This window comes from Canis lupus, chromosome 35 (genome assembly GCF_003254725.2).
Source record: "Canis lupus dingo isolate Sandy chromosome 35, ASM325472v2, whole genome shotgun sequence".
NCBI classification, from domain to species: domain Eukaryota; kingdom Metazoa; phylum Chordata; class Mammalia; order Carnivora; family Canidae; genus Canis; species Canis lupus.
The window spans coordinates 26,023,765-26,164,948 of record NC_064277.1 but is presented as its reverse complement, the minus strand read 5'-3'; the positions used below and the strand labels follow the sequence as shown (position 1 = coordinate 26,164,948).

Sequence of the window (141,184 nt, the reverse complement as noted above, 5' to 3'; positions counted from 1 at the left end):
AGCAGGGGCAAGGTGACTATTCAGAGGGGTTTTTATAAACTACAGACCTTGAACTTTATTCTGACAGTAGAAGTTGACATTGATTAAGCACTCACGTCTGTGTGGCAAGTGCTTTAAGCACATTAGCTTATTAAATGATCCCATCTTATAGACAAGCCCCCTGAGGCAGAGGGAGATGCAGTCACCTCCTGGGCTACACAGCGCATAGGTGTCAGAGCTAGGATTTCAGTCCAGGTGGTCCCACTCCAGAGCTGGGGCTCTTGCCTGTATGCTTTACCTCCTTTCTGTCTGGAGTGCCCCTGATATTGTAAGCTGAGGAGTGGCAGGATTAGAATTGACTTATAGAGAAATCTGGAAGCAAAGTGGAGCACAGATTAGAGGGGAAGCAGATAAAAGGACAGGTGGGGTTGGGGTGTCAGTTAGCAAGAATGCCGCAGCAGAAATACAGAGGAGGAGGTAGAGTTGAGAAAAGAAGAAGAGTCATTTGAACTCTGGTTGCCAGCAGTAGAAATTAACTCAAGCTAACTTAAGCAAAACAGCAAGAATAGATTTATTACTCGGGGGTGTCATGGACCCTGGGAGCAGGACCACAGCAGGCCCTTCACCCCACTGTCTCCTCTGGCTCTCTGTAGGTCCCCTGCTTCTCGGTCCAGATGGCAGAATGTTCCCTGCCCTGGGCGGTGTGCAGGCTCCCCAGCTGAAGTGCTAAATACCCAGCTGCTATCAGAGCCTCAGTCAGAGCCCAGGAAGAGAGTCTAGCTTGGTTCGGGTGAGGGGTGGCCCAGACCTGATGTGCTCTACCCAGGCAGGCAGGTCACACTGCAGAGCAAAGCAGACAGGCCCCTGGGGGCCACAGCTTCTGCAGCACATCACAAGTGGAATTTGTAAAATGTTAGCTGAGCAAATCTGAGGGAGAGAAGGGTTGGATGTGACTCAGTTTCCTCACTGAGGTGACTAGGCGCGTGGATTTGCCATTCACTACACCAGGAGATTCCAGAAACCAGTAGGTTTGTACAGATTTTTGTAAAGTGCACGGAGTCTGCAATGTCTCAGTATTTCTCCCGATACGAGCCTGCCTCAGCCTTTAGCCATAAGGGTACCAGCTCTTCCACCCCAGGAAGTCATCTTCTGTTCAAACGGCTCCACCCTCTCATCTGTCCCGTCTCCCGTGGCTCCCCACCTCTGTACATCTGAGGTTTTTATTTCCTTATTGAAGTATCACCTGACAAGTCCCGGCCTGGGAATGAGAAGGCTATTTTGGAACAGGAGGTTTTGGAGAGTGGGAACGTCTGCAGGGTACAAGTCAGACCTCTCCTGGAAGTCCTATCCTGGGATCCTGAGGCTGGAGCGGCTTGTGTGCAGGAGGCCAAGTTAAAGAACCCGGGAGACACGCCGGGGAAGGAAACACTGGGAGAAGACAAGGTGGCCTGCGAGGGAGGAAAGACCCAGAAGGTCCTCAGAAAAAACTCCAGTCTATCCTCCAAACATGTCCCACGTGAGGGCGTCCTTACGGAGCGGACACCCCACGGATGTGCCGAGTGTGGCAGGACCTTCAGCTGGCGCTCCGACTTGATTCTGCACCTGCGCCTGCATTCTGGAGAAAAGCCCTACGTGTGTAACCAGTGCAGGAAAGCGTTCAGGACCAGAAAGCAGCTCTCCGTGCACCGGATCATCCACACAGGGGAGAGACCCTTCGACTGTGGCCAGTGTGACAAGGCCTTCAACAGCAGGTCGGCACTGTGCCGACACAGAAGAGTGCACAGCGGGGAGAAGCCCCACGGCTGCGGCGTCTGTGGGAAGGCCTTCGAGACCAGGAGCCGGCTAAGCCTGCACCAGCTGGTGCACAACGGGGAGAGGCCACACGCGTGCACAACATGCGGGAAGGCCTTCCAGCTCAAGCACAGCCTCACCCTGCATGCCAGGATGCACAGCGGAGAGCGGCCGTACGGCTGTGAGCAGTGCGGGCGCGCCTTCCGCGGCAGCTCGGACCTCAGCAAGCACCGGAGGGTGCACACTGGGGAACGGCCCTATGAGTGCGGCCAGTGCGGGCAGACCTTCCGCCGCAGCTCCGACCGCAGCAAGCACGCCAGGACGCACGCGCACGGGGAGGCCCGGCGGTGCCCACGCTGCGGACAGGCCTTCGGCAGCCCGGCGGAGCTCGCCAGGCACCGGCTGGGCCACGCCTCGGACAGGCCGTACGCGTGCGGCGAGTGCGGCAGGTCCTTCCGCCACGACTGCCGGCGCCGGGCGCACGAGAGGGCGCACGCCGGGGAGCAGCCCTACCCGTGCGCGCACTGCGGGAAGGCCTTCCGCGACCGCCACTGCCTGGCCGTCCACCAGAGGGTGCACACCGGCGAGAGGCCGTACGCCTGCGCCCAGTGCGGCAAAGCCTTCCGTGGCCGGTCCAACCTGGCCAGCCACCTGCGGACCCACACTGGCGAGCGGCCGTACACCTGCCAGGTGTGCGCCAGGGCCTTCCCGCAGCGCTCTGGCCTGAGGCAGCACGCGTGCATCCACACCGGCGAGAAGCCCTACGGCTGCCGGGAGTGCGGCCGGGCCTTCCGCCAGCGTGCGGCCCTGCTGGGGCACCAGCGCGTCCACACCGGCGAGAAGCCCTACGAGTGCGAGCAGTGCGGGAAGGCCTTCAGGGTCAGTGCCAATCTCACCGGACACAAGCGAAGGCGGCACCGGGCACAGAGAGCCCACCGACTGGAGGACGGTGGCACAGGCCTCCCCTCGTAGCTACTGTTTGACCGGACACTCGGGGGAGCCAGCCTGCCCGCTTCTTCCTGATGCCTGACCCCTGACTGAGGTCCTAGAGCCTGACCTTCCTGGTCAGCATTGTAGGAGTGCGTCTACTGCCCAGGCCTTGCCAATCGGTAATAGTAATGCTAAATAGTGTTTTCCACGTGCCAACCGCCCTTCTAAGGGCTTTGCCATTTTAACTCATTCAATCCATAACATCCCTAGAGGATGAGGACATTAAGGCAGGAAAAGAGACCCACGCAGGGTCACTTGACTAGTAAGTTCTGCACAGATGCCTGCTGCACACTCCCTTTTGCACCACACCTCTTAGCCTACAACTCATTTCATGGAGCATGTTTTAGTTGATAAAATATTAATGATTTGTAGCAAGGTTTTTCTGTCTCTTTTTAACTTAAAGTCTGAATGGTCCTCTTCTATTGGAATCAAGATTGCTGAGATTAGGATGGGAAGGGAATGCAAGACAGGGCAGATTTAGAAGTTACAGATAAGTGGGATCCAGCTAAGGCTGCTCTAGTAACAGCTTACATAGGGAAAGAGCATGAAGCCCATCTCACTTTGTTATAAATAGATCAAAATGTTGATTTCATAAATATTTTCTGTATTTATTTGCAAAACATATGAAATGCTCTTTCAAATGTACTAGAAATTTGCATCTCTTTATAAGTCTTTCAACATCTCTTAACACACACCCTTCCTCTTTCAAATATTACAAGTCCTTTTCACAGACGATTAAAATAAATACCCACAGCCAATAAGGCTGTTAAATGGAAAATCCTACGGTGGCTCAGTTGGTTAAGCATGGGACTCCTGATTTCAGCTCAGATCATGGTCTCGGGGTCGTAAACTGAGCTCCCCACTCAGCTCAGAGTCTGCTGGAAATTCTCTCCCTCGGTTAAAAAATATATATATATAGGAGATGCAAATGTGCCAACCTGATTAACATAATGACCATAATTGAGAATTATATTTAGTTCTAAATTCCTCAGCTGGTTTAAAAAAAAAAAAAAAAAAGAGCAGTGGGTCATCCCACATTTCTCAAAGGTGTTTCACCAGTTAAAGCTTTTAAAATAATGACTTTAGGAAATGCTACCTAGGGGTTTTTTTAATTCCCTTAAAGACTTCTCGGAGTCTATAATATGGTAAACTCAATCTTAAAACAGGAATAAAAAGCATTGCTTTCCTAGAGTAACTGACCAAACACAGTCCTGTTTGAAGCATCTTCATGGGCTCCTGTTTCACAGAAAACCTTTTGGGAAATGGTTACACATTAATACTGAAAAACAAGGTGTCCAAGAGATGGATTTTCTAGTAACAAATTCCAGAAAAGATTACATGGTTTCTCATTTAAAAAAAAAAAAAAGCAGATTAAAACGTTGTTCCTTTAGTTTCTACAGGAAATTTCATGTTTTTTACATGGCCATTTATTACAGAGTTTGTTGGTGAATGCCAAGATGAAAACATTTAAGACGTAACTTCATGAAATCGCCTCTGTGGAGGATGAAATTCTGAGTATGTGGCTTTCCAGTGAGAAACATGACATAAGGACAGAGCTCAGGGTATATCTGGAGAATTGGCAGTGGTTTTCCAATTATTTTCAAAGCTGAGGACCCCTTGTGGTCACCATTTCAGCGACATCCTCTGGCCTACCCACGGACACAGCAGTAGTTGCACTTTATGCTTGACAGAATATTGTCGTGCTCTCCTAGAAAATCTGAGGGTTTGTATTTCATGACAGCACATATAAGCATTTAGAAAATGTACATACATGTTCAGAACATCTGTTTCACCTAAAGGCTATGGTGGGCTTTGGCACTCTGGACTCAATGTCCTCTGCCCAGCTTGAGAGCCTAACAGTCCAGCCCCTCATATCACTTCCCTAGGTAGTTTTCACAGAATCTGGCAAGGTGGCACTTCCAGTTTAGATTCTGGACCATCCTTGAGTGTAGATGTTTTGTGTTGTTGATTGGAGAGCTTACATCCTCAGACACCAGTTAACTGGAGGGGGTAGCAGGCCCAACATTCCAGTGTGAAACTTGAATGTCCTCTGTATTGAACTCAGACATGAGCTTTCTAGACTCATCATCACCTGTACATCTTCTATGTGGCCACCATCTCCCTAGAACACTGCTCCCATTCTGACACTGCTCTAAAGACTGCCAACTGACTCTCAGTCCTGTAGTAAGAAACCACATTACGGGCTTGAACTCTAGAAATCTTCCGACATTTCCTGAACATCTGAGTGTTGTGTGACAGAGAACAAACTGACAGTTGATGAAGGGAGGTGGGTGAAGAAGGATGGGCTGTGGGCAGATGGACATTAAGGAGGCACCTGTTGTGATGAGCACTGGGTATTGTATGTTAAGTGATGGATCACTAAATTCTACCCCTGAAACCAGTATTATACTATATGTTAATTAACTAAACTTTAAATAAAAAATGATAAAATGAATGTTGTGAGGAAACATTGAAGGAAGTTCAGGTATTTTACCTATGAGAAAAGTCTGTGCATTTAAGAGGTCCTAAACCAGAGTAGAGTCTGCTGTAAGGTAGTAAATTTGACAGGAATACTGTAGAAGGAATTCAAAGATGAGATGCATAGTTAATAACAAAACATATTAGTATTTCTTAAAACCCTAAGATTCCCGTAACTAATACTGAAGAGTTATCAAAACTAGAGTTGATTTATTTATTAATTTACATAGAAACTCACCAGGCAACACACTTTTTTAACCTAATTACCTTAGTGCAAAATCTGAGAAAAGTTTCAACCTGAACATTGATACAATGAGATTATTTTCACTTTACCATCACAAAGGAAGTAGAGAATGCCCACTTCACTCAGGTTTAAAAAGGGGAACAAGACACAGGTTTCAGATTTTGAACCCCATGTGAAGAGAAATGTCTTTCTGTAGCTTCTACATGTGGGTGCAATGTTCTGTGATCATTACAGAGCGAGATTAACCCACTGTTCAAAAGGCAGTCTTTCAAAACTTTCAAGACAAACACTTCTTTTTTCCCAAGGCAAAATACCTGAAATTTCTTTAGTGCTTTCTCAGTTTATTTTAAAATGTTCGGGAAACATCAGAAGATTCCTGGAGTTCAAGCCCGTAATCCTGGGGTTTCTTACTGCAGGACTAAGTCAGCTGGCAGGATCAGAGCAGTTTCCGGGAAGATAGTGGTCACTTGGAAGATGGGTTTGTGAGGTGGTGTCTAGAAGTCTTGGCATTTCCTTCTGTCCCACTGGTCTACAGTCTGTCCTTACACCAACGCCAAATGGGTTAATTACCATAGGTTTAAAATATCTTTTCATCTAGTAGAGTAAGGCTTATTTCTTTTACTTCTTCAAGATTGACTTGACTGTTCTTCACCAAGACTATATTTATTCATTCACTGGAAGACTCAGTGTTAGAAAGACATCAGTTCTTCCTAAAATTGATCAATAAAAATGCCGAGAGTGCATTTTTGTGGAAAATGACATATTAATTCTAAAATTTATATTGCAATAAAATTCTTAGCCAAGACTTAGGAAAGGCAAACTATTATCCTTTTAAATTTTAGATGATATTTGTGCCCCCAGGTCAAGAAAGAATTTCTAAAACAAAAAAGGGACACCTGGGTGGCTCAGCAGCTGAGTGTCTGCCTTCCACTCAGGGCATGATCCTGGAGTTCTGGGATCGAGTCCCACATCAGGCTCCTAGTATGGAGCCTGCTTCTCCCTCTGCCTGTGTCTCTGCCTCCCTCTCTCTCTGTCTGCCATGAATAAATAAGTAAAATCTTATTTTAAAAAAAGTTAATATTAAAGAAAAATTTTTTATAAATTCAACTAAATTCAAGTGAGTTTCTTTTATCAAATTCACCATAAGAAAACGGAAAATAGAATTTTCTCATGACTTGAAAAAAATATTTTGAACACATACACTTGGCAAATAATTGTCATCTAAAATATTTTAGGTTGGGGATCCCTGGGTGGCGCAGCGGTTTGGCGCCTGCCTTTGGCCCAGGGCGCGATCCTGGAGACCCGGGATCGAATCCCACATCGGGCTCCCAGTGCATGGAGCCTGCTTCTCCCTCTGCCTGTGTCTCTGCCTCTCTCTCTCTCTCTGTGACTATCATAAATAAATAAATTAATTAATTAATTAATTAATTAAATAAAATAAAATATTTTAGGTTGGGATCCCTGGGTGGCGCAGCGGTTTAGCGTCTGCCTTTGGCCCAGGGCGCGATCCTGGAGACCTGGGATCGAATCCCATGTTGGGCTCCTGGTGCATGGAGCCTACTTCTCCCTCTGCCTGTGTCTCTGCCTCTCTCTCTCTTTGTGTGTGACTATCATAAATAAATAAAAATTTTTAAAAACTATTTTAGGTTGGGGGTGCCTGGCTGGCTCAGTTGGTTAAGCATCAGACTCAACTTTGGCTCAGGTCCTGATCTCAGAGTTGAGAGATTGATGATTGATTCACAGGTCAGGCACTGCACTAAGCATGGAATCTGACTAAGTCTCTCACCCTCTGCCTCTGCCCCTCCCTCCCCATCCATGCTATAAATAAATAAATAAATAAATAAATAAATAAATAAATAAATATTTTACTTTGAGTCATATCAATTGCCATATCTAAAGGTTGAATAAAAAATAAATAAAGGTTAAATAGTGGCAATTTAATATGGTTTGACTTTATATAAAAACTCCTTTAAACCAATAAGCAGGGACGCCTGGGTGGCTCAGCAGTTGCATCTGCCTTTGACAGATGCTGGAGTCCTGAGATGGAGTCCCACATCGGGCTCCTTATGGAGCCTGCTTTTCCCTCTGTCTATGTCTCTGCCTCTCTCCCTCTCTCTGTATCTCTCATGAATAAATACATAAATCTTAAGAAAAAATTATTTTAAAAAAATAAACCAATAAGCAAAAGACAACCCCCAAATAGGCAGAGAGCATGAAAAAGTATTTCACAGAAAATTGAAAAAGAATGATGGCGAAACACAGCTGTCCAGTCTCCGTAACAAGGCACTCAGAGCACAGTGACACCATGTGATAAAAATGGCCTCACCAAGTTTGGGCAAGGACATGGAGTTGCAGTATTTACTGGTGGTGCTGTAAAAGGATGCAACCACTTTGGAAACTAGATAGGTTCTATCCTGTAAAGCCAAACTGTACCCTAGGGATGCACTGAGAAATGCTTGCACATAAGCACTGACAGCCATGTAGAAGGATTTTCACTGCGTATTTGGTCATAATAGCAAAACCCAGAAACAACCCAAATGTTCACCAATAGTAGAAAAACATATTTTGCCATATTTAAATAATGGATATTTTATAGAAGTAAACATTGAATGACCTAATTGGGTTATCCACCCCATAACATGGGTTGATAGTGGACAGTCTTTGTTGAAAGGGAAGAGCAGGAGGAGGGGGCAAGATGGTGGAAGAGTAGGGTCCCCAAGTCACCTGTCCCCACCAAATTACCTAGATAACTTTCAAATCATCCTGAAAACCTATGAATTTGACCTGAGATTTAAAGACAGAACGGCTAAATGCTACAGTGAGAAGACTTCACCCTTCTATGAAGGTAGGAAGACGGAAAAATAAATAAATAAAAAGCATCCAAGGGGGAGGGGCCCCGCGAGGAGCCGGGCTAGGGCCACAGGGCAAGTGCCCCAGGACAGGAAAGCCCCATCCTGGAGAAGCAGGAGCTTCACCAATCTTCCATGACGGAAAGGCGCTTGCAGGGAACTCTGACAGGACCCCAGGAGGGGCGGGGATGCCCTCAGGCTCCCAGGGACACTAACAGAAGAATTGCGCCCCGGGAGAGCTCACCACACACCGTGGCTGAGCTCCCTAAAAGGCTGCAGCGCAGGCCCAGCGGCCCCGGAGCAGCTCCAGCGGCAGCTGCGTGCAGAGGGGGCTGCGCAGCCCCTGAGGCTCAATTCTAGCAGTGAAGGCCCCAGAGCCCAGGGTGCCGGGGAACACAGCCCCGGATCCGGCGCTCCCCCCGGGACAGGCAGAGGCCAGGAGGACACAGGACAGCAAGGACACTCCTGCCGCTGGGCGGCCCCGAGCTGTGCAAATCAGCAGCCCCCGCCAACGGAGCATCCAGGCCCCTGCAGACTGGGAGCTGCTGTGGTTACTGCGGGAGGTGACTCCAGGGCTGCAGAGCTGCTGCTGCCACTATTGTTGTTCCTCCTGGGGCCTCACAGGATAAACAACCCCCCCTAGGCCACACAGTGACTCACAGGATAAACAACCACTGAGCCTGCAGCAGGCAGGGGGCTGAGTAGCTCCCCCAAGTGCTCACACCTGAGAATCAGGACAGTGGCCCCCTCCCCCAGAAGACCAGCTAGCAGGACAGGGGAAAGGCAAGTTATTGACCAAGCGGCACTGGAAAGTTCCAGGGGAAGTCTAGGGATTTACAGTATATAGAATCAGAGGATACTCCCCCTGGTTTTTCGTTTTATGTTTGCTTCCCCTCCCCCCTTTTTTTCACTTTTTTTTTTTCCTTTTTCTCTTCTCTCTTTTTCTCCTTTTCCCAGTACAACTATTTATGGCCACTATGCACTGAGCAAAATGACTAGAAGGAAAACCTCACCTCAAAAGAAAGAATCAGAAACAGTCCTCTCTCCCACAGAGTTACAAAATCTGGATTACAATTCAATGTCAGAAAGCCAATTCAGAAGCACTATTATAAAGCAACTGGTGGCTCTAGAAAAAGACATGAAGGATTCAAGAGACTACATGACTGCAGAATTTAGATCTAATCAGGCAGAAATTAAAAATCAATTAAATGAGATGCAATCCAAACTAGAAGTCCTAACAAGGAGGGTTAATGAGATAGAAGAACAGGTGAGTGACATAGAAGACAAGTGGATGGCAAGGACGGAAACTGAGGAAAAAAGAGAAAAACAATTAAAAGATCATGAGGATAGGTTAAGGGAAATAAATGACAGCCTCAGAAGGAAAAAATCTACATTTAATTGGGGTTCCCGAGGGCGCCGAAAGGGAGAGAGAGCCAGAATATGAATTTGAACAAATCATAGCTGAAAACTTTCCTAATCTGGGAAGGGAAACAGGCATTCAGATCCAGGAAATAGAGAGATTCCCCCCACTAAAATCAATAAAAATCATTCAACACCTCGACATTTAGTAGTTAAGCTTGCAAATTCCAAAGATAAAGAGAAGATCCTTAAAGCAGCAAGAGACAAGAAATCTCTAACTTTTATGAGGAGAAATATTAGATTAACAGCAGACCTCTCCACAGAGACCTGGCAGGCCAGAAAGGGCTGGCAGGATATATTCAGGGTCCTAAATGGGAAGAACACGCAGCCAAGGATACTTATTCCAGCAAGGATCTCATTCAGAATAGAAGGAGAGATAAAGAGCGTCCAAGACAGGCAGGAACTGAAAGAATATGTGACCACCAAGCCAGCTCTGCAAGAAATACTAAGGGGGATTCTATAATAGAAAGAGAAAGTACAGGGATCCCTGGGTAGCTTAGCCGTTTAGTGCCTGCCTTTGGCCCAGGGCGTGATCCTGGAGCCCCGGGATTGTGTCCCATGACAGGCTTCCAGCATGGAGCCTGCTTCTCCTTCCGCCTGTGTCTCTGCCCCCCTCTCTCTCTTTCTATGTCTATCATGAATAAATAAATAAAATCTTTAAAAAATAAGAAAAGAGGGATCCCTGGGTGGCGCAGCGGTTTAGCGCCTGCCTTTGGCCCAGGGCGATCCTGGAGACCCGGGATTGAATCCCACGTCGGGCTCCTGGTGCATGGAGCCTGCTTCTCCCTCTGCCTATGTCTCTGCCTCTCTCTCTCTCTCTGTGTGACTATCATAAATAAATGAAAAAAAATAAAAATAAATAAAAAAAAGAAAGCGGAAGTCCAAGGGAACAATCCACAAAAACAGGGACTGAATAGGTATCTTGATGACACTGAGTTCATATCTTTCAATAGTAACTCTGAATGTGAATGGGCTTAATGACCCCATCAAAAGGAGCAGGGTTTCAGACTGGATAAAAGAGCAAGACCCATCTATTTGCTGTCTACAAGAGACTCATTTTAGACAGAAGGACACCTACAGCCTGAAAATAAAAGGTTGGAAATCATTTACCATTCAAATGGTCCTCAAAAGAAAGCAGGGGTAGCCATCCTTATATCAGATAAACTAAAGTTTATCCCGAAGACTGTAGTAAGAGATGAAGAGGGACACAAATCATACTCAAAGGATCTATCCAAGAAGAGGACCTAACAGTCATGAATATTTATGCCCCGAAAGTGGGAGCTGCCAAGTATATCAATCAATTAATAACCAAAGTTAAGACATACTTAGATAATAGTACACTTATACTTGGTGACTTCAATGTAGCACTTTCTACAATCGACAGATATTCTAAGCACAACATCTCCAAAGAAACAAGAGCTTTAAACGCTACACTGGACCAGATGGATTTCACAGATATCTACAGAACTTTACATCCAAACGCAACTGAATACACATTCTTCTCAAGTGCACAAGGAACTTTCTCCAGAATACACCACATACTGGGTCACAAATCAAGTCTTAACCAATACCAAAAGATTGGGATCATCTCCTGCATATTTTCAGACCATAATGCTTTGAAATTAGAACTAAATCACAAGAAGAAGTTTGGGAGGATTTCAAACACGTGGAGGTTAAGGACCATCCTGCTAAAAGGTGAAAGAGTCAACCAGTAAATTAAGGAAGAATTAAAAAGATTCATGGAAACTAATGAGAATGAAGATACAACCCTTCAAAATCTTTGGGATACAGCAAAAGCAATCTTGAGGGAATAATACATCGCAATGCAAGCATCAATCCAAAAACTGGAAAGAACTCAAATACAAAAGCTAACCTTACACCTAAAGGAGCTGGAGGAAAAATAGCAAATAGATCCTACACCCAGCAGAAGAAGAGAGTTAATAAAGATTCGAGCAGAACTCAACAAAATCGAGACCAGAAGAACTGTGGAACAGATCAACAAAACCAGGAGTTGGTTCCTTGAAATAATTAATAAGATAGATAAGCCGTTAGGCAGCCTTATTTTAAAAAAGAGAGAAAAGACTCAAATTAATAAAATCATGAATGAGAAAGGAGAGATGACCACAAACACCAATGAAATACAAATGATTTTAAAAACATATTATGAGCTGCTATACGCCAATAAATTAGGCAATCTAGAAGAAATGGACGCATTCCTGGAAAGCCACAAACTACCAAAACTGGAACAGGAAGAAATAGAAAACCTGAACAGGCCAATAACAGGGAGGAAATTGAAGCAGTCATCAAGACTCTCACAAGACACAGAAGTCGAGGGCCAGATGGCTTCCCGGGGGAATTCTATCAAACATTTAAAGAAGAAACCACACCTATTCTACTAAAGCTGTTCAGAAAGATAGAAAGATTTGGAGTACTTCCAAACTCGTTCTATGAGGCCAGCATCACCTTAATTCCAAAACCAGACAAGACCCACCAAAAAGGAGAATTATAGCGCAATATCCCTGACGAACATGGATGCAAAAATTCTCAACAAGCTACTAGCCAATAGGATCCAACAGTACATTAAGAAGATTATTCACTATAACCAAGTGGGATTTATCCCCGGGACACAAGCCTGGTTCAACACTCGTAAAACAATCAATGTGATTGATCATAACATCAAGAGAAAAACCAAGAACCATATGATCCTCTCATTAGATGCAGAGAAAGCATTTGACAAAATACAGCATCCATTCCTGATCAAAACTCTTCAGAGTGTAGGGATAGAGGGAACATTCCTCAGCATCTTAAAAGCCATCTATGAAAAGCCCACAGCAAATATCATTCTCAATGGGGAAGCACTGGGAGCCTTTCCCCTAAGATCAGGAACAAGACAGGGATGTCCACTCTCACCACTGCTATTCAACATAGTACTGGAAGTCCTAGCCTCAGCAATCAGACAACAAAAAGACATTAAAGGCATTCAAATTGGCAAAGAAGAAGTCAAACTCTCCCTCTTCGCAGATGATATGATACTGTACCTAGAAAACCCAAAAGACCCCACCCCAAGATTACGAGAAGTCATACAGCAATTCGGCAGCGTGGCAGGATACAAAATCAATGCCCAGAAATCAGTGGCATGTATATACACTCACAATGAGACTGAAGAAAGAGAAATTAAGGAGTCAATCCCATTTACAACTTCACCCAAAAGCATAAGATACCTAGGAATAAACCTAACCAAAGAGGTAACGGATCTATACTCTAAGAACTCTAGAACACTTCTGAAAGAAATTGAGGAAGACACAAAGAGATGGAAAACTATTCCATGCTCATGGATTGGAAGAATGAATATTGCGAAAATGTCCCTGCTACCCAGGGCAATTTACACATTTAATGCAATCCCTATCAAAATACCATGGACTTTCTTCAGAGAGTTGGAACAAATTATTTTAAGATTTGTGTGGAATCAGAAAAGACCCTGAATAGCCAGGGGAATTTTATTTTATTAAAATTTTTTTAATTTTTATTTATGATAGTCACAGAGAGAGAGAGGCAGAGGGAGAAGCAGGCTCCATGCACCGGGAGCCCGATGTGGGATTCGATCCCGGGTCTCTAGGATCATGCCCTGGGCCAAAGGCAGGCGCCAAACCACTGCGCCACCCAGGGATCCCAGCCAGGGGAATTTTAAAAAGGAAAACCATAGCTGGGGGCATCACAATGCCAGATTTCAGGTTCTACTACAAAGCTGTGGTCATCAAGACCGTGTGGTACTGGCACAAAAAACAGACACATAGATCAATGGAACAGAATAGAGAATCCAGAAGTGGACCCTCAACTTTATGGCCAACTAATATTCAACAAAGCAGGAAAGACTATCCACTGGAAAAAGACAGTCTCTTCAATAAATGGTGCTGGGAAAATTGGACAGCCACATGCAGAAGAATGAAACTAGACCATTTTCTTACACCATACACATAGATAAACTCAAAATGGATGAAAGATCTAAATGTGAGACAAGATTCGATCAAAATCCTAGAGGAGAACACAGGCAACACCCTTTTTGAACTTGGCCACAGTAACTTCTTGCAAGATACAGCCATGAAGGCAAGAGAAACAAAAGCAAAAATGAACTGTTGGGACTTAGAAGCTTTTGCACAGCAAAAGAAACAGTCAACAAAACTAAAAGACAACCTACAGAATGGGAGAAGATATTTGCAAATGTGTATCAGATAAAGGGCTAGTTTCTAAGATCTATAAAGAACTTATTAGGGATCCCTGGGTGGCACAGCGGTTTACCACCTGCCTTTGGCCCAGGGCGCGATCCTGGAGACCCGGGATCAAATCCCACGTCGGGCTCCCGGTGCATGGAGCCTGCTTCTCTCTCTCTCTCTCTCTCTCTCTCTCTGTGTGTGTGACTATAATAAATTAATTAATTTTTTAAAAAAGAACTTATTAAACTCAACAGCAAAGAAACAAACAATCCAATCATGAAATGGGCAAAAGACATGAACAGAAATCTCAGAGAGGAAGACATAGACATGGCCAACAAGCACATGAGAAAATGCTCTGCATCACTTGCCATCAGGGAAATACAAATCAAAACCACAATGAGATCCCACCTCACACCAGTGAGAATGGGTAAAATTCACAAGGCAGGAAACAACACATGTTGGAGAGGGTGTGGAGAAAGGGGAACCCTCTTGCACTCTTGGTGGGAATGTGAACTGGTGCAGCCACTCTGGAAAACTGTGTGGAGGTTCCTCAAAGAGTTAAAAATAGACCTGCCCTATGACCCAGCAATTGCACTGCTGGGGATTTACCCCAAAGATACAGATGCAATGAAACGCCGGGACACCTGCACCCCGATGTTTCTAGCAGCAATGTCCACGATAGCCAAACTGGAAGGAGCCTCGGTGTCCATCGAAAGATGAATGGATAAAGAAGCTGTGGTTTATGTATACAATGGAATATTCCTCAGCCATTAGAAATGACAAATACCCACCATTTGCTTCAACGTGGATGGAACTGGAGGGTATTATGCTGAGTGAAGTAAGTCAATCGGAGAAGGACAGTGTATGTTCTCATTCATTTGGGGAATTTAAATAATAGTGAAAGGGAATATAAGGGAAGGGAGAAGAAATGTGTGGGAAATATCAGAAAGGGAGACAGAACATAAAGACTGCTAACTCTGGGAAACGAACTTGGGGTGGTGGAAGGGGAGGAGGGCGGTGGGTGGGGGTGAATGGGTGACGGGCACTGAGGGGGGCACTTGACGGGATGAGCACTGGGTGTTATTCTGTATGTTGGTAAATTGAACACCAATAAAAATAAATTTGTTATTTTTTTTTAATTTTTATTTATTTATGATGGTCACAGAGAGAGAGAGAGGCGCAGAGACACAGGCAGAGGGAGAAGCAGGCTCCATGCACCGGGAGCCCGATGTGGGACTCGATCCCGGGTCTCCAGGATCGCGCCCTGGGCCAAAGGCAGGCGCCAAACCGCTGCACCACCCAGGGATCCCTAAATTTATTATTAAAATTAAAAAATGATGGGATCCCTGTCTGCCTCTCTCTCTCTCTCTGTGACTATCATAAATAAATAAAAAATTTAAAAAAAAATAAAATTAAATTAAAAAATGATTAGTGATTTCTTCTTAAGTGTAGATCATTTAAGAAAAGGAATGATAAACAGAATTCAGCAGAGTGATCACCTCTGAAAAGGAGTCATAGTAATGGGATTGGAGAGAGGCACAGAAGTTGACACAAATGTCTTAGTATTATTCTAGCCCAGTCCTGTCCAATAGAAATCTAATGCCAGCCACGTAATTTAAGATGTTCTCATTAAAAGAGTAAAAAGAAATAAATTAATTTTAGTAGTATACTTCTACGTAGCCCAAAATGTTCAAACTATCATTTCAATATACAATCAAAAACGTTAATGAAGTATTTTCTTATTTTGTGCTGTCTTTATTTTTTTTTATTTATTTGTGATAGACACACACAGAGAGGCAGAAGCAGGCTCCATGCAGGGAGCCTGATGTGGGACTCGATCCCAGGACTCCAGGATCAGGCGCTGGGCTAAAGGCAGGCATTAAACCACTGAGCCACCCAGGGATCCCCCTTCTGCTCTCTTTATATCGAGTATATATTTTACATTTACAGCACCTCTCAGTTTGTATGGTAAATTTCCACCGGACATACTATACTTAAGTCTGTACTTGGATTTCATAAAACTTACAACTGAAAAAAGAAATTCACAAAGCCAAGTTGTCCCAAACATGCTTTTAAAAAAATATATTTTATTTATTTATTCATGACAGACACAGAGAGAGAGGCATAGACAGAAGCAGCCTCCCCTAAAGGAAACTGATTGAGGACTGAGATCCCAGGAGCCCAAGGTGACCGCCTGAGCCAAAGGCAACTGCTCAATTACTAGGCCACCCAGGCACCCCTGCCCCCAAACATACTTATTTTTCCAATAACAATGTAGAATCCTCTTTCAAATTTAAATTTTAAATACAATTGAAAATTCACTTCCTCAAGCTTGTGAGCACATTTGAAGTACTAAATAGTACTAAATAGTAGTACTAAATAGTAGTATAATAGTAGTGCAATAAAATACAAGTGCAATTGCACCAGAAAGTGCAATTCTAGATTTTGAGTGAACTATTCAAGTGTTCGTTGAAATATTGTGCTCCAAAATTTTTATACTTGCATATCTTCTCAAACTCAGTAAGAACACCTGTCCTTTGCACCAGATGGCGACACTACATCTTCCAAGGCTGTTCAAAACAGCCCAGGGCAAAGGGCAGTTACTGACTCTGTAGGATAATAAGAAAGTTATTTTGGTTTTTGTCCCTAGTTCCTCACACAGCTTCTGAGTCCCTTGGAAGTTCTTGGGGGCCAGGAGCATCTTTTGTTCTAACCAGGCCATGATAGGTTCCTAGACAGCTTTAGAATGGGACTAGTAGCTGGAAAGACCAAGCCATAATAAAAAGCCTAGAGTTTTCAGCTCCCACGTCCATCCTGAACCTCCCCAGGAGGGGAGAGGGGTTGGGGATTAGAATCCATCATGCCTCCATGATGAAACCTTCATAAAAACAAACCATAAATGACAGAATGAGAGCCTCAGAGCTGATGAAGACATGGAGGTGCTGGGCTCGGGGCCGGCTGGCTGCGGCATGGAAGCTCCTCATCCCCAGCCCCCTGCCTACCTGGCCCTGGGGATCTCTTCCATTGGCTGTTTCTGACTTAAATCTATTTATAAACCAGTAAATGAAAGTCAAATGTGTACCTGAATCCTATGAGCCATTTTAGTGAATTATCTAATCAGAGGAGGGGGTCTTTGGAACCCCCGATTTGTAGCTGGTCAGTCAGAAGTAAGGGACTTGGAAGTGGCATCTAAAGTGGGTTATAGGGGATCCCGGGGTGGCTCGGCGGCTTGGCGCCTGCCTTCCACCCAGGGCCTGATCCTGGGCACCCGGGATAGAGTCCCACGCTGGGCTCACAATGCAGGCAGGTACTGAGAAAATGGTGAAAACTGGCCTGCAATCCCACCAGTAAGCCTTGGGAAGGAGGTGGTGTGTGCATCCCTCCAGCATGTCGTGCACGCTATTCCCCCATGTGTGCATACTCTTAAATCTGGGACCTCAGAGTACACACACACAGCAGAGATATTTGCAGAATAAGCTCCGAGGTGGGGGTGGGGTGGGGTTCCTCTGAGCTCTCCTCCTGCACATCCCTCCACTCCCTCCCTAACTGGAACTCTGGAGCTGGCAGCAGGGAGGCTTCTAGCAGGAAACAACTTCCAAGCTAAGGACTAGGAGATGCGAAAGATGCCACGCGTGCATGAGATCTGGCCGGACCACGACGTCCTGCAAGCCGCAGAGACGTGGCGTGCAGCTGAGCGGAAGCAGAACCGGCGACACAAGGAGCACCCGGAGCTGCGGTCGCAGCGACGCTCGAGAGGCGCCTGACGCTGCGAGGACGCCCGGAGCTCGGGAAGCACCCGGCGGTGGGACTAGCCCCGGCGATCCCCGCGGGGTCTCTTCCTCCGTCTGCTCAGCGGCTGGCTGCGGGGTCCGTCCCGCTTGGAGACCAGCACCCGGACTTGCGTCCACCCTGTAGGCACCCAGCTGGAGCCCGCCGGCTTGAGCGACCTCTCCGGGCCGCGGGCGTGGGTCAAGGGCAAGCAGGGATCGCAGGAGGAGAAAAGGGGCCTTACCGGGCGTGAAGAAGGAAAACTGTTGGCAGCGGTGGGATTCGAACCCACGCCCCCGAAGAGACTGGAGCCTTAATCCAGCGCCTTAGACCGCTCGGCCACGCTACCGTTCCGCGGGCGGCGGCCTCCTAGGGCGCCCTAGAGATGGACTCGTCCCGCCCGAGGCCCCGCCCGAGGCCCCGCCCTCCAGGCCCCGCCTCCGGCCGGCGCGGACCCCCACGCCCGGGACGGCGGCGTCGCAGCCCAGTGTCGTCACCGAGCGCGCCGGCGGCCGGAAGTCCGGAGCGGCGGCGTCGCAGCCCAGTGTCGTCACCGAGCGCGCCGGCGGCCGGAAGTCCGGAGCGTCGAGTGGGCGCCTCGGGTCGCGGCAGAGCCCCGGCCGCGGTCGCGCCTTGGTCCGCTCTTCGTCCTCCGTGGTCCAGCGCGGCGAAGACCGGCCGTCGCTCACGTCCGCGCCCAGACCCACTCGCGGACGCGGTCGCGGAGTCCCCGGGGCCCCGGACCGTGCCCTGCGCTGCTGAGGCCGGAGCCCGGTGTCCTCAAGCCCACCGCGAAGGCTGTGAGGGAGGGCGGGCCGTTCCCCGTTTGCCTCCCCCTGCTGCCAGCGACCCGGGGTCAGCGTCTACAGGCGTCTCCTCTGCCTCTCAGGCCGCCTCCTCCTGTGAAACAGCGCAGCCTGCCCCTGAGGAGGTCCGACCTGGTCACTTGCCGAGGAAGCCTGAAGGCCCCTTGTCAGGCCCCTCACCGAGCCCCCGGGGTACCACTGAAGCCTGCTCGTTTCACCTGCTCGTTTTACCTCGTTTCTTTGCCTGCAAAGTGGCGTTGGAGAGAGACCTGCACAGACTCGACGGCTCTGGGAACGGACTTGAACTAGCGAAGCCCCCGCAAGTGTCGGCTGCTACCTTGCTCGCAGGTCCCGCAGCCACAGCTGTCCCTGACGATGTTTATCCACCTGCAGAGGAAGAAGCCATTCCCAGTGGCTGAACCCTGGGTTTTCACACAGGATGACAACACTCCCTCCCACCAGAGCTGGGAACTCCCTTACCCCCAGCCAGGGACGGGGCCTCTTGTTATTTTAAGCTGTGGTTAAAAGTGGACATCACCTACAGTTTAGCATTTTAGCCATTTGTATATGTGTACAGTTCAGCGGGCATTAGGTAGATTCACATCCTGCTCATGGCAACGTGTTGAGTAAGGGATGGGCAGGGCTAGGTAGGGAGACACAGGTAGGGGACTGTGGACTCAGGTTCACAAAACGACGTCCCAAAAATGCGGAGATGTAAGAAGACCAAAAATACGGGAACTAGACCACCCTGCCCTAGGTGGAAACGATACTTTTTATGACAGTTGGCTGTGACCAACAAAGAATACCCAGACCCAAAAGGAAAAGGAAGTCATTAAGGATGGTATCACCCATCCTTACTCAAACCACAACATCACAAGAATGATAAGGCCACAGGCTCCCTGGTCAGCTTTGTTTTTTTTTTTTAAGATTTTATTTATTCATCTGATAGAATGCACACAAGCAGAGGTGCCGCAGAGGGAGAAGAAGGCTCCCCACTGAGCAGGGAGCTGGAAGCAGGGGTCGATCCCAGGACTCTGGGGTCAGGACCTGACCTGAAGGCAGATACTCAACTGACTGAGCCACCCAGGTGCCCCTCCCTGGTCAGTTTTAAATCAAAGACTGTCAGTGGGGGCCACCTAACTGACTTCAGAGGGTCAAACATCCTATACAGCAGCCTTGCCCAGGGGAAGTCCAACAGTGTTGGAAAATTTCTAACACCTCTCCTGTGAAAACTTGCTGAGTCTTTCTGCAGGTTCTGAGAGCAATTATTTCCTCCACCAGGAACCGGAGCATGGCCGCAGCAATGAAAACACCAAATCCTAATCACTAGACTAGCAGGGAAGCTGCCCAGCTGGTGTGCAAACAGGCCTACAGGCTGGATGCACCTGGGCCCTGCCCACCAAGCACCTGCAAACCACTCACCTGGGACCTCGTGGCCCACACCCACCCACGAGCCAGAGTCCCATGGACCCCACCCGGGATGAGGGCAGTGACTGTTCCCAGGACAGGTCTTGGGACACAAGTCTGCGGCTGCCACCTTATGGCCCTCCTGGAGTGGCGAGTATCTGAGAGGAACACCGTCCTCCAATGCATATTGGTTCTCTCAAAGGGCTCTTTCGCGGTGTTTAAGTAAATACTCCCTAAGTCGGGAATACAAAGAGCTCAGTGATAAAACTATCTTTTTTTACACTAGAGTCTGAGTACTAGGCCAAAGTAGCTCAGTTGGGAGCGCGATGAGCTGAAGACTTAACTAAGATACCTCAAACCCGGGGCTTGGCAGGAAAGGGCAACCTCTTGGAGCTGAAATAATGAAAACTCTGAATTTGTCTGCAACAAATACGAAAATATTCGTTAAACCTAAAAAAAAAAAAAAAAAAAGTTAGGCTTTTGTCGAAAAAAAAAGGAAAACCCAGGAAATTTGTGTGATAAAAGGATGGTTCCAGGAAAAGAATCCTGGGGAGAACCGTGCAAGAGACAGAGCCCAACGGGCTGAAGGAAAAACACTTCCTTTTTTGTGAGAGGCAGCATCTTCTTTTGGCTCCGGCTCTGCTCCAGACTCACCCTATCTTCCTCCACATGGAGGTCTTCCAACAACCGGGAGCCCAAGTCAGGAGGCCCAAAGGATTCATGCCTCTTTCTACCGTTCGTTTCTACATCATGACTCCCTTCCCCAGTCTCATTCTCTGCCAAAGGGGGCGGTCCTCCAGGTAGATAGGGGAGAGAGAAGTTCAACATGAGAGATGCTGAGAGGGAGCAGAAGGCTAGCTGAGGACAAGGCACGAGCTGACACCCTGTGACCTCCCCCCTGCCCCCAGGTCGGGTGTGTGTGACCTTCCTCAGGTGCTCCTGGTTGCCCTATAGCTAAGGGAGGGAAAACACATAGTTGACTTAGAATTCTGCGAGACAGGAGCCTCCCTCTGTTTACAAATGGCTTAGTGATTTACAAGAACAAAGCTTTTTTATGAATAACCTAGCTTCCAGAAATAAATGTAGATACAATTAAATGCCCTTATCACCTGCAGCTCATTGAAGATACTTGAAGGGGGGGCGGGGTGAGGGGAGTGTCCTGTTCCTCCAGGAAGCTCCCAACTGTCTTGTGAATGCCTCGCCAGAGGAAAAACCAACCTTGGCTTAACAATGGCGAGGCCTCCAGAATCGGTAGGTTCTCTTTAGTATATAAAAGTTCTCTTGAAAACCTCCCTCTTCCTTACCTCCCCCAGCTCCCAAGTATATAATCAGCCACCCCTTCACTGTCCAGGGACGCAGCTCTTCCTGCCCCCAGGTCCTGTCCCCAGGCTTTAATAAAACCACCATATTGCACCAAACACGTCTCAAGAATTTTTCTTGATCGCCGGCTCCAGACCTCACTCCACCAAACCTCCTCTACATTCCAAAACTCCATCACTATAGTGACATGTTAATTCCCCACCTCACATTCCTTCAGCAAATATGTATTGAAGACGAGAGATCCCATGCAGCTCTGAAGAGCAAAAAGGGCAAGGAAAGGTTGCTGGCCTGGAGAGGGGTTCCGGCTGGAGGGCTGCAAGAGGGGGAAGCCAGCAGACTGCCCTGGCCTCCCTTAACCCTCCGCCTACTCCTAATCTGCTGGCTCTGCACACATCCCAGGCTTTGCCTTCCTGCTTAAAGGAAAAGTTTTCCCTCATTTCCAAGACTGATTAACACTCCGTCTGATCTGACCGCTCTCCCCATTCCATTCTGCCCCGCGTCTTTGAGCTCTCACCCTGCCTGCCCCTCTTCAAATTACAGAATGCCTAAATCTCCATCTTGAGACAGCGAAGACCGAACACATGCTCTTCCATCTTGCCCTCAGGATTCTTGCCCAGACTTTCCCTCCACCCACCACCAAACTTGCTGGAAGAGCAGCATTTGTCTCGACTTCTTTGCCTCATCAGTGGCTCATTAGCTGAAGTCTGCCTTCCAATCCAGGAGAGTATTACCTCCGCTTCCCAACCTTCAAATGCCTTGCTTCTTCTTGGTCCTAAAATTAATGGCAGCCCTTCCTTCCTGAAGCAGTCTTCCTTTATTTCTTGGGACTCCACTCCTGCCATTCTGTCCTCTTTCCCTCTTGTAAGGACTCTTTAGAGATGGCTTACTTCTCAGCTCCTGACCTCCATCTTCTTTAAATTAAATTCCTAATTGTTAGATAACTGTAGATTCACATGCAGTTATAAATAACACACAGAGATCTCAACAAGGCATCCTTTACCTAGCTGCCGCAGTGGTGACATCTTGCAAAACATTAGTGCAGTATCTCTCGCAGGATACTGATCTTGATAAAATCAAGATAAAAATATTTCCATCACCAGTGGGATCCCTCATAATGTAGTTTTGGAATATAAGTGAGGTTTGCTGGAGTGAGGTCCAGAGCTGACGACCAAGAATTCTTGAGACATCTTTGGTGCAAAACAGTGGTTTTATTAAAGCACAGGGACAGAATGGGTGGGCAGAAAGAGCTGCTGCCCCAGGACACAGAGGGGAGGCTGATAATATACTTGGGAGTTGGGGGAGGTATGAAAAAATGGAAGTTTCCAAATGATTTTTGTATGGTAGAGAGGACCTACAAGATACTGGAGGCCTTGCCATTGTGAAGCTAAAGTTGTTTTTCCCTCTAGCAAGGCATTAACATTAATATAGTCAGGAGTTTCCTTCCAGAAGTTAGGTTATTGCTTAGAATACTTTTTTTCTTGTAAATCACTAAGACATCTTGTAAACTGAGGGGGACTCATGTCTATAGGACTAATATCTCTATAAATTAACTATTTGTTTTTCCTTCCCTTAGCTTTAGGGCAGCCAGGAGCACCTAAGGAATGTCACACACATCCCACCTAGGGGGGGTCATTTGTGGGGTGTCAGCTCATGCTTTGTCCTCATCTAGCCTTCTGCTCCCTCATTATTCATTTCTCTGGAATAAATAGTCAGGAGCGCAACTGCTCACTGGTATGGTACTTGCGTGTTTAGTTTTGAAAGAAACTGCCAAATTGCCTTCCAGAGTAGCTGTACCAGGTCACATTCCCACCAGCAATGGACACAGCCTCATCAGTATCTGGCGTATCAGTAGTTTTATTTCAGCCATTCTGATAGGTACATAATGACACCTCATTGTGGTTGTAATTTGCCTTTCCCTAGTGGCTAATGATGTTGAAACCTTTATCATTGGCTTATTTGCCGTCTATGTATGTTCTTTGGTAAAATATCTCTTTAAGTCCTTTGTCCAATCCAACAAGAACATCTGTGGACAGGTTTTTGTGTGAGAAGTCCCCCCCAAAAATTGAAGTTTGGACCTGTTGCAAATTTGTCTTGGATTATATAGTTGTCCCACAAGGCAATTTTATACAGCAATATTTACAAAATGTGATACAGTCTCACCGTTCTGGGAAGGGCCCAGGACAGAGTGGAAAAATCCCCAGGATAATAGGCTAGTAACAAAAGCTCCTTCCAGTCTCAAAGGACGGCACCACCCTTTTCTGCATGCAAAACCTAACCAACAAACCTAGGATAGTGTTAAAAAAAAAAAAAAAAAGGAAAAGAGACCCAAAATGGTGTCACTTATGCTAAGCCCCATGTCATCAACCAAGACTTACGGACAGTTTTGGCTCTTCTAGAAATGGATTCTTAAACCAATCAAGTGACAATCGCCTGATCAGCACTAGTGAGGTAACCAGCCTGATAGACACCCCACATACCCCCCAACAGAAGTCAGCATTCCCATAGGAGAGGGGCCAGAGGCCTTCCTTCATGGGGATGGAGAGGGCTCCTGTTGATGAAGTTTTGGAATTAGGTGAGGTTTGGTGGGGTGAGGTCCAAAGACAAGGATCAAGAAAGAATTCTGGAGACTTCTTTGGTGCAAAATGGTGGTTTAATTAAAGCACAGGGACAGGACCCAAGGGCAGGAAGAGCTGCTGCCCTGGGGCCTGGGAGGGGAGGCTGATTATATACGTGGGAATTGGGAGGGGTTTGAGGAGAGCATGATCTTTAAGGAATTTTGGAAGCAAGGTTTCCAGGACCTTGAGGGGGCTAGCTTTGGTGGGAAAAGGTCACTTGTTACCGTCTAATAAAACCTGAGTCATGAGACCCTTCAGATGGATATAGGTGGGCCATGCGCTTGGGGGATGATCGCCAACATATATCTTGGGGGTTTAGAGATAAAGGAAATTTCTGAAGGAGTTTGTATATGTTGGAGTAGACTTCCAACCTCCTGGGGGTCGGGCTAAGATGGCTTTTCTCCCTTAGCAAAGTATGAACATTGAGGCAGGTGAGTCCATAAAGGAATGTCCCTTTGCCTGTTTCAAGGACTTGTCAATGTGCTGCCCCAGGCTCCTGCCTTGTCCTCAGCTAGCCCTGTGTCTCCCCATCACTGTGACAGATTGTCTCTCTGGTGCAGGTCAGAAAATCCCCCACTGGCTGGTTAAGAGTTTCATTTCGAGGGGGAGGGGGGATTGTAACAGCAGTCAGGTTAGGTATTCAGCCCAGGTTCGGGGATGTGGCCTAAATGACACCCTTTGGGGACCTGTGGCTTTCTTTTTCATGGAATAAATATATATTTGGCGGGTGTTGTGTTCCAGGCACAGAGGTCCAATAGCCCTTGGAATTTCCTGAGTGATGAGAACCACAAAAGGTGCCTTTTGTTATGTTAATTAAGTGAATTTTGGAAAGCCTCTGGGTCCCCTGAGGAAGGAGACAGGTTGCCAGGGAAGCCAACCTTGAAAATCACTAGCTATTAGTTTAACCAGACTTGAGTAGAAAGAGAATCAAAGGTGGGGGCTGAGAGGAGACTTACTTTGTGTAAGAGCCAGTCTCTGAAGACTGAGCAGAATGTAATGTGTCTGTCAGTGATCACCCTGTTGGGCTGACCTCATGGAATGTCATTGAAGTGACCCTATGACAATTCTGTCAGAGTGGGCAGTGAGGCTCCAACGAGATACCCAGAGACCAGAGAACAAAAGGCCGTGGCCCACGGTGGGGAAGCTCCAGGTCTAGCCTGGCAGCACTCCAAAACAACGCCACAAGAAACTGGATTAAACCAGATAAGCTCAAGGTGGCTGACAAAATAGGCCATAGTTCACATTATTCCTTCATTATACTCCATTAACATACTAAAATCTCCCCCCTGAACCATTACAAGAAACCCCTAACCAAATAAGGGGGCAGGGGGCAATGTTCATAGCAGCAATGTCCACAATAACCAAACTGGAAGGAGCCGCGATGTCCTTCAACAGATGACTGGATAAAGAAGATGTGGTGTATGTATACAATGGAGTATTACTCAGCCATCAGAAAGGATGAATACCCACCATTTGCTTTGATGTGGATGGAACTGGAGGGTTAAAAAAAAAAAAAAGGAACTGGAGGGTATCATGCTGAGTGAAGTAAGTCAATCAGAGGAGGACAATCATTATATGGTTTCACTTATACGGGGAATATAAGAAATAGCAAAAGGGATTATAAGGGAAAGGAGGGGACCTGAGTGGGAAAAATTAGAGGGAGACAACCATGAGAGATTCCTAACTCTGGGAAACAAACAAAGGGTTGTGGAAGGGGAGGTGGGGGGGGGGGGTTGGGGTAATTGGGTGATGGGCACTGAAGAGGGCACTTGATGGGATGAGCACTGGGTGTTATACTATATGTTGGCAAATTGAATTTAAATTTTAAAAATGTAAAAAACAAACAAATAAGGGGGGCGAAGCATGTAACCAGCAAAAAAGCTTGTAATCTTGTTTCCAAGAAATCTGCCTGAAGTCATAATTATTCTGCCCCCTGGTTAACAGCCGTCAATGAAAGATAGGAGCTGAAACTCCAGGGCGGGCAGCTCTCTCCTCCTTGAGCTGACCTGCTCTCACATCTCGAGAGGATACTTTGGCTCTAATAAACTTTCCTGCTTGACCCCATCATCCACTGCCCTGTGTCTGTCTTTGAATTCTTTCTGGTGAGGAGACCAATTCTTTTTGGTGACATCTTTGGGCCGGATTGGGTTGAGACCCCAGGGCCCAGGGTCTCCCTAGTCCATCTCGCAACAGTTCCAGGCTGGAGTCACGAGAACCTTGGCAGCTTCTAACTTGGTTTCTTGGAATGCTCGATCTTGGGCAGCTCTGTCTGAGAACCCAGTGACCAGACTGAGAAAACCAAAGCACACGGAGAGGCCCTGGCTTGGCACCCTGGCCCACAGCTGGGGCTAAGCTCCTAGCAGACCCCACACATCTGCCACCAATGCCTGTCATGTGAGTGTGTCCTCTGAGACATCCTAGCCCAGGCAGGCCCTCGAGGGTTGGGGTTCTTGCTGACACCACAGGAAACGGAATTGCCCACACCAGCCTGCAGAATCAAGAAAGTTATTAACACCACTTTTTAACAATCACAGCACATCACTACAAACATCGGTTTGAAATGACAGATTGGGGATCCCTGGGTGGCGCAGCGGTTTGGCGCCTGCCTTTGGCACAGGGCGCGATCCTGGAGACCCGGGATCGATTCCCACGTCAGGCTCCCGGTGCATGGAGCCTGCTTCTCTCTCTGCCTGTGTCTCTGCCTCTCTTTCTCTCTCTGTGACTATCATAAATAAATAAAAATTAAAAAAAAAATTATGAAATGACAGATTGGCATCCCTGGGTGGCACAGTGGTTTAGTGTCTGCCTTCGGCCCTGGGCATGATCCTGGAGTCCTGAGATAGAGTCCCACATCGGGCTCCCTGCATGGAGCCTGCTTCTCCCTCTGCCTGTGTCTCTGCCTCTCTTTCTCTCTCTCTCATGAATAAATAAATAAAATATTTAAAAAAAAAAGAAATAACACAGATGTATTAGTTTATTGTTCTGTAGGTCTAAAGTCTGGTGTTGTCTCACCAGGCTGAAATCAAGGCATTGGCAGGCTGCATTCCTTTCTGGGAAGCTTTAGGAACCCATGTCTTTGTTTTCTTATGGCTGTAAGCTAGCAGGAGCCTTGGCTCAACATGGGTGCCAGGCCTTCTGAAATCCTGCCTCTCTGACCTAGTCTCCGCTTCCTGCTGCCACTTTCATGGACTCTTGTGATTGGGATCACCTCCCCGTCTCAAGGTCCTTAACCTTAATCACGTCTACAAAGTCCCTTTTACTATATAAAAATCACAGTTTCCAGGAATGAGCAGTGTCTCTGGCATTATTTTGCCCACCTCAAGCCACTATGCTCTGGGACGCTGTTACATTTTAGTAGATCATCAGAACACATTGTGAGCTGTATCCTGACAGCGCTGAAGACTCTGAACTTTACCTTGAAGACCATGGGGAATCAGAAAAGGAGGTCACTGTAGTTGGTATCTTTGCAAGCTTGTCCTGCCCCTGCTGTGCAAGTGGGGGCCACAGCTAGCACACAGGGGCCATTATGCAAATTATGTAATAACAACCCACTTTGGTGCATGAATTACAGAAAGGTGGCTGTCAGGGCTCAGGCCCTTGACAACCCTATTCACCTGATCCACACGTTCCTGCAGGGCACCTCATGGGACAGGCCTGTATAGAGAAGTAGCATAAAACAAGCAGGAATAGAAGCCAAGAAACCAGTTTGGAGGCTGTAGACAGGAGAGAGAAAAGACACTGGGGTCAGGAAGAGGATAATTATCTCCAGTAAAACAGTGGTAGTGATCCACAGCAGGATAAAGAAGATGCATTCAGGGAGTACAGAACACGGAGAATTCACAGTAGCTGGTAGGATGTGGCAGGAAAGACAGAGCAGGGGGCTGAAAAGAACAGGAGCATGAGGGTGCCATTCACCCACCATACAGGAGCCAGTCTTCTCTCAGGTGATGCTTTTCTTACGAAGACATGAAATTTGAAAACTAGGGATAAAACAGTGCAAAAGACAGGCCTGACTCTGGTGCCTTACCACAGTCATCCATGCAGAGGGTGAAGGGCCATTGCACACTGGCACCTGGCATCCCCCAGCTCCATGACATGTGGTCTGGAGGGGAATGATGAGGACGTGTTGCTGGGAATCATATTCTTTACAGACTCAAAAACTGGCTCAAAATTGAGAGGGCTCAGCAGGTAAGGCTAGGGTAGGAGACTAAGAAGAAGAAGGAGAAGAAAAAAAAGGATAAGGAGATGGTAACAGGAAAATATTTCAGGATAAAATCTAGGCTGGTCTTCTTGTCAAAAGGAAAGAAATCTTAACGCTTTCCTTAATCTGAGAACTGTGGTTTCTTCCTGCTTAAAAACCACAGTTTCAGTAAACTTGCCCAAATTACTATCAGGAGCCAGCTTCTAGTACTTCTTACCCTCTCTAGATATACATAAAACTTGTGAGAAAAAATCCTACCCATAGTGTCTTCCTCTCCCTCCCCTACAGAGGAGACAACCATAGAGCTCCCCAAATCTTTTTTTTTTTTGAGCTCCCCAAATCTTGTTGAACAAATGGGGTCCAGGTATGCAAGTGGGATGTGGCTTCCCTCAGCCCTCCTATCATCCCACCCCATCTCCCCCTAGGCTTTTCATTTCTAAAGATTGTTCTCTTTCCTTTTCTACCCTGGTGTTTCTCAAACTTGCTCTAGTGGGATCTATAATTAGAAATAGCATTCACATCACAACCCTTACTTGTGATGCATGCTGCCATTTTGTATTTTCTTCTCTTTCACCTAAATTGAAATTCTAGTTGGGATCCACTAAAGTGATTTCAGAACCCATAAAAGCGTTATAAGCTGCAATTTGAAAAACATACCACCTTGATGTGGGAACAAAGGGCTAGCTGAGAAGAAAGCACATTGACAAGCCTTTGAAACAGGCAGAGGGATATTCCTCTATGGACTCAACTGCCTCGATGTTCATACTTTGCTAAGGGCAGAAGGCAATCTCAGCCTGACCCTCAGGAGCCTGTAAGTCTACTTTAACATATAAAAATTCCTTTAGAAAAAAAAAATTCCTTTAGAAATTTCCTTTATCTCTAAACCCCCAAGATACATGTTGGCGATCATCCCCAAGCACACTGCCAACCGATATCCACCTGAAGGGTCTCATGACTCAGGTTTTATTAGAAGGTAATAAGTGACCTTTCCCAACAACAGCTGGCCCCCTCAAGGTCCTGGGAACCTTGCTTCCAAAATTCCTTAGAGAACAAGCTCTCCTCAAACCCCTCCCAACTCCCACGTATATAATCAGCCTCCCCTCCCAGGCCCCAGGGCAGCAGCTCTTCCTGCCCTTGGGTCCTGTCCCTGTGCTTTAATTAAACCACCATTTTGCACCAAAGACATCTCAAGAATTCTTTCTTGGCCATGGGCTCTGGACCAAACCTATATTCCAAAACTTCATCACCTTTGACCTTACATTTAAACTTCCAGTACCAACTCAAGATGTAAATTTCAATCATATCTTATACTAACCACTTCTTGTCTTTTAAGCTCTTCTTCTCTTGTCTTCTGGTAAATTATTGAATGCATCTCCTTCCTCCTCACGTCTTGACCTCCTTACTTATGCAGCCTAGGTTTCGTGGGTAATTCCCAGCATTACCAACTAGGATAGCCTTCATTGTCCTCTGGTCAAACCAAACATGCCACCACTTTCTCCAAAAACTGAATGTCTGCAGGGTAGAGATACCCCTAAGTGTGCCCCTCTCTTTAGCCCATTCTTAACCAAACTTCAGCCTCCACTCCAAGGAAACCCCTGTTGAGTCCCAGTGGACTCTATCTTGAGGCGCTTGGTGGTAAATCCTCAGCCTTTGCTTGGGTCTGCTTCTCAGGAGCATTTTGCCAGTTGGTATTTCCTCTTTATGGAAACACATTCTTCATTGGCCTCTGGAACACCACACCCTCTTGGTTTTCCTTCTACTTCAATGTAGTTCCTTCTTTATTTCCTCCTCTCCCAACCTCTGAATTTTTTAGTTCTCCAGGGCTCTGAGCTGAACCTTACATATTCTACATGTGCACTCTGCCTGCCTGAGTTCACCAGGTCATGTGACTATAAGTATCCTCTACACCCTGATGATTCCCATAACCACCCCAACCCCCTTTCCCACTGAGCACAGTCAGGGATGGGACTGACATCCCCACAGAAGGTACACAGGTACACAATGCCTTGATCTCTCTAGCCTACAGATCTGCTCCTGCTGCAGTTCTCCTCATCTTTTTTTTTTTTTAAGACTTTATTTATTCATGAGAGACAGAGAGAGAGAGGCAGAGACACAGGAAGAGAGAGAAGTAGGCTCCCTGCAAGGAGCCCAATACAGGGACTCCATCCCCATACCAGGATCACACCCTGAGCCAAAGGTAGATGCTCAACCATTGAGCCACCCAGGCATCCCTCCAGTTCGCCTCACCTTGATTAAAGCACAGCAGTAACTTGAACTTGTGAAAGAAAACTTGGATTTTAAGTAAGTTATACTTTTAGTAAAGAAACTAAGGGAGTCTTGTTTCACTTAACTGCTTGGCTGCCCTTTCCTGTGAACACTGTTTTTCCTTTCTTCTGAAACAGTCTTGTTTCCACCAAAAATTAGTCTTTCCTGTATGTGTATATATAAGCCTTTGTCACAATTTACATGACATATCATCAAACAACGCTGGAGAAAGAGCATATAAATGTCTGTTTTACCGCGGTCCTTTTCACTATTTTCATCCTCAAAGTGTTTCCAAATTAGAGAAAGGTATTCTTTTTATCCCACTGGAAGTAAAGATTTTACAGGAGAGCAATGTTTTAACATTTTTTCCTATGGCCCACAACTATGCTAGGTATCTTGGAGGCACACGCCTGAGAAAGCCATCTCCTTCCATTTCTCTAAAGCCAGAAACTTCTTTAAGTGCTTCCACACATTTTGAAGATAGTAAACAGTGACCATAAGGCTTGATAAACTATGACTGCCTCAATATCATGAGTAAATTACAACATTTTTTAGCAGTGTTGCAGACAAGTTGTGTAGAACACTCACCAGATAATATCTTTTCATTTTCTTTGATAAAAAAGCTTATAGGCTAAGTGGAAATTTGCCAAAATTACATTTGCACCTTCTGCGAAACATGCAGATGTCTGAGCAAGGTCCATTTTGTATTTAATCACTAGTAATCACTAGTTTTATGTATCTGGAAGTTTTAATTAAATCTACATACTGATCAGGAAGAAGGTTTTCCATGCTATGCTTCAAATAATAGTACATAGGAGCTGGGGGAAATTTGTTCTTGTTGCTGTATCTTGACACACGACCCAATTTGGTGCCATATTGTAGAGAGCGAGTTCATCTGTTGGAATCAGCTCCATGGTGCAAGAGGCCAATACACAGCATAGAAATGTCCCGTCTTGTATGTCCTCGCCTTGCAATTTCTGAATCAGGAAATAGAGCAATCAATAAGATAATGCATGTGTTTCTTGTAGTATTAGACACAATGCTATTTTCAAATGAGTGTTGGTGTGGGAGGTGAAAAAAAATCTTTGATTCGGCAGGTCATGGGATTTGCAGATTTAGGTTCCCTATACAACTGCATGCCTCCTCTGACATGTAGAGTTCCAAATTCTCTTCCACATACTATGTAGTACCCTCCCTTTTGGTTACCTCCCACACCCAGGTGCACCTGTCTTTCCTTTTGTCCTTGGAATGACAGTCATTTCTACTTTTTCAGTGATGTCTGGGTCAGGCTGGCGTTCCTATGGTAATCATTCTCTTTTTCGTTATTCAAACTCTTAGAAAATATGGTCGCGCTGTTCCCAGGTTAAAAATTCACTCAGCATCGGAATTCCCACGTCACAGGGGTGGAAGGAGCACATCTCAGGGAAAAGAGTGCTGTAATAGGGCGGTTCGGTGATGGGAGCTACCCTTGTGGTGAGCACCGCAACGTGTATGCAGGCAGCTGTCCAATAGCTACGGTGGACACCTAACTAATGTGCCATCGTGTATCAGCCACATGGCGATGGGAAGTAATTAAACCAGCACTATCTGAACTCAGAGCACAAGGGCTCATCTACAGGCAGCATCACGCTGCTGCCGAATCGCTTCCCTCGCGGAGCGAAGTCACCGGGGGACGCAGCCCGGAGTGCGCGCCTCTTTGAACCACAGGCCGCAGCTCGCGGGACCCAAAAGAGGACGGCACTGCAGGTGCAGAGGAGCGACGACGCGGGACAGAGGCCCTGAGGTTAACGCCGCGGAGCCTCCAGCCCCGGGGCGGCTGTGCGAGACCGCAAGGGCGCGCCCGCCCTGAGCTCCCGACCACCTGCGGCCCGGGCAGGGGATCCAGCAGGCAGCCTCGGCGCGGACACCCGGGCACCCGGACACCCGGGCACACCTTCCTGTGCAGTCCCGTCCCATCCCGCACACCCGGCCCGGGCGCTCGCACGCCTGCAGGTGCGCTCCGGGCGCCGCGCGCTCTGCACCGAGTGTCCAGCGGGCCTGAGGCCGAAGGGAGTCTCCGGGTGGGACCCCCGCGGCCCCCAAGCGCAGGCCGTCTCCTGAAAAGGAGCAGCAGGAGGAACGCGTCCGCGGATGGAAGAGCAGAGCCTCGGTGCGGGCAACCTGCGCTGACTCACTGCGGGTGAGCGTGCGCCTCTCCAGGAGGGTAAATCGAGGAAATGTCCTCCTCGCGCCAGGGCGAGGTCGTCAACCTGGACGCAGGGGAGCCGAGGCGGTCGCGTCAACGCCTACTTTCTCCAGCGGCCTCGGGGTTAGGAGCCGTTGCAGGAGAGCATCTCATTTCTGAAGTGTAGAGGAAGGTAATCTGGGGAGGAACTAAATTGGGGCAAAAGTAAAATCCGCAGCGAATACTTCGCGCTGAGAGCGCTTGTGCCACCTGCCTCCTTAGCGCAGTAGGCAGCGCGTCAGTCTCATAATCTGAAGGTCCTGAGTTCGAACCTCAGAGGGGGCAGTAACGTTTTGAGCTCTTCTGGGTCAGGAAACAACAGCTTTCCTGCCGTTTTGGGCCCGACGTTATTCTGTCAAAGAGGTTAAGTCTCCACTTTCTCCCACCTGATCAGTAGATAAGTACATATGGATGTTCTTTACTTCTATGTGTGCAATGGCTTATCTTCGTCTCTTTCCAATGAACAAGCTCTTTTGTCCAAGTTCCTCTGATTTCTAGTCCTTCTTAGAACACTACCCTTCTATTGATGCAACTTAGTTCTTTTTTAAAAATATTTTATTGTATTTAAATTCAATTTGCCAAAAATAAAAAATAAAAAAAATAAAAAATAATAAATTCAATTTGCCAACATCTAGTATAACATACAGTGCTCAAGTGCAGCTTACTTTATTGAAAAAAAATGAATGCACAGATAAATGAAATCTGACATTCAATTTTCTCAGCAGGTCTTGTGGCTTCCTCTTCTCACATATAGGGTATCTTCTTGCGCTAGATTCTCTGTATAATCTGGTCCTAACCAGACCAGATTGCTCTAGACTCTCTGTATAATCTGGTCCCATCTGTACATTTAGGGTATCTTCTTACACTGGACTCTCTGTATAATCTGGTTCTTTAGAGAATGCCTCATCCTTATGGGAGCCCTCGCTATTCAGGATCTGTTCCTCTCCTTTGTAGAAACTATGTTTTAATTCACCCCAGAGTTTCTTAGGCTTGAAGGACTGACACACAGTAACCAGATGTCAGAGACGTTCCAAGCCAGAACCTGAATATATCATAACCATATTCATGCTTGATCAGTACATTCTCACCTATGTAAAATAAACTACCATGGAAATCAAATCTCTGCACCTGTAATAAGAGTAGTGGAAGTAATAAAATATCAATGAGGGCAGCCTGGGTGGCTCAGTGGTTTAGCGCTGCCTGGATCCAGGATCCTGGAGTCCTGGGATCAAGTCCCATGTCAGGCTTCCTGCATGGAACCTGCTTCTCCCTCTGCCTGTGTCTCTGTCTCTCGCCATCACTCTCTCTCTCATGAATAAATAAAATAAAATATCAATGACTATGATATGCAGCAACCATGGTCTGGAGCATTCACCACCAAAAACAAAACCAAGATGATTGATTGATTTTAAAGATTTTATTTATTTATTCATGAGAGACACAGAGAGAAGGCAAAGTCATAGGCAGAAGGAGAAGCAGGTCCCATTACTGCAGGGACCCTGATGTGGGACTCATCCCAGAATTCCGGGACCACGTCCTGAGACAAAGGCAGACACCCAACCGCTGAGCCACCTAGGTGTCCCAAGATGATTTATTTAAAGTTGTGTTGGAGGGTGTGGTTGGCCCTGGGCAGACGTGGAAACGCAGAATTCTGATCACAGCATGCTATTTTCCTGAATAAGGTATTATTGTAACAATGCAAGTTTAGATGAGAGTTTCTAGTTCTACCTAATTTGTATCCTTTACTGAACTTGATTGTCCAAAAAAAGCCTCTGCAGTGTTCATTTACCAACCAATTCTGGGGTAGAGCACTTCTGCTTCACTCAGAGAATTCTACACATGGCCACCCACATTCCTTAAGAAGGGATGTAATAACTTTACTCTGGCCTACTTTTTTTTTTAGCTAAATGAGATCAATAGGCAAAGATTATTACTCTGGGACCATGTGCATGTTAGTTCTTTTCACAAAGATTTGGACCATCCTACTGTAAAGCTCCCATGTATCCCCCACTATTTTTCCTCACTTTGTAGGGGAGTCACTTCTTCATTGCGGGCTAGAAATGCTTGACCCTAAAGATTTTTCCATCATGTGGCCACCTAGGTCATGTATCCCCGTGGTTTCTGCATAAAAGGATAGCTCTGCAAAAGTGAAGCCAGAGATGGACAGTGGAAACCGTAGGAAATTCAACAGGGAGTTGAATCCTAGGCCCTCAGATTAAAAGTCTGTTGCTCTACTGAGCACCATATCATAGCTGCTTTCCTCGAAATCCTAATGAGAAAAAAGTATTGGTCCTGAGTCCAAATGCCTTCCTTATTTTATTAAGATTTTTAATGTCTTTATTTTTTTTTACATTTTTATTTATTTATGATAGTCACACACAGAGAGAGAGGCAGAGACACAGGCAGAGGGAGAAGCAGGCTCCATGCACCGGGAGCCTGATGTAGGATTCGATCCCGGATCTCCAGGATCGCGCCCTGGGCCAAAGGCAGGCGCCAAACCGCTGCGCCACCCAGGGATCCCTATTTTTATTTTTTAAGCTTTTGTTTATTTATTCATGAGAGACATAGAAAGAGAGAGGCAGAGACACAGGCAGAGGAAGAAGCAGGCTCCATGCAGGAAGCCCAACACAGGACTTGATTCTGGGACCCCAGGACCACAACCAGAGCCAAAGGCAGATGCTCAATCGCTGAGCCAGCCAGGCATCCCAGAATGCCTTTCTTTTTAAATTCTGTTCATGTTCCTTTTACTTATTCCCAACTCCATTCCTTCCCCCTTTGTTTTTGTTTTTTGTTTTTTGTTTTTGCTTTGTTTTATTTTTCCCTTGCCCCTTTGAATATGGCTCCAGACTATTTCTGCCCCCAGGTCATTGGCAAAAAGTAACTTACATCCTTGTTTTAATTTTTTTAAAGATTTTATTTATTTATTCATGAGAGACACACAGAGAGAGGCAGAGACACAGGCAGAGGGAGAAGCAGGCTCCACGCAGGGAGCCTGACGTGGAACTTGATCCCCGGTCTCCAGAATCACGCCCTGGCCTGAAGGAGGCGCTAAACCGCTGGGCCACTGGAGCTGCCCTACATCCCTGTTTTAATGATGTAAGTGATTGTCATGAGATTCGTTTCTAATTATGCATTTATTCATGCCACCAGTAAAGGCAAATTTGAGGTGGTCTTCACAACTGTAGTACAATAAGATAAAATAGAAGAAGTTAATAGATTTAAGTCAGGATAAAGGGAGAATAGAGGTAGAAAATTAAGAAAGAAGTATGCATACTATAAATAGTGCCCCCCAACCTCCCACATACTTCCAATAGAGCAGGTTGTAAATGGAGATGACCTCCTCAAGGGGCTGAGAAGAGACTTCTCCCAGAAAGTGTTGTTTAAACTGAGAATGAAAGGCTTCATATAATAAGTTGCGCAGAAACGTGGCTCTAGCGTTCTAGGAGGAGCAAAGAGGACAGCACTTCCAGATAGTTGCAAGCAGGCCTGAAGTGCTGGCAGGCAGAAAGCTTTGGCAAGAATTGGTGGCAAGAAGGAGACAGGAACACAGGGCACATGGAAGACTGACAGGCTCTGAGATTATTATGGCCAGGGGTGGAGAATAGAGACCTCACTCTTGCAGCAGTGCAAAGTCACTGGGGATTTTAAGCAGAGAGAAATTACATGATCAGAGGTAATCTTGGAAAGATCATGCTGCTCTTGATGGGGGAACAGAGGACTAGCTGAGGACAAAGCACATTGACAAGTCCTTGAAACAGGCAGAGGGACCTTCCTCTATGGACTCAACTGCCTCAATGTTCACACTTTGCTAAGGGCAGAAGGCAATCTCAGCCTGACCCCCAGGAGCCTGTGAGTCTACTCCAACATATACAAATTCCTTCAGAAATTTCCTTGATCTCTAAACCCCCAAGGTACATGTTGGCAATCATCCTGCAAGTGCATGGCCCACCGATACACATCTGAAGGGTCTCATGACTCAGGTTTTAATAGACAGTAATAAGGGACCTTTTCCCAAGAATAGCTAGCCCCCTCAAGGTCCTGGAAACCTTGCTTCCAAAATTCCTTTGTGTGTGTGTGTGTGTGTGTGTGTGTGTGTGTGCTCTTCTTTGCAATTGTATTTCAAGTTCTGTCAAAACAAGGCCCCAGAACCCCCAGGTTCAAGTATGTCCCCGAGCTTGGTCCACTGCTGCCTTATATTCATGTTTGGGTATTCATTCACCATTAAACCTCAGGATAGAAGATGTGACATAGCAGGACTCCTTCTTCCATGGCATGAGTCCTTTGCTGATTTGAGAGGTAGCAGCGGCAGCCAATGTGGAAAACACACTGGAACTTTTCCTTGGAACTGTGCTGTGGTCAGAAGTGCCTGCCAGGAGCACCATCACCTTTTCTTTGACCCTCCCTCTAGTTTCTGAAGATACAGCAGAAAATAATCTTCTTTGAAGATACTGGTAACAATTCCAGAAGACAAAACACATGCCACCAATGCATTGTGCTTTCAGATATTCTGGGTTTAATTCAGCTGCCAAATGAGCTGACTGATGCATTCACCTTGACAGCTAGGTAAGCCCACCTCCTTGAGGAAGCCCACTCTGTTCTTGGTAGCAGTGTTTTCATGGTCTGGGGAGTTACTCTGAAAAAGAAACCACTGAAAATTGTCTTCAGGTGCAGCCTTGCAATGGTTCTCTGCACCAGTGAACTCACTCCATTAATCCTTTGGATGCGTGATGCGTACAGTGAAGGCCAAGTAATGTTTATCTGGCACTTCTAAGCCACAAGGTTTCACTTCTAGGCATCTGAGGCACACCCTGTCACACTGCTGCCACCAGGAATCATGTAGGAACCACCCAAGTCGCTTAAACTTGAGCTTTTTTCCTTTCTTCTGCTCCTTCTTGTCCAAAAGCACCTGCTTTGCTTGAGTGGCTTTAAGGGCCTGATAAGCATTTCCCTTTTTCAGGAGATTTTCTGGAACCAAAGGGATCATCTTTCTTTGCTCTTGCTCTGCCATATTTCCTGAGCAACAACTACTGGCTTCCAAAACTCCTTAGAGAGTATGCTATCCCCAAACCCCTCCCAACTCCCAGGTATATAATCAGCCTCCCCTCACAGGCCCAGGGCACCTGCTCTTCCTGTCCACGGGTCCTGTCCCTGTGCTTTAATAAAACCATCATTTTGCCCCAAAGACATCTCAAGAATTCTTTCTTGGTCATCGGCTCTGTACTTAACCTATATTCCAAAACTTCATCATTCTCACATAAAGAATGGGCCAGAATGGGGCAAGAGATGATGGGGACACAGAGATGGCCACTGTGCCATAGACGGCCATGCGGATTTGGCCTAGTACCATGTGGCAGTAGGACAAGAGTACAGAGCAAAATGCTGTTCAACTGATTGCATTCAGGTTCCCTGACAAAGGTTTGGGAAATGTCATTGGCAGATGCCCAGCCCCAACATCACAGCGTAGGGTATACAAGAATGGATTGAAGCTGAGAGAGAAGAGATTCTGTATCTAAGAGCTCTTCTTAGAGTCTTGACATGGTTGCCAGCACTGGGCCCCCCACTGACAGTCTTTTTTTTTTTATTTTTTTATTTTTATTTTTTGACAGTCTTTTTATTTAGAACTGATCGGGGAGCCTGTGGCCTTATCATTCTTGTGATGTCCTGGTTTGAGTAGAGACTGGAGATATCATCTTTTATGGCTTCCTCTTCCTTTTAGGTCTGGCTATTCTTTGTTGGTCACAGGCGACTGTCATAAAAAATATCTTTTCCACCCATACCTAGGGCGGGGTGGTCTGGTTTGTTCCCTTATCTCTTACTTCTCAGCATTTGGGGAACTTTGTTTTGTGAGCCTGATTCCACAGCTCCCTACCTATCTCTCCCTACCTAGCCCTGCCAGTCCCTAACTCATTGTTCATTCTGGAGCAGCGTGTTTATCTTCACTCTTTAAATATCACTTCCTTCTGCAGCCACTTAAGCCGACTGTGCTCTTTCTCCATGGGGGCCCAGTGTGCCATGGCTGCAAACAGTAGCCTCCTTGGTAGTGTATGCAGCCTGTTGATTGTATGGGTTGCCCTAAGGGACCCTGGAGACAGCCCTTTATGGTCAACTTTGAGGTCTGACATCATGCTATCTCCAATCTAGGCTGCAGACAGGTATGCGAGGTGCCTTTGGGAAGCCCCAGGACACAGTAGCCAGGGTCCACACTGGCCAAGTCATCATGTCCATCTGTACCAAGCTGCAGAACAAGGAGCATGTGATTGAGGCCCAATGCAGGGCCAAGTTCAAGCTCCCTGGCCGCCAGAAGATCTACATCTCCAAGAAGTGGGGCTTTACTAAGTTTAATGTGGACGAATTTGAAGATACGGTGGCCGAAAAGCGGCTCATCCCAGATGGCTGTGGGGTCAAATACATCCCTAATCGTGGCCCCTTGGACAAATGGAGGGCTCTGCACTCATGAGAACCTTGCTCCACCCAAACCCTATTCACGCCCACCAATAAATCCTGCTTCCTGTCAATAAATAAATAAATATATATATCACTTCCTATTTGTTCACTTCTTGTTTCTCTTTGGTGACTTAATGTCCAGTAAACAGTACTAGAGGCAGGAAAAGAAGGACAATGTAACGAGACTGAGGGGGGCATTTTTTTACACATAGGATGTCACTGGTGAGCTGGTGGTAACAATTAAGAAGAATGGTAAGAGAGGACCAATCAGTAATTAATAGAAATGTATTGTGCACCACCCTACAGTCTCCCCATCCCCAAACGGTTTGTCCCTCCTCCTCTCAGCACCCCAGAGCCAGTAAGTTTCTTGACCCTGGTGTCAAACAACTCCAAGCCTATCTGAAGAACATTTTGAAAATCTACTAGCTGTATCTGCAATTGGCATAAGAAAGGCCCCGAAGGATTTTGGAGTATTGAATGCTTAGTAGAGAATCACTATTTTGTAACCGAACATACACGTTCTGTTAAACAGCAAATTGCCCGTCAGTCTTCTCAAGCAATTTCCTCCATCGAAAAATAAAAGATATATTGTACACCTTTACATTGAAAGCAGACGGAAAAACGTGTTGCCCCCTCTGAGGCTCGAACTCAGGACCTTCAGATTATGAGACTGACGCGCTGCCTACTGCGCTAAGGAGGCGGCCGCGTGTGGCCGCTCCCCAGCACACCTACCAAGAGCATGTACAACCGTGTCGTCTCCTGTCTGCGAACTGGGGTTTCTAAACCATTCACGCCAAGTTATCCCCGGTTTGGGGGCCAGAGCTGCGCAGGACAGAGCAGCCCGGCCGGCGCTGAGCGGCCTCTGCCGCGGTCTCGGGGCGGTGCGCTCACCTGGGCACCCGGGCCAGGCGCCCCATCCCGGGCACCTGCACCCTCCCGGGGCCGGACGCAGGGCGGGAGCGCGCTCTTCCCGCCGTGCGGTCCGCGGGATTCTTCCCTTGCTTCTGTTCCTCCTTGAGCTGCGGGGCTCGCCATCGGCCGGGCGTGCTCGCGCCTGAAGTGGGGAGCTCGCTTCCTGCCGTGTCGGCTCCTCCGCGCCCACACCCTCGGGGCGTGTCGGTGACCTGCGGGGCCGCCTGGAGCCGGGTGGAGGACGGGCCGGAGCCCCACGCGAGCCGAGGGCTGGGGGCTGGGGGCTGGGGGCGGCGCGGGGACATTCAGGTCGCAGAAGTGCAAGCAGCTCCCCGGGCCCAGGCGGTAGCGTGGCCGAGCGGTCTAAGGCGCTGGATTAAGGCTCCAGTCTCTTCGGGGGCGTGGGTTCGAATCCCACCGCTGCCAGAGCCTTTTTTACAGCCATCTGCCTGTGTACGCGTCCCTGTCACTCGCAGTGTAGACAGTTATCACAGGCTCCGAAGTCCAGGCAGGACCCCCTAGGGGTTTTCCCAGAGGTCACACGGCCCCCACCCACTCACGATGGGCCTTCAAGGATCTCAATGAGCAAGAAGGTGACGAGCATCTGCGTGTGGTACTGACCCCCTCCATCACTGCACTTTCACCCCCCACAAGCAGCCAGCACTAACAGACCTTCCTTTAATTCACTCTTTTATTTTAGAAAATATTTGTAGGTCACCTACTAGGTGCCAGGTGCTTTCTCAGGCCGCGCAGATACAGCAGACCCTGCTCAGTACGTTTAATCTATAAACGAAGGAAGAGCGTCGGTGTCCCTGAACCCCCGGTGCCCCGCAGGCCTGCACCCTCGGATCTCACGTTCTCGACCTTCCCTGCGCAAACCCTATCCTGGGGTCGCCCCGCCTCGCCCTGCCTCACCCTACCCCCGGTCAGGCCCCGCCCCTTCCCTCCTCACCCCTCCACGCCCTCTCTCAGCGCCCCCCCCCCCCCCCCCAGAGGCCGCCGCCCCTCCGCGCGTCTCTGTCCCCTAGACTGGGCTCCCCCTGTTCCTGCTCCCAGCACTTCCCTCTGCCCTCAAGCCATCATCCTCGAGGTCTCAGTTTAGAAGCTGCTTTTTCCTGGAAGCCTCCCGGGATCTACCCTTCCGAAATCACCGTCAGCCCCGGAAGACAGGGAGAGAACAGCAAGGTTCCCTGCCCCGGTGCCATTAGACGCACACGCGCCCCAGGATGACACAACTCCTGTGGACTTGTTCAACTCCTATGAATCACACCTTAGGTGTACTGTGGCCAGAACAGAGAATGTAACCGAGTCGTACAACCGCACAAGGTAGGGAAGGACAGACACACTTCGGATTGCTCCTGGTGTGACAGTGTCGGAGAAGGGGCGGAGGGTGATAAACTGTACCTGACACACTTCTGCCTAAGTTGTTAGAGTGGGTGGAGATTTGTTTCATAAGTCAAACACGTGGATTCATAAATTTATATATGAATTTTTAAAAATCCCAATCTGATAAACAGCAAAGGAGAAATGCAGGGCGTGGTGCCCTGGCGGGCTTGGCTCATTGCTACCTGCCCCTCTCTGGCAGGGCTGGCAGGCTCCATTACCATTCAGTCCATCATTCGGCATCTACCATAACTTTCGGAAACTTTTGTGTGATTGTCTGCTTTTCCTCATGCATTGTAAGATTTGTCAGATACAGAACAGTATTTCTCTTGCTTCCCCATATCAGGAAAGCTGAATAAATATTTGTGGCAAACTTCAATGAATAAATACATGAAAGAATAACTTTCTAATTTGTGGGGTAAGCAGTGCATACAGAGCTGAGAACCTGGGAGGACACTGAGATCTTCAGTCTTATGAAGGGTCAGGTGTTCTGAAGCCCCCTTTCTCTGGGAACCTGCAGTGATCTTGGTTGTGGACTGCTGGTTCTGCCACACTGGCTTGCTCTTTCTGTGTTCAGCTCTGCAAGCCATTCTTGGGTAGATCACCAGAGAACAGATGGCTTCTGGATTGTGGGGCCCAGGCATCTGTCCACCCTTCCCAAGATGTTCCCTTAGGTGGTCTTCATTTGTTTGCATTCACCCTGTGATATTTGTTAACCACATGGGCAATCCAAGGGAAAGGTACAGGCTTTTGAATTCCACACTCAAAAATAAACCAACCCGTGGCCATCTGCCCTGTTTTCCAGATCTTTACCCACTATCCTTTCCTAGGGAATAAATGTGCTAAGGCTGAAAAAGCAGTCATTTATACCCCCTCCCCCTTGCCTATCCTCAGAGAGTAGTTTAAAGTTAAATAATGGGCTTTCGATGTCCTGGTATCCCTTTAAAACCAGTGGTCATTTTTCTTATTCTTTAAGAAATAAGATTATAGCTCATGGGAATAAAAAGGATCCCCACCTGTACTGGGGAGAAAAGACTTGGTTCATTGCTCAGATAGATCTAAGATAGCTTAGGCCATCTTTGAAGGCCAGGAGACTCATGGACATGGAATGGAGAAGTGTGTGTGTATAAACAGGAGAACTTCACAGTTACCTGGCCAAAAGTCTTTGTTTCACTGCTTCTCTCCCCACCATGTTTCTTGGGCAGCTATTTAGTGACAGGTACCTTGCTTGGTTGGAGATCTAGCAAAACGATGAGTTGCAGAAAATGATTGAGGGATGCCTTCGCAACTCAGCCTTGGGAGACTCACTGAGGCATATTGAGAACAGGTGGTCAAGACTTCATATTTAGCTTAAGTGAGGAGCAATTTATACTTGGGTGTGGCTTCCAGCCATGCTGTATATATGATCTCTTTGTTATGTGTTGTTCTTACACTTACTAGGCAAACAATCATGTTATCCTGATGAAGTTAAGATTTGGAAAAAAATAGGTGAGTATGCGCAGCACTACGGTGTCGACTTGTGTTCATCCACACTGGGGGACACCTATTTATGGTTCCATTTGAACACTAGAATGTCCACCTGGGAGCTGTGACCCAGAAAGGACAAAAACAAACAAAGCAAAACAAAAGATGCAACAGCCATCCCCCTCACCCATGTCAGATTTAGCCCAAGGAAGGAAGGAAAAGAAAACCCTCCCAAAGGTCTAACACTGGGCTATCCCACTGAATATTCACACACTCCTTTTATCTGTGCCCTCAAGAAACACGCATTGGTTAAGCTTCCATTAGTCCCAGACTTGTGGTGTCAAAGAGGAAAGGGACTGGCGGGCACTTGGTACTTTTTGGAGTGGGGCCACAGATCTTCGGGTTTGAAACCCAGAATTATAACTGAGCAGGAAAGCACCTAGACAATGCAGGGTCGCCCTAGAAGGGTCTGCAGGTACTTTGAGTAAGTGAAGCTACAGAGAGGAAATGTTCTATTTTTCCTTTCTCTCTTTGGAACCGTGAGATGAAAATCCAACTTGCCTTTGCGTGGGTCAGAAATGAAGGCTAAATCAAAACCAGCAAAAGAATATCCTCAGAACCCTTCGCTGCCCCTGCCCGGGAATTAGGTGCGGTGGAAGCCCCTACCACCACCTGTCACCCATCTGACGCTCCAGTATCTGGATCGTCCATCGCCTTGAGGCTCGAAAGTGCACGGATTTTCCACCTGCCCCACGACCGCCAAAAAATGCCCTCTTAGATTAAAAAAAAAAAAAATCAGGAAGAAGAGACAGAACTTTTGTTTAAAGTGGTGCCTCATTCTTCAGTTGTATTCCGTACAGCTCTCACTTACACACACACACACACACACACACACAAGGGCACAAAGGAAGAGATTTCAGATGGACAGTGTGAAGGAGCACCATCGAGTGGGGTTCCATGGTGTAATGGTTAGCACTCTGGACTCTGAATCCAGCGATCCGAGTTCAAATCTCGGTGGAACCTTTCCTTTTATCTTTTTTACCTGCCTTCACATCTTCGCTCTGGGCCCTTAGATTTTTGAGGGGCTGGAGCAGGTCCCCGGGATGGGGACCGGCTGTGTGGCTCGCACGTCCCTGCGTCCACGTCCCGGATCCACGCGCGCCCTGGCAAGCGCCTGCGATGAACAGAGGGTGCGGGAGGGACGTGGTCCCCGGTCACTGTCACCGAAGCGGGGAAGGAAAGGGACAGCCTCCCTAAGGCCCGGCTTCGGGGTCGCAAAAGGAAAAGCAGACAGAAGACAGAAGGAGACCAGTTGAGATCCGAGGCGGGCAAAAAGGACGTGTCAGAAGTGGGATTCGAACCCACGCCTCCATGCGGAGACCAGAACCCTCCTTCGAGGAAGCGGAGCTTGAGTCTGGCGCCTTAGACCACTCGGCCATCCTGACACCCGGAAACCCGGGCCCCACATGGATATAATCTTCCGTTGTTATAAATGAGCAGCCGGTATAACCCACGAGAATCCTCGACAGGTCAGGCTCCAGCCGACAAGTGAGGATGGACTGACTCGCTTTCCCGGCGGAGCAGGAACTTGGAGTGAAGTCGTGAGGCTTTGCTCTCCACGCAGGCTGCCTTCGGATTCCTCTGCAGTCCCCTGCCCTCCCCGCCCTGCGCGAGCCCAGCGCGTGGGACGCGGCTCTGGAAAAACGCGCGGAGCTCAGCAGGGAGGTGGGCGAGCGAGCGTGGACGGGGGGGGGAGCAGAGGGCAAGGCGCGCGGCCCAAAGCAGCAGGTGGCGGCGGGGGTGGGGGGATGTCTTCACGCACCCTCCCCGAGGATCCCAGAGCCCCGGGGAGGTTCTCCGGCCGCGCGCGCGTCCTGCGGGGGGCCAGGGTGCGCGGGTGCAGAGAACCCACGCGGACACCGAGATCTACTTTGCAGGCCCAGCAACCACGCGGCAGGCCCCGCGCGTCCCCGACTCTCCCCCCCGGCGAGCTTGCTCCACGGCGCACACCTCCCACGGGCCGGTCTGCGGGTCCTTGTTTCAAGCAGGGACGACACACAAAAATCGTTGGAGGTTTGTGAAAATATTTCCAGGATAAAGACGAAAACTAACAGGAGGTGGAAGAGGAGCTAAAGCGAAACAAACCCAAGCGGGAAACTGGATTTTTAGAAAATTAGAATCAAGTCCTCAGTGAGGTAAGAGGAGATAGGGTGTTCGCGACACAAGAAGAGAAGGGGAAGTCTTAAAATTAATATTATGGTGGCAGAGATTTTTAAGACTCCCTAAATACGGTTGCGGCCATCTCCTGCCAAGTGTGGGGTGGATGTGGAAAGCAGGGGACAGTCCAGAAGAAAATAAAAGGTATTTGGTAAAAGGTATGCCATCAAAACACCGGGGTTTCCAGGAAGAGAAAAGGAGAACATGAAAAGGAGAGCAGGACGCGACACAGGCTCGTTTTGCAGAACCGGAGCCCCCCCCAGCTGCAGGTGAACGCGGGTCCACTCACGGCCCGCGCGGTGGCGGAGAAGGATGCCCCGCACTGAAGCGCATCGAGAAAGGGCAGGACCTGGGGGATGAAGGGAGGATCCTGCAAGCTTCCAGAGAGGAAACAGGAAAGGCGGCATCTCAAGGGCTGGGACGAGAGGGCACCCTCCCTGCGGACACGGGGAAGCCTGAGACGCAGCCGCGGTGTCCCGGCCACCGCTGCCTCGAACCCAAACCGCGCAAGGGACCCCAGCGCCCGGGCGCCGCCAGCCAAGTGCGCGCGGGCGCCCAGGTTCCCAAGTCCTTCTCCCTGGAGGCTTCTGAGGCATCGTTCCGCAGAACGGGAATTCCAGGGAGAAAGCGGAAGATGTGAAACCGGGACTAGGGGACCCGCCGCAGGGACGAGTTCCAGGGGGCGTGAGGAGGGGGCAGACGCGGGGCCCCGCGACCACAGACATCAGCAAGCGGTTGCCGGCTCAGGATTCAGCGCAGGGAAGAGCCGGCAGAGAAACAGGAAGCAGGTAGGTCTGCTGCAGGAGCAAAGGCTGTCAAAGGCAGGAAAAGTAATGATGGTGTATCGTATTAGGAAAATAGTAGGAAGTCATAATGACGAGAACTCAACACTGATTTAACTAAAAATGAAATATGTATTTGAGAATTTATTCAGTATTTGTTGAATTCACGAATAACTGAGTAAATAAATATATCAACAAAAAGCTGTCCATGAAGAACCTATGCCCAAATATAAAGGATTCTTAGGGATATATTCTTATAATAAATAAACTTTCATGAATATATTCTTTTTATGTCTCTCAATCTGTCCTTTGCTTAGCTAAGGACAAATTAAATCTTCCCTAAAATGCCATCATGAAGACAAATAATAATCTTAATGGTCCATTAGAACCTCACAGAAATCTTTAAAAGCTGCCAAAACCACCCCAACATATATGAATTAATGTAAATTTTATAATTAATTAAAATATACAAGCAAATTTGGTGAACTGGTTTTCCATGACTGTATCTACCTTCTGCTTTTAGGGACACAGAGCTAAAAGGAAGTGATGAGACATATATGCATTTGAAAATTGATGATACAGCTTTTTTTTTTAATAAAGATTTTATTTATTTATTCATGAGAGACACAGAAAGAGAGGCAGAGACACAGGCAGAGGGAGGAGAAGCAGGCGCCATGCAAGGAGCCCACCCAGCAAGGAGCCCTGTGGGACTGGATCCTTGGAATCCAGGATTAGGCCCTGAGCCAAAGGCAGAGGCTCAACCACTGAGCTGCCCAGGCATGCCAATGATACAGCTTTTCAATAAATGGTGCTGGACCAACTGGGGAAAAAACTAAATCTAGATTCCTATCTCACACTTGTTAAATAACAAAAATTCAACTGTCTATATTTTAAAGATCTAGTTGGCTTTATTAATCGACTCCTGGATTGGGCAGCATCCCATCCAGCCAAGTAGAGAGGAGCTCCAAAGGGCTACAGAAAGGGGGAGGTTTTCAAAGGCAGGACAAGAAAGTCATCAACAGAAAAAGATTATTTCAGAGTCAGTCACCTTCATTTGGGGACATAAAGGGGACACCTTTAATAGGTGGGTGACTTCATCTTCCTTTGGGGGATGAAGGGGCCCTGTGACAGATTACCTCACTGGCACTGACCAGGAAATTCTGTGTGGTCTGGTTAAACTTAACATTCCTGGGAGTTGAGGCTGCACTCAGGACAGGGATTAGTTTTGGCTTATTAACCTAACTGGTGCCATTTTGGGATTGCAGTTTTCTTTTTAACATAGCAAATCCAGAAATGAATTAAAAATGGGTCATACACCTAAATATGAAAGGGAAAGTAAAGCTTCTAGAAGAAGAATATCTTAATGAACTCCAGGTAGGCAAAGGTTTCAAAAACAGCAATAGTAACCAAAAAAGAAGTAAGTTGATAAAGTGGAATTCATCAAAACTGAAAACTACTCATCAAAAAGATAATTAAAAAGTTAAAAGGGAAGCCATAAGCTGGGAGAATATATTTGCAATATACATATCTGACAAAGGACTCATTCTAAATATATAAAGCATGACTTCAAATCAACAAGAAAAAGACAAATACCTTATTTTTTAATGGGCTAAAGACTTCATCAGGCACTTCACTAACAAGGCCATTCTAATGCTCAGGAACCATGTGAAAAAGATATTCAATATCATATTTATCAGATTAAAATCAAAATCACAATGAGTTACCATTACAAATCTACTCAGATGGCCAGTATATATATATTTAACTCACCAAATATTGGTGTGAAAAGTAATTTGAATTCTACATACAAGTAAAATCATATGGTATTTATCTCTCCCTGACTTTTTTTTTAAGATTTTATTTATTTATTTATTTATTTATTTATTTATTTATTTATTTGAGACACACACAGAAAGAGGCAGAGACACAGGCAGAGGGAGAAGCAGGCTCCCTGGGGGGAACCTGATGCAGGACTCAATCCCTAGACCCTGGGATCAAAGACCCTGAGCCAAAGGCATATGCTCAACCACCAAGCCATCCAGGCATCCCTCTCTGATTGACTTATTTCACTTAGCATTATACATTCTAGCTCCATCCATGTTGTTGCAAATGGCAATATTTCATCCTTTCTGATGGCTGAGTAATATTCCATTATATATATACCACATCTGCTTTATCCATTCATCTGTCCATGGATACTTGGGCTATTTCCATAATTTGCCTATTGTAGATAATGTTGCTATAGACATTGGGGAGGACGTACCCCTTCAAATCTGTGTTTTTGTATCCCTTGGGTAAATACTTAGTACTGCAATTGCTAGATCATGGAGTAGGTCTATTTTTAACTTTTTGAGGAACTTCCACACTGTTTTCCAGAGTGGCTGCACCAGCTTGCATTCCCATCAACAGTGTAAGAGAGTTCCCCTTTCGCCACATCCTGGCCAACATCTGTCATTTCCTGAGTCAATTTTAACCATTCTGATTAGTGTGAGGTGGTATCTCATTGTAGTTTTGTGTATGATTCCATTTAATACGAGTTCAAGAACAGGTGAAATTAATGTGTCTGGAAATTTAGAACAGTGCTTTCCTTTGAATAACTCTTGGGGGTGGGTATTGATGGAGGGGGAGCATAAGGGAGCCTCTGGGATCCTGAAAATATTCTTCATTATGATCTGAATGATGACTACACACGTAACAGTTCAATTACACTATACATTGAGAAGTTGTACACTTCATGTGTATTTCAAAATTACAGTATAAGATAGTTTCTTACTCAGGGTCAATTAGATGCTCCACAGTATAAGTTCTGAAGATGTTACAAGAAGAGAGGAATTGTTGTATCTTGGGAAGATAAAGGTTTTTGAGAGGCTGAATCTGAGGAAGCAGGTCAACTGCTAGGAGAGCAGGGGCAACTGCTTATTCAAGTTCAGCACAGAAACAAAAGAGAAACAGTCCCGGAGCTCAAAACGGTGGTGTAACCTTCAGGCCCAGTGCATTCCGGGTCCTTGGATGATTTCTTCTTTCCATCCAGAGTGTCACTCCTACTCCTGATGGTCACAATTACATACTGATTCGCCTGATCACCTAATGTTGCTCCTTATTATAATTATTTCATCCCAGGTAACAAAGTACACCCAAATCAGGGCTCATCGGGGTGACTTCGCTTCTGCACGGGCATCAACCTGTCAGAATGCAGCTGTGCGGCAGTTGGGTAGCTCTTCATTCAGCTAAAGCCTTTGTCAGGGAATGGCTAGACACATGGGCTCAGCTGAGCCCTTGTCCCCTCTTTAGAGTCCCATGGTAGAGTAGTCAAATGTTGTTATAGACTGAATCGTGCCTTCTCAAGTTCGTATGCTAAAGCTCTAACCCCCAGTGTGACTGGTAGATTAAAGTTAAATGAGGTCATAAGGAGGGGGCCTCATACAATGGGACTGATGTCCTGAGAAGAAGAGGAAGAGCTACTGGGAGTGAATGTGCACAAAGAAAAGGCCATACCAAGGACCCAGAGGGAGTGGCCACCTGCATGCTAAGGACAGAGGCCTCAGGAGAAGCCAAGTCTGCTGACACTCTGATCCAGGACTTCCAGTTTCCAGAAAATAAACTGAGAAAATAAATCTCTGTGTGTAAGCCACCCGGTCTGGTATTGTTATGGCAAACCAAGCACACTAAGACATCTTCCCTGGTGGCTGAGGACTAAGAGACCAAGGCAGGGTCTTTCTCACCCAGGCTGGGCCAAGCACAGCTGAATTTCTGCTGTACTCTGTTGATCAGCTATTTGCAGGCCAGCCCAGATTCAAGGGGGTAGAGGAAACCCCATGTCCTGATGGCACAGTGTGCCAATGGGGAGGAAAGAAGCCGATGGTGAGCACCGTGGAGGCAGCTTCCACTCGCCCCCACCCAGCCCCCAGTGCTGGTGAGCTCCCCAAGGGCAGGGATCTTGTCTAGTGTGTTTACCAGACACCCTCTGCTCATATCAAAGTGCCTGTATTCAACAAAATCCCCCAAACCCTTGCTGTTTAAAAGGACAGGTCAGGCACAGCTGGGGGGATCAGTCCATTAAGCATCTAACTTTGGCTCAGGTTATGTTCTTAGGGTCTTGGGATCAGCCTGAAGATGTCCCCACATCTGGCATTGGGCATTGGCATTGGGCTCCCTGCTCATGGGGAGTCTGCTTTCCCTCTGCCCCTTCCCCTGCTCATGTGCTTGCTCTCTCTCTCTCAAATATATAAGTACAGTTTTTTTTTTAAAGATTTATTTTATTTATTCATTCATGAGAGACACAGAGAGAAAGGCAGACACATAGGCAGAAGGAGAAGCAGGCTCCCAGCAAGGACCCTGATGTAGGACTTGACCCCTTGGAAGCCAAAATGATCAGTGCTGTCTGTCCACATTTTCTTCACTCTTAAACTTCTAGAAGTCAGATTCTCTCACAGTTTACAATATCCTCCCAATGGTTTAATTATTACCACGTCCATAGGCAGCCACAAAGGATTTGAGGTGCTTGAAAAGAATGCAGTCAGACATGAGAGTTTTAAATTTTGGAAAGAAAAAAAGTCTGAGGAGGAAGAATGCCTCAAGTTCTTGGCATCTAACCCTTTGGTTTCTTGCCTAGCTCCCTAAAATCCCTCCCTTTTTATAACTCTGAGATTATCTCTACTATATTTTCTGCTTATAAAATAGCATATGTTTGTAGTAAAAATAAAACATACATTGCAGAAAAATACAACCTAGAAAGCAGATATCAACCATAATCTATTCCTTCCTCCCAGGCCTTCTGACACCTCATACCCAATTTTAAAACGATTTTACTTATTTATTTGAGAGAGAGAAAGAGAGAGAGGAAGAGAGAGGATCTCAAGCACACTTCTTCCTGAGTGCAGAGCCTAATGAGGGGCTGGAGCCCAGGACCCTGAGATCAGGATGTGAGCCAAATCCAAGAGTTGGATGCCTAATCGATGGGGCCACCCAGGCACTCCTGGCATATCACAGCCTTATTAATTTGGGCTACATTCCTCTACATATTTTTTAGTGTGTACATTTGTACATTATTATCTTACGAAAAAATTAATTCACTCTATGCAGTGTACTGCAACTTGTTTCTAACAAACAACATAATGTGGGTGTCTTTTCCCATCAGTACAAACATTTTTTAAAAAAGATCTGATTTTAGAGAGAGCGAGTGAGAGCCAGAAAGATCACAAAGGGAGAGGCAGAGGGAGAAGCCTCGCTGCTGAGCAGGGAGCCTGATGCAGGACTCAATCCCGGACGCTGAGATCATGACCTGAGCCAAAGGCAGACGTTCAACCAACTGAGCCACTCAGGCATCCCACACATGTCGTTTTTAATGACAGAATCATGTTGTTTCATGTACCATAATTTTTAAACTAATACATTTTTGATGATTTTTTTTCTTTGCTGTTTTCTTTTTAACTACTTTGGTTCTCCTTGTTTTTTCTAGATCAAAAAAAACTAGATTTGAATAGTAAATAAATCTGAAAATAGCAAGATGAATGATATAATGGAAATTTTCAAATGCTGAGGAATGGACAGACTGTTATCTCACTTTATATTTCTTTTACTGTGAGAAGAAACTTCAGAGCTTATTTGTAAATGGACCAATATTTCTCAAGTCAGAAAGTAAATTCCTGAAACAAAACCCATTCCTTTAGTCAGGCAAAAGCATTTTTTAAAGTTTGAAGTTTAAAGTAGAATATCCATTTTTCTGTGCAGAAAGGAGTACTTTATATGCTTGAGAATTTTTTTTAAGATTTTATTTATTTATTCATGAGAGACACAGAGAGAGAAGCAGAGACATAGGCAGAGGAAGAAGCAGGCTCCCTGTGGAGAGCCTGATGCAGGACTTGATTCCAGGACCCTGGAAGACAGACAGATGCTTAACCTCTGAGCCACCCTGGCATCCCTATCCTTGAGAATACATTCATGTCCTTATATATTTTTTTATTTGCCTTAGATAACAAAGGCATGCACATGGTGCAAAATAAAAAGATACAAAAGATAACTATTCACTCCAACACAGAAATGCCTCCAGATTACTAGGAACGTGACCATTTCTCTAGAATTTTTAAATTGTGGACCTAGCAAGCCCTCCATCTTGCTCTCCTCCCACCCCTACCCCCAAACCCCCTACCCCCAGCCATCTATCCCCTCCATATCCACCAGAGAGCAAAAGAAAGAAACTTAGAGGCTGCTGGGCTCTTTTGTCTCCTTTCACGCACTGCCCTGAAATGCTCATCCAAGCTGCAGTAAGATCAACGATGGAAGAGCAGGCTTTTTACTTATTTACTTAATAAAGTTTGAGACATTTCTGATACTTTGATGAAGGTTTTCTCTTCTTCTGTTCATGGGTTTTGTGCATTAAGGAATCTGGCCTCACCTAAAGAGAGGTCTGGCCTTCATTTTCCCCAGGAAGTGACCTCTACACGCATGGGGTTCCTTGCTGGGGTTCCTCGCTGAGGTTCCAGCGACAGTGGCGTCTCTTGTCCTGGGGCCCCTCCCAGCACACACGACAGTCTAGGCAGCCCAGAGGACTCAGCCCACAGCAGACGCACATCCCTCAGGATGGCTTTGTGGGGACTTGTGACTTCAGTCTGAGGGAAGAAGGTGGAAAATAAAGGTGACAAGGACAAGATGAAGACCAGGGCAGGTTTGGCCCGTGGTCATGTTTCCCATACTGTTTTGTGTGACGTCAGAGAGATGGCGAAAGGGAAGAGTCAAAGGAGGGGTTTCATAGAAACCCGGAAATTAGGTCACAGATACTAACTCGGGGCTTGGGACGGAAACTGCTAATATCCATTTTCACCTTCCTCTTTTTTTGCTTTTGAACCCAGATTTTTTTTTTAAAGATCTTATTTAGGGATCCCTGGGTGGCTCGGCGGTTTAGTGCCTGCCTTAGGCCCAGGGCGTGAGCCTGGAGTCCTGAGATTGAATCCCACATCAGGCTTCCTGCATGGGGCCTACTTCTCTCTCAGCTTCTCTCTCTCTCTCTCTCTCTGCATCTCTCATGAATAAAGATAAAAGATCTTATTTATCTATTCATGAGAGACACAGAGAGATAGATAGGCAGAGACACAGGCAGAGAGAGGAGCAGGCTCCATCCAGGGAGCCTGATGCAGGACTCCATCCTGAGACTCCAGGATCATGCCCTGGGCCGAAGGCAGATGCTCAACCGCTAAGCCACCCAGGCGTCCCTCAAACCCAGATTTTTATCCCCGTAAGCCAGTGTGCTCAGAAAGCATGCACTTCCCAACCTCCTGTGGCAATGGCCAAAGACACTGACGGGAACTTTTCCGTGGACAAGAGCCTTCTGGATAGGATCTTCGACAGTGTGATGGTTGGTCTTGGTTTACCTGGGATGATGTGATGTGATACTGGGGTCTGGGAGCAAAGGGTCCAGAAAGAATTCTTGAAACGTCTTTGATGTAAAAAAGGTGGTTTTATTAAAGCACAGGGACAGGAACCATGGACAAGAACTGCTCTGGGGTCATGAGGAATGGCCCATTGTAAACTTTCAAATTGGGAGGGGAATAGGGATTGTGTAAGCCTCCCAGGTATTTTGGAACAAGATAAGGTCATTCAAAAAAAAAAAAAAAAAAAAAAGATAAGGTCATTCATTACCTCTAATAAAACCTGAGTCCTGGGGATCCCTGGGTGGCTCAGCAGTTTAGCTCCGCCTTCAGCCCAGGGCATGATCCTGGAGTCCCAGGATTGAGTCCCACGTTGGGCTCCTTGCATGGAGCCTGCTTCTCCCTCTGCCTGTGTCTCTGCATCTCCCTCTCTCTCTCTCTGTGTCTCTCATGAATAAATAAATAAAATCTTTTAAAAAATATTTAAAAAAATAAATAAAACCTGAGTCCTGAGACCCTCCAGATGAATATCAGAGGGCCATAGGCTTGGGGGATGACCACCAACATGTGTCCTGGGGGTGGAGATACAGGAAGGTTCTAAAGGAATTTTTTTTTAAGATGTTACTTATTCATGATAGACACAGAGAAAGAGGCAGAGACACAGACAGAGGGAGAAGCAGGCTCCTCACAGGGAGCCCGACATGGGACTCAATCCCTGCACCCAGGATCTCGCTCCTAGCCAAAAGCAGACACCCAACCGCTGAGCCACCAAGGCGTCCCTCTAAAGGGATTTTTATATGTTAAAGACTCACAGGATCCTGGATGTCAGGCTAATATCAGGCTAAGGTTGCCTGCTGCCCTCAGCAGAGTATTAACATTGAGCAGCCGAGCTTCCAGAGGAAGGTCTCTCTGCCTCTTTCAAGGATTTATCAATGGGCTGTGGGTACTAAAGAGGTTTAATTTTTCTACATTTCTTTTGCTTTTGTTCTCCCCATAATGGGACACTTCCTGTTTGAATGCAGATTTTTGTGTGAATGTAAGTTTCCATTTCTCTGGGAAAATGCCCAATGACATATACATTTGAGAGTCAAAACCCCAGCAGCCATTTGGCGACCTCATCAGAGAAACCTCCCCTGGAGGCCCATATACAGTAACACCCAATCACTTTCCACTTTCCACAATGGGATTCATTTCTCATGGCATCTCTCATACTATCCATCTATTTCTTGATTTGCTTATCGTCCATCTTTCCCTCTAGAAAGCAACTCCACGTGTCCAGACCTCTGTTTTGTTCCCTGCCATATCCTGGAGTTTAGAAGAGAGGCTAGCATATACTGGACAGTCAACAAACACTTGCTGAATAATGAATCAATGAAAAGCTCTCAGACATCTTTCCATATTAGTATGTATAGATTTGACTCATTCCTTTTGGTACTGACATACTATTCCATGGCATGCCCACACAGTATTTTCAACAACCTGTCCCCTGGAAGCATGCTTCTGTTAGTTCCAGTATTTTACAAACCCAAACAATGCCCTAATTGCAATCCTTAAATAATCAATCAACTTTGTTTACATGAGAGAGAAGTGGAGTGGATGATTCAAACATTTGTGCATTAAAATTACTTGTTAGCTATCACCAAATTATTCTCAGCAATGTTCTCCCAACTTATATTCATTCCCCAGCACACCAAGGGCTGACTTTCCTCACATTCTCACCAATACCGAGTATTGCCGAGCTTTGTAATCTTCACTAATCTCATAAATTACAAGCATCACATTATTTTATTCCATGAACAATGAGTGAGTTGAACTTCTTTTCACATGTTTATGAACCAACTGTTCTTTTTCCTATGTCTTACTTCCTCTGCATTTTAGTTATATTTCTGAAAGTATTTTGTCTCTCAAGGAAATTTATCCATTGTGTGTATTTGCAAAAAATACTTTTCCTAATTTTCCTTTATTGTTCGACTGTTTAAAGGTACTTTTCTGTATAGAAGTCATTTGCTTTTTAATTTTATGCAATCAAGTGTATCCACGTGTGGTTTCTGAGTTTGTGGTTATGTTTAGAAAGACCTTCCTCTAGATAACTTAAAAAAAAATCAACCAGTTTTTTTAAAAAGGGCTTTTCTATAAAAGAAATTTTAAAAATATAAGCCTTTTCACTGAGGGGCGCCTGTTGTGCCCAAGATTGTGAATCCGAGAAACCACCAAGGAGCCGACACAGATGCAAGTACACGAGGGTTTACTTACAAGCTCGAGCCTGGGTCCAAGTATACTCCACACAGCAGAGCAGGGGCTTGGACCCGGAAGTGGGTTACAGCTGGGTTTTTTATGGGCTGGTCTAGGGGATTTTCAGGAGGGGGGGAGGAATTTTTTTTTCCAATATGGGGGAAAGGGTGGGGGAGTTTCTTAAGATCTGATACGGGATTCTCTGCCGAGGGCAATTCTGAACTGAGCTCTGTTGTCTTTCTGAAATGGGATTCCCTGCCGAGGGCATTCTGCAGTTTTTCCTGTAAAGTTCAGCTCTTATTCACAGGGGCCTAAGATGGCTGTACTTGTGCTAATGCTAACTTGAGGTGGAATGGCCTTAATTTTTCTCGGCCTCCACAGCGCCTGGGTGGCTCAGTTGGATAAGCGTTTGCCTTATCATGATCCCAGAGTCCCGGATTCGAACTCCATGTCAGGCTCCCTGCTCAGTGGGGAGTCTCCTTCTCCCTTTCCTTCTGCTCCTCCTCCCTGTTCATGCTCTCTCTCTCTCTCAAATAAATAAATAAAATCTTAAAACCTGGGACACCTAGGGGGCTCAGTGGTTTAGTATCTGCCGTAGGCTCAGGGTGTGGTCCTAGGGTCCTAGGATCAAGTCCTACATTGGGCTCCCCACAGGGAGCCTGCTTCCCCTCTGCCTATGTCTCTACCTCTCTCTGTGTTTCTCATGAATAAATAAATGAAATCTTAAAAAATAAAATAAAATAAAAATAAACCTTTCATCGATCTGAAATATATTTTGGTATAAGAAGTAAGATGGGGGCTCCTGGGTGGCTCAGTCAGCTAACTGTCCCAAGTCTTGACTTCGGCTCAGGTCATGATCCCAGGATCCTGGGATGGAGCCCCAAATGGGGCTCTGTACTCAGCCTGAAGTTGGCCTGTCCTTCTTCCTTTGTTCCTCCTCTACTGTCTTTCTGTCTCTTAAATAAATAAATAAAATATTTTAAGGAGGGGAGCATGCACCTGGGTGGCTCAGTCGGTTAAGCATCTGCCTTCAGCTCAGGTCATGATCTCAGGGTCCTGGGATCTGGCCGCATCAGACTCCTCAGCAAGGAGCCTGCTTCTCCCTCTCCCTCTGCCTGCTGCTGCCCCTACTTAAGCACTTCTCTCTCTGTGTCAAATAAATAGATTTTTAAAAAATCTTAAAAAAAAAAAAAGAAAGAAAGAAGATGGAATTTTTCCCCCCAAATAGCTGGCCAAATGTTCTAGGATCATTTACTGAATGTGCAAACACCAACCTGAAATTTCTCTTTTGTCTTGGACTAAATTCCTATTCAGATTTGGGCCTAGTCCTCAGCTTCTATTCTGTCCCACATCACATGGTAGAGGCAGAGAAGAGGAGCTACAGGAAGCAGCTATACCTTAGGCCTCACCAAGTCCTACTCACCTTAGTGACCTGAGGATGAATGATCCAAGGAGGGAGGGCTCAACAGTGTTAAGTGCCTAAAAACCATCAGGATAAAGACTGAAGAGCATCCTCTGGATTTAGCTAATACTAGTAGAAATTACTGGTACCCTTAGGGTAGCTAGATTGAGTAAAGGGAGTAGGTAGGATAATTTTAAAATAAAATACTTTAGGGGCATCTGGGTGAGCATCCAACAGATGTTGGCGAGGATGCAAAGAAAGGGGAACCCTCATGCACTGTTGGTGTGAATGTAAGCTGGTACAGACACTCTGGAAAACAAGGTGGAGGGAAGTTCCTCAAAAAGTTGAAAATACAGCTACCCTATGACCCAGCAATTTCATTACTAGGTATTTACCCCAAAGGTACAAATCCAAAGAGGCACCTGCACCCCAATATTCATAGCAGCAATGTGTACAATAGCCAAATTGTGGAAAGTGCCTAGATGTCCATCAACAGATAAATGCATAAAGATGTGGGATATACAGACAATAAAAAAAAAAGAAATCTTGCCATTTGCAATGATGTGGATGGAGCTAAAGGATATTATGCTAAGAGAAATAAGTCAATCAGAGAAAGACAAATACCATATGACTTCACTTACATATGGGATTTAAGAAACAAAAGAGAGAAGCATAGGGGAAGGGAGGGAAAAAGAAAAGAAGATGAAATCAGTGACGGAGACAAACCATAAGAAACTCTTAATCATAGGAAACAAACAGAGTTGAAGGAGAGGAGATGGGTGGGGGATGGAATCATTAGGTGATGGGCATGAAGGAGGGCATATGATGTGATGAGTACTGGGTATTATAAAAGACTGATGAATCACTGAACTCAACCTCTGAAACTAATAATGAACTATATGTTAATTGATTCAATTTACATTTTAAAAATGTGGGAAAAATTTTTTCAAAAAATAATTGTATTTCTTAGTTAGGTTTAGCTTTTGTTGCATATGCAGACAATCCAAATAAGTGGCTTACACAAGACTGGCTTTAGTTTCTCTCACATATATGAAGTTTGATGCAAGCAGACTGCAGTGTATAATGACCCAAGCTTCTTTACCTCTCACTACACCATCCTAATTGGTTTCCAGTGTTCAAGATTGCTTCATGGTTCAGGACAGCTGCTCAAGCTCCTACCATCCTGTGCACATTCCGGCTGGAAGAAGAAGGAAGGACAAAGGTTAATCCTAGTGTTAGAACTGGCAATTAGTGAGGCTCCAATGGGATGCCTGGAGGCCAGCAAGGAAGAGGCCATGGCCAGCCGTCGGGGAAGGTCCAGGCCTGTCCTGGAAGCACTCCAGGAGGAGCCAGATCATACCAGATGGGCCCCAGATGGCAGCGCTTGACAGGAACCCCTGAGCAGGTTAGGAAGAAAAGATGCGGAAACCTTGCTTCCAAGAAATCCTTGCACTAGTTAACAGCTCTGTGAAAGGTAGAAGGTGAACTCCCCAGGCACTGAGCTCTCTGGCTTGCACACTCCCTCTCCCTCTCTATACCCTCTGGCCCTCTCTGTTTCTTGCTTTCTTGCTCTTACATCTCGAGGTGGTACTTTCACTTTAATAAACGTTCCCACTTGTGCCGCTCATCCACTGTGCTGTGTGTCTGTCCTTGAATTCTTTGTTGTGATAAGATCAAGGACCTTCAGTGACATCTTTGGGCCAGGCTGGGTCAAGGCCTCAGGGCCTGGGGTCTCCACATTCCACCCAGCAGCATATCCATAAGCAGCTAGATGAGGTTTCATACTGAGCATTGCCATCATGAGCCTATCTCAGTACTGGCAGCAAAGTGGCCTGGGAAGTATCTTTTAGTGGAGCATATTACTACCTGGAATAAAACTTGACAGAAGCAGGGGTGCCTGGGTGGCTCAGTGGTTGAGCATCTGCCTTTGGCCCAGGGCATGATCCTCGAGTCCCAGGATGGAGTCCCAGGATGGAGTCCCAGGATCGAGTCCCAGGATCGAGTCCCATGTTGGGCTCCCTGCATAGCCCCTGGTTCTCCCTCTGCCTATGTCTCTGCCTCTCTCTCTGTAGGTCTCACGAATGAATGAATGAGTAAATAAAATCTTAAAAAAAAAAAAAAACTTGACAGGAGTAGAAATTATCTATAAATTAGTTCAACAGCAGTCCTTTCTATGTTGTATTAAGATTGAAAGCACTTATTAAAATAAATAGGTGTCCCAGAAGTCCCAAACTGGAGGCCAGGAAGTCATGTCATCCGCAGAGATGATTTCACAATTTTTAGTTTTCAACACTTAAAATGCAGTAAGTTTCATACAAAACTCCAGATCTCGGGATCCCTGGGTGGCGCAGCGGTTTGGTGCCTGCCTTTGGCCCAGGGCGTGATCCTGGAGACCTGGGATCGAGTCCCACGTCGGGCTCCCGGTGCATGGAGCCTGCTTCTCCCTCTGCCTGTGTCTCTGCCTCTCTTTCTCTGTGTGTGTGACTATCATAAATAAAAATTAAAAAAAATTAAAAAAAAAACACAAAAACTCCAGATCTCTGGGGCACCTGGGCAGCTCTGCTGGTTAAACATCTTGCTCTGCCTCAGGTTGTGATCTCTGGGTCCTGGGATCCAGCCCCCACCGCCCCTTCCTCATTGCATCTGCTCTGTGCTCATTGCATCTCACTCAGCTGAGTGGAAGGAGAGAGGACTCTGTCCCTCTCCCTCTGCCCTTCCCCAGCATGTGAGCACGCTTTCTTTGACATAAATAAATGTTTAAAAAACTAAAAACAAAAAATCCTCCCAGATTTCTGCCTTCTCTTGAACTGAAAACTTGGCAATATGCTGGGCCCAGATTCTCAATGGCAATCCTTAGTGAGAGATGAGAGGTAGCTGCCTCGGGAGGACGTATGTCCTCTGTCACTGTCCCATCTTTCCCTACCGGTCCCTGGTCTGAGCTGCATCCTGGTCTGAGCCCCTCATTTAAGTTCCCTTCTTGCCTCTAATAGCCATTTATGTTTGCATGCCATTCCATTTACAAATATATAATAATGGTGGTTTTCAATGTAACTAGAGTGGGTCAAAATGGAGAGCATAGAGAGCCTGCAGAAGAGCATGGAGAGCCTGCAGAAGAGTCTCTTGTTGAGATACTTGAGCATCTCCTATGTTTCCTTATTTATAAAGTATGTTGGACTACGTGAAAGACAAAGTCACTGCCCACTTTAAATATAGGCCCTGATTGAGAACTTTGAGAGGTAAAGGTTCTTTTTTTTTTTTTTTTAAGATTTTATTTATTTATTTATTTATGAGTGACAGAGAGGGGGCAGAAACACAGGCAGAGGGAGAAGCGAGCTCCATGCAGGAGGCACAACGTGGGTGGAACTCGATCCCGACTCCAGGATCACTCCCTGGGGGGAAGGCAGGTGCTAAACCGCTGAGCCACCCAGGGATCCCCTGAGGTAGGGGTTCTATGCAAGGCAAAGTCTCCCCTAGAAAATAACCAAGTCCTCAGAACTGGAGGTTCTGCGTGAACACGGGAGGCTGAGTGGAAGGAGAGAGGGCAGCGTAGTCAGTTCACTCAGATTATGCTCTAAGGATGGGGTAGGGTTGATGAGTTTGCAGAGGGCTGCGGTGGGCACAGCCAAAGCCTCAAGGCCCTAAGTGCTCACCAGAGCCCCAAGCTCAAGGGTTTGGACAATGTCGTGGAGGCAGAAAAGGAAGCTTTGAAGATTTGTGAGTGAGAAGGGAGAGAATGAAAGGAGCATTTCAGAGTTTTCTAAGGATGATGCTCACCTTTGGAGGTGTTCTCTAAGGACGTTAGAGAGAAAGACTTGCCATTGGGAAATTCGTGGAAATGCTTGTCACCCGGCTACTAACTCATCTAAAAAAACAACTGCAAGCTGACAATGTTGAAATGATTTCGGCCAAGGTGTCATCATGGAAATGAAAGAAAACAGAGGCACGTTGAAAAATAAAGCAAGGCAAGGCTGTCTGCACTCAGTGAAATCCCAAGGATGAGGACGATTCTGAGGAACCAGCAAAGGAGACCAGGGAGTGGCAAGGTAGGGACGACTGGTCAGTGCGCTGGCTACTGCGAGGGCCTGGGGCGGCGGGATGGTGCTCTGGGCCCTGCAGGAAGGAGCACGCGCGCGCGCTAGGTCCCGTTCAAGGCCCCGCGCATTGGGCGTGCTCTGTGTTAACGGACGAACACCTATGGTCAAAACCTTACAAGACGGGATGAAGCCTCCCTCCTCGTTGAGGGTGCAAAGACCACCCTGTTTCTCCGAAGGGGAAGCCAGAGCTGGGGTGGGGAAGCACGTGGTTCCAGGGCAGCGGGAAGAGGCCGCGCTGGGCTCCTCGGCCTCCTTCCCCTCCTTCCGCCTTACACAGATGCTGCCATCAGATAATTAAGGCTTTTTCTCTTTGGAAACACAATGGCGAGCGCCAGCGAGTGGGGCCGTTCACTGGAGCGGCCCGTTGGGCTCGTCCCACCCTCCGGCCTCCCTGGCGGACGTCTCCTCCGCCCGCGCCGAGCGCGCTTTCCGGGCCGCGGGGAGGCCTGCGCGCAGAGCTGGGCACCCACAAAGGCCCGGGGGTGCAGGCCAGGCCGCGACCGCTCGGCGCGGGGACGCGGGGGTCTCCGGGCCCCGCCGCGCCCCCAGGCCCGCGGCCCGCGCGCGGGCCTCCCCAGGCGCTCCCCGAGCCTCGGAGCGCACCCGGGGGGCCGCGGCCCGCACCGCGGGAGGCCCGGCCAAGCCCCGCCCCCGGGCCGCCCCTTCCGCTCGCGCCGGGATCCGCTCGGACGCCGCCACGTTGTCCTGCGCGCGTCCGGCCGGCGGCGGCCCTCGGCGGCCCAGTCGCGCATCCCGGGGCTCCGCGGGGCCGCAGGACCCCAGGGCCGCTGGGCGGGGCCGCGACGCACGGAGGGACGGGGAGGGAGGGCCGCGCGGGGGCCGTGCGCGTTGGGGACCCGGGGCGGGAGGGGCCGCCTGCCCGCGCCGCCCGGAAGCCGCGAGCGGGAGGGCGCGCGGGTGAGCGGGATCCGCGGAGAGCCGGCGCCGGGGCCCATGCCCGTGCGCCCCCGCGGGCCCGCGTCATGGCCTCCGGGAGCGTGGCCGAGTGCCTGCAGCAGGAGACCACCTGCCCCGTGTGCCTGCAGTACTTCGCGGAGCCCATGATGCTCGACTGCGGCCACAACATCTGTTGCGCGTGCCTGGCCCGCTGCTGGGGCGCGGCGGAGACCAACGTGTCGTGCCCGCAGTGCCGGGAGACCTTCCCGCAGCGCCACATGCGGCCCAACCGGCACCTGGCCAACGTGACCCAGCTGGTGAAGCAGCTGCGCACCGAGCGGCCGTCGGGGCCCGGGGGCGAGATGGGCGTGTGCGAGAAGCACCGCGAGCCGCTGAAGCTGTACTGCGAGGAGGACCAGATGCCCATCTGCGTGGTGTGCGACCGCTCCCGGGAGCACCGCGGCCACAGCGTGCTGCCGCTCGAGGAGGCGGTGGAGGGCTTCAAGGTAAGGGCCGCGCCCGGGCGGGCGGGCGGGGCGCGAGCGGACAAAGGAGCAGAGGCCGAGAGGCTGCCTCCTCTCCACCTAGAAAATGGCTGAGCCGGACGCGTGCTTTGCAGCCGTCATTTCCTTTCTCTACGCGGAGCCTCGGCGCGCGGGTTTGCGAGAACCTGTAGCTGCTGAGGGAGCCGGAGCCTCCCCGCCCCCACCCGCCCTTCCCGGGGGCCCCTGTGTTTACCCGCCCCCGGGCCCACGGCCCACGGCCCACGGCCGAGAGAGACACCCTCCGTCCCTGCCTGACTGGAAGAAGGATATGCCCAAAAGCGCGCGCACACGGACACGCTCACGCTCCGGTCGGATCTCGGATGAGCTCAAACTGGGCGCACCAGCAGCAGGTACCCCGGGCTGTGTGCACCACTGGCAGGTGCCCAGCGCGCAGCCTGCAGGCATTTCCCAGCACTTCCCTGTGCTCCGTCCTGCCCTGGAAGCTCGCGCACTGCCCAGGTCAGCCGCCCCGACTCTAGACAGCACACCTACCAGGAAGCTCAGACAAAAGAAATGAGTGGGTAGCCCTTTGTGAACACAGAGTCAACAGCCTGGCACAAACAGTGACATGGAAACAAAGTATCGACTCCAACAGTTGTAACTACATTGGAGGAGCTAGCGTGCGGCGCGGTTCTGTGTGCTTGCAGGCTGCAGAAGGACAGGTGCAGAGTTAGGTCTGTTGAAACGTGAGTACATCTGTGCATAAGTAGTCACTTCACACTTGTGGTACTTTCAGATATATTATTTCACTCATACTGGCAGTGTACTGGAGTTCACTCACACTCCAGTAGCTTGGGAAGGTGGTATTTGTGCAGGTCACACATCAAGAAAACGAGAGAACTTCAATCATTTTCTTGGTATACTTCCATGGAGAGCCAGCCACACCTTAACTCTGAGCTTCCTCATCTACTCACCTTTCCACCAAGCCATGCAGTATCTTTCCAGGGACGGGCAGGTGACCCAGCGGTTTAAGATAAACACAGCTGAGCAGGGGTACTGTAATACCGTGTCCCTGGGAATGGCAGTGTGGTCCAGGGGCAGGTGCTCACCAGGGACTTGGCCTCAGGAGTGTGGGTTGTGTGCGTGGTAAGCACGTGGGCCATGCCGATGCCGAGGTCCCTAATCCTGAACCGTGCAGCTGTTTCTGCTTTTCTCAGGAGCAAATCCAGAACCAGCTGGACCACCTGAAAAGAGTCAAGGATTTAAAGAAGAGGCGGCGGGCACAGGGGGAGCAGGCACGAGCCGAACTTCTGGTAAGAGTCCTGGGAATTCACAGGTACTATCATGTTTGTTGGTGGCTCTGTCCTCTGTAAGTCTGAAGTCACTTAACTGTATCCAGTCAGGTCACTCAGAACCTAGGTGTGGGTGACACAGCCCTGGGTGGCATTTGGGAACTCTCCTGGAGAGCCAAGGGATTCCCACATTTTGGAGGGAGAGATGGAAGAGCTGAGGTTGGCACCCCTGTGGATCTGACCTACCAAAAGTCTAACCTGCTTGACTTGTATAGATCAGAGTTGATCCTGGGTGAAATTCCTAGGCACAGCTAGCTTTCCTTGGTGCCATTCTGCAGACAGATGGTGATGGTGGCTGATCCAGTGGCTCTAGCTAGTGACTGACGTGCTCATTTGTAATGGAATGTTTGAAGTTTTTGTTTTGACAACCCAAAAAAAAAAAGGAGACTTTTATATATATAACCTTATATCTACCATATAGGTGCCTAAGTAATTTTTTTAACAGTAAATAAATTATTAGCAATTCCCAAGAGGTGCTTCCATCTGAAAAGCAAACTCTTAGTGGTGTCTAGCATCATCTTGTGAAATTCTGTCAGTCCTGACCAGGGTGAAGTAAACAACTTTGGGGCAGGGAACTTATTCTCATGGTGCCTTCGGATGCCACCGTCTGTTCTGCCCACACAATCTGCTGAGACCTCACCTCCCCTAGCTTGAGAAGAGGGCAGATGGATGGAGAATCTCCCGGTGTGCCTGAGTGGACTCAGATTATCATGCACACAACCAATGTGTCGTCCTCTGTGGGAAGATTGTCAGAGGAGAATCCGGACATTTGGACATACTTCTTGGCTCTGAGACAGCTGGGTAGATGGCGTTTTACGCCTTCTCTGGGCCTGTCTCCTCTGTGAAATGGGTTTTTAGCAAGGCTAGTACTGCTGTCTCCTTCCCTTCCGTGGTGTGGCGGTGTTTCTCTAGTTGTCACTTGAGGAATTGAGTGACTGGGGAGGGGAGGGCAGAGCTGCTGAAATGTCCTGCAATGCAAGGGATAGTTCCCTGCCAGGCAGAGTCCCCCCACCAGCGTGCCAGGAGCAGCCCCTTCCAGAAGCGCTGGGTCTTTTTCAGCTTTACTTTTCTGTTTCTGAGGTTGCACTGTGTCATTTATGCCTTTGAAAGACTTTAGGTAAGGAGAGGTGAGACCTTACCAAAAGGATGCGAAACAGGTTTGTGTTCACTCCTCAGTGTGTTGCACAGAGAGTGCTTAGGAAGGTGGTGAGAAGAGTGGGTCATGGGAAAGGTTCTCAGGAAGAGTGGAGCTCAGGACAGGTGTCAACAAACATCTGTAAAGGGCCACATAGTCAGGATTTTTGACTCCGTGGGCCACTTAGTCTATGTCACAACTACTCAACTCTGTCGTGACAGCTAAAGGCAGCATAATATAATATGTGAATGATGGGTGTGGCTGGGCCCCAGGAAAACTTAATTCCCCAGGAGTAAACAAAGGGAGCTTGCTGACACTTTGTTTAGCAGAGAGCCTCAGGGTTTTGGCAGTGGGAGGTAGATAGAGAAGGAAGAAGGGTAGACTAGTTTTGGCAAACATCTGTTCCAGAAGGGCACCACACCCATAGCCAATGAGGGTAGGTGATGAACAGCCCTGGTGGCCAGAAAGGGGGTGAGGGCCGCACGGGAAGGGCCTTGGTGACGTGGTTGCAGTCATGATGCGAGGATTGAGTGTCCCAGTCCACCCCACATGGCATGTATCTGAACCCAGTCACTTCCCTTTCACGGCTCCTAGTTGCAGGAAAGTCTTGCCCCACCCTGGCCTTCCAGGCAAGGTGTGTTCTCTCTTACCTCTTCTGGCTTCTCCCTCAAAACTTAGGTGCTTTGCCAGACACCATCGTTCACCATCTCTCCCGTCGTTTCTTCTGCCAGGAAAGCGTGTCTACCCTTTGACCACATGGTGAACCCCTGTTTCTCCAACCACACTGTGTGTGTTACATTGCCTCTGTGAAGGCTGTACCAGCTTCTCCCACTGCAGGCCATCCTGTCCTCACTACCTGTGGTTGCATGTGTCATGTGAACCGGGCTCTCCTGTGACTATATTCCTTATTTCTGGGGTAACTCACTTCTCAGCCATTGTGTCTAGTCGGTAAAGCCTGAGACCAGGAGTGAATGAACAGGATGCTTGTTTTAGCATGCCGGGACAAGATGATGAGGTCTCAGGGTAGGTAGTCAGGGACAGACATGAAGGGCTCTAGAAGGGAGCCTTCTGTCCTTCAGTACCCTCCCCTGTCATCTACGCAGAGCCTGACCCAGATGGAGAGGGAGAAGATTGTCTGGGAGTTTGAGCAGCTCTATCACTCCTTGAAGGAACATGAGTATCGCCTCCTGGCCCGCCTTGAGGAGCTAGACTTGGCCATCTACAACAGCATCAACGGTGCCATCACCCAGTTCTCCTGCAACATCTCCCACTTGAGTAGCCTGATTGCCCAGCTAGAAGAGAAGCAGCAGCAGCCCACCAGGGAGCTCCTGCAGGTAAGGCATGGAGGTGTGGAGTGTCCCACCAACGTGGCTCCTGCCAAAAAGTCTCCCTTCCCTCTTTGCTAGGCAGTATGGAGCACCTCCCCCTCCCCGCCCCGGTCAACTCTAGGAGTAACAAGCCCTAGCTCAGCTCTCTGGGCTTGTCAGAGAGAAAACATGCATAACAGAAGTTCCAGTTAACACAACTTGGATCGGTCAGTTGCATTGTCTCACGGGAAGGGCAAGAGGAAGACCTAATGCCTAGGCCTGTCCTGTACCCACACGTGGTCTGATCACACTCTTGACCTCTCTGGGCCTCAGTGACCTGATCTACTCCTGGTGTAATGGGAGGTTCAGCCTACATGCCATTTAAAGATTTGAGTAAAGATACTCAGTGAAATGTCCTGTAATTTTAACATATATGTGTACATTAGCACAGCCACAAAACTGAGCACTGGAGCAGGTGGTTGGCCCAAGCGGTCCCTGTGATTTAAGCTGGGTGTAGTTACAAAGCTGCATTGACCTAACCTGGCAAGGCCACAGGAAATGTGCTGTTGTTCATTGAGTGCATATGAATTGTCTTTTCTGGGTCCGGCAGTATTCTGGGCACTGGGATTAAGTGGTGAAAAGCTGTCCTGAAATGTATATTCTAATGTCAGAGTCAGGTACTAAAGAGAACAGTGGGTGTAATGGGTGTTCATAAATGCCATTAAAAGGGATGATGGCATAGGGCACAGGTCAGCAAACCACTCCACCACCTGTTTTTGTATGTCCTTCAGGCTAAGTGGTTTTTACAGTTTGGGGGGGGGGGGGGTTTTGTTTGTTTTTTAATAGGAGGAGTGGAGGAAGAGGGGAAGAGAGAATTTTTTTTAAAGATGTTATTTATTCATTCATTCATTCATTCATTCACTCACGAGAGTGAGAGAGAGAGGGAGAAGCAGGTGCATCGCAGGGAGCCCGATGCGGGACTCGATTGCCAGACTGGGATCACACCTTGAGCCAAAGGCTGAGGCTCAACTGCTGAGCCACCCAGGTGTCCTGGGAAGAGAGAACCTTAAGTAGGCTTTATACTCAGTGCAGAAACTATTGTGGGACTTAGTCTCATGACCCTGAGATCATGACCTGAGCCAAAATCAAGAGTCAGACACTTCACCAACTTAGCCACCCAAGGCCCCCTGGTTTTTACAGTTTTAAACGTTTGGAGAAAATCTGAAGATTTTATTTCATGGTATATGAAATTCTATAAAACTCAAACTTTGTTGTCTGCATTTTATTGGCACTTAGCCACTTGCATTCCTGTACATACTGTGTGCATTGTTACTTTCCCACTGCCACAGCAGAGCAGAGTTAAAAACCCAAAATATGTACTATTTGGCTTTTCAGAAAAAGTTTGTTGAGTCCTGCTTTAGACTAATAAGAAGGCCTAGCCTTGAGCCTTAATGACCACCAGTATTTAATTGCCAGGGAGGAAAGGAGGAGTTTGCAAAGTGAACACTTGATCAGAGAAGCAGAAAGTGACCAGGAAGGAGGAGTGGACAGCAGAGTCTCATGCAGTTAAGGGCTGACACGCATTTGGTTTAAAGCCACGGGCATTGCTAATGCCCTCAGAGAGAAGTGCCACAGTAAACACTTAACACTTCCCTAAGGAACCATCCTAGGGACAGTGGTGACTGGCAGGGTGTGTGACCACTGTAGGAATGGGTGTCTGGGTTAAGGGGTAAGACCATAAGGAGAGGTGGGGATTGTGGGACTTTGTGGGAAGGGATGCTTAAAGAAACAAACTAAACATATTGTCAGAGATCATGTGGGAGGAGAGTCTGTTGTAAGGATCTGGGTGAGGAAAGTCATTGAAGCTGTAAAATTAATGAACTTATCACTAATGTCTGTGTCAGAAAAGATGGAAGGGAAAGGGGACTAAGCACATGTATAGGATGTAGTTTTGGAAGATCTTTGGGAAGAGAGGAGGGTGGGGGGGAGGTGGGGATGCAGGCAGGTTGAGGTTTGGTAGCAAAAACATGGTAGCTTTTATTGTCTTGACGTGGGAGAGCAGGGTCATCTGTGGCCGCAGAACAGGAATCAGGAAAGTCACTCACTTTAAAGAATAAGGGGAAGTTTTGAAAATACTCTTTTAGAGTATGGGAAGACCAGGTGATTTGTGAGCTACTGGAGGAACACTTGGTCGGTGAACGTCGCCCCAGTCAGCCTTGCTGTGATGTTGTCTTCCATCCTGCCTTCTGAGACCATCACTGCTCTGTTGACGTCATAGGGAAAGCAGGTAGTGGGTGCATTCAGGATTACGGCTTTAGGAGATAGCAGCACTGAGGGTTTTGGTTTGTTATTATAAAATTCACATAAGTTCATCATTTCTAAGTGTTTGACTCAGTAGCATTTAGTAAACTCACAGTGTTGTTTGATCATCACAACTGTACAGGTCTTGAATACTGTTATCACCTCAAAAGGAAACCTTGTATCCATTAAATACATAGTCATTCTTCCTTTCTGCTGTTGTCTCCCCACCTTTGCCTACAAGTACAGTCCTACAGCATGTGGCCTTTTGTATCTGACTTCCTTCACTTGCCATACTTTTTTCAAGGTTCCTCGGTGTTCTAGCATGGATTGATACTTCATTTCTTTGTATGGCTGGATAATATTCTATAATATGGATAAACACCACGTGTTGTTTCACTTGTGTTGCATTCATGAATTGATGGACATTTGCTTTGTTTCCAAACCTTATGGCAATTGTGAATAGTGTTCGGTGAATATTAACACCATGATAGGCTTCACCAATTTGTTGCATCATCTGTGCAGGGGATGTGTTCCAGTTTGAGTTTATGTGCTGCCAAAGTGAGCATTAGAGGTTTAAATTTTTTTTTTTTTTTTTTAAGATATTTGTGAGGACATTTTTGAACAGATGGGGTCTGTTAAAGAAAGAGGGGTCATGGACATGGAATGAGAGGGAGAGAGATGGTCTTGATCATTTCCAGAGAGTGGTTATGATGGATGTCATTGTAAAAGCAAGCTAATTCCTACGTAATGAAATATTGGAGGCTTTCCTGCTGAGGTGGGGAACAGGACAAGATGCCCACTATTGTCTACCTCTATTTAACATTGTACTGGAGGTTTTAACTAATATAATTAGATACAACAATTGCAAGCATAGGAATTGGAAAAGACGGGGCACCTTGCTGACTTAGCTGGTGGAGCATGTGACTCTTGATCTTGGGGTTAGTTTGAGCTCCATGTTGGGTGTAGAGTTTACTTAAAAATAGAATCTTTTTTTTTTTTTTTTAAGATTATTTATTTATTTATTTATTCATGAGAGAGACAGAGGGTGGGGCAGAGACACAGGCAGAGGGAGAAGCAGGCTCCTCCCAGGGAGCCTGATGCAGGACTTGATCCCAGGACCCCAGGATCACACCCTGAGCCAAAGACACGCTCAGTTGCGAAGCCACCCAGGTATCCCAAGACAGTTTAGAAAAGGGTACTCCATTTCCTTTTTTTTTTTTTTTTTTTTTTTTTTTTTTATGATAGGCACACAGTGAGAGAGAGAGAGGCAGAGACACAGGCAGAGGGAGAAGCAGGCTCCATGCACCGGGAGCCCGATGTGGGATTCGATCCCGGGTCTCCAGGATCGCGCCCTGGGCCAAAGGCAGGCGCCAAACCGCTGCGCCACCCAGGGATCCCGGGTACTCCATTTCCAATTGCAAAAAGAAAAAAGGTAAAGTAATAAGACATTTTTTGTTCTTGGCCAAGACATGTTGACATCATCACATTGTCAGTTCTTTATAAATTAATGTATAAACTTAGTGCAATCCCAACAAAAACAGAACACACTTTTTCTAGAGCTAAACAGATTGATAGTAAGGTTCAGATAGAAAAATAATAGCTGGGAAACTGAGAAAGAAGAGCTGTGGGTGGGAACTGGCCCTATTAGACATTAAAATATACACAGTGCCTGTGTAACCAAACCAGCTGGTAACAGCTCAGCAGAAAAACACACATACACACTGTCACCATTCAAAAGACCAGTGTGAAGGGGCACCTGGGTGGCTGTGCATCTGACTCTTGATTTCGGCTTAGGTCATGATCTCACAGCCTCCATGCTCAGTGGAGACTCTGCTTGAAATTCTCCCTCTCCTTCTGCTCCTGTGTGCTCTTTTTCTCTCAAATAATAAATAAATCTTCAAAAGACCAGTGCCAAATTGAAAGAAAATTGTAGCAAATATCACAAATGGAGATAATAGAAATAATATATAAAGAACGTTTAAAAAATTAAGAGGGAGGGAAAAGACAAGTTCTATAGAAAAATGAACACAAGATATGAACAGGCAATTTGCAAAAGAACTGTAAAATTGGACTAGGAACTTGCGAAAAAGTGTTCTACTGTACTTTTAATAAGATCCAAATAAAAACCATGCTCTAATACCCTTTTTCCCCCATTAGAATAGAATTTTTTTTTTTTTTTTTAAGCAAAATTTTCTTAATTCAGTACACTGTTAGCAAGGATGTGGGAGAGAGAATCTCATATGCTGGTAGGAAGACAAATTGTTTTGGCAGCATACATGCAGTTAGAATTTTTTTAACACTATTTATTTATGAGAGACACAGAGAGAAGCAGAGACAAAAGCAGAGGAAGAAGCAGGCTCCCTGTGGGGAGCCCAGTGCGACTCTATCCCAGGACCCCGGGATCATGACATGAGCAGAAGGCAGACACTCAACCACTGAGCTACCCCGGTGCCCCCATGCAGTTAGAATTTGACCAAGAATCCTTTCAGGAATTTACTTTGAAGATATATCGACACATGAAAATATGTACAAAAATACATATGCACAAAGTTACTCAATGTAACATTGTAATTGCGAAATATTGGAAAAACCCACCTATCAAACCGAGAATAGTGGTGGAATCAGTGGTGGAATCGACTGTGTGTACATACAGTGGGATGCTGTGCAGCTGTCAAGAGAGTAAGGAAGAGACTCATGAAGTAATAGAGAGTGGTTTCCAGGAGTGGATTGTTAAGTGAAAAATCATAGTGCAGGATCTAGAGTGTGCTACTTTTTGTGTAGGAAAAAAGATAATTGGAACATCTTGTATTTGCTTATTTTTGCAGAGGAAACAGTAGAAGAATAAACCAGATGGGAATGGGGAAAATGGGATGGGAAGGGATAGGATAAAAAGTGACAGATACTCTGTGGCCAAGTTTCAGACTTTTTGTGCATCAAAGTAAATAAGAACAGTGATAGATTATAACCTGTTAAATAAAATAAGAATATATGAGTCAATACTACTAATAAACAGGCAGAAATTACCTTTTTTCTAAAAAAAAAAAAAAAATATATATATATATATATATATATATATATATATATATATATATATGTATTATTTATTTTTTTCATGAGAGAGACAGAGAGAGGCAGGCTCCTTACAGGGAGCCCAATGCAGGACTGGATCCCCAGACTGGATCACGCCCTGAGCCAAAGGCAGCTAGCTGCTCAACCGCTGAGCCACCCAGGTGTCCCAAAATTACTCTTTCTGTAGGATGTCGACTAAGTGATATAGAAGGAATTTTGAAGCTAACCAATGACCCTTTAGTAACCATCGTAGTAAAATTTAATTCAGACAGTAATAATCAGTGGATGCTAAGTCTAAGGGAGGAAGTTTATAAAGAATGCCCCATTGACATAGTTTCAAAGTATCAGTTTTGGATTACTTATTAGTTATAAGAGGAAAGGTAGTGGCTATACAATGATCAGAATTGCCCCAGTAAGGGGCAAGTGAGTATCATGTACCTTTAGAGGATATACCACTGGGCGCCTGGGTAACTCAGTTGGTTAAGTATTGGACTCTTGTTTCAGCTCAAGTCTTGATATCAGGGTCCTGGGATTAAGCCCTGCATCAGGCTCCATGCTCATTGGGGCATCTGCTTCTCCCTCTGCCTCTACCCCTCCCCCCTGCTTGTGCGTTCTGTCTCTCAAATAAATAAGTGAAATCTTAAAAAAAAAAAAAAAAGAAGAAGAAGAAGAAGAAGAACATACCATACACCAGTTAAAGATGATACAGCCTGGATTTAATCATGAGGGGAATATCTGACAAACTCCAAAGGAAGGATGATATCCTGTAGAATAAACAACCTATATTAAACCAGTGTCAGTGTCACAAAAGACAAATCAGCCCTAAGGAGCCATTCCAGATATGCATGGTGATAGCTGAGTGTGGTGAATGGTCATGGATTACCGAGCAGGGAAGAGAGTAGCTGAAGATCACTTTATTAAGGTGATTGGTTAAGGGCCTGCCTTTGGCCCAGGGTGCAGTCCTGGAGTCCCGGGATTGAGTCCCACGTCAGGCTTCTGGCATGGAGCCTGCTTCTCCCTCTGCCTATGTCTCTGCCTCTCTCTCTCTCTCTCTCTACGTCTATCATGAATAAATAAATATAATCTTAAAAAAAATAAGGTGATTGGTTAAACTAGAGTATGGACTGGGTTAGATAAAGGTTTTCTTAGATCATTGATCATTAGATCCATGTTCCTTATTCTGGATTGAATAACTACTGTGGTTATGTGAGAAAATGTACTTATCCTTAGGAAAAACACACAGAAGTATTAACGGGGCAAAGATACAGCATAGAATGTAAATAGTGATCTCTCAAATGGTTCTGCATATAAATGTGGTTATAAAATCTGGAAAATTGGGGATCCCTGGGTGGCTCGGCGGTTTGGTGCCTGCCTTCAGCTCAGGGTGTGGTCCCGGGATCAGGTCCCACATCAAGCTCCTTGCATGGAGCCTGCTTCTCCCTCTGCCTGTGTCTCTGCCTCTCTCTCTCTCTCTCGAATAAATGAATAAAATCTTAAAAAAAAAATCTGGAAAGTCTGGGAAGGGGTATCCAGGAGCTCTGTACTAGCAGCTTTTCTGTGTATTTGAAATTATTTCACAATAAAAAGTTAAAGCAAGCTGGACAAGTAGGCAGTTGTGGTCTGAGGGTGGGATACTGGAGTTTGGAAATTTGAAATCGTGAGATCCTGGGCCAGTGGGGCAGAAGCAGGACAGAGGAGATGCTGGGAGTGCAAACTGTGCATCTCACTTTGCTCACCCTGACTCTAGGTCCTGGGCTGAGTTGTGGTCCTTGTCTCCCTGGCTTTTCGTAGGAGGGCCAGCTGGTTCCTGGGTTTCCAACCAACATCTGAAGGAAAACTGAAGCTACGAGGTCTCATGGTTATCTTTTCCTTTCTCTTGTAGGACATCGGGGACACACTGAGCAGGTACGGTGTTCTCTCTCTCCAGTGCTCAGTCACACAGGAGGATGTTTCCCTTAGACTCATAAATCCTGAAAGGAGCCAGAGAAGGACATCTGACGAGAGTGAAACACAGCCTGCCCGTCTCTGGACCAAGTCACTGGTGTGCAGAGAGCTGGATGGACCACAGTTCTGCTTAGTAAACTCAGGAATTACTGACAAACTGCGGGTGAATGAGTACCTGTGATTTGTGAGGACACATCTGTGGAGAGCAAAGGCTCACACAGAGCTGGCCAAAGTGCAAGGGTTTCAGAGTCCTCTCCCCAACTGTATGATGGGGAAAATATGGCCTAAGAGGAGTGTGGGTGGCTCAGAGTTGCAGAATCAGTGCTAACTTACCTGATACAGGCTCCTGTTCTCATTCCTTCTTGGCTGTGTGATCTGATGGGGACGGGGAGGAGCGGGCCAGATGCCAAAGTTCACCTGTGTTTGCAGGACAGACAGGGGCCCATGGGCTGGGGTTTGGTGCAGCAGCATCTACAGGGGCAGAGGCTGACTTAGAAGGAGCTGAACTTTCAGATTGTTTAAAACACTGCACAGTACAAGCCCTCCAGAGAAATGAGCTGGGCCAGGGCCTCATAGATAGAGTAGGTTGGCTGGGAGTGCCACATGGAGAGATTCTGGGGTAAAATCGAGGGTTTGAGGGAGATGAATTGGAGCGTGTCCAGTCCCAGCCAGATGGCCCCAGTGATCCCTGCCCTTACAGTCACTGATGCCGGTCCAGTTCTGGCCTGACATGGGGAGATAGACCCTTCAGAGCCCAGCGTTTTATGACATTAATGTTGGGGTCTGGCTGTATGAGATAGGAAACCAAAAATTTCGTTGGCTTAAAGCTGAAACATAATTTCAGAAATTGCCACCTGTGAGGAAGGTGCAGGTAGGTAGCCAGGGGCGGAGCAGGGAGTTTCCTTCTTTCCGCTCTCCTGCTGTCCTTGAAGTCCCGGTCCAGGATGGTTGCTGGAACGCCAGGCAGCATGAGGGTGATAAGTACGTCACAGCACGCTCCCCCTGAAGTAGGCTTCGCAGATTGCCATGAGACACTCCTTCCCTCTTACTGGCCAGAGCTCAGTCACAGGGTTGCATCTAGACGGGGCAGCCGTGAGCGTGGTGTAACTTGGGAGATGGGATATTGGGGAGGCAGCTGGCAGTCATGGATCATGGACCCCCTGAACAGGGTGGGTGCCAATCTGCCTGAAAAGGGTTCTTACCTCTGGATTGTTGCCCACCATGAAGCTCAAGGACTTTGTCATGGAATCTTTTGCTTTCTGGCACGGTCAGCCTTCTATTCGGTTTAATTCAGTAAACCTTTTTGAGGACAAGCCATTTGAAAATCCATGAGCTAGGTCCTGTTGGGGGAATGGAGATGAGGAAGCTGTTTCTCCTGCTTTTGTCCAGAGGATCACAGTCTAGGCAGAGAAGAGGGAAAAGGCTGTAGGGGCTGCTTTAAACATTGTTGGTCATTTTAACCCAGACTTTGTCTGGGCTTCTGAAGTCATAGGGTTAGAGGAGGGGAGGGATTTACTCCTTTTTTTTTTTTTTTTTTCTTTTTTTTTTAGAGCTGAAAGAATCCGGATCCCTGAGCCCTGGATCACACCTCCAGATCTGCAGGAGAAAATCCACATTTTTGCACAAAAATGTCTGTTCTTGACGGAAAGTCTGAAGCAGTTCACAGGTAACAGGAAGATAGGGATCCCTTAGGGGAAATGCATTCATGCTCTGAATATCTGTCTTGCTTGCCTGTCCAGCCGGATATGAGATGCAAACTGAATGTCTTCTCTTCTCCACTTAGAAAAAATGCAGTCAGATATGGAGAAAATCCAAGGTAAATTTCTATATTTCCTGGGCTTTTGATGTTGAAGTTTCCTGGGCAAGTGATCATCTACTTTAAAGGTGCGGGAAAATGAGAAGGAGTGACACCACTGGCTAGCCTTCTCTGATCTGCTTCTTCCTTTTGCTTTAGTCATCTCAATTGATAGTCTTTTTTTTTAAATTTGAAGTCAGTGTACTCAGTTCTCAGTCTATATTGATGGGGGTGAAAAACAGCAACCCAAAAATTAATTAATCCAGAATTTGCTTAATTCTTTTCTAATTGGGAAAAGAATGAACAGAAACTCTCCTAATTGTGTTTCATCAGAGCCGGTGTTCAAGGTTATAACTTGCTGAGTCCCTCCTGCTCATGGGCATTGGTGCTGACCAGGGTGGGGGGTCAAACAGCCCCCGGGGGAGTAATAGCAGGAATCAGGCCACCCTGGGCCACTGCTGGCTCTTAGGAAGGATTCCACACTGATTTCCTCGTCTGCAAAAATGAGGAAAAGAATTGTTCTTACCTCAAGAGGTTGTTGGATTAAGTTCCGAAAGCCTTGAGAATGGAGCCTGACATATACAAACATAAATACAAGGTTTATTTAAGTAAAGTGGTTTGGGTAGTAAAGGGAAGCCCCTTCTAAATGTAAAATTTTCTGTTCATGAGCCTCATTCAGTTAGGAGTTGGTTATATCCTAAGTGCTGAAATTCCTAGACAGTCCAATGGAATCTGAAACCTTCACATGTAGGCAAACCCCCTCTTCTTTGTTACAAATGACAAATCCCCATAATCTCTGCTGTTTCCTGTATGTTGTATAGACTAAGACCTTCTTTGCAGTTTATCTTTCCAGATACATACTTTTTTGGCCTCTAGCAACATACGTAGGGGACACTCCAATGCCTTCCACAGGCAAACAAAATAGGGAGAAACTGCCCTAAATACAGTGGGTAATACCGGAAGTGGTCAGTTCAAGTGTGAATTCCCTTGAATTTGAATCTGGCCTCCTTAATTTTTCCTACTCTCCCCCCCACCTGAAAGCCTCATGAGGGCTTATTTGTGAACATGCTTTGTCCACTGCTCAGTACTTCTTGTGTCAGTGCTGGCATTTGCCCTGGCGTGGTGGTGGGTATCGCCCACGGAGCCACCCAGCCCTTAGAACACAGGTGGCTTCTGAAGGCCAAGAGTTGTGCATGAGAAAAACAGCAACCCAAAATGAGGTGGATTGGAAGAGCATTTCACTGGAGGGTGGATTCCCTGACCTTGGTTCAGTTTGATCCCATTTGCTACCAAAATTCCCTGTCCCTCTTCCTGTAGAGCTCTTGGTTGAACGATGTTGGGTCAAGAAATCAGTATACAGCTGACAACAGGAATGCAGGGCTGATGAAACTGTAGCTTTGTGGAGACTCTTTTTTTTTTTTTTTTTTTTGTGGAGACTCTTAATGAGAGTCTCTGCTCAGGTATCTCGGAAATACTCACTTGGTGTCTGTTAACTACTACTCTCTTGTTCTTTCAGAATTGAGAGAGGCTCAGTTATACTCAGGTAGGTGATGGAGATAAAACCATATGGAAACAGGAATAAAGGTCCTGAAAACCTAACTACCATTATGAATGATTTGGGAAATTGCCTAAATTGGGGTTCTTTGGATTATGTATGCAAAAGTGATAAACAGCAACCACAAAAATACTATTGATTGTTTCCATGTGTTGGCAATATCTTTGCCTCCTAAAATACCTCAAGGCCAAAGCCAGGGACCTCTGAAATAGAAAATCCAGCTGAGGTGCTTGAGTAGGAATTGCAGCCCCCAAAAGAGGAGCACTGCTATAGGGCATCGTTCCTGTGCTTGGGGGAGGGGGTAGGTCAGAGCCTCGGGGCAGCCCCTCCCTGAGCTGGGGCAGGAGCTGAGCTGTCCTACCCCTTGACCATCAGTGTCACTGAGGGGTCAGGAGCCTGAGTAGATCTGTGGTCCCAGAAGTCTTCACATCTTAGGTATGTACTTAGCACAGTTCCATGGAATCCTCCCCATGAAGGGAGGCATACAGCAGGTCTTCCAATGGTGTCCACCACTGTGACCCATATTTTGTTCTAGTAAGTATGAGCTGAATACCTTGCATATGACCTATACCGTCTAGCATCATACAGGGCTCTGTGGGGGGAACAAAGCATAAGACACAGTGTGTGATGGGAAGTACGCGGCATACCCAAAGGCACAGGGCGCTGCTGTACACAGGTTGTTGAACCACAAATCTACGATCTGGGGCTCCTGGTTATCAGTTGCTTTCGTGAACCTTTCATGGAGGCCATTTAGCCTGTCTGAGCTGTGGTTTAGAGAGAGAATGTTTTAAAGCAGGAAAGTACCACATGACTGCAAAATGCTGTCATACTGATCACCCAAGTACATGACTCAGATGATAGAGTTTTAGGTTTAAGGGAGAGAGCATGTGATGACTTGGCTGGTTGACAGCAGCTTTTTGAGAAAGATGTGGGTGTTGTATTGGACATTAGAAAGAGATGAATGGGGTTTGCATGTGCTGAGTAAAGATCTCATGGAATGGAGGATACAAAAGACTGCTTTTCTTTTTTATAAGATTATTTATCTTAGGGTGTGTGCATGTGGGCGGAGGGGCAGAAGGAGAGGGAGAGAGAAACCCAAGCAGACTCCAAACTGAGCCCAGAGCCTGACATGAGGTTGATATCATGACCCTAAGATCACAACCTGACCCGAAAACTTAGAGTTGGACACTCCACCAACTGCACCCCACCCCCACCCCCAGGCACCATTAAAAGAGTGATACGGGTTTGTAGTCGCTTATCACATACCAAAGGCCCAAAATTTAAGTTGAGAATTCAGCTTATAATGGATAATGTGAGTTAAGATGTTAAAAGGAAGGGAATGGAGGTAAAATCTCAGTACTTTCAATATGTCCTGGTTTAGAAAGGTAGTCAGCTAATCCAAACAATACTTTTTGGAATGTCAACTCCAGGATGAATTTCACAAGATGAATGCGGTCTATTGTGGGGCATTCATGTTCTCCTCTTACAGGAGGCAGAGAAGAGCTGGGTGTCCTCTAGTGTGCTTTCCTGGCCCCTGGCTGACTGTCCTCCCCTTTCCCCTGTGTGTCTCCACAGTGGACGTGACTCTAGACCCGGACACAGCCTACCCTAGCTTGATCCTTTCTGACAACCTGCGGCAGGTGCGGTACAGTTACCTCCAGCAAGACCTGCCTGACAACCCTGAGCGGTTCAATCTGTTTCCCTGTGTCTTGGGCTCTCCATGTTTCATCGCTGGGCGACATTACTGGGAGGTAGAAGTGGGAGATAAAGCCAAGTGGACCATAGGTGTCTGTGAAGACTCCGTATGCAGAAAAGGTGGAGTAACCTCGGCCCCCCAGAATGGATTCTGGGCAGTGTCCTTGTGGTATGGGAAGGAGTACTGGGCTCTTACCTCCCCGATGACTGCCCTACCCCTGCGCACCCCTCTCCAGCGGGTGGGGGTTTTCTTGGACTATGATGCTGGTGAGGTCTCCTTCTACAACGTGACAGAGAGGTGTCACACATTTACTTTCTCTCATGCCACCTTCTGTGGGCCTGTCCGGCCTTACTTCAGCCTGAGTTACTCGGGAGGGAAGAGCGCAGCCCCTCTCATCATCTGCCCCATGAGTGGGATCGATGGGTTTTCTGGCCATGTTGGTAATCACGCTCATTCCATGGAGACCTCCCCTTGAGGAGGTGAACTCAGGCCTAGAGGGCTGTTGGCCATGATCCTACCCCAGGCATAAGGTGTCTTGTTGCCTTGCCTTTTCCTGCTTATCACAGCTGGATGTCCTTCCCACTTTCTCTGCCCCTGCAGTGGGAGACAGGGTGTCCACACTCTGTACTGTCCTTTCCCTCCCCATGCAGATGGTCAGATGTAAGGAGATCAAGATGGCCCAGAATTACAAACCAGATGTCCACCTTCAGTGTTTCCAACACTTTTGGTTTTACCCATTACTGGAGGGGATACAGAGTATGGATAATCCCTGGAGAGCCATTCAGGACCCTTCACCGTGGCTCAGCCTGGCTTCCTCTGGTCCAGCCCCACATAGTGGTCGTGGATGTGTGCTGTTCTCTGGACCAGGGCTCCTTTCTAAGAACCTAGAGTGGAACTACCTGGCCCTGTCAGCATGTCTCCCTCTATCCCAATTCCCATTCACTGTAGTTTTATTAACTCCATTAAAGAGGCCTGTATGTGTTTTGATTAGTTAACAGTTATTTTACAATAATGGTGGGAAATGGCCTTACCTCTGTTATGAGATAATGTTCTAATCAATGTACTCTTTGCCTCTGTATTTTTTCTGAGGGCTCTGTTGCTCCCTTCATTCTAATGAAAGGTGTATCCTGGTGTCAGGTGCACGTCATCCAGGATAGTTTCCTGCCAACACCGTCCATTGTTCCTAGATCCCCTCCCACTCACATATGTGGACCTGACAGTTTGTCCCTGCAGTGATTCTGAGGCACTATTCCAGGGACTCATTGACTTTTTTGCCTTCTTTTCTCCACTTCTTTGGGGAGTGGGGGAACTGACCTTTCTAATACGTGCACCATCAAGGGGCATCCCCATAGCCATTGGGTCATGGGGTGTTCTGGGGCCAGAAGGCAAGGGCAGATCACTTCAAGCAAGCCCCCACAATGGCTTAGTCCTGCTTCCCTTCCGGTACATGACCCTCTGTTTGAAAATAAAGTGAGTGTGGATGTTGTTTACATTGTTGTTGTTGTTTTTCTTTTTTTTTACATTGTTGTTGTTTTCTGGGTCTTGGTAGGATTGGGTTCATAGAGGTTGGGGGTGGGACTGGAGGGGTAGTTAAGGGTGTTGATTTCCCCTATGGGTCCAGAATCCTGTTTGGCCAACATTAGACTTCAAACTGGATGAAAATACTACTTTGCAGTACTATCTACCACTTCCTAATGGTGCTAAGAAAGCAGTTTGGCCATCCACAGCCTATAGCTCTGTGTTGGTTAATCTTGTAATTTCAGTAGGAAAGAGCTCTCTCAAGTCCTTTTTATAACTGGCAGTGGGATGTTGCAGCAATGCTGGGTGTAGGTCAGAAGGTCCAGAACTGGCTTCTAGCCCAGAACCACCAAGCTAAGCCCCTGGGGACACAAGGGTCACCATGTGCTGAGGAGGCAAGATTGGGCTGAGAGAACAGCTTTGTTCCAGGGATTTGGATCTTTCCTGCTTCTGGACATGGCCTCAGAAGACAAGATTTTATGGTCTATAGTTTGTCCTATACAGACCATGGAGGTTCCATGGCTGAAAATCATGAATTGGTGAGATCATGTCCTAATTCATTCTTCCATTCATTATGTAAAGTGAAATCATGTAAGAAGGACCTATAAAGAGGGGCTTCCATGAGGATATAGTGTATGTATGTGAAATATATAGACGTGGACCAAGGCACACAGTAGTTTGTGAATGTTCACAAGCCTACAAAGTGGGTACTATTGCACTATTTTACAGTTGCAGAAACGGAGGTACAGAGGAGGTAAGTGGCTTATTCAAGGTGCACAGCTAGGGAGCAGCAGAACCAGGATTCAAACTAAGATGGAACACTTGACCACATACACCTTATCCTTCCCCTCAGTATCTATTATGCTTTTCTGCATGAGAAGGCTGAGCATTGACTGAAAGCCTCAAAGTGCCAGTCCACTGACCTGCTTTCAACAGGAAGTGTCTACTTGAGATGTAAGGGTCTGCAGCTGGAAAGTTGGCTGTAGAATCCCATTCAAAACTCTTATTCCAGTCCACTGGGGCAGAGGGGGAGGAATAGGAGCCCACAAAGAGGACATCTTGGAGGTGTCCAAGAACATGTGTCCCGTGGCGTGGCATGGCCTCCCAGCCTTTGCTGCCAGTTTGGAGCTGTCTCCAGGCTATCTTGGAGGGGCTCACCAGGGGCCTGCTGTATCCCCAGGAGTCCCAGTGCTCTAGGAGCAGCATCTTGATGCATTTTTAAAAAAATATTTTATTTATTCATGAGAGAGAGAGAGGCAGACATAGGCAGAGGGAGAAGGAGGCTCCTCGCAGGAAGCCTGATACAGGACTCCATCCCAGACCCTGCATCACGCCCTGAGCTGAAGGCAGATGCTCTACTGCTGAGCTACCCAGGTGTCCCTTCTTGATGCATTTTTATTAGCAGCAGCTAGAGCTGTGATAAGTTTGTTGGACTCAACACTACTTCCATTGTAAATGTGGACGTGTTTCCAGAGTAAGCATTCTTAACCATGCGGGGTGAGTGTCAGAAGACCACATACCTTACAATACCCGTTTTATAACCTGAACAACAGGACAGTGATGACCAGTGGGGTGTGTAGAAGGATGGCAAAGAGGTGCAGGGAAGCGTTCATGTTATTGGTTATCTTCTGGTTCTTGTGGGTTCATAGGTATTTTATAATTATTTAAATTTTTTAAATTTTTTTTTACTTTTATTCATTTATGATAGTCACACACACAGAGAGAGAGGGGCAGAGACAGGCAGAGGGAGAAACAGGCTCCATGCACTGGGAGCCCGACGTGGGATTTGATCCCAGGTCTCCAGGATCGCGCCCTGGGCCAAAGGCAGGCGCTAAACCGCTGCACCACCCAGGGATCCCTAATTATTTAAATTTTTAACTAAAAGAGATAACCCTACCATTTGGGATCCTCATCCCAAATGAAGTTGTAAATGATTCTAAATTTACTCCTGCAGAAAGATAAGCAACATCTGAATTCGTAGAATGAGGATTTGGGCCGCTTAAGGCAAACATGGGGCCTGGTACCATCCTTCTGGCTCCTGTCTGGTTCTTTCCTCAGAACATCTGAAGCTGTTAATTACACACTAAGACTTCAACAACTCATTCTTCAGACTTTACTGCCCTAGGATATTACTGTGTGTTTTCAGCTGCTGATAGTGGCCTGGCGGGAAGATAGGAGCATCTTCCCCAACCAGACAGAGAATAAAAGGAAACTGAACATGGCCCTGCTCCTAGGATGTGCACAATTGGGAAGATGAGAAATACTTGGGAGAAGTGACTAACAAGTAACAAGTGCCATGACACTGAAAGCCAATCGCTGTCATTACAGGAAATAAGCCACTTGTCAATGCCCTTAGTTATCTGCGATCCCAGCCAAAGACTGTGAACAGGAATTGCATCTCTTCCCAGCACTGAAAAGTTTCATTCTTAGTGTACTAATGGTGGGTATGTTGCCTCTTCACTAATGAAGGACAATGATTCTTTGATTCAAATGACACAATTACCCAGTGTTGGGTCCCCCAGCTGAACTTGACTCCCCAGGAGGATACAAGGGAGCATGGCTTCCGTTCTTGGAAAAGTTAGTAAAGTCAGTTAAGAGGAAAAAATAACATGAGAAAGGAGCAGACAGCAACCAAAGCTGATGTGTGGGCAAGGGAAATGTGCGCTGCAGACCTCCCTGTGAACAGCCTTGGTCTGAGGAGGCTGGATCCTGGGGCATCACTTCTTAGGCTGACACACCAGCATTCATGGGTTCAGGCCTGCAAGAAAAGTTTTACTTGATTGTGTAATTAAATCACAACACCCGGGCACCTCCTCGAATGCAGGAATTCCGCCTGCGTTGAGGTCTCAGGAATGGGAAAGCTCTGCCAAACCAGTGTAATTACTTGGGAACTAGTTTTGCTAGGGTGTTAGCAAAGTGGTCTGGATTTCAAACTCTGGACAGTACTTGGATATGACCGCAGTGGCTCAGTTACATTTCCTTGTCCCAACTGGAAAGAAAGCATAAATATCTCAGATGTGGCTTATTTGTGGGCTTAATTTTACATTTGGAGTTTGAAGTGTAACCAGGGCATTTGAAGGTAACTTTGAGGTACATTCCTCTCTATCCCCTGATTCCTCATTCAGAAGATTTGTCTGGATTATAGTGTTGCATACAATTGCCACGTCCAGTTTGGGGTTTGTGATACACAAGAATAGAATAGAAATAGAGGTGATAACTTATTTTAGTGTATGTAGAGATTTCACATTTCTCAACTTACACTTTTTTTTTTTTAACTGGAAAGAAATATGCCAAAGAATTAACAGATGCTTTTGATGAGATTATGGAGGATTTTTCCAGCTGCACTGAATTCTTCACAATGGAGACCTTGAAGTACACACACAAAAAAATGAGGGAAATATTGAGTGAACTCCCTATAGCATCTCCTGGCTTCAACAATCAATTTATTGCCAACTTCATTTCCAATATAGCCTCATCTGAATTTCCACTATTGCTGTTACTCCAAAGTAAATCCTGGACATGATAATTAGAGAATCAGATGTGTTTATGAGCTTTGCATAAAATACTCATTTCAAGGTTGGGAGTGGAGTTAAATTCTTTCTTTTAAACTGGTATGGACCACTCCTGTCAGCTTGTTTTCATTTGAGTCCTCTCTACCCTTTAATATTTTCAGGTCTTTCAAAATCCCTCTTGTGGAAGATGTTTCATAAAAATGTAAGATGGGGGAGTCCTATTGCACAGTAAATGTTAGTAAATAGTAAAAATATTCATATAATTATACCTCACTTTATTCCAGAAAGGACTTCAAGACATTTAAAACATAAAGTCAAGGTAGCAGGAGTTCAATATGCCATAAAAGAAAGAGACAAAAGTATACTAAATGCTACCCACATGTTTGTTTTTAAAGATTGATAAGGGAACCTTGTTAATTTTATAGCTCATAGTTTCTATGAGATGAAAATTGAGTTTTAAGGGGCTTAATGAGATTAAAAGAGAAATTACAATAAAAGAATTTCTGCCTGGGTTCTTGGTAAATAGAAACTATCACAAGGGTTTATCTTTCATATAATGAGTTTTGCAAATCAATAAGGAAAGATGAACACATGAATAAAAATTTGGTAGGCGATTTGCAAATTTACAGAATATGAAAATCCTTCAAACACAATGTTGAAACTCATTAATAAAGCCATAAAATAATGCCTTGCCACCTCTCACCCATTAAAATGCTTTGTTGTTGAATCACAGTACCAAAACTAGGGATTCCACTTCCAGAAAGGTAAGGAAATAATTATGGATATTGAAAATATCTAAGGAAGAGGGCAGCCCTGGTGGCGCAGTGGTTTAGCCGCCTGTAGCCAGGGGCGTGATCCTGGAGATGTTGGATCGAGTCCCATGTCTGGCTCTCTGCGTGGGGCCTGCTTCTCCCTCTGCCTGTGTCTCTGCGCCTCTCTCTCTCTCTGCATCTCTATGAATAAATAAATAAAATCTTAAAAAAAAAAGAAAATATCTACAGAAGAATGTTCTTTACAGCATTGCTGACAAGAGTAAGAAATTAGAAATAATCCAATGTTCAACAGTACCGGTTTGATGTGAGGTGTCTGCAGTAACTTGCAATCAGAAAAACAGTAATAATTACAAATTTTTAGGAACTTGAAATTGCCACATCTAGAATCATTTCTGGGACAACTTCCTTCCCACAGAACTACAGCTTATGAAAGTACAGCAAATCTCACACCTTTGAAGGAGGAAAATTAGGGTGAGAAGTGGCAAGGCATTATTTTATGGCTTTCTTTTTCTTTTCTTTTTTTTTTTTTTGGAAATATTTTAGGGGAAAATGAGCAAATCAAACTTTTAGGAGCCTCGAATCTCAAAATCATCTATTTACTAAAATACACATAAGACAACCTTAAAGTTATAGTATGAATGAGGAATACAACATAGATCAAAAAATTTCCACTTTCTTACAGAAAAATATAACCTAACAATGAAACACCATTTTTTTACTTCCCAGAAAAAAATGGCATGGTTTGTTAAGTGAATTTTGAATGAGGCCTAAAAATATTTACCTATGCCACCTATTTTGAAATTTTTATCCATAATTTCATAGTGTTGAAATTATGGATGAAATGTTTCATATTGTTGAAATACTATGAAACACATAGTGTTCCGGTTGTATCTTCACTAAAAAAATGTTTAGCCCCTAAAGCAGTATTTACAGTAAATCTGGTATGAATGTCAAAAGAAAAAAATTGTTTTCAAAAATGGTGCAAAAGCATTTTGATTTTAGCACATCATATTGCAGAAAAGAATATGAATACAAGTTTGCAATTTTATGTATACCTCCAAAGAGACTGTCACTGACCACAGTATTTATATTGCTATATTAGCAATGAGGATTTTTGGGTATGTTTTTAAGGGCCACATAAAAATAGGTTCAAGGAACAGATTAAGTTGAAGTCCTAGATTAAAATGTTTGGTTTAAAGAATTTTCTACAACAAATTTCATGTTTATGTATGAAAAGTTATATAACCTTATATGAAAATGTCATTATTTTCTACACTATACTAAATGTACTTCCTAAGAGGAGAAAAAATTAATATCTAAAATAAATTAAGAAAAAAAATAAAATAAATTAAGATTACAAGACTATCAGCCATCCTTTGAACTCATCTATTTACACAAAGTATACACATTTGTTTCATTATTAACCGTAAAGAAATGAGGTGGTGACAACTACCTTTTGCACATCATCAACTCACTTTCGCCACAAGTGTGTCTTTGGTGTGAGTGTATAAGAACTAGGTGTGCCCACCCCTCATCACATCACCCGCAGGTTTATTAAGAAGATGAAGGTGTATTTTTCTTTCTTTCAAACAACATCCCGAGCAGACCGTAAGTAGCCTGAAATGATAAAATACTTAACTGGGCCTTTAGCTATGGACACAGATTGCTAAAATGTAAGTTATTTGCCCAAATTATCACATCAAATAACAAAGTCAGCCATAAAGCAGGCTGAAAAGCATGAAGTATTTCACGTAAGTGCGTCTTTCAATCCTTGAATTTCTGCAGAAACATTGTAACCACCATATAACGTGAGAGGGATACACAGAATCCAGAGGTTGCAGCTGCAGGTCGATGCTTCACAGGTGTCTCTGTCTGTGAACGTCTCCCCTGCGCAGCAGGCTCGTGGAAGACCACACAGTCAATTTTCCTTTTTTTTTTTTTTCTTTTTTTTCTTCTTTTTTTTTTTTTCAAAGCCATTTTCTATTATCAAAAGTAGGTGTGTTGGAACCTGGGAGTCTGGGCATCTAAGACAGGGCCTAGCAAACTCCAATTCCTTCTCTTTTCATTTAGGACAGACCTAACCTCTGCCTTGCAGAGAGAAAAACGTTTTCGTGTGAAAGCAGAAAATAACCCGTCGGGACGGAACGTACCCAGTTTCCTCGGTTTCCTCATCAGATCCGTGTCCCCTCTGAGCTCGGCCCCACCCTGAGCGGGGAGGGAATTTATTGTCAGGCCCAGACGCCCCGCGAGCCGAGGAAGTGGGGGAAGCCTGGGCCGGAGGGGAGGCGCCCGGTCCCTGCGTCTCCGGCCGGCCAGCTGCCCTCCAGGGATCAGGACTCGGGGCCGAGAGAGGACCCGGACCCTCCCGCAGCCTCTGCCCCGGGCCTGCACCTGCCGCGACCCCAGCTGCGGACCCAGCTGCGGACCCAGCCCCCGCACAGGCGCACCTGGCGCAGGCGCTCTCGGACGCACTCCCGGGAGGCCGCGGCCGCACCAAGGGGCCGGGGCCGAGCTACGTTTGTTCTCGTTTCCCTCGGCGCCGGGACCTAGGCGAGGCCGAGAGGCGGGTCTCCCCCAGCGCGCAGGCCGACCTCCCTCCTCCTCCCCCGGCCGGCCGGGTCGGGTCCCGAGCGCCGCCTCCCGCGAGCGGCTTACGTCACAGGAGCGCCACCGCGCCACATCGACTTTAGCAGAAAATCTCCGCTCTTCCGCAGGGTGTCAGGATGGCCGAGTGGTCTAAGGCGCCAGACTCAAGCTCCGCTTCCCCGCTGGGGATTCTGGTCTCCGAATGGAGGCGTGGGTTCGAATCCCACTTCTGACACATACTTTTTTTTTTTTCTCCAATTTCCTACACATGGAGATCAACCTGCTGAGAAGTCTGACCAACGTCTAGTATTAACGAACGTAAAGATTTCTTACAGGGACTGTTAAAAACACCGAAAACGTGAAGAGCGAGAATATCGCGATACGTCTCGAAAGCCGAGATCTCTGGTGCAAGACTTCACAGGGAAAGCCCCGAGAGGAGGGCATCCGTGGCGATATCGCGAGAGAGCTGAGAAGCGCGCGAGGTTTGCGGCTCGTCCCGCACGCGCTCTCCGTGGCGTCGGCGTCCGCGTCGGCGTCCGCGTCCGGCGCTTTGGTTTTGTCTTCTCGGCCCACGCCGGGCGTCGCGTCGTCCGTTTTCTGGGGTAGGGCCAGAAGTGTGCACCTTCCTCCTTCCGGTTCTCTGGTGTTCGTGTGCTTTCCCTGTGTCTGCGTTTGCATGTGTGCCCTGGACACGGCTTTCTCGAGACACTCTGTTCTTTGACGTGTCTCACTCGGGTTCTCGCCCCCTGAACACCTTCCTTGGAGGAATCGCGAATCCTCCCGCAGGGCGACGGCTCCCACTCTATGCACCCGCTTTCCCGACGTATTGAAAGTGCAGTCACCGCTCGCCCAACACATGCTTCCTGAGTGCTTTCCACCTGCCTGGGAGGCAGCCCTGGGCGGCGGCGATAATAATATAAAATAGGATAGGATAAAAATGTGAATTTAAAATAAAATAAGTTTCTGCCCTTGTGCTTATATTACAATGCAGTGAACTTTGGTTCTGCCGCAGGAACACATTCCAACATTTCCTTACTTCTCAGGAGAAGAATCTTGAGATTAAATGTTTAATGCCGGCTCTAGGAGATTCCGGTTCCAATGGCTATATGCTTTTCTGTCATCATGGCCACTCATGACTCTGCTCATCTCACCGTTAATTTATACCAATCTCAACATGTGAGAAGCTGTGCAGGTATCAGCAGACATGCATCGTGGACAAGACCCAACCATCCCATCTGAATTCAGATGCTTTCATGTACCACCAAACAGACTCAATCCCTGCAGCACATAAATCAGCTGTGGTTAAGTGAAATGCGAAATGAAATATAGAAACTTGGTGAGGGGAAAAGAAACTCATTCTGGCAAGATTTCTACTACTGTTACTAAATATACATATATATAGCACATAATACATCTTATGTATGTATAACTACTGCCCTCATAAGATCATTTTCAGAGGAGCAGAAACAGGATTTCTGGAGACTGGAAGAATGTGTAGCTTCTTTTGGAGAACTGGGTGAGTTAGAAAAAGACAGGAAGATAATACAAGAGAGAGGTAAGAGTAGCTGGTTCACCTGGAAAATTCTAGAAGAAAAAATAAGGCTGTTGTCATAAATGACTTTTCATATATCTGACATATTGGATTTTAAAAGGTTAATTTTACTTAAAGATTTATTTACTTATTAGTAAGAGACACACAGAGAGAGGGAGGCAGAAGCAGAAGGAGGCTCCATGCAGGGAGCCTGACACAGGACTTGATCCTGAATCTCCAGTATCAGGCCCTGGGCTGATAGCAGCACTAAACCGCTGAGCCACCAGGGCTGCCCTAATTTTACTTTTAAAATTAATACCAAAAAACATGATTACAGAATTTTTACAAAACTACTTAAGTGGAACTTTCCCCTTCCTGTTTCACTCACTTCGATTAAATGCCTTTTAGAATTATTGGGAAGATACTTAACTTGCTTCACTCTCTTCTTTGTCCTCCCCTTAGGAAGAAAAATCTAAGAGTAATAGTTTTTCCTTCTCTGATCCACATTTTGGGTGGCACTAATATTCAGCTGTGCTTCTATGGTCTCTTCAGCTCTTTGCATTGGTGGTTTTACAGAGTACTTGTGCCTTCACACAACTGCTAGGCAAATGAGTCTACTGGGTTCCAGGTATAAACATGGGAAGGAGTAGAGAGAGCCCATTTTAGTTTTAGATCCAAACCATGTTCTTCAGTCTATGTTTGCCAGCAACAAGCTGGTATTTTGCTTCTGTCATTGGTGTAAACTCCTTGTTGCCAAATTGTTAAAGACCATGTTAAAATAAAAAGGTAAATTTATGACTTTCATACAAATGAAAATGAGTATGTGTTGAGAATAACTTAACAACTAGTAAGATGTTACAATTGGCTCAAAAGAAAATTCAAAGTACTACCCATTTATAGACAATCTGGAATGCTGAAGTAACTTTGCAAGTTGATTTTTTTAAACTGTCCATTTCCAGGGCAATGATCATTTGCATTCCACTGGACACAATTCATTTGCATTTCTGTGGTGAAAATCATTTTCACTGTTACCAGTTTCCTACGACTCAAAGAGTTGTGAGATAGCTAAAAAATCAATGAAAATCACTGTTATGGACTGAATGTGTCCCTCCAAAATTCATGTTGAAACCCAATGTCATGGTATTAGGAGATGGGATCTGTGGAAAGTAATTAGGATTAATATGTCAGGAGGGTAGAATGCTCCTAAATGGGATTAGGGTCATTGTAAAGAATCCTGAGGGAGCCTGCTTCCTCACTGTGCTCTTCAGCCATTTGAGAACACAGCAAGAAGACAGCCTTCCAAACACAGGAAAGGGCCTCATTAGAACCCAACCCGGTCGGTGGTCCCTGATCTGGGACTTTATGCCTTCTGGAACTCTAAGATATAAACTTCTGTTAGTTAAGCCACACATTTTGTGGCATTCTGCTACAGCAGCCATGACTCAGACGGTTGTCCTACTCAAGCTACCATGGAAACCTTGACAATTTTTGAAAATTTGAAAATTTTTCCTGACAAAACTCATAGTGGAAATGGATGCGATCACAACCTTCAAAACTGAAACATCCTTTCTTATTTCACTAGCACACTCACATGGAATTGGGCTTTAGAGTTGAATTCATTAAAAAGTGGAAGATAAGCCTTTATCTCACCACATTGCAAGAACCCTCCAATTTGCAATGATGTCTAGCCAATCAATATCCTTTCTTTTTTTTGAAGATTTTACTTTTAAGTAATCTCTATACCCAACGTGGGGCTCAAACTGACAAGCCCAAGATCAAGAGTCCCATGCTCTACTGACTGAGCCCGTTAGGTGCCTCTAGGAGGCTTGATTTCGTAATCTTGACTTTGTAATATTGAGGAGCTTGGTCTCCATGCTGGGGCGGGGTGAGGTCATCCATGTCTATAACTTATATCGTTTGAAAGAATCAGAGTGAAATGAGAAGTAAATATGTAGCTCCTGACCTGAAGAAACCTGTTGGAGAGGGGAGTCTGACCTGACCACTCAAGGATATTGGAAGATGTCCTTAAATGTTTTGAAGGGAAAGGATATAAGCTTGTTATTCCTTCCTTTCAAAGTCTGGTCACCAATCAAGAGCTTATAATAAGGAAAGGGATCAGAATAAGACATGAGTTTTAAGGGCAGCAAAATATGTTTTTTTAGCATAAGGATTATTTTGAGAAATAGCAGACACAGGAGAATCTCTGAAAACAGAGTATAAGTTACCCTTTTGTAAGGGTGTCTCCCTCTGTATGAGAAAGAGAAGGATGACCCTGGATCAGAAGAAACAAGAAGGTACTAACAGACCTTACTCCTATTTATACTTTTCCTGGTCAGCTCCTGTAACTGACCTCCCCTACACCCTCTTTGTCTTTAGCTGAAGATGGTATTCAAGCCTGAATCCCAAGCTACCTGAGAGTCACTCATTCTTCCCTGGGTCTCTCCCATGTGTCCATGATACACACGTTAATAAATTTGTGTTTGTTTTCCTCTTGTTAATCTGCCTTTTGTTACCAGGACTCCAGCCAAGAACTTAGACGGGTAGAGGGAAGATTCTTTTTTCCTCTCTTACAAGCTTCAAAATTCTACAAACACAGCTGGGAGTCTCATCCATTGCTTCATCTGCTTAGGGGAAGCAATGAACGTTTATTTGTTCAGGTTTCAGAGCCCAAATGAGTCTAGAGAGGTGTCAAGCTGCAGAATTCTCCTATCACAGGGGTAGGGGGGAAAGCACTGCAGATGAAGGGAAGTTCTGAAGATTTGTGGCAAAAGTCTAAAATAGCTCCCAGTTTGAAGTTCTTTGACTATCAGATCATTTAACCTCGTGCCTCTTCCAGGAGCAAATGAGATGATGTGTGCCAAGTGCATACATCTTCCCAGCACAAAGAAAGGAGTCTGCAGGTGCCAGGCAGGGGTAGTGTCGGTGGGAGAAGCAAATCTGACTCCGGAGCGACAGCCCAGGGTTCAGAGCTGCGCGGCCTGCAAGCGCCTGGACGCAGAGACGGGGGCCGGCACACCACTGAGCGCGAGGCCCACCGCATCCTAGAGAGGCGCTCCAGAGAGCCCTTGGCCGGCCCCCGCCGGCCGCTCTAGGACCCGCCTCTTCACGGTCCTTAGCGGCCGATCCCTACTTCCGGCTTCCGTCGGGGCCTGCGTGGGAGGCAGGGATGCGGGGGAGGCTGCGGGGGGCGGGAGTAGAAGAGCCTCCGCTGGGGGAGGGGGGAGCCCGCTCAGGGGAGTGGGGGGCTTGGTTGCGGTCCCTGGGGCGCGCCCTTCGGCTCCGGACGCCCCCCAGCCCCCGCCCCGCTCCCCCAGCGGGCCCGCGCTCGCCACCTCCTCCAGGCAGGCCGCCGAGCCCCCCGGAGGGCCGCGCGCTGTGCGGGCGCGGAGACGGATCCCGGGAAGACGCGTGAGCTGGAGACCTTCCCGTTTCTTCCTTATCGGAGACGGGGTTACTTGGAATGACAGGTTGTCCTTAGTCGTCCTCCTGACTCGGTGGTGACCTCGGGGGACGTTGGTGGAGGGTAGAGCGGGGCCTGCACTGTTTGGGGCCTGACCCAAATCCAGCGTTGTTTGGCTGACTCCTTAAGGAAAGAAACAAAGAGGAGAAAAAGCTGAACCCAGTCTGCTCCGGGATGGGTCCTGGACTTTCCGGGACTTTCCCTCCTTGTGACACTAGAGGTCACAGCCGGGGTGGTGATTTGAATGATTCGCATTCCGTGAGACAGGCCACGCGGGAGCAACAGGACCTATGAATGCGCAGGTGCTCGTGCATCCCCCACCCGAGGTGCTTGTTACTACAACCCTATTGCCGCCCGAGTTTCCTGAGAACACCTGGGGAGCCAGCCTGAGCACACAGTCCTTCCTGCTGCCCTCCCTGGGCTGTAGCAGAAGCCCCAGGAAACCTCTACGGGCCTCGTGGATTTCTGCTGTAGGCGATGCCGGGGCCTGCTGGGGGCCAGAAGCACTTGAGAAACCCAGGAAGCGTTTGGTGTGAATATGTGGAAGAGGAGCCCCGATCCGGGGAAGACGGACCCCTACACTATCCCTAACAGCATCCCTGTCAGGTAGCAAAGGGGAGGCTCCTGGAATCCGAGCGGGAAGGGGCAGTTCATTCGCGGGAAAGCAGGAAACGCAAGGATCTTTCACTCTCTGGGAATTGGGAGTTTGTGATCTCTGGTCTCTTACAGGTTTTCTTTGCTCCTGGACGATGACGAAATTGTCTTTTGGAAGCATGGGAATGATTTTAGCTTTTGTTTTTCCTAATGGTATTTCCTTATTGTTTCCTGAGTCAAAAATGCATCTGGCATCTAGATGGTCCTGTTTGTAGGTTTTCCACTTCTTTGCCACACTGGAAAGAACCTCAAGGGGGATCTCTCCACGGAGAGAGTTTAATACACCCTTTAGGGTTGTTTCAATCCAGCAGTGAAGCCACAGGAAGCTGAGGCTCTTACCCTCCCAGCTCCACAGGAGTCTGTGGGGTTCTGTTCCTTAATAGTGGAGAACAATGAACATACTTGGAAACCAGAATCCAGCGTACCAGGGAGATCTTTTGCCTATTTCAGAGAGTTTTGTTATCCAGACAGCTGGATCCCTTGAGGCTCTAAGTCGCACCAGGATCCATGAGCTGTGCCAACACTGGCTGTACCCCAAACCCCCCGGCAAGGAGCAGTTCCTGCCCAAGGACCTTTAGGCTTGGATGCGGGAGCAGCATGCTGAGAGCAGGAACGGGGTGGTGGCTGTGCTGGAGGACCTGGAGAGGGAGCTGGATGAGCCCAGAAAGCAGGTGGGAGAGAATGTGAGCTGTCCTCGGGGAGAGGGTTTAGATCTCTGCTCCACGGGGAGGCATCTACCCAGCACTTGCAGAGTGGGCAGGTTTCTGTTTTCTGTAAATAAACACAGAGCTATGAGCTTCAGGTTTTGTTTTTATCCTATTGGGAACTTCAGGGATTCTTCACTCTAATTGAAGCCATCAAGAAGAGGGACAGATAGGGGAACATTGCTTGAGCAAATACCTAGCCACCAAAATGAATACAATGAACCTCTCCATTGCTCTCATGCCATTTCCTGTCACTAGGCTCATTGCCAACCTTCTGATAGGGTGTTCTGGATCTCGGCAACTCCTAGAAGGTGTATAGGGACAGACGCTCAGATTTGGAGCAATTAAATCTCCAAATTTTTTAAGATTTTATTTATTTATGCATGAGAAACACAGAGAGAGGCAGAGACACAGGCCCCATGCAGGGAGCCTGACGTGGGACTCGATCCCAGGACTCCAGGATCACGCCCTGGGCCAAAGGCAGTGCTAAACCGCTGAGCCACCCAGGCTGCCAGGCTGAATGATTTTATCTTACTTGTAAATACATATTTCAAGGAAGCATATGCTTTCCTAATTACAGGAGAACCTGTACAGTCCTGGACTGATGGAGTTAGGAGTTAGATCCGTGAGATGGTAGTGATCTCAAGGACCCTCACAGGAGGCGGGGCGGGGGTACAAGTCAGGGTAGACCAAACTGGAGCCATCGCAAATAGACCCTGGATGAAGTGGAATGGCAGAGCACAGTCACGTAACAGTTCCAGGTGATACTAGGTTGGGAGCGGCGGGCAAGAATACTGGAGAGGGCACAGGTGGACCACTCACTGCTGTTGGTCCATTTCTTCTCCAGTGCTAATGTGTTTTAATCATTGTAGCTTTATTTAAATATTTTATATATTTATTTGAGAGAGAGAGAACAAGCAGGGGAGGGGTAGAGAGAGATGGAGATGGTTCTCCATCCCTGAGCAAGGAGTCCAACACACAGCTCCATCCCAGGACCCTGGGATCATGACCTGAGGCAAAGGCTGATGCTTCACCAAGTGAGCCACCCAGGTGCCCCAATCATTGTAGCTTTAAAATACATCTTAAAAAATTCTTTGAATGTTTATTTTTTTGTTTAAATTCAAGTTACTTAACCTATAGTGTAGAATTGGTTTCAGAAGTAGAATTTAGTGATTCATCACTTACCTGTAACACCCAGTGCATCACAGCAGGTGCTTCTTTGATGCCCATCCCCCACCCCCAGTTCTCCATCGTGAAGAGTCTCATAAAGTTTGCCTCCCTCTCATTTTTATCTCATTTAATCTGTTTTTATCTCATTTTATAAAATATATTTTTAATATCTAGTAAAGCTAGTCCTCATCACTGCTCTCTAACAGTCTTTTTCTGATTATTATATGCTTATTTTTCCAGGTGAACATTAGTATCATTATATTATCTTCCTCCTACACTCCTTCCACTAATTTTTTTGTGTTTATATTTGAATTATGTTAAATTCCTAGATTAAGAGCAAGGCATATATTTCTATTTACTAAATTCGTCTTTTTTTATAAGGCAGCAGTTTTTTAAAAATCCCTATAGAGACCCACCACATTTTTTGTTTTTGTTTTTCTACTTTACTGTTACAAAAAGTATCCTTTTCCCATTACATGTTCTAACATTTTTAAGTACTATCAGCAAACTAAGTGATTGTGTGAATTTTGACTCTGGCATTGATCATGATGTTATACAGAAATGCAAGTCCCAAATACCCGATCAGCATTACTAGAAAATGTGGTATATTTTAGACACAAGTCCTTTATCAGATACTTCTTTTGTAAAAAGATTTTCACCCAGGCTACAGTTTGTCCTTTCATTCTCTTAGTAGCGGCTCCTGCAGAGCAAAAGTTATTAATTTTAATGAAGCCAACTTAACCAATTTCTTTATGCTCTTGGAGTTGTATCTTTTTCTTAAAGATTTTATTTATTTATTCATGAGAGACACACAGAGAGAGTCAGAGACATAGGCAGAGGAAGAAGCAGGCTCCCCAAGGGGAACTCGATGTGAGACTTTGGTCCTGGGACTCCGGGATCACACCCTGACCCAAAGGCAGATGCTCAACCACTGAGCCACGCAGGTGTCCCTTTTGATGTTGTATCTAAAAAGTTATAACCAAAGCCGAGCTCACTTACATTGTCCCCTCTGGTATCTTCTAGAAGTTTTACAGTTTTGTGTTTTACATTTAAGTCTGTGATCCATTTTTTTAAAGATTTTATTTATTCATAAGAGACAGAGGGAGAGAGAGAGAGAGAGAGAGAGAGGCAGAGTCACAGGCAGAGGGAGAAGCAGGCTTCATGCAGGGAGCCCGATGTGGGACTCGATCCTGGGACCCCAGGATCACGCCCTGAGCCAAAGGCAGACGTTCAACCACTGAGCCATCCAGGTGTCCCGATCATTGGATTTTGAACAGTGTGAAGGAGATGGAACATGCAAGTGAAATTAGGCTTTAGACCTTCCTTGCCAAAATACAAAACTTGAGCTTAATAGCATGGTGACTAGAGATGTATATTTGTGGATATATAAGCAAAGACAGGTGAAGCCGTAAGATTTGTGAGCCAGCCAAGTTATCAGAAAGAAGAGTGTAGTTGGCAGAGTAAGCTCTGTCAGAACACAGAAAAAGTCAAGGGATGACAACTTACAAGAGATGAAAGGGGAGGCAGTCCTCTGGTTAGAAGCATGAAAGTCACTTCAGGGGAGCTGCTTTTTTTCATTTGGTCAGCAAGTTCTCCTGCCTCCTTTGAGCTCTCCTCAACTGTTCGTGTGGTCTCAAAACCAGTCTCCTTGCCTCCAGGTGTGGGGTCTATCATCCATGCCATCACCACAGTGACTGCCATAAAGCCCAAAGCTACTCTCATGTGCCTGCGTAGACCTGGTGATGGGCCAGCTCATGAGCCTGGCAACAAGACTCTTCATATCCAGCCTGCTTCTCCAGCCCCACATCCTTCCCCTTCCTACTCAATCTGTGCTTCCATTGGCCAACAGTACCATCTAAAGAATGCCTCTGTAACTTCGTACGTTCCAGCTGAAAACCTCTTGTCTCCCTCCCTCCCTTGTCTAACAGTTGGTCTAACCATCTGTACTCATGTTTTAAGATGGCCCATCAGCCTGTCCTCTGTGTTTGACTGTCTTCAGAGTTCAATGCCCCAGTAGCTCTGACACTTCCCTTTGGTTGGAGCATTTGCCACACTGTGTTGTAGCTGTACACTTATCTGTGTGTCTCACCTCCAGGTTGTGCCCTAAGGAGCATCTTCCTCATCTGTAGATAGATGCCAGGTAAATGGCAAGGAACTATAGACAGAGCTTGACCCAAGCTACTATTCAGTGTGTGACAAATCATTTAATGAGCATGGCATCCTAAAAACCAAGGGAGTTTCTAGAAACAAGTAACAGTTCTTAATGATTTCTAACATTTTGCTTACATCACCAGGCAGATAGCGTCGGGATTCAGATAACTGCTTGGAGGTGTTGAGAAAAGCAGCCAGTGGATCAAGTTAAGGAGCTGCTATGGAAATTTTTACATTCCTGATATTTCATAATTACATTCCTGGTACTTCCTGGTACTCATAATTACATTCCTGGTACTTCCCGTCAGTACCTCTAAAGGTCAGTCACAGGGGAATCCTAACGTTCTACACTCATCACAGCTACATCTTTTTCTCTCTCTGATTTGTGTCCTTAAATGTCTAGAAAGGCTTGCTTGATATGGAAAGCTTTCCCCACATCGTATTCGTGTGAGTATATATGTAACTCATGAGTTGAGTCTAGAAGAGCATCATTGTGTTCCACAATTTCAGGATCATGCAGTATGGGCTGGGAGGACCATCACCTTGACCAAGTGAGACTATATTTAAGTTATGCTCTTTTTTTTTTTTTTTTAAAGATTTACTTATTTATTCATGAGAGGTCGTGGGGGGCGGGGGGGGAGAGACACAGGCAAAGGGAGAAGCAGGCCCCATGCAGGGAGCCTGACGTGGGACTCGATTCTGGGACTCTAGGATCACGCCCTAGGCCGAAGGCAGGCACTCAACTGCTGAGCCACCCAGGGATACCCAAGTTATGCTCTTTAAAAGAAAAAAAAAGGTAATAGATTTATTAAGTACCATATACTTGTTAATATAATTAGTTATTCCCTTCTATCTAAAACGATGATGGTGTTACATTTTTCAACTATATCTCTCCAGGAGATATAGTTTATGTACTCTCAACTTACTTGTGAAATGGCTTTTCTTCACTCACTACTGTGGAAACAAACTAATATATGCTTTTTCTTTTAAAAGAAGCTAAGGAACATGAATGCCCTTCTAAAAAGGAATCAACTTCTAATTAAAAGGAAACCATAGAGCAAATCATATGAAACAAAATCCTTTGTTTATTCTAGCAGTAAAGTAACTGAGTGCGCTAATATTCAGCAGTTTCTAAGCCAGAGCATTGCTACCTTCTGATCTACATTTAAAAATATATTTGGGGACATTTTTTGGTTGTCACTATGACTGGGGCGTGCCACTTATATGTTGTGGGTAGAGTCCAGAAATTCTAGACATTATGTTACATAGTACATATTATCATATATTGTACAGATAATTGTATAGAGGAGAGGATATTCCAGTGGAGTATAAAGAAAGAGTTTTTCCATCCAAACTGCTAGTAATACTCCTTTTGGAAAACCCTGAAGTAAAGAATAGGGAATATTTCCAACCCATTGAGTTCAACAAAGATTTGTTCATTAGATTAAGCTCAAGTTGCAAGACTGAACTGAACTATGCTCACTTCTTTATCAAAACTGATGCATTTAAAAAAAAGAAAAAAAGGAAAAAACTGATGCATTTCTTTTATCTTAATGCCATGTAGTGTGATAAATGAATTAAGAAAGGAGACCATCACACTGAGGTGTCTGAGGCTGTGGTGGCTTACGTAAATAGGCCAAAGCCTAAGCCTATCAATGCTTCAAGGTTATGAAATCATGTTCAATTATTCCAAGCAGCCAAGGAGGCTTTTAAGCTATAGGCAATCAACATTTTCCTTCTGCTCTTTTTTTTTTTTTTTTTTTTCTTTTTTACATAGGCTCCACACCCAGCCTGGAGCCCATTGGCCCATTGTGGGGTCAAACCCAGGACCCTGAGATCCAGACAAGAGTCTGATGCTGGAACAGCTGAGCCCCCCAGGCACCCCTGCTTCTACTTTCTTAGAAGTCTCTCCCTGAGCTGGTGGTAGAGCATTCCTACCACTTCAGGTTTGGTGCTGCCTGATTCTCATCACTTTTTGCTCAAATACACTCTTAAAATGTTTACTATGCCTCATGTATCTTTTATCCAGCATGATGGGATATTACATGTTTTATCCATCTGAAATGTAGAACTATTATGTCTGTCTCCTTTACTACCCCTTGCATTTTGGTGCTTTCTGGATTTCAACGAACTCACAACAGCTCTATTTAGCTCTGATTTTCAGTGTTTTTTTTTTTTTTTTTTTAAGATTTTATTTATTTACTCATGAGAGACACAGAGAGGCAGAGACACAGGCAGAGGGAGAAGCAGGCTCCCTGTGTGGAGCCCAATGCGAGACCAGATCCCAGGACCCCGGGATCACGACCTGAGCCAAAAGCAGACTCTCAGCCCAACCGTTGAGCCATCCAGGTGTCCCTGATTTTCAGTTTGATCCTTCTCAGCTCCTGTACCTTGTTGCTCTCTACTTGTCTGCACAAAGCCAGCACGTTGTGAGGATGTTGTCCTCTTGGACACTTAGTCTAAATCACTAGAAACTTATTCTAACATGTTTATTTGAAATCCGGCCCTTCCCAGCTTAATTACAATTTCATTGAGTACAAACTTACTACAAATAAAACTTACCTGCCCACAGGAAAGCTCAGTCTAGTTCCAGACTAATGCTGTGTAAGTAGTGAAATGCAGTTACATATAATATTTTATTTAAAATACTGTGTGTGGGGCACCTGGGTTGCTCAGTGGTTGAGTGTCTGCCTTTGGCTCAGGTTGTGATCCCAGAATCCTGGGATTGAGTCTTGCATCAGGCCTGCTTCTCCCTCTGCCTGTGTCTCTGCCTCTCTCTCTCTGTGTCTCTCATGAATAAATAAATCAATCTTAAAAATAAAATAATAAAATACTGTGTGTGGATATTGAAAAGCCAAATATTGGACAGTATTTGAAGTCATCTTACATGGTGAGAAGCTCCAAAAAGGCAGAAAGCTGGGGCCTTACTTTTTATTCCAAATGACCTTTGTTATGAATACCTTTTGCTCTGTGTAATCTGATATGAGACTATTTTGCGACCAGTTATTTTGAATAGGATTTGATAATTTTGGATAAATATAAAGCTATTGGTCTGAAACTACCACTTTTGTTATTATTAATCATTAATTTCTAAAGTGTCAAAACAAAAGGAAAAGCATTTTAAATATCAGCACTGAAAAGCACATGCTCAAAGAATAAAAATCCTTAAACTAAGTAAGTGTAATTTTGTGGAAACTCATTGCATGGTCTACCTTTTGCTCCTTTCCTTACAGCTGTGTGAAGACATTATCACATCTGTTTTTGGTGTTTGTGGTTGAGAATCAGTGGTCCCTGATGGCAGAGCCTTTCAATATTCTCTCCATCTCACTTCCTCATCCTCTTATTTAAGTTTTTTTTCTTTTTAAAAATAATTTCTATACCCAACATGGAGTTTGAACCCACAGCCCCAAGATCAAAAGTAACATACTCTTCCAACTGACCAGCCAGGTGCCCCTCTTCTTCATCCTTTATAAGAACAGACCTCTTAGCAGAATAAGAATTTAGGTAGACAGCCCTTTAGGACAACCCATGGATTGTGAAATAAATAGTAGTAGTTCTCTCTGAGGGTCATCACCTCCCTGTCCCTAGCATTCAGTTTCCAGATCGGTTTTCCATCTTTCCTTCGATCTTTACACAGAGCAACTTGCTTGTAAGTGAATCCAATGGGCATAGGCAAGGCCACAGGGTTGTGTACTAGCTAAAAGTGTTCCGAAGTTAATAGAAAGTCAGCACCTGACTTCTTTGTCTTTAGCAAAATAATGCAGAATAGCATGCTTGCTTGAATGTACATATACCAGAGTTTAAAGTGATACAGAGATTAGCGTGGGCCCTGCACAAGAATGACATGCAAATTCATGAAGCATTCCATATGTTTAAAGGAAAAAAAAATAAAAATTAAATCAAGCAGTAAATGCAGGTTTGATTAAGGTATCCTCAGAATGGCAAATTTTCATCCTAACGTTATTCATCCTTAAGTTATTATCATTGTGAAGCCAATGTGCCCCAGGGTAAAACATGTCAAAGATTCAAAAAGTCAAGTTAGGGTGGCTCAGTGGTTTAGCGCCGCCTTCAGCCCAGGGCGTGATCCTGGAGACCTGGGATCGAGTCCCGCGTCGGGCTCCCTGCATGGAGCCTGCTTCTCCCTCTGACTCTCTCTCTCTTTGTAATGAATAAATAAAATAAAAATTTAAAAAGTCAAGTTAAAATTCAACTGAATTGTGGAAAGCTCCAGCTTAACGAAAAATGAAGATACTTAAAAAAAAAAAAAGGCAGAATAGTCAGCATAGAAAGTAGGTGTAGAAGACAGGCCAAAACAACCCTACAACACAGGCCTGATACCTCTATCAATGAGCGAGTGTGAATGAGATACATGTGTTCCAGCAGCAGAGGGCTCCTAGGAAAACCACAATACAAGTATCCAAACTGGATTTCTCTCGGAATCATTAGGCCAGGACTCTTCAGTAGAGAATTCAGCTAAGTCCTTTGCTCTGGAATCTTTCAACATTTTTTTTAAATTTCTATTTATTTATGATAGTCACATAGAGAGAGAGAGAGAGAGGCAGAGACACAGGCAGAGGGAGAAGCAGACTCCATGCACCGGCAGCCCGACGTGGGATTCGATCCCAGGTCTCCAGGATCGCACCCTGGGCCAAAGGCAGGCGCCAAACCGCTGTGTCACCCAGGGATCCCATCCTTCAACTTTTAAATAAATTTGATGTGGAATTTGTTGAAATGACACAATATTCCTATTTAACTCCATTTTATCCAGTTTTGTTAAGAATATCGCCCTTTTGAGACAGTGACTCACCACAGAAAAGAGCATCCCCTTCCTCAGCATGATAAAAGACATTTATGGAAAACCCACAGTGAACATCATCCTCAATGTTGAAACACTGAAAAAGTTTTCTCCCTAAGATCAAGAATGAGACAAGGATGCCTTTTTCATTACTATGCTACTATGTTCGTCAACGTCGTACTGAATGTTCTAGCCAGAGCAATTAGAGAAGAAAAATCAATGTGAGGCATCCGATTAGAAATTAGAAATAAGAAAAAGTTACATCGTTTTAGAAAGGAAATAATAGGGGATCTTTAGGTGGCTCAGCGGTTTAGCACCGCCTTCAGCCCAGGGCATGATCCAGGATCGAGTCCCAGGTCAGGCTCCCTGCATGGAGCCTGCTTCTCCTTCTGCTTCTCCCTCTGCTTCTGCTTCTCTCTCTCTCTCACTCTCTCTCTCTCTCATAATAAATAAAACCTTTAAAAAAGGAAATAATAATACTGTCTCTATTCATGAGGACATGATCCAAAGAACCCACAGGAACTAACAAATGAGCTCAGCAAGGTTGCAGAGGACAAGACAATCACACAAAAATCAGTTCTGTTTCTATCTACCAGCAATGAACAGCAATCCATAAAGAAAATTAAGAAAGCAATCCCAATTATAATAACATTTAAATAATAAAATACCTGGGAATGAATACAGCCAAGGTGATGAAAGACTTGTACACTAAAACCTATAAAACATTCCTGAAAGAAATTAAAGAGGACCCAAAGAGGACAGCCCATGTTCCTAAATAGGAAGACAAATCTTGTTAAGATGTTAATACTACCAAAGTGGTCTACAGATCAATATAATCACTATCAAGATTCCAACAACTTTTTTTTTTTTTGAGATTTTATTTACTTATTCATGAGAGACACAGAGAGAGGCAGAGACACAGGCAGAGGGAGAAGCAGGCTCCCTGTGGGGAGCCCGATGTGGGACTTGATGGGATCCCAGAACTCCAGGATCACACCCGGAGCCGAAGGCAGACGCTCAACCGCTGAGCCACCCAGGCATACCCCCACTACCTTTTTTTGCAGAAAAGAAAAAGGCATTCTTTCCACTCATATTATAATTTCAATATGGGGCAGCCCGGTGGCGCAGCGGTTTGGCGCCGCCTGCAGCCTGGGGTGTGATTCTGGAGACTGGGGATCGAGTCCCACATCGGGCTCCCTGCATGGAGCCTGCTTCTCCTTCTCTGCCTGTGTCTCTGCCTCTCTCTCTCTCTCTCTGCGTCTATGAATAAGTAAATAAAATCTTTTAAAAAAATAAATAAATTTCAATATGAATTGCTGAAGCAATCTTGAAAAGGAACAAACGTGGAGGACTCACACCTCCTGATCTCAAAGGTTAGTAAAAGCTAAGGTAACCAAAGCTGTGTGGTACTGACATAAGGGTGGACAGACAGACCAATGGAATAGAAGTGAGAGTCCAGACCAAAAAACAAAAAAATCCAATTTAAAAATGGGCAGAAGAGGGCACCCTGGGTGTCTCAGTGTTTGAACATCTGCCTTCGACTCAGGGCATGATCTCGGGGTCCTTGGATCGAGTTCTGCATCAGGCCCCCTGCAGGGAGCCTGCTTCTCCCTCTGCCTGTGTCTCTGCCTCTCTCTCTGTCTCTCATGAATAAATAAATAAAATTTTTAGAAAAAAAAAAAGGGCAAGAAGACATGAACAAACATTCTCCAAAAAAGACGTACAGATGGCTAAGAGACACATAAAAAGTTGCTCAACATCACTGACCATCAGGGAAATGCAAATCAAAACCATAATGAGTTATCACCTGACACCTGTCAGAATGGCTAAAATAAAAAACACAGAAACAACAAGTGTTGGCAAGGATGTGGAGAAAAAGGAACCCTGTGCACTGGTGGGAATGCAAATTGGTGCAGCCACTGTGGAAAACAGTCTGGAGGCTCCTCAAAAAGTTAAAAATAGAACTGCCCTAGACTCAACAATCACAGTAGTGGCTCAGTAGTTGAGCATCTGCCTTTGGCTCAGGATATTACCTTGGACAGAAGAAAGCAATACCATTTTAATGCCCACTTCTGTCTTTTCCAACAAGGAATAATAATACTTATTCTTTTTAAAGATTTTATTTATTTATTCATGAGAGACACAGAGAGAAGCAGAGACACAGACAGAGGGAGAAGCAGACTCCATGCAGGGAGCCAAATGTAGGACTTTATCCTGGGACTCCAGGATCATGCCCTGGGCCGAAGGCAGGCACTAAACTGCTAAGCCACCCAGGGATCCCGGGTGGATTTTTTTAAAATTTTAAAGATTTTTAAAAATCTTTTTAAAATCAATTTTAAATAAAAATTTTTTTAAAATCAATTTTAAAGATTTTTTTAAATTTATTCATGAGAGACACAGAGAGAGAGACACACAGGCAGAGGGAGAAGCAGGGTCCCTGCAGGGAGTGTGATGTGGGACTCAATCCCAGGACCCTGGGATCATGCCCTGAGCCAAAGGCAGATGCTCAACCACTGAGCCACCAAGGTGCCCCCAAATGAATTTTTTTTTCCCAAATGAATTTTTAAAAAGATGTATATTTTTTTAAAAAGATGTATATTTATGTGTATTTTTAGTTATGATTTAAACCCCCCCCAAAAAAAACCATAAAGTTTTCCATCTTAACCATTTCTAAGTAGTGTTAAGTATATTCATATTGTGCAATAGATCGCCAGAACTCTTTTTATCTTGCAAAATTGAAACTTTATACCGATTAAATGATTCCCCATTTCACTTTCCCCCACACAATGATGACTACCAGTCTACTTTCTTTCTGTGAATTGGACTATTTTAGATACTTTGTGTAAATGGAATCATACAGTATTTGTCTTTTTGTGACTGGCTTATTTCACTTAACTATCAACCTTAAGGTTCATCCATGTTGTAGTATGTTACAGGATTTCCTTCCTTTTTAAGACAGAGTATTATTCCATTGTATGTATATACACTTTGTTCACCCGTTTATTCTTCCAAGGATATCTGGGTTTCTTTCGCTGCTTGGTTATTGTGAATAACGCCGCTATGAACATGGGCGTGCAAATATATCTTTGAGACACTGCTTTCATTCTTCAGTATATACTCAGAAGTGGAATTGCTGGATTTTTTTTTTTAATGGTACTATTTTTAACTTTTTGAGGAACCTCTCTGCTGCTCAGATCCATTTATGGGATTCGCACTCTTGCTAAAAATGAACCTATCATGACTGAACTACTAGCGATGTTTCAGGAGGACAGTTCAGTTTAGGGTAAAAGCCTTTTGCAGCTTCTGTCTTTAAGGCTTGTCTCTGAGATGATTATTTGGGAGGTCGTGTTGTGTTTATGGGAGCTATGGAAATCTGGGGAACACTGATTTCAAACCATGTGCAAAGCCACAGTCATAAGGAATCCTAGTCAGAGATCTTGTTCCTAGAAATTCAACTCACCTGTACCCCTTTCTGCTGATTTTTTAAGGGAACCCTTCCTCCTCCCTCCCCCCAGAAGTTCAGTAATCTGAGTTCGGGAAGACCAGGTGCCTCTAGGTTCTCAACGAGTTGGCAGTTTTTCCTTCTGCTGGGAATACTTTGCCTGGAGCACCCTCCTCCCTCTCCTTGATCTCGGCCAGTTCCTTACCTCGTGCTAGGACCTGAAACAAATTTCAGCCAGTGTATTTCTCCTGACTTGAGGTCACCTGCTAGGTCTACTAGAAAGCAAGGTCCTCGCGTACACACCCGCAGCTCCGCCCCGTGTGAAGCCCTGGCACGGGACGCACACTCCGCGCGCTCGTCCGATGAAAAGGAAAAGGCTGCCCTGGGAGGAAAACAGCGACCACGAAGGGACTCGAACCCTCAATCTTCTGATCCGGAATCAGACGCCTTATCCATTAGGCCACGCGGCCGGCTAGCGGGCGGGCTGCCGCAGTCACTAAAAAACGGTGTGCAGTGGTGGGGCGGGTCCCCCCGCGGCCTCGTCTGTGGGTGCTGCTCCCCGCAGGCCCCCGTGGGAGGTCAGCTGCGCGCACCGCGGAGGTGCCTGCAGAGCCCGGGGCCCGCGCAGAGGCCGGCCGGGTGCGGGGCGCGCGCCACACCGCAGGCGCGCAGGTGAGCGGCCGAGCTGCCACCTGCCGGGGCGACACGGGGAGGGGCGGGCGGGGCGGGCCGCTCGGTGCCCGCGCGCTCCGGAGGGCCCCGGCCAGGACGCCCTCTCCCGGGTGCCCGCGTGCCCTGGCTGGCCTGCGCCTCGATCCCCAGCAGTTTGGGGACGAGCTTCACAGTCACCAGGATGCGCGCGTACAGGACAGTGTGACTCGCCCAACCCGATCGTCCGTGGACGTGGCGGTGTTGGTCCCTTCAAATGACAGGTCGTTGGAAGCAAAGCCCCCCCCCACGCGTCTCACTCTCCCGCGGGGCCAGCCTCGCCCGCGTTTCTCCGGTTCTCGCCTGCAGTGTCTTCCCCGAGGGGTGGCGCCCAGCCCACATTCTGCCCCATCCTTCACTCGGGGACCGGGACGCGGGTAGGGGCGATGCTCTGCGGGGCCGCGCTGGGCCCGAGAGGGGCAAGGGGTGGGCGGGGGACGCGTGCCCTCCCCCAACACCCGCCTCCCCGACTCGTGCCCTGCCCTGCCCCGCCCGCCCGCCCCGACCACGCAGGACCCCGGTGCACTTTTAGGAAGGTCGTGGAGGGAGGGCGGGACAAAGTGACCCTATGTGGGTCCCCCGCTCGGTCCAGAATAAGCTTTGGGGTGACACGGGAGCCTTCCTGAGGAAATGAAGACCTGCGTGTTTCTATGCTGGGCCTGATGCACGGTGGGCAGCTGGAGAGAAATACTGTAGGCCAAAAAGTATGCAGAGTAGTAAATTGGGGGAAACTCAGCAAGTCCTGTTCCTGAGGATTCCTCTTGATTTCTCTCTTTTCCTGAGATCAGGAGGCTCCTCTCCTCTCAGCAGGGGGAGGGTCATTTCACTTGATGGTTTTCTCTCCTGTTTCAGGGGTGGGAGGAAGCTCAGAGTGACCTTCCCGCTTCTGCTTTTTCTCAGATTCCTTCCTCCAGGTTGAGACACTGTACCTGCCAAGGTGCCCTGAACCCACCATGTCCCCCGGATAAAATAGGAAAGATTTACCGCTCCCGTTCACGATGCATTGTCACCCTAAAATATTGATTTCTTCAAGGAGGGGAGGGTCCTCAGTCAACTACTCTTGGACTACAGTCACAAGGAAAGAATTTCAGTGAAATGTAAGATCTAACCCCGAATCCTCAAATCTTCAGTCTAATGCTCTGCCCACTGGACTATTTCAGTTATTAAAGACATTGTATGGATTTTTTGCATGAGGTGATCTTTTGTTAGATGGGCCTCCCAGACTGCTGGCATTGGCAGAGCCCCGGGGAGGCTGCATGGACAGGGAGGATGAATCCATCTTGTTTTTAGTGATGTAAGAGATGGCTGGGCCCACTTGCCACAAACCTCACCGAAATAAAGCTTCACGCATTCTCTCTAAATCTATTGGATCCGAACTTCTCTCTATCTCTCCCTTAGGTAGGCAAGGGGATGTTGCTTTCCACTGAAACAGGAACCTATGGTTTCAAATCTGGGAGCTTTTCTCTGAAGGGGTAATGGGGGTAAATGCTGGGGGCAGGGAGGAGGAGTGACATGGCTCAGCAAACTATACACCCGCCAGTTCTGTTAGGGCCCAAAAGGCAGAAACAAAACCCTTGACACATAATTCTAAGACAACATGCTAGGGTTTCTGATTTTATTGATAATATTTTGGTAAAGAGTGAAAATACAGACAGAAAGAACCTTAATATTCCCTAGCAAGCAAATTTAGAAATTAGAAGGTGGGCTACAGAACCAAGTTGGGAATAAGTGGTCACATTCTAGAGGACATAACAAACTTCTGAAGTCTAAACTCTTTAGTGGATTCTCTGGGATTTTCTCTATATGTATGAGGGTTTTTTGGATTGTTTTGCTTTGGTTTTATATTCTACATATAAATGAGATCATATATTTGTGTCTCTCTGATTCATTCCATTTCACGTAAAGGCCTCAGAGTCTATCCATGTTGTCAGAAATGGCAGGATTTCCTTTTCTTAATGGCTGGACTATACTCCATTCTATCCACATGCCACATTTTCTTCATCCATTCATCTGTCAATGGATACATACACTTTTTTCCTCATATCTTGGCTATTGTAAGTAATGCTGCAGTAAACATAGGGGTGCAGATATTTTTTCAAATTACTGTTTTTGCTTTCTTTGGATAAAAATCCTGAAGTGGAATTGCTGGATCATATGGTGATTCTGTTCTTAATTTTTGAGGACCGTCTATACTGTTTTACATAGTAACTGTACCAATTTGGACTTTGAATTTTTCCAAATTCCTTTGACATCGACTGAGATCATTTCATTTTTTTCTCTTTCAAGCTATTAATTCATCTTAATAATGGAATTTTTTCCTGGTGATAAATCATTCTCATGTTCCTGGAAAAATATTAGCTCAATATGCTGTTCACTTTAACATGCCAAGATTGTATTCATAGTTTTTGCAACAATACACATGAATGAGATTGGTCTTTTGATTCCTTTTCATTCAGCTTTGGAAAGTTTTGGGGTCAAGGTTACACTAGCTACTTTAAATGAATTGCAAAACTTAACTTTTTAATTTTTAAAAAATTCTTTACTTCAGTTCAGTTAACATATACTGTATTATTAGTTTCAGGGGTAAAATTTAGTGATTCATCAGTCTTATATAACACCCAGTGCTCATTCTATCACGTGCCCTCCTTCACGCCCCATCACCCAGTTACCCCATCCCCCAGCCCACTCGCTTCCGGCGACCCGACCCTTTGTTTCTTTTTTAAGATTTTATTTATTCATTCATGAGAGACACACGGGGTGGAGGGGGGCGGCAGAAACATAGGCAGAGGGAGAAGCAGGCTCCATGCAGGGAGGCCGATGTGGGACTCCATCCCAGGACTTGATCCCAGGACTCCGCACCCTGGGCCAAAGGCAGGCGCTAAACCGCTGAGACCCAGGGATCCCCTTTAGTTTGTTTCCTAGAATTAAGAGTCTCCTGTGGTTTGCCTCCCTCTCTATTTTTATCTTATTTTATTTTTCCTTCCCTTCCCCTATGAAGAAAACTTAATTTAAAACAAATATACTGCAAGACAGCTTAAATGGTATTGGCAGTGTAGATAATGTTATTTCAAAGCCTGCCATCATTTTAGGTGACCACATTGCTTTTCTTTAACCAGCTGCTCGAGGATTTCTGAAAATTGTTACTATATCCTGAATACGTTTTGGGTTCTATGCAAGATTCAAAGCTGCTCAGATCAGGCACTTGCAAACTACTGATGGAATGAGTTGAGGATAATTAGGAGCAGCTCAAGTTCCATGAAAACCAATAGTTTCAGATTTATTTTCCTTTTGGGTTACAGAATTGTCCAATAAGAAATTACACAGAGAGGAGAGAGAGAGGCAGAGACACAGGCAGAGGGAGAAGCAGGCTCCACACAGGGAGCCTGAAATGGGACTTGATTCCGGGTCTTCAGGATCACATCCTGGGCTGAAGGCAGCGCTAAACCGCTGAGCCACCCGAGCTGCCCCAATTAGAAATTATTTTAAGTTGGAGTACCTCAGCTTTGAGACTGTTCTCCTCTAGCTAGAAAAGAACAGTCAAAACTGAGGTCAGAATGCTGAGATTCAAATTGGCCCTATGGACATAGGGCCTGCTGAGTAATATTGGGCACAAGGAAGGGGTGTGCTACTAATGGTACTAGTATCGTCTTTTCCAACACAGTTAGTGGTTCCTCGGCCACAAATAATTCTTATCAGCAGGCTAGGTTAGGAAGTGGAGTTGCTGTGAGCAGGACTCAAGCTTGCAGAGGGCAGCCCTGGTAGAGTCCAAGCCGAGCACTTAGCACCTGGCTGTCACAGCACTCAATGTCTCAAGTCCTTATATAACTCTCTTAATCATAGTGTTTTGCTTCAACATCCCAATGTTTGGGGTAAATGTGTGATTTTTGAAATTTGGTGGTAGAGCAGATCCATGTCTTAAGGAACCCAAAACTTATATAATATTGGGGGCCATCTTTAAGAAAAAATACAAAACTGTGAATACAAAATTACTATGAAAGTAAATATTTATTTAGAATAAAAAATAAATTGAAACAAATTACAAATTTTAAAAAGTGGGTGAATTCCACAAACATCACAAAAAGTCAACTTACTAATAGACCTTTGTGGTTTTCCTATGTTATTTGGCTGCATTATTTTTTTATTACCTTTCCTATAACAGCAATTTTGTAATATTACTTTCTATAGTGATCTATAACTCAATCTTTCCTCTAACATGTTTGAAAACTATATTTTTAAAATATAGTTTAGAAAAAGTATTTTCTTTCTTTTTTCTTTAGCCTCACAACTGATTGTTGGCAATGCTAAGCATATTTTTCAAACTGTTGTTACATTTGGAAATGCTGGAAGATTTGTATTTTTTTAAAGATTTATTTATTTGAGAGAGATCAGGGGAGGGGCGGAGGGAGAGGAGAGAATCCCAAGCCGACTCTGCACTGAGTGGGGAGCCCTGGACGTGGGGCTCAATCTCTAGACCCTGAGGTCATGACCTGAGACAAAATCGAGGGTCAGATGCTTAACCCACTGAGCCCCCCCAGGTGCCCCTTAAGTTTTTCCATACATGAACTGCATTTCCACTCTTCCATAACATAGTAGGAAGAGAGAGTGAAAAAAAGTTGGCCAGTGAGGGAAGTATGGTTGGAAGTTTATAGAAGTCCATGGGCTCGAAGCTCCAAGTCCTCTTGCTGCATTCAAGATGGTGGCCAATCCTTGCCTTTCTGGGGTTTAAAAAGTGATTAAAGAAAACCATGTAGGTTATACAAACAAACTCTAACTCTTCAATGGACAGTCTCCTTTCAGAGAATTGAAAAATGAGGTAAAAGACAGGAAGCTTTTATAGAAGAAAGTACAAACAATAAGGAAGGGGGGGGAATTGCTGATTGGCTGGGACCACATCAACCTTATTCGGGATGAAAAAGCCCAGAGGTGGCTGGACATTTGGTAAACGATGGCCCAACTGTTCTGCAGTCCTGGCCATGCAGGTCATTCACAGGGACATGGAAATTACCTAATTTTCAGTTTGCTAACATGGCACTCCCTGGCAGGAGTGGCTCTAACTGAGCTTGGAAAGCTATTTCCACAAGTGTTTATGTGTGAAGAAGGGAATAATAGAAAAGTTATTTGAAAGAATTCCAGGATGATTTTAATTCCCTCAGTTTCTTTAGCACTTGCGAATACTCTTACAGATGCAGAAAGAGTCAAAATAAATCAAGTCAGAAATAAAAATACCTAGTTGTCTGGACAGGGATTTCTAAGAATTTCCTTCACTCTTCCCCTAACATGGAGCTGGGGTGGTGGAAGTGCAGGTGGGGTGGAATCAATACCTCCCACTTTCCTGCTTGGGTCTTTGCAAGGAGCTTTCAATGAGTGAGTTCCATGTGGGAATGGTTCTCTAAAGCTGAGGAAATTTCTCTTCCAGTAAAACAAAAAAGACACAGCAATGGAAAGTAAAGAAATTCAGAGATGATTCCAGGTAGCAACAACAAACTAATAGGAATTCTAAACAGGAAAAGAAAGACAATGGGAAGACAGAAGAAGAAGAAAGAACCAAAAGAAAGTTATCATGGCTCAGTCGCTTGAGCACCTGCCTTCAGCTTGGATTGTGATCACAGGGTTCTGGGATCCTGCCCTGCATCACACTACCTGCTCAATGGGGAGCCTGCTTCTCTCTCTTCCCTCCTCCTGCTTGTTGTGTGCTCTATCATAAATAAAATCTTTAAGAAGGAAAAGAAAAAAAAAAAAAAGAAGGAAAAAGAAAATTATCAGAGAAAAATTTAAAATATGTCCCTAGAATTAAGGGTTGTGAATTTACAGAACAAAGATGAATTAGTTAAGATCATGCTAAGTGCTGTGAAACCAAAACAACCCCCCAATATATAATGGCTTAAGGAGGAGGAAATGTATTTCTTGTACACATACAGTAGAGAATGAAGGTTCCTGATCAGTGGGGTGTTCCTTCAATCAACAGGTCAAGGACCCAGTACCTTTCAGTGTGTTGCTTACCATCTTCAATACATGGTTTCTAAGTCTGCCTGCTGATTAGGAGAGTAGATGCAGAAAGAACTTGGAGGACTGGTTAAGAAATGTCCTTATGGGGGCACCTGGGTGGCTAGTCCTTTTAAGCCACCGACTCTTGATTTTGGCTCAGGTCCTGATCTCAGTGTCCTGGAGCTACCCGCTCAGTGGAGAGTCTGTTTCTCCCTCTCCCTCTATTCCTCCCCCAACTAGTGCTTGCTGTCTCTTCTTCTCAAATAAATAAATAAATAAAATCTTTTTTTTTAAAAAAAAGGAAATGTGTTTATGATTTGGCCCTGGAAGAGCAAATAATGTCTATTTTTCATGGGCAGTCTCTTCTGCAGACATAAAAAATAAAAATCTCTAGATCTGAGGTCTCTGCAGAGGTCCAGATCTCTCCATCATAGTGCTTATCAGACACCTCCAGGAGGCCGTCCCATACGTGTCTAAAAATCCTTGTTCAAAACCAAACTTGTTTCATCTTCTGGATCCCCCCTGACCATAAACAAATAAGCAGAAATGCTACTGCTCCCAGCTTACTAGCTTGGGGAAAGATGAGGACATCCACATTAGTCAAGCTCTGTGTGTATTCCTTGAGTGCACGCTCTTGTCAAATCCATCAACACACTAAATCCTGTTCCACTTTCCGTCTCCTGTTCAGAAGATCCTATTCTTCCCGTCTCTAAAGCCTCTGCTAGTGGAGACCTTGAGCTGGTACCACGCACCAGGCCTCCTTCCCTAGAGGGCAGAACAGGGTTCCTGATCCACAAAACCCTGAACCGTTCTGCAATCCTAAGGCCACCCTGGCTCTCCCTTTAACCCCCAATTCTGCTCTTCAGAAGTGTTTCTGGCCTGCAGCTGGCATGCCAGGGCCAGTGTAAGGGGAGCCTCCAGAGCTGGGTCCGGGCTTGATGGCTGTAGGCTCGGGAGAGAGACATCTCGTGATGCCCACGGAGAGAACTCGAACCTTGGACCCTCTAAGTACAATATACCTCGATGCCTACATTTAGAAACTTCGGTTTTTTCTGGGAATCTTGTGAAGCATACGTATTTGTCCCTCTCTGCCCAAGAGTCACAACTAAACATTCCACAGGGCAAGTGAGCAGGCGGCGTCGGTGTCCCGCTGCCCCAGCGGCCTCAGCCCAGGGGTCGGGGAGCCCAGCTCCACCCCGCCCTGCCGCCCACCCACTCGGGTTGGTTTCCCTGCCCGAGACCCAGACACACCCAGACACCTAGGGTGGGTGACAGGGGAGCAGGAAGGAGCAGGTCTTCGGAGGTGAACACTTAGGACTCAGAGGGAGGGAAGGAAGCTCACAAGAAGACGGGAAGAGTCGCTGCTCGAAGAGCAGGGAAGTCTTTCTTATGTTAAAAAAAAGAAAAAAAAAAAGAACAAAGTTGTGTGCGTGGTGGCCGTCTTCCTGACTTCCGCCAGATTCTTGCGGCAGTGAATTAAGGAGCAGATGAAGAGCCGTCTTGAGTCTGTGGGGCTTGACTGTCTTCAACCGGACACAGCCCACCTGCGCAGGGATGCACTGCGGAGCGGGGCCCCGGGCCCCATCCAAGGATTTGGTCTCAAGGATGCAGGGTTCACGCGTTTGCAGCTCGAGCCTCGTTCCTTGCATCTGCGCGGGCCGCGGCCGGACAGGGGGCGCCACAGGGGTCGCTGCGCGGGGGTGGGGGCGGGGCTCCCCGGGAGGGAGGGAGGGACCTCCCGGGCGCTCAGCAGGCCCCCTCCGGCTCCCGGGCCCGGCTGCGCATCCCGCGGCAGGTGGTGACTGCTGTGCGGTCCGCGGAGGACCGGGGAGCGCAGTCGCAGGTACCGAGCTCTCCTCCCAGCTCGGCCGCAGGGCGGACTCTAGGGCGCAGGGACAGTCCCCGGATTGGTTTCCCCTGCGAAACCCTCGCGAGGAGCCATAGGAGAATTTCCGAGCGCCTTCTCAGCGCTAGGGGGTGTAGCTCAGTGGTAGAGCGCGTGCTTAGCATGCACGAGGCCCCGGGTTCAATCCCCGGCACCTCCACTTTTACTTAAGCCACTTCCAGGCCGCTCGTCGTTTCTTAAGCTTGTTTGCTGCTTGTTCCTTTTCTTGTCCTTTCCTCCTCTTGCAGGTCTTTGAACTCACACGAAGAACAAGGAGGACGAGCGCGTCTCCGCAGCAGGCCCCGGGCAGCACCCGGCAGGCGCGGGTTGCAGGCGCCTTCACCTGCTCCTGGAGGATTCCCCGACCCCGAGGATCAGCACGCACGGAGGTGCCCAGCGCACCCCAGCGGTTTCAAACATTCCGCGCTATCACCGAAGAGAAGACGCACAGAGGGTAAGAGTCGGCAAGAAAAGCAGGGGCGCAGCGCACAGGCTCCGGTCGGAGCTGTCCCGGGCCGGCCAGGGCCTGCTGGTCCTCAGCGCACGCTCCCAACCACAGGTGTGGCGCACCTTCCCCCGCGGCTCGTGCCCGCCCCCCAGCCCCTCCCTCCGCTGTTACTCTTGTGTATTCCTTTGACCCGTCGTTCCTGACCTTAATAACAGGAACTTTCAAAAATAAATAAATAAATAAAATAATTAATAATAAATAAATAAATAATAAATAATAAATAATAATTTATATATTTATATATAAAATATATACTTATATAATAAATAATAATAATAAATAATAAATAAATAAATAAAATAAAATAAAATAAAATAAAATAAAATTAAAATAAAAAAAAATAACAGGAACTTTCGTTGTTGTTGTTGTTGTTGTTTATGAATTTATTTTTTGTTGGTGTTCAATTTGCCAACATACAGAATAACACCCAGTGCTCATCCCCTCAAGTGCCCCCCTCAGTGCCCGCCACCCAGTCACCCCTACCCCCGCCCTCCTCCCCTTCCACCACCCCTAGCTCGTTTCCCAGAGTCTTTCATGTTCTGTCTCCCTTTCTGATATTTCTTACAGGAACTTTTTTTTTTTTTTTTTTTTTTATTGGTGTTCAATTTACTAACATACAGAATAACCCCCAGTGCCCGTCACCCATTCACTCCCACCCCCCGCCCTCCTCCCCTTCCACCACCCCTAGTTCGTTTCCCAGAGTTAGCAGTCTTTACGTTCTGTCTCCCTTTCTGATATTTCCCACACATTTCTTCTCCCTTCCCTTATATTCCCTTTCACTATTATTTATATTCCCCAAATGAATGAGAACATATAATGTTTGTCCTTCTCCGACTGACTTACTTCACTCAGCATAATACCCTCCAGTTCCATCCACGTTGAAGCAAATGGTGGGTATTTGTCATTTCTAATAGCTGAGTAATATTCCATTGTATACATAAACCACATCTTCTTTATCCATTCATCTTTCGTTGGACACCGAGGCTCCTTCCACAGTTTGGCTATCGTGGCCATTGCTGCTAGAAACATCGGGGTGCAGGTGTCCCGGCGTTTCATTGCATCTGAATCTTTGGGGTAAATCCCCAACAGTGCAATTGCTGGGTCGTAGGGCAGGTATATTTTTAACTGTTTGAGGAACCTCCACACAGTTTTCCAGAGTGGCTGCACCAGTTCACATTCCCACCAACAGTGTAAGAGGGTTCCCTTTTCTCCACATCCTCTCCAACATTTGTTGTTTCCTGCCTTGTTAATGTTCCCCATTCTCACTGGTGTGAGGTGGTATCTCATTGTAGTTTTGATTTGTATTTCCCTGATGGCAAGTGATGCAGAGCATTTTCTCATGTGCATGTTGGCCATGTCTATGTCTTCCTCTGTGAGATTTCTCTTCATGTCTTTTGCCCATTTCATGATTGGATTGTTTGTTTCTTTGGTGTTGAGTTTAAGAAGTTCTTTATAGATCTTGGAAACTAGCCCTTTATCTGATATGTCATTTGCAAATATCTTCTCCCATTCTCTTACAGGAACTTTTAAAACGTAAAGTAAGCTTCGGATCTAGATAAAAGTTCTTTGTTGTGTTACATAAATTCTCTCATTATCTGAGTGACTTGAAGGAGCACCTGCTTGGCTAATTTTGAAAGATACATCGAGGAGAGAAATCTGAAAATAATAATGATATTTCATTATTCATATTTCATTATGATAATGATACAACCCCCATTCTCCTTTCTTACTGCTCCATCCCACATTTTGAAGGGCTTTGTACCTGCGTGTATGAACATCTCAAGATATACACTTCCAAGCTGCAACACGCTCCTGGCAGAGCCAGTCCAGGGCCAGCTCCAAGGCCGAGGAGCACGAATGGTCTGCCCTCGGAAGGATGGCCCCAGGAAAGAGGCCTGATGCATGCTCTGGAAGAAGGGACCAGCAGGCTGCTTAGGCAGCGAATTCTGGGAACCCCAGTAAATACAGTGTGGACTCCATATCCACAGGAAGATAGGTGGCTACGAGAGGCCCCAGGGCACATGCACCTCTTGCCAGGGGTAAACATGGTACTGAGTGGATGCTCCAGAGTTTAAGGGGATATTTGTGTTTTACCATTCATTTCCAATGTAGTTCTGAGGTTAACCCAACAGGCTGTCTTTTCCAAAATCCCCAGCTTCCTGACTCTTCTATGCGTGTGTCTGGTAGTGTCTCTTTTGGAAATACATCTTGCCCCTCCTGGACACAGGACTATATACTTGACATTGGATTGTGACAATACTTGCAAAATTAGAAGGTTATGTAGGGGAGGAAAAAGATTTCCTCAACTCTCTTAGGGTTCCTGGCTGGGTCTGAACATCAAAACGACAAAGATAGATTAACAGGAAAAAAACATGGACATTTATTTAATAGAAGTTTTACATGACACTGTGACATGAGAGCCTTCCCAAGGAAATGAAGGCACAAAGAAACAGACCTGAGTATTTTATGCTAGGTTTGGTGCAAAGGGGGCAGTCATGGAGGAATATGAGGTAATTGTAGTAAATTGGGGGAAACTTAGCAAGGCTTGTGTTTTAGGAGTCTTTTTGGCATCCCATTGACTTTCGAAGGAATGACTCTCCTTTCCATCATAGGGAGGGCATCTCTGACAGGTCCCCTTTTATGACCTGTTTCAGGGAGGAAGGGCGATAGGGGAGATCAGAGTGACCTTTCTGCTTTTGCCATTTTCTCAGATTCCTTCAGCTTCAAAAATTTAATATGCCCAAGAATGACATGTTAGAATAGCATGTCCTGAACTCCATCAGTAACAGAGTAGAATCTGCCAGAGGGAGAAATCAATCGAAATTGTACACAGTTTTCTAATGATGTTCTGTGGTAAGGGTTTGTAGGATTCTGTGGCATAGATCATATTATCTTAGGACTCTTAAATCAATTAAACAAGGAGTCCAGCAGATGGAGGAGGCTCTAATGCCCATGTAAGCAGATTAAAACGGAGCCTCAATATGCTTCAAGGAAACAGAAACAATAAAAACAATCCATCGCAAACAGCCAATGTAGCTTTATAGGCAAATAACCGCCTTTCTTTCTTTCTTTTTTTTTTTTTTTTAAATAACCGCCTTTCTTTACTTCTGCACCTTCTCTGTCAAGTCTCTCCCCGGACCCTGTGTCAGCGGAGCACTCCCAACCACTTCCAGGGGGTTGCTCGCTGATCTGAATCCATTTTTGCTCAAATAACTCTTAAAAATTTTCATATGCCTCAATTTATCTCTAAATAGGACTAAAGGGGGCAGCCCAGGTGGCTCAGCGACTTAGCGCCGCCTTTGGCTCAGGGCGTGATCCTGGAGCCCTGGGCTCGGCTGGTCCCGTGTCAGGCATGGAGCCTGCTTCTCTCTCTGCCTGTGTCTCTCTGTGCCTCTCTCTCTCTTTCTTTCTCTGTGTCTCTCATGAATAAATAAATAAAATCTTTAAAATAAAAATAATAAATAGAACTAAAGGTAGAATTTTAGGATAAAGTTCTTCTGGAGAGTGGAAAATGTGATTTAAAAAACCATAAATTTAATTTGAGCTACTTTCTCAGTTTTGAGAATGAGGACAATGAAATGTATGTTTTAATGGGAGGATCTTAAGAATTTCATTAGAGCTTTAGTTTTGTTTTGTTTTTGATAGGGGGTTTATGATAAATAGAAAAGATTCAGTCATCCAGAGCTTCTTGGGTAAACTTTTCCTAACAATAACTGGAAAGTTTGGAGGAATTTGTCCTTGCCATTTTGAGCAATTTCGTGTAAGACTCATTAGAGTTCTGGAGAATGACGCAGGCGCCCCCGCAAGGGCATAAGATGGCCAAAGTCACATGGAGAAACTGTTTTTACAATCCCGGGAGTAATTGTCCAGGGCATTTTCTTTAGCTTCAAAAGGTCTAACTTTGGAATAGGTTTCAACATTCAGAATTGAGCTTTTCTCAGATGTTGAGTTTCCTCTAATCATTCATTTTTTTTCCAGTTTTTAAAAGTAGGCCCATGCTCAGTGTGGACCCCAAACTCAGGGCTTGAACTCACGACCCCAATACCGAGGTCTCAAATCTGCAACTCAACCACGCAGGTGCACCTTCAATTTCTAATTAAGGTCTTCAGACAGTTAAAAATGTCTGTGTTTCTTCCATTGTGGTGAGCGTAGCGTCACGTACAGTTGTCAAATCACTTGTACACCTGAAACTACTGTGATATTATGTCTCAACTCTATGTCAATTGAAAAAAATCCCTGTGTATCCATATAGCATTTCAAAATCACAGTCTAAAGTCACCTGTACTCAGTACAGATGTTCACCCTTAAACTTTTAGCAGGTTATCCCACTCACGTTAGAACTATGGGTCCTGTCATCTCAGTAGATGTTGGCAAAGGGATAGGTAGCTTCCTTTACTGAATGTAAAGAAGTTACAGCACCTCCAACACAAAAGTATACCTTGAATTTTTAAAGATAATGAACCATCAACACATCACAGTTGTTTAGGGGGAGTATCAGTCAGCACACAGCAGTCAAGATGCATCCTGCCTTTCGGTGATAAAGAGATCAGTGAGGCTGGCTAGTATCCTCTTATTATTAGTACATAACTCTGGTTCCCTCTGTCTCCTTCACCAGCTTGTAAATACACTCATGCCTGACCTCATAGACCTTTGCCTCTGAAAAGCGAGGCAGTCAGCACAGGCAACATGCCCCTTCTAGCATGGATCCTAAGAGGATTCTGTTTTAGAGCTTCCACTTTGACATATTCTTGATCATATGTTCCGTGTCTTTTCATAGCTGACAAAAACTGGTGAATCAGAGGAAGATTTTTCTGTCTCACTACTTCCCTCCTCTCCTCTGAACTGTGTTTTACTGGTACTAAGCTTTCCTTTGGGAAGACATGTACACCATCCTGGCACTAAAGAGAAGCAGGTACTACAGCCTAAGGACAACTGCTCAGGCGAGCCAACGCACCAACCTAAGACAAGTAGTCAGTTCTAAATGATGAGGACAGCCAAGTCAGAGGAATCTAGTGCCAAAAAATCTTGGTTTTTTTTTTTTTAAGATTTAATTTTTTTTTATTTTAAAACTTCTTTATTTAGATTCAATTTAGTTAACATATAGTCTATTATTAGTTTCAGGGATAGAGTTTAGGAATTCATCAGTTCCATGTAACACCCAGTGCTCATCACATCACATCCCCTACTTCATGCCCATCCCTCAGTGACCCCATCCCCCTACCCCCACTCCTCTCCAGCAACCCTCAGTTTGTTTCCTATGATTAAGAGTCTCTCATGGTTTGTCTCCCTCTCTGATTTCCTCGTTTTATTTTTCCCTTTCTTCCTCTATGTTCATCTGCTTTGTTTCCTAAATTATACATGCGAGTGAGATCATATGGTATTTGTCTTTCTCTGACTTATTTCTCTCAGCATACTACTCAACATTCCATCCACGTTGTAGCAAATGGCAAGATCTCATTCTTTCTGATGGCTCAGTAATATTCATATATATATCACATCTTCTTTATCCATTCATCTATTGATGGACATCTGGGCTCTTTCCATAGTTTGGCTACTGTGGACATTGCTGCTATAAACACTGGGGTGCAGATGTCCCTTCTAATCACTATGTTTGTATTATTTTTTAAAGTAATCTCCATCTGCAATGTGGGGCTCGAACGTAGGACCCCAAGATCAAAAGTCAACTGCTCTGCTGACTGAACCTAGTGTGTTAAAGCAGCTCCTCTCCTACTTTAAGCCATGCTTCAGGCCACTTAGTCTAAAGAGGAACACGTGAGTTTTATTTTTTTTATTTTTTATTTTTTTGAACACGTGAGTTTTAAATCAGAATCTCCTTTTAGTGGTTTACCAGAAAACAGAAAGGCAACAAAACTTTTGCCACCTCTGAATTTTTTTTTTCCTTTTTGGTTGAAACAGTTGCATAGAACCAAGTATATAGAATCAATGATTTTCTCTTCCTCAACCAAATTATTTCCAACACATTCCGGATTTTCAGTTAAGGCCCGGAGACATGGAGGCTCCAACCCAGTGAAAGAGGCCCTTGGATTTCTGTCCTCTATATTATCAAAGTCTCTTATCTGCTCCATATAGTTATTTTATTTTCTATAACCACACAGGTTCAATGTAAAGTGGAATAGGAGGGGTGTTTAGAAAACATGAGGATTATGACACCAAAAAACAGGACAGCTGAGGAGTGTCCATCAATTCTTATTTTATTGAGTGCTTTCAGCATGTTTGTGTTAGTTTATTAGGGCTACCGCCACAAATTACCACAAACTGGATGGCTTAAAACAACACAGATTTATTCTCTCAGCGTTCTTTAGGCCAGAAGTCCAAAATCAAGGTGTCATCAGGGTTATCTTCCTTCTGAGTCTCTAGAGAAGACTCCTTCTTTGCCTCATCTTAGTTTCTGGAGGCTTCTGGCACTCTTCTATGTCGTCTCTCCTGCATTGTGTAAGGCCTCCTTCTCCCTGTGTATCTCTGTATCTGCACATTCCTCTTATAAGGACATCAATCAGTGGATTTAGGGCTCACCATGCCCTAGGGCTCAGCATGCCAACATGCTCCCCTCCTAACTAGTTGCATCTACAAAGACCCTATTTCAAAATAAGGTCACAGTTTCAGGTTGCAAGTAGATGTGAAGTATTGGACACTATTGAACACACTACAGTATTAAATATATGTTGATTTTTGTCAAGTGCTTTTCTGAACCTATAGAGATAATTGTATATGTTTTTTTCTCCTCTCCTCTATCAACAAGATGGTCTATATTAATGTTGTTCAAGATAAGCCAGAACTGGGTAGGAGCTAAAGCAGGAAAACCAGATTTCATATGGGAATATTGTAATAGGGGGAAAGAGGCCTCAGTATAGAACTGGGTCCAATTCCACATATAATATTTGGTAAGTGGGAATTTATAGCCAAGAGTGGGGTAGGGGTCCATTAGTGGAAATCACTAAGAGGAAACATCAGGGTTAGGGGGGTGAATTCTGGCTATTGGACCTATGAGGATTCTTGCTGGAAATGGGCCAAGGTGATCATACATCCCTAGGGGAGTGCAGAGGATGAGGAACTCAGTTAGATATTGAGGGTGATCAGATATGAAGGGTGGAGGGATCCAGCTAGCCCAGCTAAGGATTTTTGCTAAAGCTGAATGGTGCAGAGATGAAAACGGAAGCCTAAAGGTCCAAGCCTATTTGAAAAGGAGGGCTGGAGGGTGGAGAAGGGAATCTTTGTTGATGTCTTTCTTAATAATGAGAGATCTCTGCATTTCTGGAGTAAACCCCAGTTGGATATCCTGTATTAAATGAAATATTTTTAATTATTGGTGCAAACTGAAAAAGCCTGTAAATGTTAGACTCACTTTATCTAACAAATAGGAAGATTTTTGGTCAGTCACCTTGAGCCGGGCAAGCGCCGTGATCGGATTAGGAGCCGCGGGGCTGTGGGAGTGCAGACTGGGAAAATGCAGACCACCGGGGCATTACTCATTCCTACGGCTCTGATTGGCTGCTGTACCAGGGATCTAATCAGGCCTTTGCCTCCTTCTTGAGTAGGCCAGAGATCCCATCTAAACAGCCATCCTGCAGCAGCTCCCCACTCCAGGTGGCCCGACAGGAGTTCCAGACCAGTGTTGTCTCCTGGGACATTGACACAGCAGCCAAGTTTATTGGCGCTGGGGCTGCCACAGTTGGTGTGGCTGGTTCAGGGGCTGGTATTGGGACGGTGTTTGGCAGCTTGATCATTGGCTATGCCAGGAACCCATCTCTCAAGCAGCAGCTCTTCTCCTATGCCATTCTGGGCTTTGCCCTGTCTGAGGCCATGGGGCTCTTCTGTTTGATAGTCGCCTTCCTCATCTTCTTTGCCATGTGAGGCTCCATAGGGTCACCTACCCGTCTCTGCTGCTTCAACTTCAGGCCATGCCTGGTGCTGGAGTGTGTTAAGCTTTATCATTAAACACAACGTTTCTCTTTAAAAAAAAAAAAAAAAAAAGGAAGATTTTCTTCGTTTTCTATGCTTTAAATAATCTAAATAGCATCATGATTTTCTGATGTTTAACAGTTTGGTAGAATTTGCTTCTGAAAATATTTTTGCTCCGCACCCTTTTGGGGGGCATGCCTATTCAACTATTTTCTCTATTTTTCTAAAATAATGATCTGTTTACCTTCTGTCTCTACAAGGGCTAATTTGGATAAGCTGTATGTACCAAATCCACTTCATCTAAATTTTCAAATCATATGCTGAGTTGTGCTATAGTGTTTAGCATGATTTTTTAAAAAGCTCTTTTCTTGGTTACTTTCTCCAGTCAGTTCTAATGCTATATATTTGTACTAATTTTCTCTTTTCTTAATTAGGTTAGCTAGAGGTTCATCTATTTGGTTGCCTTTTCAAACGTCTAGCTTTTTAAAAAAATTATTTCCCTTCTTAAAACTCAGTTTCTGCGTTTGTCTTTAGTAGTCCTTCCTTCTTTCAGTTTATTTTGTTCCTCTGGTTTATTTTGTTGTTCATTTTCCAAAGCCTTGAGCTGGGTATTTGGTTCATGTATTTCTCACGGTCACTAAGGTCCTTCTAGTCTCTAATTAGAGAAGCCCTTGGGGAACCACATCATGTTAGGAGCGAGCGGCTTCTCCACGGCGGTGGACCTGCCAGCCCCGCGCGGTGCGGGAGGCGCGCAGGTGTGCCGGACAGGTGCACTGCCCCGCGTGGTCTCGGGGGCGGGGGGACCCCGGGGCGGCGCTCCCGAGCTCAGGCGGTGCCCAGGCGATGCCCAGGCGATGCCCAGGCGTTATCTCTGCGTCTCCGCAGGATGCTTTGTGGCTTTCCGGCGACCTGGAAAGCCGGGAAAGCAGAGCGAGGAGACCGCGAACCGGAAGGGGACAGACCCAGGACGCTCACGGGCCTTCGGTCTGGGACGCGCTTTACTCCTGCAGCGACAGACTCAGGTCCTGGAGCTGAGGCTCAGAAAGAGCGGGATGCGGCAGAGTGGACTTGGGACCCGAGCTGCTTCTGCAGAAGCCCGCCCAAGAGCCTGCACTCCCCTTAAATACACTTGGCGCGCCGCGGCTCTCCTGCGGGGGTGTAGCTCAGTGGTAGAGCGCGTGCTTAGCATGCACGAGGCCCCGGGTTCAATCCCCGGCACCTCCACTTTTGTTCCTGCCTCTTTGCTGCCGGTACCAGTGCTGCCGGCCCCGCGCTATCCTGGCTCGGCCACGCCGGGTGGGCTGGGGGCGGGGGGAGCGGGCAGGCAGGTGGCGGGCAAGACCGCGCAGCAGCCTTGGCTTCATTTTGCGGGATTAAGAGCAGGAAAGGAGAGCTGAGGACGGAAAGGCCCAAGGGGAGAAACACAGGCGCTCAGGCCACTTTCCCGGGTCCTTTGGTTCCTGGCCGTGGTGCCACAGTCACTGCGTCTGCTGCCGTCCACGCAGGTGCCGCGCCGCCGGGAGGCGTTTGCCCAGGATCCCAACAGTCACACTGATGTCCAGGTTGGTTCTGTCCTAGATCCTAACCGAGGACTGCCATGAACTAGATGCTGCGGTTATTCGACCCAAGGCTGGTGCGCCCTCCATCAGCGCGATCCCTGGACCAACAGTGGGTGGCATCTGAGAGCTGGGTGGAAATGCGGGTGTCCCCTCCACTCCGGACCTTCTGAACTAGAACCTGGATCCCCAAGTGATTCCTTTGCACGTTAACCTTTGAAAAGCACTGGTTTGGGGGCTGGGGCAGGGCTCTGTATTTTAATTTTTTCCCCAATTTCCTATTTCAATGTAGGGAAAATAATTGCAAAGATGTACTTCTATTGTTGAACCATTTTGTGTTCTAATAATTGACCTTGTTCTCTGCCATGGTAATATAGTATTTATGAATTTTTTTTTCAATCAACATACATAGTTGAATTTGGTGTGAAGTTTCTTAATTTTTAATAAAATGTTGCAAGTTTTGCACTCAAGACTGTGCTAACTTCCAATGAACTGGGAACTTTGTATCTTTGTCTCTGCTCAGCAAGATTTTAAGTAGGATAGTATCTTGCAATCATTTCCATACTCAGAGCTGGCTCTTCCTCATCAAATCTTTAAGAACTTTGGTATTAGCCTGCTTTTGGGTATTAGGCCTTGTGATAAATTTTGAAGATACAAAACCCTTAGCAACCACAATGGAAGTGTGGGCTGAAGGATTGTGCATTGATTGGGGGAGCCCTGGTTCCCTGAACAAAGACAATGTCACAACACCTCTTTCCCTGTGATTCGATTAGGGAATTTCAAAGGAGAAAATAACTTCCAAGGGAAATTCTTTCTCAAAGTAAGATGTCCTGGCTTTGGAATTTACTTCTCCATAAAAGAGTCAGAACTAGTGCTCAGGAGCCAGACTTTCTTTAATGGGAGCAACAGTCACTTTCTGTTCTGCTGACATAGTTTCTCTTTTTTTATCAAGGTACAATTTTACAGTATCTTCCTGCCACTTATACCCAACATGTCAGGAGGAAATTATTCACATGCTCCAACTATGGGAATTCATCAAGTTGCAAAAAGAAAAAAAGGCAAAATTTGAGAAAGAATATAATGAATTGGGGATCCCTGGGTGGCTCAGTGGTTTAGTGCCTGCCTTTGGCCCAGGGCGTGATCCTGGAGTCCCAAGGATCGAGTCCTAGGATCAAGGATCGAGGATCGAGTCCCAAGATCGAATAAAATCTTAAAAAAAAAATGTAATAAATCATCACTATGGCTTTTCTGGATTATATTAGGACTCAGGCCCAAAAATTTTAAAAATGTCCTTCCTTCTAACCATAAACTTCTCCATGGAAATCCACTTCTGTGATTTATTTTTTTTATTTTTAAAAGATTTTATTTATTTATTCATGAGAGACACAGCGAGACAGAGGCAGAGACACAGGCTGAGGGAGAAGCAGGCTCCCTGCAAGGACTTGATTCCAGGATCCGCACTGGGCCAAAGGCAGACCTCAATCACCGAGCACCCAGGCATCTCCACTTCTCTGATTTAAAGAGGAAAAGGATATGGTGAAAAAGCCAAGAACTTAGTATGAGGAAGCTATGGGAAATATCAGACAGACATTTCTAAAATTGTAAGCCAATAAAAAACAAATAACGTGATGACTGAGGTACTTCTTTGTAAGCAAGTTGGATCTAACTTTGACTCAGGATAAAAGTGACTCATTTTAAAGTACATTGTAGATGAATTCTGGATATTCAATCATGTTTTATTTGGGTGTTCTATCTTTCAACAAGCTTATATCTTGTTTAGCTTTCTCAGGGAGAAATTAAAGATTAAGAAACTCTTAGAGGAAAGAAGATGTGGCTACATGTGGGACCCTCTGTGAAGGGGCTAGAGGGAGCAGTTGTCTGGGAATGTGGGAGCAGACACAATTCCTCAGGCCCAGTAGTCATCGCAGTGCTTTCTTTTTTTCAAAGACACATTTAATTGGTGAAAAAAAGATTATTTAATCGTTTACTGCCTAGTGTAGAAACACTTCCTTCATATTCAATGAAGGTGGGAAACTTGGAGCAATATAACTAATCTTCCCTGTCCATGTTAACAAGTTGAGACATTGTAAGCACACACACACACACACACACACAAATCCTAAGTGTGGATTCAAACTCTGGAGCACAACATAAAAGCTCTTTACATGAAACATCCACTTTTTTTAGTCTGTCAGCTTCTTAGAAATGGCATCTAACCAGTTACAATTTTTTCCCCTGGTCCTAATGTATTAGAAATGCACTTGATATGTCTTCAGCTTTCCTGAGATAAATGGTTATTTCATAAGAAGAATCCTATTTGAAACTCCTTCTACTATTTCCCTATGAAGTATTTCAATAATGCTATGGACAGAGAGCCTGAAAGTTGTCACAGAAAATTAATAAACAATTACGGTGTTCGCTGTACCTTCGGGTAAACAGAAACAAAAAAACAAAAACAAAAACAAAACCCCAAACCTGTTTGTGAGGAACTTCTAGCAATCTAACTGGCATGTAGTTTTCTCTAGGAGCAATGTAAAAGCTTGAAAGGGAACTTTCTCAATTGTTCAAACTTTCTCACACCATCCAACAGCCACTCATCCTCCCAACACTTACGCCAGCTTGCAGATTCTGCAGGTGCCACTTCTCTAGCACTTAATTCCAGCGGAATCTGCCACTTCCCTTTCCTCCTATTCTACCAGCCCCAGGAGCACACCAAGAGAGCAATTCCACCAACCCCATCAGGTCCTTTCAATTTCAAGAGACTCAATGATATACTAATATAGCAAAGACATAAGATGAAAGAAGAGAGGACACTTGCTAGGAGCCTGGTACCAGGAAATGAGTCTTTGGAGTAGGGGTGGAGGTCTTCCATGGAAGTTTCTGGGCTGTGGTGCTAACCAGTGTTAGCGTTCAAGAACAGTTCAAGAACAGTTTGGAAAGAAGCCTTTTTTTTTTTTTTTAAGTTTTCACAACCATCAACAAATGAGTTCCTGACTCTCAATCTTCTAGGACACTTTCAGTTCTACTCACTAGGACACTTGTGCCCTCCGTACACACCCACCCCCAAGTACTCAGGACTGAGCACAGGGCGGGGCCCGGTGCCACGTCCACACGCCGGCGACCCGCCCGCTGCATCCGACCTGCCCCCCACCCACCTCTTCCCCTCCATGCCCCCTGCGCCCCCCTGCACTCATGACAACACATCTGTCCCACGGACCCCGTCTGTCGAACGGCTGTTCTCTCTCGCGTGCCTCGCTCTGTGAAGCGGGTGGGTCTTTCCATGCAGTGTCTGGACACCCACGAACTTGCTTAAAAAGCCCCACGTTCTTTCCATCCCGAGTCTGTCCAATTCGCGCTGTAACCCTCCGGAACCTGGGCGATCCCTCCAGCCTTCCCACGCCCTTCGGGCTGCAGGAGCACAGGAGCCTCCGCTAGAGGCGCCCATCAATTGCCTGCGGCTGGATGGCTCACCGCGGGTTTCCCCCCAAAGTCCTGCCCTGACCCTCCCCGTGGTGCCCCAGTAAACCAACAAGGGTTTATCCCATTGCTCGGCTTCCCGACAGATGCTTCCAGTACCTTGTATTCCCCGTACGGTTTCGTTTGCTAAACATCAGTACCCCCCGCCCCGCGGACTCCCTGGGGCTCTGTCTAACCAGGAGTCACGCATCCTGCGCCTCCAGCCCTTGCTGCTGAGGGGACGGGCTCCAGAGTTGTGGGGAGGAGCGCCCGGAATGCAGCAAGGAGGTGGGAGACTAGTGAGAGCACCCCCCCGCCCCCTCCCCAGGAACCAGAAACGGGTGCAGCTTCCCACGTACAGGGCCGGGCATCTCCAGCCGCCGGCGCCGGATCCCTTTAAGAAGTGATGCAGGTTGCGCCATCCTACTTTCTTACTTCCCTTGCTTGTGGGTTCCCCCTGCTCACCAGAAAAGCAGACACTTTACCCAAGACGTTCATTTTGACGCTACAGTGTGGACCCCACGAGCCTCGAAACCCTCCGAGGTTGCTGCGGACTGGACGCCCGGCGCCGGGCAGCTTCCTGGGGGCAGATGCAACTTGTTGCCGCACCGGCACCGGGCGGAGCTGAGGATCACAGCGGCTTCCGACCCCGGACCCCCAAGCCCCGGAGGCTCTCCCAGCTCCGGCCGGCGCCCCAGTGCTTGCCTTCAGGTCGTCTGCCCTCGCCCCTGCGTAGGGGAAACCTCCCCCTACCTCTCTTGCAGGGACGCCTGGGGTTACATTGGGCCCCTCGCACAACCCAAGGCAAGATCCCCATTTCCAGAGCCCTAATGTAATCACACCTGCAAAGACACTTCCATGGGAACACATGCTAGGGATTGACAACTGCTATCTTTTCCTGTTTTCTGTGAAGTTTTTGGGAGGAGGAATCAAAACTCTGACTCTTCTACTTGTCTCCTCTCTCCATCACCAAAAGTTTGGTCCAACAACAAGAGGAGGATACTAGGTGAATAAGTGGGGCGATGCTACCACAAAATGACAGCTGTTGAGAAGCCAGCATCCTGCCAAACATTAAAACAAACAAACAAAAACTGCTTTAAATAACTCAGTCTGCATGTGCCCAAGTGCTATTTCATACTATTCAATTTCCTTTCATTTTATCACTCTCTTCTTTTCTATCTCTACATAACAGTATACTGGGAAATAGCAGTTAACATCAAACATGCAGCTATGAAGAAAAAGCAGAAGAAAACTTTTGGAATGTGTCAAAATGGAAATTATTAGCTGCCAAACAAGAAGACAAATAGTTCATAGATGTCCAAAACATTTTCACCGTAGTAAATGAAAGAACAGTCATTTCCTCTACCAATTCTTGTCCATACTTTTGTTCTGCATTTTCCAGGGACTTCTCAAAATTTCTAGTCCATTGAAGGCCTCACTAAAGAGCTGATATTGTTTCAGTCCAAAACTATCTGTGCCCATCATTGTCCCCAAACAAAGAAAGGGAAGAGTGTTGTCTCCTATATTCACTCTTTCTTTCCCAACCAGAACAGCCCCTCTTTGCTTCCCAGCTGAGAAAGAAATTCAATCTCTTTCAGATGTCCTTAGTGTGAAAGGAGTGTGAAAGGGAAAGAAGAAAACATCTGCTAAATTTTAATATCATAAATTGGCAAATTTGCATTCTAGCTTCTGCTTAGCAATATTTTAAATAGGATGGGAACCACCTGAGAAGCACAAACTGTCCAGAGGTTGGGATCATTTCAGAACACTGTGTGCCTCTCCCTCCATAACCAACAAATCTATCTATCTATCTATCTATCTATCTATCTATCTATCATCTATCTATCTATCTACCTTTCTACCTAGAGACATTATTATTTTTCTAAACGATTTGAAAACCATTTTTGGACAGTATGTCTTTTTTATCCACAATCTTTTTATTGTAAACTTCCATCATAATCCTTTTGTTATATATGTCAGCATATATTTCTTAAGAGCAAGAGCAGTTCCTTACCACAGCACAAACTTTGAATTCAGGAGATTTAACACTGGCAAAATAGTACTAATAGTAATAGTACTATTACTATCTAATATACAGTCTATATTAATTTAAACTAATTTTACTGGGATCCCTGGGTGGCGCAGCGGTTTAGCGCCTGTCTTTGGCCCAGGGCGCGATCCTGGAGACCAGGGATCGAGTCCCACGTCGGGCTCCCAGTGCATGGAGCCTGCTTCTCCCTCTGCCTGTGTCTCTGCCTCTCTCTCTCTCTCTGTGTGCCTATCATAAATAAATAAAAATTAAAAAAAAATAAACTAATTTTACTAACAAAATATTTTATAGAAATTTCTATCCCAGGGCAACCCTGTCGAGAGAGACCCCTCTCACTTCTGAGAGCTTTCTCTGTATCTTTGCTTAATAAACTTCTATTGCTTTGCTCACAAAAAAGAAAAAAAAGAAAAGAAATTTCTGTCCCCAACTAGGGTCAATTTCAGCATCACTTATGAATTTAGTTATTCTTTAGTCTTTTAAAATCTGGAATAGATTCTCAAGCTTCTTGTTTTTCATGTTTCTGAACATCATATGCCAATGATTTTGTAAAATGTTTTTCAATTTATGTTGTGATTAGACCAGACTCAGATTGTGAATATTTGGGATGAGTATCACAGAACTGGTATTTCCCTCCAACACACCAGGAGGCATGCGATGTCAGTTTTTCCCATTATTAGTGATGTTTGCTTTAATCACTTGGTTAAGGTTGTGTTCACCAGGGTTTCTTCCCCTTATCATTTCCCCTCTAATGAGTAAGTAAACTATAAGGAAATACTCTGAGACTATATATAATCCTGATCCCCATCAAAAATTTACCTATGTTTTTAGCATTGATTTATGAATTTTACATGAATCTATTCTTGTTCTGATGGCAGCAAGGTGGTGAGTTTCTAACCTTATTATTACTTTTTTACAGTTCACACGCCACCATAAGGAAAATTTTCCCTTCTTCCATATTTATTTATTTAAGTATCCAAGGATTATAATCACTTGTCATTATTCATGCTCAGAGTATGTCCAATTTGACGAGTGAGAGGCCCTTCAAGTTGGCTTCTTTAAAGATTTTATTTATTTATTCATGAGTCACACACACACACACACAGAGAGAGAGAGAGAGAGAGAGGCAGAGAAACAGGCAGAGGGAGAAGCAGGCTCCAGGGAGGGAGGCTGATGTGGGACTCGATCCTGGGAGTCCAGGACCAGGCCCTGGGCCAAAGGCAGGAGCTAAACCGCTGAGCCATCCAGGGATCCCTGTCCCCATCATTTTTAAGCATCTACATTCTAGCACAGAAAGATACCTTAGGTTTATCTTTGGTCTTACTCTCACAATTCAACACTTCTGTCCATCCCTGAAGCTGTTAATTCATGCCTTATGAATGTCTTTTGAGAAATAGTTTTTGGACTATTGGTGCTTAGATTCAGAACGAAACCCTTCAAGTGAAACTCTGAGTGCATCGCTCCATGGCTTTTCTCCATCAAATCTGGTCCTTAATACTCCGATGGAGCAAACTACAAATATTATGAAACATTCTAGGTAGGAAAAAGCTGAATTTCAACGGTCTTGTGTCTCAAGTTAAGACGTATCTGCAGAAAATCAAGAGCTGAAAACCGGGACTAGATTGACTCTTTCCCAGAATGGGAGAAGGAAACCAGAACCACATTTTCAAACCTGAGAGACTCTAAAATCTAGAAAACAAACTGAGGGTCATTGAGGGGAGGGGGTAGGAGATGGGGTAAGTGGGTGATGGGCATGAAAGAGGGCACGTGATGGGATGAGCACTGGGTGTTATACACAACTGGTGAATTACTGAACTCTACCTCTGAAACTACTGGTATGTTGGCTAATTGAATTTAAATTAAAAAGAAAGTCACAGTGGAAACTCCTTGGGTTATTATCTGACATATGTCCAATCTTTTGCCTTCCATTTGAAGCTCTACACTCTGAAAAATCAGTAGCCCTCTCAAGTTCCTGAAGGTGTTCTGCCCAGAGCAGCTGCTTATATCCCTTAACACTGAACTACCATGATGCTCAGGGATCCAGGGCCTCAGAAAACAAACCTTATCTCTACATAAGTGGTAGCAAAGGACTCTTCCAGAAGGGGTATAGCTCAGTGGTAGAGTGCATGCTTTGCATGTATGAGGCCCTGGGTTTGAACCCTGGCACCTCTAGGCTTTAACTTCTTTTTTCTTTCCCTTTCTGACCTAACATCATTCAAAGCCAGTCTTCAAAAAATACTGATTTAGCACTCTTAACTTTTTTTTTGTTCTATTCCTGCACATATGGAATGAAAAAACATAACAGATTGTCTTGAATTCCTCCTCTTCTCTGTGAGATGTGAGCCTCCATATTACCTAAGGTGGCTGGGACAGCAGAGGAAGGGAAAGGGAGGGGGGAGAACAGAATCCTACAACAGCATCCCTTGAAGCCGAGCAGAGGCTTGCACAGGAACCAGTGGCACACCTTGGTCCCCGTGGTCCCCATCGTATACTTTTACTGATGAGAGGGAAAGACAAAGAAGATGACACAGCATCTCCTTACCTGCATTTTCTTTAGTTCTTCTTGTTTTCTGGGCCAAAGACAAAATGAAAGCAGCAGAACCTCACTGGCTGCCCTTTCAGGACCCAAGGACCTGAATGGAGAGGGCCATCAACAGCTCAGTGGGACAGTGAGTGGTGGACCCCACCTGGGAAAGAAAGAAATACTTATCAACCCATTCTCAATTGATATTCCATAACGTCCATTTCCCTATATTACTTCACTCATCCTGTTTTCACTATCATTTCAAATCTTTCAATAAAACACTGCCTGCAAATCTCAGTTACCATCAAATGAAGGCCCCCACACGAAGAGGTAGGAAGAGGTTTTTCTGTCACAATGGGAAAGAGACGCAAAGCAAAGACATTACAGGTGTGTTGGATGTCTCTGCAGGTGCAGGAAACCCACTTCCTCTGTCCTATGACATCTGGTTTGTGTGACCAGGGAAGCCCTAGAATTCTGATCCACGGAGGTACCTGCATCAATCCGTTAAGGCTGCTGTAACAGAGTACCACAGACTGGGTGGTTGAAACAACAGAGTTGATCTCACAGTTCTGGAGGACAGAAGCCCAAGATCAAGGTGCCAGCAGGGTTGGTATCTGGTGAGATCTTTCCACCTGCTTGCAGACAGCTGCCTTCTCCCTGTTGTGGTACCCACACATGGCCTTCTCTTCGTGTGCATCCCCCTGGGGTCTCTTCCTCTTCTTATAATAAGGGGCCCACCCACAGGACTGCATTTGACCTTTCTTACCTCCATAAAGGGCCTGTCTTCAAATAGTAACACTAGGGGTTAGGGCATCGGCATATGTCTTTGGAGAGGAGGGGACACAATTCAGTCCATAACCGCACTCTTTTTTTGAGAGAGACAGAGAGGGTGAGCAGGAGGAGGAGCAGAGGGAAGCAAAGGGAGAGGGTGAGAGAATCTTAAGCAGGCTTCACGCCCAGGGTGGAGGTTGATAAGGGGCTCAATCTCATGACCCTGAGATCATGACCCGAGCTGAAATCAAGAGTCAAATGCTACCCCAATGGAGCCACCCAGGCACCCCTATTACAGCATCTTTTAAGAAATTCCAGTGCTTTGTGGTTTCAAAACTGCTATTATCTATGTCCTTATTTCCTGTTGGATCAAAGTGTCTCTAAGAGGAATGAAATTTGTTTCCAGCTTGTCACTTTCACTGTCTACCAGGCTGGGACGTCCTTATTTCCAGGTTCCTTTCTCCAGTGAAAATTATCTACAGCAGGCACTCGGGAGGGGGACTGCCTGGCTTCAGAAATCTGCTTGGCTGCTGACTGGCCATGTGCCCTGAGGCCAATTCTTTGTGATAGGATGCATTTTTTGGAGGGAGATAATGTTGTCATTTCATGTATGTTCTGTTATCTGCTTGTTTTCTCTAGGCATTTTTTTAAAGATTTTATTTATTTATTCATGAGAGACACGGGGGTGGGGGGAGAGAGAAGCAGAGACACAGGCAGAGGGAGAAGCAGGCTCCATGCAGGGAGCCCGACTTGGGACTCAATCCTGGGTCTCGATCCTGGGTCTCCAGGATCAGGCCCTCCCGGGATCAGGCCCTAGGCTGAAGGTGGCGCTAAACCGCTGAGCCACCTGGGCTGCCCTCCCTAGACATTTAAGCCAATAGTGTATGGGGTGATAGAAAGGACACTGAGGTGGGGGACGGTTGTGTGGAATTAGAGCCCTGTCCACTTCCAAAACCCAGGTCCAACCCCAGAGCAATAGTTTAGGTGACTTTGCAGGTCACACCATAGATCTTCTGCTTTTTCTATAAATGAACTCAAATGGGCACCTGGAGACTTACTCTATCAAGATGCCTGGGGTCTGATCAAGCTATTTAGGTCTCTCAGTTAGAAATCCAAACTTGGACCACTCCAAGCCCCTATGGCAAAAAGTGTAACTGTTCTCTCCACTCTTGGGGTTGAGGACTGACCCCAGCTACCTCCCCAGCCCCACTAATTTGGCCAGTTCTCTCGTCTAGGATCAAAATGCTAAAAACTATAATATGAATGAATGGTAATTAAAATATCTCCTTAGGTTAAGTCAGGCATGTGCTGCGGAGAGACTTGTTGGTGGCTCACAGGCCCATCCTTCCTGTCCTTGGCAGAAATCCTGCTCCTCCCCAGCTTTCTACCCTCACACCTGTACTCTCCGCCCTAAGCCTACCATGCTGCTTGTCTCTTATCTCTTAAAGGGCCTTCTGTTCAAGGTAGCTTTGCCCTTTCCCGCCCTCCAAGCTTCCAGGAATCCGACCCATCAATGCAGGAGCCCATTGCAAAAGCGAGGGCAAAATTCTGGGAGACAAAGCTGGATTTCAGAGGCTGGCTCTTGGGAAAGGAGGCCTGAGATGCTACGGCTCAGGTGGAGTCCCCACACCCTACACATTGAGCTGTGTAGACGAGGTAACTGCCTTTCTGAAAACCATTCCAAATTAAAATATCCAGTTACTGCCTCGCTTTCTTATTTTTCATGTCTTGTAGCCCAAGCTCAAACAACAGCACACTCGCCCCTACCTCCGTCTGCGATGCCCAAGCACAAAGACGAGAAATCCGCGGGCGTGGCTGCCACAGTGTGGGTTCCGGGCTTACCAGGCCCCAGAAGATTTCGGATTCCTCCCAGACTGACCGACGGTAGCACCTCGTTTGGGCTGAGGGCGGGAAGCGCCTGTCCTTCGCTCGGGACCGCGGGTGTAAGAACCTAGAGCGGCAGGCAGAGCTCGTGGGGCAGATGCTCCGGCGGGCGGCGGGATTCGGCCTGCGGTGGGGCGCGGCGGTCCTGGTGCCACAATCAGCCCCTCGCATCCCCCCGCCTCGCTCCCCGTGTGTCTCAGAGCCAGAGCCGAGGCGCTGAGGGGAAACCCACCCAGACACAAACCTCGAGACCAACCTGGAGACCAGCCCTGAGACCAACCCTGACACCAGCCCCGAGACCAGCCCTGAGACCGCGGAGTTGGGCCTGGCCTTGGCCTGGTTGGGGACAGCGGGTCTTCAAGTAACACCAGAAACTGGGACTTCATCAGGGAACCACACTCCAGCCCCTGGGGATCGCTCATGCTTCTGCTGGGTATCCACCTGGCGACTCTGGTGTGGTCTCACAGCCCCGGGGGCAGAGGAGAGGATGCTGTAGATGGGAGGATTGAACAGAGAACTCGACTTTTTATTTTGAAATTGTTTCAAGCCTACAGAAAAGTTGCAAAATGAGTACCCAGAAAGACCACATACAGGTAACCCAGATTCATTCGCATTATTTTTCCTCTTCCTCCTCCCTCCAGATGTGAACACTTGCAAATTATTATTTTTTCTGATTTCAGAATAACTTGCGTGCTCTCATCTTATTTCTAATCGTTCAGTGCATGGTTTTTTAAGACAAAGGACTTTCTCTTGTAAATTGCAAAACAATTTCATATTCTGAATTTTTAACAATAGGGATACTATTATCTAATATCCAGTTCATATTAGAATTTCACCAGTCATTCAAAAAAATGCCCTTTAGAGCAACGTTCCCCCAATCCAGGACCCACTTCAGGATCATGTATGGCGTTTGGCTTTCTTGTTTCTCTGATTTCCTTTAATCTGGAATGTATTCTCAAACTCTTTGTCTTTCATGACATTGACAGGTTTTGAAGAATTCATGCCAGTTGTTGAGTTGAATGCCTTACAGTTGGGGTTTATGTGATGTGTCTCTGTGATTGGACCAAGGTTACACACTTCTGGCAAAAATACAAGTGGTTGTAGTGTATTGCAGAAGGGTTTTGCATTTATTGGTGGTATTATAACTAAATGTAAAGGTCCCCCTCATTCACTTAGTTTGAAGGGAAACACTGGAGGCCATACAAGTAAGTACTTCATTCCTCATCAAAATTTTACCCATAGTTTTAAAATAGATTGGTGCATTTTCCTCAATCATAACCATGTTGGGTGGCACACTGGTGATACTTTACATCTATCCATTTTTAAAAAAAAATATTTTTTAAAAGTACTCTCTATACCCAGTGTGAGGCTTGAACTTACAACTCAGCGACCAAGAGTCACATACTGCACTGACTGAGCCAGCCAGGTGCCTCTCAATCTATTCCTTAAATATATTCTTTTTTCAAAAAGATTCTAGGGGATCCCTGGATGGCTCAGCAGTTTAGCTCCTGCCTTTGGTCCAGGGTGTGATCTTGGAGTCCTGCTGGGATAGAGTCCTGCTGGGATCCAGTCCTAGGATTGAGTCCTGTGTCAGGCTCCATGCTTCTCCCTCTTTAAAAAAAAATAAATAAAAAGATTCTATTTATTTATTCATGAGACACACACAGAGAGAGGCAGAGACATAGGCAGAGAGAGAAGCAGGCTTCCTGCAGGGAGCCTGATGCAGGACTTGATCCCAGGACCCAGGGGACCAAAGGTAGATGTTAAAGCACTGAGCAGGCATCCCTAAATATATTCTTTCCCATTTATTTTTCTTCCTTTTTAAGATTGATATATAATTGATATATAAAACTGTATTATTTTCAGGTGTACAACACAATAATCTGTGCAAAATGATATCACAGTAAGTCTAGTTAACATCTATCACCAAAAAACCCACAAAAAAGGTTTTAACCACACACAGTTAATTCTTTTCTTATGATGAGAATTTTAAAGATCTACTCTCTTAGCAGCTTTCAAATATGCAATACAGTATTATTAACTGAAGGTTTTCTGAATTACATATAAGGCATGAATGTGTTCTCTATCTTGAGCACAATGTTTAAGTCTTTAAAAGATCCTCTTGAGAAACTATCCAACACCTTTTACACAAATAGATATTCCAATAGTGTTGTAGGTACACAGTCCAGCTACTGTATTAGACATTTAATAAACAATGCTTATGGTGTTCACGAAGCAAACAGGAAAAAAAAAAAGCCCGACTCCTTAATATGAATGTCCATGAATCCAACCAATATCCAGATTCTTCCAGGTATAAAAACAAAGAAACATCACTGAGTAATTCTGGAAGCTTTCCTAGTTGTGCTTTTATGTGCTCAAATAGCTAAGTACGTTTCTCCTCCTGCCACCAGCGTTTTTACACACAGGCACACACACACTTATGCATCAGAACTCAAAGATCTTTGTATTTGATACTTTTCTAGACTCTTCTTCAGTGAAGTCTGCCCTTTCTGTCTTTCCTATCCTATTTTGCCAGGCCTTTAAGTCAACTAGGGGGAATTCTGCCACACTAATCAGTTTCTGTCATTTTCAAAATAGAATCAAAGGTAGTTTTGCAAATATAGATAAGAGTTCATCATTAGGCAAGTAGGATGAGAAAGGCAAGCAAATACTAAGAATGTGGTTGGTGCTATAAACTGGAACTTCAAAAACAAAAACAAAAACAAAACAAAACTGGAACTTCTCTTGGTCTCTAGAAGTTCCAGGGCACATAAGATTAACCAGCATAAACACCAGGGCTCAAGGACAGTATAGCTAGGAACTCACCTCTTTATTTTCCACAAGTATCATTAATTAATTCCTAACCCCCAAATTTGCAAAGAAACCTGAGTTCTTCAGTCCCTCCACTCCTGCAATCATTCCTTAGTCTGTCTCCAGGTCCACGCACTCTCAAGTTCTGAGACACAGCAAGTTCACAAGCTTCTCAATTCGACACATCCCAAACCAAACTCACCTCCATCTTCTTTTCTCTCCCCCAAAAGATTGACATATAGTCCCTTTCAGCTTCTCCTGTTTGCTAAATAACTTCGCTGTACTTTTATTTCTCCAAATTTCATTCTGTCTCCCTAACTGCATGTTTGTTTCCCTTCTGACTCATTCTCACAATTCTCCCATTCTCTCCATCCTTCAGGCTGCTTTGCAGTTCATGCTGAAAGTCTTAATCCTCTGGGCTACTGATGGAGCTTGCTAAATTGCCTCTGGGCTTAGGGGGGGAGGGGGGAGAGGAAGAGGAGGGGGAGGAGGAGGGGGGAGGAGGAGGGCAGAAGAGAGGTAATTGGGCTCCAACGGAAAGACTTTCCACTCTTCCTCATCTTGTGACTTAACCCAGACCTGTCTCAAAAAATTAAGGAAACTAAAGAAAAAATGTGTGGGGTCCCTTACGTAGAAAATTTTTGTGACCCTGGGTCAGACAAATATCTTGTAGATAAGACAACAGAAGCATTTGATAAATGCAACCTCATCAAAAAATTTTAAATCCTGTTCTGTGCAAAATATGTTTAAGAGAACAGAAAGGCAAGTGTCACAGACCATGAGACAACCTCTGCAAACCATATATTTGATAAAGAATTTACATCCAGAATATATAAAGGGCTCTAAATAATCAACAATAAGAAAATCTGATTTAAAAATAGCAAAATATTTAAGCAGATACTTTGCCAAAGCAGCAATAAGGATGACAAGTAAGCAAAAGAAGCTCAACATCAGTGATTAAGGAAATATTGATTAAGGCCATAATGACACACCATTGCAGTTATAAGAGTTGCTAGAATCTAAAAATGTTAGCCATACCACATGTTGGTTAGAATGCAGAACAAATGAAACTCTCATACACTGTTAGCAGTAGTAGAAAAGTACTATTTTGAAACACTTTGGCAGTTTCTTAAAAAATTGAAGCTATACCAACCCCATGATCCAACCACTCAAATCCTAAGTATGTATCCAAAAGAAAAAATAAAACAATTGTGTCCATACAAATTCTTGTGTACAAATTTTTGTATCAGCTTTATTTGTAATAGCCAATAACTGGAAACAATCCAAGTGCTTAGCTTAAATGGGTGAATGGATAAACAAATTGTGGTATATCCATACCATGGAATACTACTCAGCATAAAATGGAGTAAACTATTGATACGTTAAACATGGGTGAAACTCAAAATAATTATGATGAGTGAAAGAAGTGAAATCAAAAAAGTAAATATATGATCCCATTTGCATAAAACTTTGGAAAATTCAAACTCATCTATAGTGACAGGAATTACATCAATGGTTGCTTGGGAAAGGAGAGGCAGGGAGAAGTAGGGAGTGGAACTCAAACGTTTTCTTCCTCTCCCTCTCTCTGTCTCTGTCTCTGTCTCTCTCTCTCTTTCTTTCCCCTTTTCTCCCTCCCTCTCTCCCTAACTCTCCCTCCCTTCTACCCTGCCTCCTTTTTTTCTCTTTTCTAAACTTTTTTTTTTTTTTTTTTTTTTTTTTCTTTTCTAAACTTTCGAACCAGCTGTAGGGTGAAGACCACTTCTGAAGATATGGAATTGAGGAACCCAACATGATTGGAAATGAGCAATAATGCTTTTCATTTTGCATATAGGCTGTCAAAGTGCTTCCTTGGTTTTCTAGAGCAAGATATCCTGGTCTTGAAGTTGGCCGGTGAGAAAGGCAAGTGGTCTAGAAAGTGAGGAAGAGAGTGATTACAGACCAAAGACACTTGAAGAGGTGGGTGCAGACAAGACAGCCAATGGAAATCAGGTAGAGTGATCTGTGGAGGAGAAAGACGTGGTAGAGAAAAAGAATGAAGGGAAACTCCTAACTCAAGACTTTCCAAAGTGGTTCTCAAAAATAAAACAAAACAAAACACAGGCATTAGGGCAGTAAGAAGATCTTAGAGAAGACTGTCCCTGGCTGGGAAGAACCTAGGAGCAGGAATGGTTTAAATCTGGACTTAGAATTTACTATTCTGGAAAACAATCCAATTTAGAAACGTAGAATTAATTCAGTTAACAGAATAAATTTTCTGACACACACACACACACACACACACACACACACACAAATGGCCTTGCCAAAGAATACAGAAGATACCACATTTCCTAATATATCACAAAACAAGCAGTTGTTGTCCGGGGGGTGTAGCTCAGTGGTAGAGCGCATGCTTTGCATGCATGAGGCCCTGGGTTCAATGCCCAGCACCTCCAGAGGCATTTCTTTCTGTTTTGCTCCACATTGGTACATTCTTTCAGGGATGCCAAGTCCACTTTTCTGTTTTTTTGTTTTTGTTTTTCTGCTCACATGGAAAGTAAAAATGACTGGTGAAACATCAGAAGAAAGAAAGGAGAAGGAAAGACTTATTCAACATCCCCAAATGCAACCAACTTTGTCACCTGGACCATCGTTTTGCAATAGGACTTAAAAAAGGAAGATCCAAGTGAGAGGAAGAGAAAGAGGGAGAGAGAAGGGATGAGTGGAGGAGAGAAGGAGAGGGAGAGACCCCTGTGCAACTTCTTTAGCCAGAATAGCTAATCCTAAAGACAAGAGAATGAGAGAAATTAGGGTGATGTGAGCAAGATCTCATCTGTCTCTGGAAAAACACTTCAGATGGCAAGCCGAATGCCTTGGACAAACAACTGTCCCTGATCCTTTATTACATACCAGGAACAGAATACAGGAATTCAAACACAGGCTTTTGTTTCTTCAGATAAGAGCCTGAAAAAAACGACTAAGGAAAATCCCGTCATTGATCTGCTTTAATTTTGGAGACAAAATAATGTTCATCCCTGGCAATACAGAATACTTCACTTTCAGGCAAATCCAGGTAATGGAGAGGTCTTGGCTTCTAAGAAGTCAACTGTCTCCTTGTCTCCTTCCCATTCGACTGTACCTGAAGATGGCGAAAACGAGATGCTCTGCACTGAATGCATGCTGTGGCAGCAAGAGACCCTCTCTTTCAATAAACCAGCCCCTGTGAACAGTGTTTCTGCTCAAAGATTTTCCTTTGGGGACTAGAGGAAGTGATGCTGTTTCCTTGCACAGACAGTTTACATGATCTGCAGGTTCTGCTTTTGCTTCTTTTGCAATAGCCAGTCTCAGAAGCTGCTCTGTGAGGAGTCTGACTACAGTGGGATCAGCGTGCTATGAGAAAGCCCAACCTAGAACCATGGAGAGAAAAGTGAACAGGAAACTAGATAGAGAAGCACTGATACACCACAGTGGAGCCTCCTCAGACCTTTGAGTCCAACCCTGCTACCAGCTAAATAAAGAGCAGTGAACAGTCCCAACTGGCTCCAAGCAGCAGAAGGGACCCAGCCAAAATTTCTGACCCAGAGAATTGTGAGCAAATGTAATGGATGGTTTAAAGTTGTTCAATTTTGAGAAGTTTGATATGTAGTCTGCTATAATTAAAACAGTCATAGATCAACAAAGAGGGTCAAAGAAGAGATAATCATCTTATCTGGAAGCTCATGGTAGGAAATGAGACTTTTACTTTTGTTCTAAGGAAAATTTAAGACCATAGCAAAGAGTATAAACTTTAAAAAATGAGATCGATGTAGGAGCAATCCCGTTTTTTTTTTCCATTAATACCAATAATAAGTTCTTTATCTACTAGGCTTAGTGGATAACTTTAAGTCCTTACTCTACCCACTTCTAAAGAGCCCTCTCCTCCCAGCCACATAAATATCTGAAATTCAGGTTCAGAGATGTCTGCAGATTGTAATGTGCTTAGGGCAGACATCCTCAAGGGGCGAATCCACAGACATTTAAATTCTGTCATTTCTAAACCCAAACTATACATTTCCCTCTTATTGCCCTACCTATACACAAATCAACAAACCAATAACAACAACAACAAACAATTCTCACCCCTCCTCCTATATTTACTATTCTTTGCAAAAGGTATCACCATCTGCAAAATCCAACCTGCATGCTTTCCTAAATACTAAGTATTAGACTTCAGTAAGAGTCCAAATCCTGTATCAATCTACCTTGTTCCTCAAATTTCTCCCTTGCCTTTCATTGTTAAATTCACTGTTTCATCTATCTCGCAGATCCTTCAAAGAGCCTCCAAAGTTGCCTGCCTAGGTCAGGACAGCGTAAAAAAAAAAAAATCACTGTACTGTACACATTTAGGGCTTTCTCAATCTGTTGCAGTCCTGGATTTGACCTGTCCCGCCCCCACGCCCCGCCCATCCTGCTTTTTA

At 45.8% G+C, this 141,184-nt stretch overlaps 4 protein-coding genes, 2 long non-coding RNA genes, 13 other non-coding genes and 1 pseudogene across 23 annotated transcripts in view; 14 read left to right on the top strand and 6 right to left on the bottom strand.

The window, feature by feature from the left end:
• The window catches only part of ZNF311 (zinc finger protein 311), an 8,849-nt gene extending 5,718 nt beyond the window's left edge, over positions 1-3,131 (top strand). For both annotated transcript variants that reach the window (XM_035710660.2, XM_035710661.2), the window contains one exon: positions 1,217-3,131. In XM_035710660.2, coding sequence (XP_035566553.1) covers positions 1,217-2,742 — 1,526 coding nt within the window. In that variant the 3' untranslated portion in view covers positions 2,743-3,131. The remainder of the gene's footprint in view (positions 1-1,216) is intronic.
• A 14,865-nt stretch (positions 3,132-17,996) lies between these two features.
• TRNAL-AAG (transfer RNA leucine (anticodon AAG)) lies at positions 17,997-18,078 on the bottom strand. The gene has a single exon. It is a non-coding gene; the product is annotated as a tRNA-Leu (tRNA).
• Positions 18,079-32,779: 14,701 nt separating this feature from the next.
• Positions 32,780-32,852, top strand: TRNAM-CAU (transfer RNA methionine (anticodon CAU)). The gene has a single exon. It is a non-coding gene; the product is annotated as a tRNA-Met (tRNA).
• A 5,653-nt stretch (positions 32,853-38,505) lies between these two features.
• Positions 38,506-39,072, top strand: LOC112674442 (60S ribosomal protein L10-like). Its single transcript, XM_035710659.2, has one exon. The coding sequence runs from the start codon at positions 38,722-38,724 to the stop codon at positions 39,022-39,024; it is 303 nt and encodes a 100-aa protein (XP_035566552.1). The 5' UTR covers positions 38,506-38,721; the 3' UTR covers positions 39,025-39,072.
• LOC112674492 (small nucleolar RNA SNORA70) lies at positions 38,528-38,661 on the top strand. Its single transcript, XR_003145441.1, has one exon. It is a non-coding gene; the product is annotated as a small nucleolar RNA SNORA70 (small nucleolar RNA).
• Positions 39,073-39,638: 566 nt separating the features above from the next.
• TRNAM-CAU (transfer RNA methionine (anticodon CAU)) lies at positions 39,639-39,711 on the bottom strand. Its single transcript has one exon. It is a non-coding gene; the product is annotated as a tRNA-Met (tRNA).
• A 556-nt stretch (positions 39,712-40,267) lies between these two features.
• Positions 40,268-40,349, top strand: TRNAL-AAG (transfer RNA leucine (anticodon AAG)). The gene has a single exon. It is a non-coding gene; the product is annotated as a tRNA-Leu (tRNA).
• Positions 40,350-43,721: 3,372 nt separating this feature from the next.
• TRNAQ-CUG (transfer RNA glutamine (anticodon CUG)) lies at positions 43,722-43,793 on the top strand. Its single transcript has one exon. It is a non-coding gene; the product is annotated as a tRNA-Gln (tRNA).
• Positions 43,794-43,847: 54 nt separating this feature from the next.
• LOC112674466 (uncharacterized) lies at positions 43,848-60,810 on the top strand. Of its 3 annotated transcripts, XM_049105985.1 has the most exons (4): positions 43,848-44,495; positions 44,708-45,775; positions 57,901-58,172; positions 60,678-60,810. In XM_049105985.1, the coding sequence occupies exons 2-3, from the start codon at positions 45,344-45,346 to the stop codon at positions 58,153-58,155; spliced, it is 687 nt and encodes a 228-aa protein (XP_048961942.1). In that variant the 5' UTR covers positions 43,848-44,495; positions 44,708-45,343; the 3' UTR covers positions 58,156-58,172; positions 60,678-60,810. The 3 variants fall into 3 exon arrangements, with proteins under 3 accessions (XP_048961942.1, XP_025326706.3, XP_048961941.1); XM_025470921.3 differs by lacking the exon at positions 60,678-60,810 and having other exon boundaries at positions 43,850-44,495; positions 57,901-58,394; XM_049105984.1 differs by lacking the exons at positions 43,848-44,495; positions 60,678-60,810 and having other exon boundaries at positions 44,583-45,775; positions 57,901-58,394.
• Positions 44,111-44,215, bottom strand: TRNAL-CAA (transfer RNA leucine (anticodon CAA)). The gene is made up of 2 exons: positions 44,178-44,215; positions 44,111-44,156 (listed from the first exon to the last, which is right to left on the bottom strand). It is a non-coding gene; the product is annotated as a tRNA-Leu (tRNA).
• LOC112674467 (uncharacterized) lies at positions 50,847-61,118 on the bottom strand. Of its 2 annotated transcripts, XR_003145426.3 has the most exons (5): positions 60,978-61,118; positions 60,542-60,648; positions 57,870-57,965; positions 52,164-52,377; positions 50,847-51,644 (listed from the first exon to the last, which is right to left on the bottom strand). It is a non-coding gene; the product is annotated as an uncharacterized LOC112674467 (long non-coding RNA). The 2 variants fall into 2 exon arrangements; XR_003145425.3 differs by lacking the exon at positions 60,978-61,118 and having other exon boundaries at positions 60,542-60,683.
• Positions 61,119-61,713: 595 nt separating this feature from the next.
• Positions 61,714-79,887, top strand: TRIM27 (tripartite motif containing 27). Its single transcript, XM_025470920.3, has 8 exons — positions 61,714-62,264; positions 63,461-63,556; positions 65,834-66,064; positions 73,290-73,312; positions 74,902-75,017; positions 75,135-75,167; positions 76,663-76,689; positions 78,277-79,887. Exons 1-8 carry the CDS (start codon positions 61,845-61,847, stop codon positions 78,870-78,872), a joined length of 1,542 nt encoding a protein of 513 aa, XP_025326705.1. The 5' UTR covers positions 61,714-61,844; the 3' UTR covers positions 78,873-79,887.
• Positions 79,888-81,126: 1,239 nt separating this feature from the next.
• Positions 81,127-89,809, bottom strand: LOC118353433 (uncharacterized). The gene is made up of 3 exons (XR_007408335.1): positions 85,744-89,809; positions 83,175-83,281; positions 81,127-82,673 (listed from the first exon to the last, which is right to left on the bottom strand). It is a non-coding gene; the product is annotated as an uncharacterized LOC118353433 (long non-coding RNA).
• Positions 86,918-87,021, top strand: TRNAL-CAA (transfer RNA leucine (anticodon CAA)). The gene is made up of 2 exons: positions 86,918-86,955; positions 86,976-87,021. It is a non-coding gene; the product is annotated as a tRNA-Leu (tRNA).
• A 10,419-nt stretch (positions 89,810-100,228) lies between the features above and the next one.
• LOC112674491 (U6 spliceosomal RNA) lies at positions 100,229-100,330 on the top strand. Its single transcript, XR_003145440.1, has one exon. It is a non-coding gene; the product is annotated as a U6 spliceosomal RNA (small nuclear RNA).
• A 4,760-nt stretch (positions 100,331-105,090) lies between these two features.
• Positions 105,091-105,163, bottom strand: TRNAR-CCG (transfer RNA arginine (anticodon CCG)). Its single transcript has one exon. It is a non-coding gene; the product is annotated as a tRNA-Arg (tRNA).
• An 8,196-nt stretch (positions 105,164-113,359) lies between these two features.
• On the top strand, positions 113,360-113,431 carry TRNAA-AGC (transfer RNA alanine (anticodon AGC)). Its single transcript has one exon. It is a non-coding gene; the product is annotated as a tRNA-Ala (tRNA).
• A 7,744-nt stretch (positions 113,432-121,175) lies between these two features.
• LOC112674453 (ATP synthase F(0) complex subunit C1, mitochondrial-like) lies at positions 121,176-121,737 on the top strand (annotated as a pseudogene).
• Positions 121,738-122,851: 1,114 nt separating this feature from the next.
• Positions 122,852-122,923, top strand: TRNAA-AGC (transfer RNA alanine (anticodon AGC)). Its single transcript has one exon. It is a non-coding gene; the product is annotated as a tRNA-Ala (tRNA).
• A 16,188-nt stretch (positions 122,924-139,111) lies between these two features.
• Positions 139,112-139,183, top strand: TRNAA-UGC (transfer RNA alanine (anticodon UGC)). The gene has a single exon. It is a non-coding gene; the product is annotated as a tRNA-Ala (tRNA).
• Positions 139,184-141,184: the final 2,001 nt, after the last annotated feature.

Excerpts from the sequence above, each read along its gene's own strand:
- LOC112674466 (XM_049105985.1), top strand. The coding sequence starts at position 45,344 with ATGAAGGGAGGATCCTGCAAGCTTCCAGAGAGGAAACAGGAAAGGCGG. Across the intron at positions 45,776-57,900 it reads GGCAGAGAAACAGGAAGCAG|TGTTCAAGATTGCTTCATGG; the intron begins GTAGGTCTGCTG and ends ATTGGTTTCCAG.
- LOC112674442 (XM_035710659.2), top strand. The coding sequence starts at position 38,722 with ATGCGAGGTGCCTTTGGGAAGCCCCAGGACACAGTAGCCAGGGTCCAC.
- TRIM27 (XM_025470920.3), top strand. The coding sequence starts at position 61,845 with ATGGCCTCCGGGAGCGTGGCCGAGTGCCTGCAGCAGGAGACCACCTGC. Across the intron at positions 63,557-65,833 it reads AGGCACGAGCCGAACTTCTG|AGCCTGACCCAGATGGAGAG; the intron begins GTAAGAGTCCTG and ends TCATCTACGCAG. Across the intron at positions 76,690-78,276 it reads AGAGGCTCAGTTATACTCAG|TGGACGTGACTCTAGACCCG; the intron begins GTAGGTGATGGA and ends GTGTCTCCACAG.